Raw genomic sequence first — 121,896 nt, 5'->3', positions numbered from 1 at the left:
CCCGTGCTTTGGGATGCTCACTCGCGGGATGCTCCATGCTTGGCAGCATGGGATGCTCCACACCGGTGTTTTGGGATGCTCGCTCATGGGATGCTCCATGGTTGGCAGCCTGGGATGCTCCACACTGTTTTTTTGGGATGCTCACTCATGGGATGCTCCACACCGGTGTTTTGGGATGCTCGCTCATGGGATGCTCCATGGTTGGCAGCCCGGCACGCTCCACACCGGTGTTTTGGGATGCTCACTGATGGGATGCTCCAGGCCCGGTGTCCGGGACACCCTGCCCGGCGCCGTGGGCAGCAGGGCGTCCCCAGGGACCTCGCGGGGAAGGGTCCCCCCGGCCGAACCGCGGGGTGACAGCGTGGGAACCGCCCCCCGGGGGCCGCTGCGGGCGGCCCCGAGTCCGCCCCTTCCCCGCCCGCCCGGTGCCGGCGGAGCCCCGGGGGCGGGGGCCAGGTACGGCGGGGCGGGCCGGCCCCGGCGGGGGGAGGTCCCGGCGGCGGCGGGCAGCTAAAGGCAGGTGGCACCGAGGAGCGGTACCGGGCATCGGGGGCGGTGCGAGCCGGGCGGGGAGGCGGGGGGGGGTCCCGCGGTGCCGGGGCCATGCGGCGGGCGGCGGCGGAGCGCTGAGCGGGGCGGCGCGGCCATGGCCGGGGCGGCGGCGCTGACGACGGTGCGCACCGAGGGCGAGGGGCCGCCCGGCGGGACCCCCCCGCCCCGCCGCCGGGGGCTGCTGGCGGCACCGCGCCCCGGGGCCGCCCCCCGCCCCGCCGGGCCCCCGCGCTGCTGCCGCCGCCGCCTGCAGAACTGTCTCTACAACGTGCTGGAGCGGCCCCGCGGGTGGGCCTTCGTCTACCACGTCTTCATGTGAGTACCGGGGGGGTCCCCGGGCGGCATCCCGCCCCCGAGGGCTGGTCGGGATGGCGGGGGGGGGGGGGGGCCGGGAGCTGCCGGTGCCCGCGGGGGAGGGAGGAGGACCGAGGAGCCGCGGAGCAGCCGTCGTTCCGAGCGAGCACCGGCCCCTCCGGCTCCACCGGAGAAGTTTCCCCGGGAGTGTTTGGCGGGGGGGGTGTGTGGGACGCGCCGGCGGTGCCCGCTCCCGGGAGCAGCGCGACGGGGGAGCCCCGCCACCGGGGGTGGGGGCGAGCGGGGAGCCCGCCGGGGCGAGCGGCGGGGGCTGAGCCCAGCGGCGGCTTCTCGCCGGCGGCTCCGGTGCGAGGGGGTGAGCGCGTGCCCGGGGCTGGGACTCGCCCTCCGGGGTGGCCACCGTGCAGGGAGCCCCGTCCCGCTGCCACCCGCAGAGCCCGGGTCGCCGACCCGCTCCGCCGCTGCCCCCTCGCTGGAGGTGCCCGGGGTCCCCCGGGGTCTGCGGGCCCGTGGGGAGCCTCAAAGGCAGGAGTCCCCCGGAGGGGTGACAGGGCGGGTCCCCCTGGATCCCTGTGGCAGTGTCGGGAGGCAGCAGCGGCGCCAGCCCAGCATCCCGGGAGCCGTGCTCGGGTGGGATGGGGAAAAGCAGGGAGTGGGTGTTCTCGTCCCTGGTTGAAGGCTGCAAACCAGCAGCGGCTGCTGTACCCCGAGAGCTGTGCCCGTGCTGGGGTCGCAGCTGCGGGTGATCCCCAGCACTAAACCATCGCTCTCCGGAGAACGGAGCCCAGGATGCTCCCGGGAGCCCGTCTGCTCCCTGCCCTGGCTCAACGCGGTTTCCCGGGCTGTGCAGCGCTGCTCCTTCTTTCCTCGCTGGACCGGGGCGTCCCCTGGCTTTTTGCAAAGCAGAATCTTCTCTGAGACGGAGAAGATGTGCTACATGCGTGCTTGGCATGTGCCAGGTGTGCGCACCGTGCCCCACAGCCTGGCCCCAGGGACCCCATCTGAGAGCATGAGCCGCAAAACGGCCTCTCCGTCTGCCTTCAGGAGCAGTACCTCAGTGCAGCGTCGTTAGCGGGGTGCGCAAGCTGGAGCTCGTTAAGAGGCAGGAAAGTGGGTCTTGCCTAAGTTAGCACATTGAGGTGGCAGGATGAATTTGTCACAGGATACGAGGGCACCTGAGCTCCCAGGGGAGCTGGGAGAGGAGCCCGGGGCCCATTTGTAACGCCTGCCGACACCTCCGCAGTGTGCTTCGGAAATAATACCTACGTTGCAAATATTGCCCTCGAAAGAACTTTTCCTGCAAGGAATTAGTAACGATAGCAGCCAAAACCTCCTGCTAGGGGACGGGGATCAGAAGTCACCAAGGCTATTGAGTCTTAACTTTGGCATTTCACAGCATCAGGACTTTTTTGCATAGGAACTCGCTGGGCTCTGGAAGAGCGATGCCCTGATCATCTCACAGCTGAGGCGTGGGTGCCCCACTGTCCTCCACCAGTTCTTCCTCCCGACCTGCGCGTGGTTTGCCTCAGAAACAACCACACGGGACCAAGCGGCTCCCCTTGCAGAGCCCACCGAGCCCCGATTCCCTCCTCTGCTGCCCCAGCCATGTCCCACCACCTCTGGGACAGGGGCTTTGCCGGCGTGGGCAAGGTGCGTGGCGGGGCTGGTAGCCACAGCTCTGCCAGGGAGAGCGGGGCTTCTGCGGGCTTGATCCCTGAGGATGGACCCGATGGGGAGGAGACAGCAGGAGCAAAATATCTCGAGCATTTAGTGGGATGGGGAGGGGTTGTGTGCACTTGCTCACTTTGTTTTACAGCCGAGGTTTGCTGCAGGGCCGTTGGTCCTGCCGGGGACCCCCCCCCCCGAAGCCTGTGGGAAGATGCTGCGGTGGGTGCAAGGTGCGGATGTCTGGTTTGTGAAGCCTTTCCTGTAAATGCTGCTCCTTTCTGGCTTCTTGGATTTGGGTTTTTGTTGGGTTTGGTTTTTCTTTTTTCTTCTCTCCTGCGGCAGATGGGAGCTGCTAAGCTGTTGCCGTGCTGGATATTGAAGTTCTCCGGAATGATTTGCGTGCCTCAATAGCTGAGGGCTGGTTTTCAAAGAAGAGGAGGAAGGTGTTACCCCCGCTTTGGGGGGGACCGAGGCATGGGGGAGATGAAGCCCAAGGTCGCCCAAGGTTGGGGCAGTGCCGGTCACAGGACCTGTCCTCTGAGTCACGGCTGTGCGCCGCCTCCCCCCGGGCAGCCTGGCTCCGAGACAGGGCTGAAAACTGCTAAAATGGAAATACCCGCTGAGAAGCGAAGCGCTTCCCTCCCCTGAGCAGTTTAGAGTCTGGGAGTGTGTAGCAGGGCTGAGCTGATACCATTTATTGGACAAGTTCCGTGTCTTTCTGTCGGCAAATTGATCCCAAATAGCTTCCCATCCCCGGCACCCGCTCCGGGCTGGGCTGGTGTTGCTGCACCTTTGCAGGACGCTTTGGTGGCTGCCCTGTCTCTGCAGCCCTGGAGCAGTGCCGGGTGCTGCCTTCAGCCCCCCCCTGCCTCCCCCGATGGGCTGCGGGGGCTCGGAGCCGCCGTTGGGCTCAGCTGGGGCTTTGCAGCCCCTCGGACCCCCCCCCGGTGCTGGGTGTCCCCGCGGGCTGCCGTGCTCTGGCATCTGCAGGAAGGGGATGGTGTGGAAGCAGGTACAGGTGTAAAACCAGGGCTGAGGTGTGCGGTGTTGGCTGGCCGGCCCCGTCCCCTCTGTCCCGTGCTGGCCATGGCAGGGCCGTAGCTGGCCTGGGCTTGGCCGGGCTTGCGGAGCTCTGCCTTGCCCTCTGGAAACGAGAGTTTCTGGCCCTGGAGCTTACAGAGCAAAGCCAGGAGTGTGACCAGAGCGTTAACCTAAAGGCTTTATAAGCCAGAAGGCGAATAAAATCTTCCTTTTCCAATCCCCACCTCTTAAGCCAACGGGAAGGCTGTTCTCATACCCAACTTGTGCCTTTAGTTGTCCGTGGCTGCCCTGGGCATGGGCATCGCTGCCAGCCCAGCCGGGGGGCTGCCCCCCAGGGGTCTCCTACAGCCCCTGGGCTGCGCGGGGAGGGGGTTTCCAGCTCAAGCTCTTCTTCCCCACCTGCCAGCCCCTGGCACGTGGCCGGCGGCTCGCAGTGCCGCTGCCCTGATGGAACCCAGGGTCTGGGAGCTCGCATCAAGGGTTATGAAACCGTCGGGTGCACCAGAAGCTCAGCTCAGCACTTTTCCGCTTCCTAAAGGGACGCTTTATTAAAGAACAGCTTGACCTGGAGCAAATTAGGGAAGATTTGAGCCGGCAGCACCAGTAACAACCCGCAACCCCCTGCCTGAAACACCGTCCCCCCCCCCGTGCCGGGCCAGTGGACGCCTCCCCTGCCCGCTGCTCTCGGCAGCGTCTCACCTGGGTGCTGTTGGGGTTTGGGGTTTCATTTACCTTGCAAAAGTGTCACCCTGCGCCTGGGGCGAGGAGGAGATGGGAGCTCGGAGGGTGCCCGTCCCATGGCACCCCCACCCTTGCCACACACGTGGTGCCGTTGGGTCCCCACGTACGCTGGGGGGACAGAGCAGAGGGGTGGCAGAGCCCCGGGGCCGTGCTGGCACTGGGTGACAGATGCCAGGCGCGGGCTGTCCTCGCCTCGGCGCTGGCCGGGGGCCATGGGCGATCCCCACTGGCTCGGGGCAGCGGATGGCGGGGATGCAATGGGCAGCAGCTGGTGTGTGTCCCCCCCGTGCACCGTCCAGCCCCTGGCTGGGGACCAGGCTGCTGGCAGCCGGTCTGTCCCTCCCGGAGCGTCCCTGTGCTCCCATCCTCCATGGGAGAGGGCTGGGGTGGGCAGGATGGGTCTGCTGCCCCCGCTGCATCCCGGCCCCGCCGCGGGGTGGGCAGCTCTGCCGTGCTCCCCCCCATCTCACTGCATCCCTCCGGCACCACTTGGCCAGCGGGAAAGGGCTTTTCCTCGCCACGCTGGGGATTGCTGCTGTCTGCCTGCAGCAGCTCCAGCCCACCCGGGGCTGGTTGATGGGCTGGAGCCCTGGAGGGTTTGTAGGGAAATGGCTTTATCCCCTGCTCCGTGCTGGCTCTCGACCGCCTGCTGGGTAAAAACCTCTTGTATTAGGCTCCAGGGTTTTAACTTGCTGTCACCGCAGGGGTGATGGGGTGGTTTTCCATCCGGCTGCTGCGCTCACATGGCCAGAAGAGAAGGGTCCGACGCGGTTGTTCCCTGCCAGAGCCGTGCCCTTCGAGCAGGGGGTCTGCCTGCCCCCCGGGGCCGGCCCCGCTCACCTTGTCCAGGCTTGAAAGGGGAGCTGCGTTCGGGGGAGATGCCAGCGGGAAGAGAAGCCGGCACAGCAGTTTCCCCAGCCTGATGTGGTGTCACCAGGGCATAAAATTAAGTGACTTCGGCGCAATGTGAAACTATGCATTGATTTTTCTTCTTTTTTTTCTTTTTTTTTTTTTTTTTCCCTCTTCCCCTCTTGCTGCTCCTGTCGGACCCCCCAGCCCAGAGCGGGAGGTGCTGGTTTGGGTGCCCAGGGCTGGATGGCCCCGATGGTGAGGACGGGGTGGGCAGAGGTGATGCTCGGTCGCCCTGCAGAGGTTTTGGTTATTTGTCCCTCCAAGCGGCAATTCCTGGGGGTGAGGGTCGGAGTGGGGCTGAGCGAGTGCCCGGACCTGCCCCCTCTGCCCGTGGGTGCTTCTGCCCTCCCTGCCACGCATCGGGGGTCTCAGCCTGCCTCGACTCCTTGGGGTCTTCCATGTCCCTGTGCCCCAAAGGTCCCCATCCCTGCCGAGTCCCTGGGTGCTGGAGGGTGGGGACAGCCCCCATCCCTCTGCTGGGGTGCAGGGCCCATCGCACACGGGAGGTGCATCTGAAAACACACGGGTTTTCTTTGCCCCCCCCCTTAAGTCAGCTCCTTGCCAGATGATTCAAGAGCAAAACTATCTCGGCTGCCCTGTGTGAGCGTCTTGGCACCGTCTGCCAGAGCCTTGTGACTGTGCTCCCTGTGGGGACGGGGGGCGCGGGGGGTGCAGACACGTGCAGTGCAAGGGTGACGGGTGATGCCGTCTGCAGGCTTTGGCTCCCGCTCCCCGAAGCACAAAGGTGTTGGGGCCACCGGCTCCCGCGCGCTTGTAGGATGTCACCTGGGGCTGCTGCCGTGGGTGCCCCCGGGCTGCAGATGGGCTCCTGGTCCCAGCCCTGCCTGCAGCCTGTCTCAGGGTGCTGGAAACCCCCCCGTCCTGCCTTATTGCCTGGGGCTGGGGCCGAGGAGGACTCGGGGAGCAGCACCTTTCCTCCCCCAGCGCTGATAACTAGGTCGTGGCTGGGCTCTGGGCTTGTGCTGGGCTCTGTGGTGCCGGTGCCGCGTCCAGCTGGTCGCCTCCTGGCTCCGGTTTCCCTGGCCGTGGGGAAACGCTCGGTGCTTTTCTGCTTCTCTTCCCTGTGGCGTGGGACGGACCCTGCCATGGTTACGGGCGCAAACAGGCCCGCTACACCCTGGTTATTTATATCGCCTGGAGCAGACAGGCCGCCTGCTCCACCTCTCCTAAAGGCGAGGGAGGGGGGATTTATAAGACACGCTGTTTATACAGCTGCAGATGGTGCTCGGGGAGCTGAGCCTCGCAGCACGGAGCGCCGTCCCCATCCCTGTCCCCAGCCCCACCGCAGCTGGGCTGGGGCAGTTTTGGTCCAAATAGCCGTTTCCCGCGGTGGGGGGACAGCATGGACGGGCACCCCGCGCTGCTGCCCGGCGCTGTGGGGACCTGGGGGTGCCGTGGTGGGGCCAGGCTGTGCCGGGGAGGGGGGCCGTGCCCGTTCGCTCGCTCGTCCCCTGGCTGAGCTGTTTATCCTATGGCGCGTGGTGTTTTCCTTCCGCTGAGTTATTGCCGGGCTGTCAGCACGAGCCTCCCTGGTGCTTCCTCGTAGTGAGGGGGAGCAAAGCAGGGTCCTGGGCCAGCATCACCCCCCGCTTCCCCCCTCGCTGGGGCTGGGGGACACAGCCCGGCCGGGCTCTGAGCATCACCGTCAGCGCTGGCACTGGGGTGCCGTGGCACAGCTTTGCCCAGGCTATGCTGGGGTGCGGCCCCTTTGCCCGGGGGTGTTCAGGTGGGCACTGGGGGCTGGCTGGTGTCCCCTCGCCCGATGCTGCTCCTCGCCGGCCGGGGACGCCCTGGCCCCGCTTTCCCTGAGCTCAGCACCTTTCCCGGCTCGCCTCTTCCTCCGCCGGCACCGCACTGCCGGAGTGGGCAGGAGCATATGGCAAAGTCCGCTCTAATGAAGATTAATGTGAGGAGATTCGCCTTCTCCAACACGGGGCCCCCTGCCCGGTTTTAATTATTATTTTGGGGAGGAGTGTTCCTGCGGACAGGCTTTGCTCCTGCAGGGGTGAGAGCAGCCAGAGGAGTCCCATCCCCGTGCCCAGGCTGTCGTCAGCGTGTCCCCTGCTGTGCAGGGACATGTGCCAGCAGGGAGGTGTTTGGGAGCCCCTCGGGGAGGGGGCTGCCGGCTGGTGGGGGCCGGCGGCGGAAATTTTATTGGGGAGAGCTGATGCACCGGCTCAGCAACAACAGCATCTGCTCCCTCCATCCCCCGGGACCCTGGCGAAGGGGAGCGGGGAGGGGGGGAGCAAGGCTCCTGCCAGGTCTTGCCCTGCCATCTCTGCCCCCTCCTCGCTTTCCTTGGCAGTGCTCCCTTTTTCTGGTGGGCGGGAAGGGCAGAGAACTGGGGAGGGAGCACAGCGGCAGGGAGCCTGGCACTGCCGGCACCGCGCGGCGTTTGACGGAGAGCTCGTCTGAGCCCTCGGTGCGGGGCAAAGAGCTGCTGAGAGCAGCACTTCTGCCCCAGAGGGGGGACTGGAGGGGGGGGACAGCCAGTTCCTGGCTCGCCGAGCTGCCTTCAGGCATCTGACCCTTTCCCTAAGCCGCTTAGGCGCAGCCGGGACGGGGCGTTTGCCCAGGCTTTACAAGTTAATTCCTAGCAGGTGATGTGTTCCCAGGAAGTTTCTTTCCCAGCTGGCCCCGCGGGGCCTCGCATGCCCGTATCCCTCACCGACTCCTGCAGGATGACTGCCGGGGGGGGTGGGGGCAGGTGGGAAGCATCCCCCCCCCCCAAGGGTGCAGGTTTCCATCGCCGCTCCTGCAGCGTGGGTTTGCCCTGGTCTCTGTTGCTCGTGGGGACAGGTGACAAGCGGGGCTCTGGCTGGGTTGCAGGGTCACCGTGAGTCGCCACTGCCCGAGACAGGGCCACCCGCAGCGCGTCCCCCCGGCAGCAGCGTGTGCCCGGGCACGGGAGACCCCCCCTCCCCACTCCCCGCCCAGGGCGAGAGGCACAAATCTTTGCAGGCTGGGAGATTTCTGCCTCCTCGTCTGCTTTGTGCTCCGCTGCCCGTGTAATTGCCTGCTAAATCCTGATGGTATAATCTTTATTGCTGATGATGCACAAAGCAGAAAGGCTCTGCCCTGGGCTGCTCAGCCAGGGCTTGTCTCGCTCCTCGGACCAAGTGGCCGAGGTGCCAACAGCCTGCTCCGTGTCCCTGCCCGTGTCACCGCTGCCCTCCCTGCCGGCACGGGCAGGACGGGGGTACCGCCGTGCCGTCGGCTGGTGGGGGAATTAATGGCAGAACTGCTGTGCCGGAGGAAAAGGGCTTGATTAATAAGTCAGAGGGAAGAAGGAACCGGCTCCAGCCTTCTGCCTTGCAGACGGGGAGCGCCTGGGAGAGGAGCATCGCCCTCCGCGGCGCGGGCAGGGGGAGGTCGGGGCTGTGACAACCCCGACCCCTTTGGTGCTGGAGCGGGCATACGGTGTCACTGCAGCTCTCTGTGCTCCATGCTCTGGATCCAGCCCTTCTCCCATTCCCTGGGGTCTCTCTGCCATTGGCACCATCTCCAGTTTCCCCTCGGGATGGTTTCAGGCAAGGGCACCTGCCTGTCCCCTTCGGGCTGGGTTCTGAGCTGGGTGCTGGTGCCCCCCTGCAGCGGGGCACTCGTTAGCCCCCTCACGCCGTGCCCAGGTTTGCAGAGCCCCCCCCAGCCCCGCACGCCATAAACTGTGGGTTCCGTGGGTGCTTGTATCCCCAGGCTGGCTCCCCGCACCCCCAGCGCTTGGTCCCCTTGGCCCGGGGGGTCCTGCAGAGGGCACAGAGCATCGTCCCCTCTCCCCAGCGTTGCCCGATGTCTCCCCACCGGTGCTGGGACAGGTGTGTGGGTTGGGTCTGGTTTCACCCTTTGGCCACCCCCGGCAGCCGGTTCGGCTTTCAAGCTCCATGTCAGCAACCAGAGGAAAGGGGAAGGGGCTCCTGAGCGAGTGTCGGGCAGCATCTCCCTGAGCCGAGCCCCCCGTCCTCTCTGGAGCACCACTGATGGGTCCCATGGGCATCGCTCACCGTGGGGAGATGGTGCTGGGGGGGCGAGATGGGTGCCCACCAGCTTGGGGACAGGGTGCCAGGGCCGCCTCGCTTGCCCTGCTGGCCTCAGACGTGGCCACCCCGGTGCTGCTGGCGGTGCCGTCCTGCAGTGCCGTGGGGTGCCCAGAGCCCCCCGTGCCATTACAGAGACAGCTCGGGCGGAGCGGTGGCCCTTTGCACGCCGTCACGTGGGCTGGTGGCACAAGCCCTCCACTTTCCGTTTTTAGAATCGCTGGATCAGGGGAAAAAATGTATTTTTGGAGTTTCATTTGCTTCAGCTTCAGAGTCTATTTTTTTTTCCCCTCCTTACTTTAAATGGGCCAAAGCCCCTCGTCTCTTAGCCCAGCTCGCGGGGACAAATAGCCCCAGAGCAGCTCCCTGTTAACTCTTCCCCTGGCTCGGCTGTTCCTGGGTGGCCTCCCTGTCCCCAGCAGGTCCCCACGGTGTCAGCGATGCTGGGGACAGTCAGGAGAAGCTCTGGTCCCCCTTCTGCAGCAGCAGCCGCCCTGCTGCGGTGCAGGACCCCCCATTTTCCTCCTTGCCTTTAATTAGGGGTTGTTTTGCCCAGGGGGGGTGCCACAGGGCTGCAGGAGAGCCTTGTGCTGAGCCCCGCGGCCGCTGGAGCCTGGTCCTCCTCCTCGGTGCCTGCGGGGCTGCCCGGGGACGTGTGTGCCACCAGCCGGCGCTGGCACATGGGTGCCCTGCAGGGCTGGTCCCCATCGCAGAGAGGCACAGGGCTTGGGGGGCACCGCGCAACCCTGGGCCATGAGCCTATGCCGGCTGTGCCGGGGGGACGCTCGGGGTCGGAGGGGTCCCGCCGTGGGCTCGGGGCCCTGCCCCGGGGGGGTGCTGCTTGCACTGGGCATCCCGGTGCCACGGGCAGGCTTCGGGCACCCACGGGCAGCTGCTCCTGGGCTCCCGAATTGCTCCATGCCACCATCTAGGGGCAAACCGTGTCCCCGGTGGCTCGGACACAGCCACGGAGGTCTCTGCTGGGGGGGACAGGCTGCGAGTGGGGGCCAGCGCTGCAGACTGGGATCCCCCCAGACGGCTCTGGTGCCCACGCCGACACGCTCTCGTTCCAGATTCCTCCTCGTCTTCAGCTGCTTGGTGCTGTCGGTCTTCTCCACCATCCAGGAGCACCAGAAACTGGCCAACCAGTGCCTCTTCATCCTGGTAAGTGGGGAGCAGGGATGTGGCTCGGGTTCCCCCTCCCTGCGTTACACCCTAAGAAACTCGGATGGGATCATGGACGATATCCCTCCCACCCCTTCCCCAGCCCCGGTGTCACTATTGACCGTTGTTGTTAACCACGGCAGCCTCTCCGGCACGCTGGGGAGAAGCTGCAGGGTGGCCTTGCTGCTGCGGGTGTCCCGTCACTGCAGCTGGACCTCCATGGTGCGGAGAGGCATAAACCTCTGGAAAAGGCAGGGCAGGAGGGGCTAAAAAAGGCAACTTTCCCCCAAACTGCCACAAACGGCTGACGCTGGAGTTTCTCCGAGTGACGGAGACTAAATTGGGAAGGACCTTGTGACTTTCCCGCGAGTAAGCAGAACGGGGGCCTGTTTGTGCGGGAGGTAGGAGGACAATGCTGACGGCGGAGGAAAAGGACCCAGCTCGGGGTGAGCTTGGCAGAGGGAGGAGAGCCGGGCTGCTCAGACAGCCTCGACGACCGCGGCTCCCGTCTCGCCACCCCGATTCCCCCGGGGACGGCTCCAGACGCGGCTGTGCCAGGAAGGTGGCCTTGGCGGGGGACACCCTGCTCCCCCCTGCACCCTCCTCAGCACCAGCATTTCATTTTTTCCCCCCCAAAGCCACCCACCCAGCTGAGTTCCCCACGCCATCCTGCCTCTGTCCTCCCCCCCTCACCCTCCCGACCCTGCTCCCCCCCGGCAGGAGTTCGTCATGATCGTGGTGTTCGGCATGGAGTACATCGTCCGCGTCTGGGCGGCCGGCTGCTGCTGCCGCTACCGGGGCTGGAGGGGTCGCTTCCGCTTTGCCAGGAAACCCTTCTGCGTTATAGGTACTGGGGGGGCTTGGGGGGAGCACGGGGATTTGGGGACTTGCAGTGTCACCCACGCCCCCGACCCTCGCTGTCCCCTAGATTTCATCGTCTTCATCGCCTCGGTGGCCGTCATCGCCGCCGGCACCCAGGGCAACATCTTCGCCACCTCGGCGCTGCGCAGCATGCGCTTCCTGCAGATCCTGCGCATGGTGCGCATGGACCGTCGCGGCGGCACCTGGAAGCTGCTGGGCTCCGTCGTCTATGCCCACAGCAAGGTGAGGATGCGGGGTCCCGGCACGGCCCCCCCACACCTCCCCGACCCCCTCTCACCCCTCCCTGCCCCGGCAGGAGCTCATCACCGCCTGGTACATCGGCTTCCTGGTGCTCATCTTCTCCTCCTTCCTCGTCTACCTGGCTGAGAAAGACGCCAACGCTCAGTTTGCCACCTACGCCGACTCCCTGTGGTGGGGCACGGTAAGCCTGGCCGCCGTGGCCCCCCAGCCCCGGGAGGGGACGAGGAGGGTGGGATGGGACCACGGCGGGGGAGCTCCCTCCAGGCCTCCGCCTGCTCTGCCCCCGCGCAGGTCACCCTCACCACCATCGGCTACGGGGACAAGACGCCGCAGACGTGGCTGGGACGGATGCTGGCGGCCGGCTTTGCCCTGCTCGGCATCTCCTTCTTCGCGCTGCCCGCTGTGAGTAGGACCGGGGAGAGAGGGTCCCCACCTCCTGCCCTGCAGAAATCGGGGAGAAAGGGGAAAAATCCGCCCCTGCAGCTGGAGGGTCCCCATCTCTCCTGGTTGGCGGTGGCAGCGTGGCCGGCACCCATGGACCCCATCCCCTCCCATCCCCAGGGGATCCTGGGCTCCGGCTTCGCCCTCAAAGTGCAGGAGCAGCATCGGCAGAAGCACTTTGAGAAGAGGCGGACTCCGGCGGCGAATCTGATCCAGGTAGAGCAGTGCTGGCGTGTCCTGCCCCATCCCTTCCCGGGGATGCTCCACCGTCCCTCCCGTCTCCTCTGCCTGTCCCAAACCCCTGACCCCCCGTCCGGCAGCTGGCTCCTTTGAGCCGGTCTCTGCCTGTGGTGGCCGGGGGGGGTGGAGGGGGCTGGCACGGGGGGTTTTGCCTCCTGACCCTGCAGGGGCTGATTCCGGTGCCCGCGGGCTCTCGCTCCCGTGCAGGCTGCCTGGCGCCTGTACTCGACGGACGCCAGCCGCGCGTACCTGACGGCCACCTGGTGTTACTACGACAGCCTCCTGCCCTCCTTCAGGTAGGCAGGGTGCGGGTGAGGGCTGCGGGGCTCCTGGGGGGACCCAGGCCGAGGAGTGACCTGGGCAGTCCCTGCCATGAGGGGCCACATGGGGCCACTGAGGGCTCAGTGGGGCTGAGCGCCACGGACGCCTTGCTCAGCCCCAGGATGCCGGAGCCCCAGCACAGCATCTGCCGAAAAGCCCAACACCAGCCTCCATCCCCATCATCCTCCCAGCCCGCAGCACCTGTCCCACCCTGTCCCCTCTCGCCCCATCCATAGCCTTCCTCCAGCACCACCGCGGGGAAGAGGATGATGCCGCCGGCCACGGGGACCTTGTGGCCGGAGCGATGGAGCTGCAGCTGGCCGGGAGCTGGCTCTGAGCGTGGTGGCAGAGGGGATGGACCCGGAGGGTCTGGCAGGGAGCCCTGTGCCCCGTCCCTGCAGCGTTCTCCCCTTCCGTGTCCTCTGGGATGTTGCCCCCACGGGTGGATCGAGGACTCTCCGAAGCTTTTCCGGACGGCCTGTGTGCCGCAGCCCTGCCCTCCTGCCTCCGCCCGAGCGTCCTGCCCTGCTCCGTCCATGTGTTTCTTTGCAATGACAATTTTACTGTTCCGTTTCACTCTTTATTTTTTCAAAGACAGGGCTCTTAACAGCGGCGGCAGCGAGTCCCTCTGCTCCCTGAGGAGATCCGGCTTCCCGTGCATCGCTGCCGAGCGTGGGGCCGGGCTCCCCTGGCGTGGGCATCGCGGGGGCCTCCGCCAGCCCCTCCTGCTGTGCCGGGAGCCGTTTCTCCCCCAGCAGGGAGCTGAGATAGGGCCAGGCTCCATCCCTGCCGGCTCCGAGCCTCCCCCCTGCTCCGGCAGCACCCGGACCCCCAGACCAGATGGTGGCAGGTCCCCGTGTCCCCACCTCGCAGCAAGGGTGGTCAGCCTGCCTGAACCATCCCTCTCGGCATGAGTCCAACCCCTCTGCCGGTGGCCAGCCTCTGTGGGACCCTTCCCCAGCACCCCCCTGCCCAGCACCGTTACCCCCAGGTGCCGGCAGCGGGTGTCGAGCTGTTAAGAAACTGTCTTTGGAAAGAAAATGCTGGTTTTTGCTTCTTGTTTTGCTCTGGTTTTGCTTTGATTTGCACAGAGGGGGCTCTGCTCTGCTCACCCTTGGTTTGCTCATCTCGTTTTGCTTTGGAAAGTTTAATTTCTCCATGTTTTTATTTAACCCCAACCCCAGAGAGCTGGTCCTAATGTTTGAGCATTTACACCGAGTCCGCAACGGAGGATTTAGGAATTCAGAGGTGAAAAAATTGCCCGACGGAGCCCCACCGCCTTATCACTCCTTCACCCCTGGCCAGAAAAGCATCAGCCCTGCCGCTTGCTCGGGGGAAAGGTAGGAGGGGGCAGCCCCGCGGCCCCGCGTTCTCCCTCCTCTCTGTCCTCTCTTCTCTGCTCGTCTGTGTCCACCCGTGGTGCCACCGTGGTGTCTGTCACCGCCAGCCCGGACCCCAGGGGAGCAGCCCCCAGCCCCGCTCCCCCCAGCGCTGTGCCGGGGCACCCGTCCTGCTCTGCCGCTGGCTGTGGCACCGCTCCCGCCTCCGGAGGGGACACGTGTGGTCCCCGCAGACGGACTCTGGGCTATTGTACCATCGTGAAGCCTCTTGCAACGTTCAGCTCCACCTCGCTGACCTTTTCTGGGTGGCCACAGCACCGGGACCTTGCACGGGGGACCCAAGTGTGGCCAGAAATGATGGCAGTGCCGCTGGAGCTGTGTGGCCCTGCTGCGGACCAAGGCAAGGAGCAAAACCTGGTTCCTGCAGTCCAAGACGGGCTTCCCGTGCCCACAGCAGTGGGGAGCAGCGGTGCCGAGCTGCCCCAGTGCCGACAAGAAGAGACAAGAGGGTTTGGGGCTGCTGTGCTGCTGGAGGCTGCTCTGCATCGTGTTCCTGGTCCACGGTGGCCCAAAAGCATCCTGGGGACCCCGGAATGCCACCACGGCTGCTGGCCTGCCGCCCAGGACATCGGCACGGTGCGGGACCCTGGGCCAGCATCAGGGTTAGGTGGAGAGGGAGCGCTGCTCCTCAGTGGTATCGTGCCTCAGTTTCCCCTGTGGTACCGGAGACAGGGCTGTGGGAGGTCTGGCACGGTGCGGGGATGTGCCAAGCCGTGGGGCTGCGGCTTCCCCACTGCGGGCATAGGGCAGAGGGTCGCCTGCTCCCCCCGCCGCCCCCCAGGTGAGTATGGGCTTGGGGGGCTCCTCCCTGCGGCAGCACCGGCCGGGGCTCGGTTTCCCGGTGAAGAGCCGGGAGCTGGCAGGGGAAGGACTGTCACCCCCCAGCCGTCCCACCCGGGGGGGCCCGAGCCTCCCCCTGTCTCCTCTGCAAGCATCACCTCTCATAACATCTCATCTTCTCTCTCTCCTCCCCTCTCCTGCTCACCCTCCTCCTCTCCATCCCTCTGACCTCCCCCCAAACCTTCTCTGCCCCCCCCCCATTCACCCCCAAGCTGGAAGGAGGAGGACGTGCAGCCCCACAAGTGCTTACGCCTCAGGTAACGTTCGCCCCTGGCAGCGGCTGCAGAGCCCCAGCGGTGGTCGCAGGGTCACCAAATTGCTTTTTGGCAGCTCCGCCACTGAGAAACCGGACTTCCCTCTGCCGGGCAGGCGTCAGTGTTTATGCAGGACCTACACAAACAACTTTACTCGTGCCTCTTGCCTCCACAGCAGAGGGGGGTGCCGTGGCCGGGTCCCCGGCAGCAGGCAGGGACCCTGCGCTGGGGTGCGGGCATGCCGGGGGGGCCAGGGACGAGGTGGCCCGGGATGCTGCGTTCCCTCCCAGCCACAGGCTAACTCTTGTTTTCTCCTGTGTCTCTGCCCTGACCCTCCAGCCCCATCTTTAGTGGTAAGAGGAGGCTCTTGCGGACGTGGGGCACATGGAGACGGAGGTACTGCATCCCCGCGCAGGGCCGGGGAGCGCCGGGGTGCATGGTGCGCCATGCAGGGCTGGCTGCGTGGGTCCCGGGGGGCTGAGACAGAGCGGGTAGAGGCCAAAGAATGGTCCTTCTGCAGGCCAGGGGGGTTTGTGCATGGCCTGGGCTGAGCTGACTGTCCCCCACTGGCTCCCGCAGCTCGCCCTGCCTCAGTTTCCCCCTCTGTGCAGCATGGATGAGGCTGGTCCGTTGGCCGTGCTGGGCTTGCCCAAGTCCAACAACAGCAAACAGGCACTTGGGTGAACCCCATCCCGCATCTCCTGCAGCCTGGTCCCCCCTGGGACACAGCCCTTCCCGTCCTCCGGCACCACCCGGCACCACCGCGTGCCAGCTGCTGCAGGGGCTTGTGGCAACCCTGCCTGCCTGGGACCAGCTCGCCAGTGACCTGCATGCCGGTAGCCCAGCACCCTGCCGTACCCCCGCCTTGCCCTGGGACTCCTGGAAATCCAGGAGGCTCCGCATGTGCCATGGTTTCATAGAGTTGGTTGTGCAGCGGGCATGGGGTTTGCTCCGTGTCCTCCGTGGCTTCGGCTTCCTCCCCCTGCGGGTCTGTGCGTCCGCTTGGCCGCTGTGCCTGGCCCAGGGTGTGCTTGTGGTCCTGCATCACACAGAGGGCAGCACCAGGTGATGTTTTTGTGTAGGTCCTACATAAATGATGCCTGTTCTTCCCCCTGGAAAGCCAGCAGAGCGGCTGGTTTCAGGAGCAGAGCTCAAGTTAGAGCAGGAGGAGAGCCTGAATTGGGTGGTGCAGCCTGGAGGAGGAGGAGGAGGAGGAGGAAGAGGAGGAAGGGGCCTGGCCGGGTGCCCCAGGACTCCCCATGCCAGTGGGGGTGGGCAGGAGCAGGGCTGGTCCCTGTGGGGCCAGTGGCTCTGCCAGGGCTCTGCGGTGTGTCGTCCCCGCCACCGTCCCTGCTCTCCCTGTCCTTCTGTCTCCTTTCTCTACTCTCGGTGGGGAAAAAAGGGTGTTTAAAGGAGTAAGCCCAGAGCTGGTCCTGCATGGTACTGCCTGCTCCTGGCACCACCAGCCCCATCCTCACCCCTGGCGTGGGGGGGTGGGCACCATGTGTGCCCCCAGCAGGGCTCTCCCTGTCCCCATCCTGGTCCCCCCCGGTGCCCGCTCGCCTCTGACCCTGCCCATCCCGCTGTCCCACGCAGCAACAAGATGGGCATCAAGGACCGCATCCGGCTGAGCAGCTCACAACGGCAGGGCAGCCGGGGCAGGCAGCACCTGGGGCCCCCCCTGCACCGCTCCCCCAGCACTGAGGACGTCCCCGAGGCCTCCAGCCCCACCAAGGTGCAGAAGAGCTGGAGCTTCAACGACCGGACCCGGTTCCGTGCATCCCTCAGGCTCAAGCCACGGACCCCGGTCGAGGGTAAACCCTGGGGACTGGTGGGGTCCGGGTCCGGCTGTGGGGTTTCTGGGGGGCTGCAGGGGTTTTGGGGGGCACATGGGGACAGCCCTCGGTCTCTGCGACCCACCCGCTCTTGCACCCACAGCCGACTGCCCGCCGGAGGACAGCGGTGAGGAGAAGAGCTCCCACTGTGACCTGACCTTCGAGGACATCATGCCGGCAGTGAAGACCGTCATCCGGGCTGTCAGGTGAGACCATCCCCTCCTGTGTCCCCCAGCGTGTGTGCTCCTGTCCCCACCTCCTCCGCAGCTCTCAGCCTCTGGGGACAAACGGACTGGCCAGAGCGCCCCGGTCCAGCCCATGGTGGTGGCCGAGCCAGGCAGGGAGCAGGGATGGCTCCCGGCTCAGCCCCTGTGGGAACAGTGCTCAGAACCTCGGTGCTTTGCACGCTCCCTCCCCCTCACCCCCCCAGCCCGGAGCCCCTGGGCACCCCCAGTCCTCCCAGTGCCGTGCAGCCAGCCCGGGTGTCCCTTCAGGATCTTGAAGTTCCTGGTGGCCAAGAGGAAGTTCAAGGAGACCTTGCGTCCCTACGATGTCAAGGATGTCATCGAGCAGTACTCGGCCGGCCACCTGGACATGCTGGGCAGGATCAAGAGCCTACAGATGCGGTGAGTTGCCCCCAAGGCGGGGGGTGCTGAGGGCTCCCCTGTGTCTCCTACCACTAGCCATGCCCTCCAGGAGCGATGCTGGCCCATTGCGATGGGTGGGACGTGTCCCAGGAGCCCGTCCCCATCCCCTGTGGTCTCACATGTCCTCTGGTCCACTGGGGGTGATGGACTGTGTCCCTTCCCTCCCTGCCAGCGTGGACCAGATCATGGGCAGGGGGGCCCTCACTGCGGACAAGAAGACGCGGGAGAAGGGGGAGAAGCCGGTGCTGGAGACGGAGCTGGTGGATGAGCTCAGCATGATGGGGCGCGTGGTCAAAGTGGAGAGGCAGGTCAGGAGGGGACAGCCCCCAGGGAGCACGTCACCGTCCCTTCGGTGCCTGCGGGATGGGGAGCCGGGATCCCCAGGTCCCCTCCCCGCGGGGAGGGACCCGCTCAGCGCTGGCCGCCCTTGCAGGTGCAGTCCATAGAGCACAAGCTGGACCTGCTGCTCGGCATCTACTCCCAGTGCCTCCGCAAGGGCTCCACCAACTCCTTCAGCCTGGCCGCCGTGCAGGTGCCCCCCGGCGAGCCCGACATCACCTCCGACTACCACAGCCCCGTGGACCACGAGGACATCTCCATCTCTGCCCAGACCCTGAACATCTCCAGGTCGGCCAGCACCAACATGGACTGAGCGGGAAGGCAGCGGGATGGATCCTGCCTGCGTGCAGCCGGTGGGACGGGGCGCTGGGACGTGGGAGCAGCGTGGCATCACCCGGCCCCGTCTAGCCACTTCCCTCGCCATCTTACTTGAACCAAGTCTTCCTTTGTGGGGGGATGGCTGCAGCGGGTGCCCGCTCTGGGGATGGGGTGGAAGCCCGTGGCACTGCGGCATGGCCAGCCCATGCTCCCGGGATGCTCCTGCCCTTCCCGGGGGGTGAGACCCCCCCAGCTCCTGGGGCCTTGAGTGCTCCCCAGCCATGGTGGGGATGCTCCAGCCTGGCCCTGTCCCCTGGGGTTTGACTCGTAGCCCCAGCCCTCAGGACACATCCAGCTCCTCTGTGAGGTCCTGCTTGGTCGCCCAGAGCCGAGCCGGGGACGCCGCCAGCTATGCAAGGCTCCATCTCCCTCCGCCCCCGGTGCCGAGCAGGGGTGTTGGGGCATGACCCAACATGGTTTTACCTGCGTTGCTCCGGGTCGGGGCAGCGGTGGGGGCCCCCCCAGGTCGGGGAGCGGGGATCTGTCCCCCATCGTGCTCCTTTGCCCAGGTTATTTCCCTGCTGCCAAGGCTGCACCTCTAGAAGCACAGCAGAGCCTTCTGCCTGCCCGTGCATGCTTCCAGGGCAATATATATATAGGAGAGATATATATATATTTATGCAATAACGTCTTAATATGCAACACCCCCGGGAAGAGCAACCTGTGGGGCCATAGGCAATAAGTAACCCCCCTACCAGCACACAGGGCTGGATCCTGCTGCCTGTAGGGGCCCAGCGGGCTCAGGGCTGGGTGACAAACCTGCTGGAGGGTGGCCCTGGGGACACGGGGCTGCGCAGGGGCTGTGGAGGACAGAGGGATGCAGGCACAGGTGATGGGGACAGTGGTCCCCAAGGAGCATCTCTCCCTCTTGTGTCCCAACCCCTGCTCTTGGTTAGAGGACTCCTTCCCTGCTGGGTCCTGTGGGTCCCGCGGTGCTCGGTTTGTCCCTCCCCGTGTCCCCATCCCTTCCATGTCCTGAGGAGCACAGGCCGGGCCTGGGGGGGGTGACAGCCCAGTGGGGACAGAGAGTGGCTGTGCATGTCCCTTGTATGCCGCTTGCGGCAGAGCCACAGCAGCTCCCGCGCTGCCTTGCTCCCCTTTGCTGCCCCGACCCCAGTCCCGGGGCTGGTTTCCAGTCCCACAGCGCTGGGCTGAGCCAGGCTGGAAACGATCGTGGTAGTGCCAAAGTTTGTCGAGCTGGGGCTGGTGGGGGGCTGGGGGTCCTGGGGGGTCTCGGTGCCCTACGGAGGCTGTCAGGGACCGGCAGTCAGACCTGCTGGGATCTGGCCTGGGCTGGTGGGCACCCACCGAGCCGCGGGATTTGCACCCGTATGCCTCTGCTCCCAGCAGCAGGGACCCCCCCCCCCCCCCCCCCGCTCGTTTTTTCTTGCCTCGTTAAGTGCATGTGGCCAGCGCAGGCTGTGCCAGAGCCGCTGGCAGCCCCCGCCCCAGCTCCTGCACCACCCGGGTCCCCTCCCCTGCGATGGCGCGGGGGCTCGAGGGGGTGGCCGGGTGCCGTGGGTGGGCAGGCGGTGGGTTGGTGAGGGGGTGCCGTGGGTGCCCGGCCGCGGGGCGAGGGTGCATGCGAGAGCTTTGCCCGCAGCCGCACGCAGGAACTAACCGGTAGGAGCCTCCCCGGGGCTGGCCGGTCCCCGCAGACCGCCCCAGCCAGCGGTAGTTACCTCACTTGATTAACTTATTAACTTATTTCTTTCATTAAAGTTTGGAGTAGAGGCTGCCTGCCTGCCCCGCTGTCTCTCTCCCGGCTCTCCCGGGAGGTGGCACTCCAGCCCTGCCGCCGAGCGCTGCGGACGGAGGAACCGGGCGTCCGGCCACCTCCCTGCCCCCCCGGGCACCCCTGAGCCGCAGCCGCCCCCCACCTGGGCAGCGGGGCTCCGGCTCAGTCCCCCTCCATGGCGCCGTGAGCCTGGGGGCTGCAGGCCTGATGCCACTGCCGAGGGGCCCTTGCCCTGCGTTCGGAGCGCGGTGCCGGCGGGGAGGGTCACTGCTGCGGGAAGGGCCGTGCTCCCTCTGCCTCTTCAGAAGTGTCACGCTGTGTCCCCAAGCGGGGGTGACGCTGCAATGGTCCCGCGGCCATCCCGGGGAAGGCGGAGGGGTGGGAGCCCCCTTCCCCAGGAGACCGCAACCCCCCAAGGGACAGCAAAGCCTTCACCCCATCCCCATGTTGTGTCACCCCACAGGGACAATGTGTCCCCCAGCCTGCGAATGGCAGGGGGGCCGGGGGTGGCCCCTTTCCGTGCCCCCCCCCTGCCCTGGCACTGGCTGGGGAGGAAGCCGGGGCTCGCCGCAGGTCAGTCCCTGCCTTTCCTGGCTGCTTCTTGCCAACAACCCCATTCCTGGCTGATCCCGGAGCGCTGGGCTGTGCCGAGCACCGCGGGGGCCAGCACCTCCCTGCCCTGCTGGGAGCCAGGGGGCACTGCCCCGACCTCTGCCCGGCCCCCCCAGCCGGCGGAGTGGCTTTCCTGGGTGGATTTGGAGGGATGCATCACTGCAACAGCGGGGTCTTCACCCGGCCACGGGGTTGTGCATGGCTGGGGGGTGCTCACCCTGCACCCCGTGGGCACAGCAGCACCGCGCGTGTCCCTGCTGTGCCGGGGGGCATCCGGGAATGACCCACCCGGGTCTGAGCTCTCTGTACGACTCCATGCAGTGGGGCCTGGGTGCTGGGACCTACCTTCTCCCTCCCCCAGAGCAGCTGCAGGCGGCGAGGGCAGGGCAGGCGTGTGTGCCAGCCCGCGGCACTCGCCTCTGCTTCCCGTGGACACGTGGGCCCAAGGTGCCCTGGCTGGACTTTGCCCCGCTCCACCTTGTCTCCCCGACGTATGAGAGAGACTGACGCTCCCCGGCACGGGGACGGGCCTGGCCAGCAGGGACATGCCGGGGGGGAAATGCCAGCGAGCCGTGACCCCGCAGTGCCGGCACGCCGCGTTCCGCCAAGAGCGACGCTTGGCACCGAGCACGGCCGAGGAAGGGGGTGAGGGGGGGCTTGCAAGTGCTTGGGCTATCGCTGCTCCCGCCTCTGCACACAAGCCCATATCAGCTGGGGGGGGCAGGGGCTGCGGCAGGAACGGGAAGGGGCCATCTCTGCCGTCAGCGCCCCACGGCATCCTCAGCCGCTGCCAGGGAGCTGCCCGGCAGGAGCACAAGGACCAGGAGCAGAAGCCGGGGATGTCCTTTTCACCAGTGGCTTTGCTTTGTCCCCTGAGGGTCTTGGGGAATTTGTGACTCACTCTGGATTCCTGTCAGTCCAGTCATGGAGAAAGTACGTGCGGTTGGAGACAGTTGGACTCCGGGCCGGACCCAGTTCCTTCCTGAGGCGCTGAGCAGCCCTCCGGCTCGGCATGCTCCGTCCAAGGCCGCGCTTGCAGGAAAAGGCCCTTCCGAGAGCGCTGGCTGAGCAGCTGCGTGGGGGTCCCAGTGGATGGGGCTCTTGCAGGACCCTTGTTTGGGCACCCAGAGCATCCTGGGGTCTCGGGGGGGCCGGCAGCCCTTGCACCCGCTGGGTTGCAGTGCTCCCCGTGCATGGGCATCTGGGGTGTAAGCCCTGACTGGCCACAGCATCCTCCCTGCAGAGCCAGGAGCCCTCCAGCCCGTTAGCCTGGGCTCAGCCCCTGTCCCGGCTGCCACGGCCGCCCGCGGAACCCCGCTCCCCCCCCACCGCCGGTGGTGCCTCCCGTCCTGGCTGCCATGAGGCATCTTCGAGGAATCCTTTGGCAGCCGCCGGGAGATGCACCTCGTGGGCCGGAGGCAGGCAGGAGCGCCGGGATGGGCATCCGAAGCCCCATAGCGAGTATGGGTGCTGCGGGGGGGGACCGGAGCCTGCGGGGCGGCCGAGACCCCCCCCTTCCCCGGGTCCCGAGCACCTGTTGGACACTGGCGCTGGCAGCGGGGACATGGGGCCGACTCCAAGTGACTGTGGCTCCGCTTTCTGGGCTGTGATGGGATGTCCCTTCCTCGCATCCAGCTCCCCACACTGCAGCTGGGGGGCTGGGAGAGGGGAGTCATGCAGCTCCCCCCCCCTTCCTCTCCTCCCTTCCCCACACCCTGCCCCGGGCAGCAGCGGGAACCCCCTGGATGGAGCGGGGGGTGCTGGCAGGGCTGCCGAGCCCCCCCAGTTTGCGCGGCCACAAGGTGGGGGGGCTCGGGGAGCCGGAGGGATCCCCGGCCCCGGGGGGGAGGCGGTGCCGCCAGGGAGCCCGGGGACGGCGGGACCACGGGTCTCCCTCCCTCCCGCCCGCCCCGAGGGAGCCCCGGTGTCGACCCCCGCCCCGCTGGGCTCCGCTCCGCCCGGCCGGAGCGCGGCTGCCCCCGGCACCTCCCCGCGCCCCCCCGGCCGGGGCGCGGCTATAAGGAGCGGCGGGGGCGGAGGAGGCGCTCGGCGGCGGCGCGGAGCGGCGGGCGCGGCAGGTACGGGGCAGCGGGGACGGGAGGGGGTCGTGCCCCGGGGGTTCCCCGAACAGGCCCCCCCCCCGCCCCACTCCCGGGGTCCCCAGCGTCCTCCCCGACCCCAGGGGCTGAGAACTGAGAGCTCATCGCACCGCCCGCGCCTCCGCGGCGGCGGGGAGCGGGGCTGGGACCGGCGCCGGGGCGGGGGCCCGGGCAGCCCCCCCCGGGTGCCCTGGGGAGCCCCGTCCCGCTGGGGTTTTGCTTGTGGAGTGGGGGGGTTAAGGTGTGGGTGCCCGGGGAGTGGGCAGCCAGGGGGGAACCGGTGCTTTGGGGCGTCGTGCTGCGGTTCCCCACAGCCGGGGTCGGGGCAAGGGGAGTTAAGGAACCTGAAGACTTTGAGCGTCCCGGGGGAGGACAGGGAGGGGGCCAGGTGTCCCGGGAGGGGGCTCGGCGTGCTGGGGGCTGGCCGGGGTGGGATGGGGCTGGCGGAGGGTGAGGAGCTTGCCCTGTGCCCCTGGGACCCCCGGCTGCCCCCCGTCCGCTTACTGCCCTCCCTCCGCAGCGGCTGCAGGTCAGGGGAGATTGCCGGCAACATGCGCCTGCTGCGGGCCCTGCTCGGCCTCTGGCTGCTGGCCCAGGCGGCCCGGGCTTCTCGGGTACGCACCCGCCGGGAGCTGGCCCCCGGCTTGTACGAGCACGGGGTCTACGATGCCGGCGGGTCCTACTGCCAGCGAGGGGACGTCTGCTGCCACGGCCGCGACGACGGCTGCACCGTGCCCTACCACGACACCCTCTGCTACTGCGACCTCTTCTGCAACCGCACCGTCTCCGACTGCTGCCCCGACTTCTGGGAGTACTGCCTGGGCATCCCGGCCCCCTTCCCCAAAGCCCCAGGTGAGGCAGCCCCCCGCCCAGCCAGGCAGGGGTCCGGGGGTGCCCAATGTGCTGTGGGTGCCACTGGTGCCCCTCCGGGTAATGGATGCAGCCGGACACGGCACCCGACAGCCCTGCCCTCGCTACAGAGCCGCTCTGGACCCCTCGGGGCTGTGGAAACTCGGGCAAAAGGTCTGGGTGGGGGCCAGGCTCCTTGAAACGGGGCTGGGAGCCGCCTGTGGCCCCGCAGCCCGTCCCCTGCGCCTCCCCACGGCAGAGGGGCAGCTCCAGCGGCGCGTACCTGTGGGGCAGAGCTGGGGTGGATGGTGCTCCATCCCGGCTTCTCCGGTCATGTCTGGGGCAGGCAGATGCTGGCCCTGAGTTAACCCCCCCGGCAGCTGGGGCGGATGGGGGCGAGCAGGGGGCACGGGCAGCCCCCACCACGCAGCACAAGGCTCTCTAAGAAGTCCCTGGAGAGCAGAGCCAGCTCCCGGGTACAACTGGCCCCTTTATCCCCGTCCCGCCAGGCCATGCGTGCGAGGCCCGCTCTGCTCGGCAGCCCCACGTTTAACCCTCCCAGCACTGAGCCACCCCGCGCCGTGGGGCACGAGCTGCTCCCCATCGCAGGGCTGGAGGTGCCGAGGTGCAGCTGGGCAACCGCCTGGCTTTAAGGATTTATTTATTTGCCCCTGGTATTCCCCTCTCTGGAGCCATGGGGGTGCGGGTGGGACCCCCAATGCACCCAGGCACTCACCAAGGCTCTCCCCTTTCCCATCCAGGCTGTGCCCGCGCCGGCCGCAACTTCCCCACCGGAGCCACGTACCGGGAGAACTGCAACCTGTGGTGAGTGCCTCCATGCTTTTGCTGCCATGCGGACACCGCCGGCTTGGCGCCGGCATGCGAGGGCGTTGGGAAGCCTGTGGGCACCGGGGGCTGCCCGGCAGCCAGAGCAGGGGGCCCGAGCTGGGTGGCGGGGGGAGGGGGGGGGGGGCGCTGCCAAATGCCTTTGCTCTGGCATATTCGGAGCCCGGGGCCTTGAGCCGCTCCCAAGTTTCGACGCATGCCTTTGTGGGAGCCGCTCGCTCCGCCGGGCTGGCTGCGGGCTGCCGGCGCGGGCCTGCTGCTGCCGGGGTTTTTTTGGCCACGCCAGTCCAAGCCCAGCTTGCCCGAGCCTGACGGGACGTGTCTGCCGCTGGCAGCCGCCACGGCTCCGTGCCAGGCGGCCGGAGCCCGTCCGCGCAGACGGCTGGGGTGCGCGCAGCCCGTCTGCGGTGCGCGCCAGGAGCTCGCTGTGTGCGTTAGCGAGCAGCGCGGGGCTTATCTGCAAACGGCTGCAGTGGTATTAATGGCATCCTGGAGGTGGGGGGGACTGGGGAACCTGCGGGCACAGATCTGCCCGTAGACAAGGAATAAACACAGCAGGGCTGGCTGGCAGATAAGAGAAATCAAAGGCTCCGTCTGGGGCGTGTGCGAGGGCATGAGCACGTGTGTGTGCATGTGTGTGCAGGCGTGTGTGCTGGAGCTGGAGGTGAAAAGCCAGCCCGACCCCCCCACCCCCAAAGCCTCGATGGTGCCTGGCATTTCTCTAGGACTGCAGCGCGGAGCCATGTGGCTGTCCCCAAGCCCCGGGGGGACATTGATGTCCCCCAGCCGTGCACTCAGATGACTGGTCCCTGTTACTGGGAAAGCATCCCTTCCCAACAGTGCTGGCCCTCGGGGGCCAAGGCTCTTCTGCCAAAACCCTCCTCCCCCGCACTTGGCGCCCGGAGACCCGTGATTCCGGCAGCCCTTCACCCTGAACCTCATCCCTGCCCGGCTCCCATGGAGTCTGGGGGGCAAATGGGTGCAGCGGCGGGAGCTGCTGTGGGCACCCAGCTGGCTGCACCCGCGGGACCCCCCGAGCAGTTAACAGCCAGATGCGGGGTCGGCAGCGCGCGGGGATGGGGACGGGGCGAGTGCCGGGGGTGCAGGTGCCATGGGCGGGATGGGGGCCGCGCTGGCGGGACACGGCTCTGGCCTCGCAGGGTTCCTTAAAAGGGAAGAGCGTGGCGGGAGCTGGGCGGGCGGCGGGAGGGAACATGCCAAGCATTGCTCGCCGTGCGGGGGGAGCACAGCCCAGGGCTCCCCAGGGAGACCCGGACCCGGCACATCCCCCCCAGCCACCCCCTGCTCCGGGTCTCCCATGGGTGCCACAGGGCTCCTGGCTAACGTGGCCGGAGCGGCTCACCCCGGGGGGGGGACAGCCAGCCCCGAATCCCCTCCCCGGGCTGGCGTCCAAGTCCTGCTCTGATGTCTGCAGGCCTGGCTGCTTTTCAGCTGATTTTCTGTCCCATGCTCTGTCTGCCCTCCGGGCTCCTGCAGGGACCGGGGCGGGGGGGGACAGCCCCCAGGGCCACGCAGAGGGCTGCCCGCCGGCTCCTGGCCTGGCTTCACCCCGTCCCGAGGAGCTGAGCCGCAGCCTGTCCCCCAGACCACGGTGCAGAAGCAGCCCCGGCCCCTCACTGGCTGCCCACAAGGGCAGCGGGTCCCTGGCTGTGGGGGGACAGGGGACACTGTCCCTCCCTGGCTGACTGTCCCCTCTGGTGCCGTTCCCCCCCCGCAGCACCTGCGGCCCCGGCGGGCAGTGGCAGTGCGAGGACCATGCCTGCCTGATGGACGGGGAGCTGATCGACGCTGTCAACAGGGGCAATTACGGGTAAGGAGCGGGCACCGGGAGGATGGGGGAGGGATACTTCACCCCTCGGTGCTTTTCGGGGCACCCCTGACCCGTGCCCCCTCCTCCCGTGCAGCTGGAGAGCCGCCAACTACAGCCAGTTTTGGGGCATGACGCTGGAGGACGGGATCCGGCACCGCCTGGGCACCTTCCGACCCTCTCCCACCGTCATGAACATGAACGAGATGCACGTGAGTCACCGCGGATGCAAGGGGGAAACTGAGGCACGCCAAGGGTTGAGCCTCCCCGTCCCATGGCTTGACCCAATGATTCGCCATCCCCTTTGGCTAGTGATGGCCCCGCAGTGTCCCCGTCCCTGGGAAGGGGCTCTGCACCCCCGGGGAGGCAGGGAAGGGTGGGTGCTGCGGGCAGCCCTTGTGTTTGGAGACAGCAGCTCAGCAAATTCCCCCTGACAATCCCCGGGCTTCCAGTGTTGTTTTAGACCCCGCTCCTCCGTGGCGGTTTCCCATCGGAAAGCCGGCCCCGCAGCTGCTGAGTCGGCAGAGCCGCCAGCGCGTTGCCAGCGGGGTGCCTGCACCCTAACCCCTCCTCCCCATTCGGGGTGGGGGTGGCGGCCGGGGATCCCATGGGTGCTGGCGGGCAGCGAGCGTCGCGTGCGGTGCACGCCCAGCGCCGTGGCCTTGACTCCTGGCGAGGTTTAATTTTAGTGGCGCTTCCTGCGCTGGGATAAGGCGGGTGCCGCAGCCGCGTCCTCCCCAGGAAGGCTGAGCTGTGCGCGGCCGGGGCACCGTGTCCCCCCCGGAGCGGAAAGGCTGGGCGTGAGTCAGTGGCTGGGCGAGAGCCGGCCAGAGGCCACAATGAGGGACGCAAGGCACCCGGCAGTGCCCTGGGGTCCGAGACCACGCACTTGGTGCCGTCTGTGCAGGAATGCCAGAGCTGAGGATCCCAAATTTCGGGAGTGTTGAGGGATCTCACTCCTCTGTGACAAGGGGACGCCCAAATCCTGGTCACGCGCAGCCAGGGCTACGGGTGTCCCCATCCTGGGGGTCCTGCACTGGGGCTGGGGGATGCTAACGCTGCCTGGGGACCGAGGATGCCCCGGGAGCTGCTGGGGATGGGCTGCTGCGGGCGGGGGGAAGGAGCCCGGGGGGATCCCCGTGTACTGAGCACCCCTCATGCCTCGGCTCTGCCGCCGCAGATGAACATGGACTCCAACGAGGTGCTGCCCCGCCACTTTGACGCAGCCGCCAAGTGGCCCGGGATGATCCACGAGCCCCTGGACCAGGGCAACTGCGCTGGTTCCTGGGCCTTCTCCACGGCAGGTGAGACGGGACGGGACGGGGTGGCCGGTGGGGACAGGGACTAAACCTGCCGCCATGGGGCTGGGGAAGGGGGCAGGACCCGGGGGAGCAGCCCCCGCTCCCTGACCCCCTGCTCGCTCCCAGCCGTCGCCTCGGACCGCATCTCCATCCACTCCATGGGACACATGACACCTGCCCTGTCACCCCAAAACCTCCTCTCCTGTGACACCCGCAACCAGCGGGGCTGCAGCGGGGGCCGGCTGGACGGTGCCTGGTGGTACCTCCGCAGGCGAGGGTGAGTGGGGACGAGATGGCGGGGGGCAAAGGCTGGGGTGGGGTAAGGGCTCTGGTTACCTGGGGACAGCCCGGGATCGTCACCTCGGTGCCCTGTGTGCATCCCGTCCCCAGGGATGTGGGGACCAAGTGGGGCTGGAGAGCGGGGTTTGGGGATGGGGATGGGAGCGGGGCTGGCGCCAGGTGGTCCTTCCCCTCCTCATGTCCTTGTCCCTCTGCCCAGGGTGGTGACGGACGAGTGCTACCCCTTCACCAGCCAGGAGAGCCAGCCGGCGGCACAGCCCTGCATGATGCACAGCCGCTCCGCGGGCAGGGGCAAGCGGCAAGCCACGGCGCGTTGCCCCAACCCCCAGACCCACGCCAACGAGATCTACCAGTCCACCCCCGCCTACCGCCTCTCCTCCAGCGTGAGTGCCCGTGGGACGGGGCCGGGCCGGGCAGAGCCGCCGGCGTGGGCGACGCAGGAGCCGTTTGGTGTGGGGAGCGGGAAGGGGCTCGGCTCGGGGTGGTTTTGCCTGGGAAAGCCAAGTTTGGAAATGAAGCTGGGGGAAAAAAAAACAAAACCACAACCTGCCGCCGAACCCCCAGGGGAGCTGCTCCTCCACCTGGCATCTCCACAGCACCCACCCCTGGGTGCCGAAACCCCTTCGTCCTGGGGGGGTGGGGAGGGCGGTGCCGGGGGTCCCGGCCCCGGTCCCAGCCGGCTCTGTGCTTGCAGGAGAAGGAGATCATGAAGGAGCTGCTGGAGAACGGCCCCGTGCAAGGTAGGGAGTGGCCTGGGCACCCCCGAAGCTGGCTGCTGCAACGGCTCGGGGGGACGGGGTGGGAGCAGGACCCCCCCCTCGGCTGCTCTCCCCGATTAATGTTTATCCGCTGCCCAGGCAGCGTCGTGCTCCCCCGGGCCCCAGGGTGCCCGTCACGCTGCCCACCCCCCCTGGGCACTTGTTGCTCATTAACTCCGGAGATTTAATCCCCGTCTCGGCAGTTGGTTTTGGTTTACTTCAATTTTTTTTTAATCCTCCTCCGAGTTCTTGTCACATCGCCTGGGGGAGGATCCGGCTGCCGCCTTCCCTCCGCCCGGGCGATGCCCTGTGTCCCCGGTGCCCGTATCCTCCACCCTGGGGGGACCCGTGAGCTCGGTCCCCCGCAGCGTCCCCAGCCCCTCTCCCCCTGCCTGCAGCCATCCTGGAGGTGCACGAGGATTTCTTCATGTACAAGAGCGGGATCTATCGGCACACGCCCGTGGCCGAAGGGAAGGGGCCGAAGCACCGGAGACACGGGACCCACTCGGTCAAAATCACCGGGTAGGTGGGGGGTGGCGTTGGGGGCGTGGGGGTACGGAGAGCCCCGCTCTGGGCAGGAGAAATGTTTTATTCGAGGGAGGAAAGGCGTCCCCTTCCTCTGGGCAGGGAGAGGAAGCCGGGGAGGGGGGGGGGGACAGAGGGTGCAGGACGCCAAGCGGGGGAGCCCTGCCGGGGCAGAAAATGTTTGCGTGGGGGCTGTGGCCACAAGTGACACGAGCGTGCAGTGCTCAGCCCCCCCCCGGCGAGGGGCAGGTTGGAGGTGCAGAGCCCGAGGAGGGGAGCAGGGCCGGCTGCGCCGTGCCGGTGGCTTCCTTCCTCCTCCCCGTGGCTAAATATACCTGCCTGTATTTCGGGAGCGGACGTAAATTCCTCGGCCTGGCCAGGAAACGCGCGGGGGTCAACGCAGCACCCCCCTACCGCCATGCACGCTGGGGTGATGCCCGCAGAACGGGGTGCAGCCTGAGGGGGTGCCCTGGGACCCCCCCACTCACTGCCCTGCCCTTCCACCGCAGGTGGGGAGAAGAGCAGCTGCCTGACGGCCAGACCCAAAAGTACTGGGTGAGTGTCGGCGGGTGTCACGAGTTTGTTGGGGCTCAAGTCATTGAGGGGGGGTGGGGGGGTGGAAGCGCTGCTTTCCTGTGCCCAGGGTGGGATCCAGCTCAGGGATGGGGTGGTGGTGGGGGGCGGTTTTCAGCTGGGTCACCCGGTGCTGAGCCATGTCCCCTGTCCCCTCCGCAGACCGCGGCCAACTCCTGGGGCACGGCGTGGGGCGAGGGCGGCCATTTCCGCATCGCCCGCGGCGTCAACGAGTGCGAGGTGGAGACCTTCGTGGTGGGCGTCTGGGGCCGCGTCAGCATGGAGGACATGCCCCACAAGTGAGCGCCTCGCTGCCACAGCCCCCCCCCCCGCCACGCCGGGGCTCCCCAGCCCCGCAGATGTCCTTGTCCCCCACGATGGCCCTGCCCAGCACCGCAGCCCCTCCGTCCCCTCCTGGGGGCACCCGGGCAGGGGGATGGGACTGTCGCCTGGGTCCCCCTCCCCGGGGGCCGTGTGTCCCCGCTGTGCTGACGCGGCGGCTGGGTGCAGTGGCGCGTGTGGACGGGGGTGCCCCGGGGGGGCCCGTCCCTCATCCCGTGGGATTTGCCCACTAATCCCCCCGCCCCAGGCTCGGCTGGGCTGCGGTGGCAGCCAGGGGCTCTTTAAAGGCAGCTGCCCCCCGCCATGGCAGCTTCACCCCCCCTCCTCCCAGCGCCGGCGGCCATGGGGCTGGGGGAGCAGCCCAGCGGGACCCTCGTGGCTCCTGCACCCCATATCTGCTCCCCTCGCCCCGCGCAGCCCCCCAGCCCTGGGGGGGTGAAACAAGCCAGCAGTGCCCGGGGGGGGAGGTTCGTCTGTTGCCCCGAGGCTGGGTGTTGCCAACTGGGGATGGGGTCCCTACCGTCCCCCCTTGCCTGTCCCTATGGTGCTACGGCCCCTGCCACCCCCCCCCGTGGGGACGGTGGGGACGGGGAGGGCTCAGCCCCACGTTGTCCCTGTCCCCGTGGGGCCACAATTGGGGACCACACAGCAGCACAGCCCGGCTCCCCCTGCCCCTTTTCCCTGCCAGGGCTGTATTTTTAAGACTTTTTGTATTTATTTTGCTTTTTATTATTTGTAAATAAACTGACTGAAGTTTATTGAAGGGTCTCTTGCTTCACCAGCTCTGCGTGGCGTTGAGGGGGGTGACACGTGTGGCCCTGCTGGCCCCCCTCCTGCCCCGTCCTGAGCGGGGGGGACACGCAGCCGTGGCCGCGGGAAGGGCTGTGGGGCGAGATAAGGCCCCGCTCATTGTGCGCCTTCCGGCCCTGCTGGCCCGCGGCCAGCTCCGGCGGCCAGCGCGGGACCCGCCACGGACACGCACAGCCACATCGGCCACGCTGGCCACGAGTGTCACCAAAGCCAGGAATGCCACTGCAGCCACCCACAGCCTGGAGTGCTGCCGCAGCCAGGCACGCCATGACAGCCACCCACAGCCCATAGTGCCACCACAGCCACCCCACAGCCCCGAGTGCCACCCCACAGCCAGGAGTGCCACCACAGCCACCCCGCAGCCCCTAGTGCCACCCTCCAGCCCCTAGTGCCACTGCATCCCAGGTGTGCCACCGCAGCCACCCACCAGCCAGATGTGCCGCTGCATCCCAGGTGTGTCACCACGGCCCCCCCACACCCAGGAGTGCCACCCCACAGCCCCCAGTGCCACCCCACAGCCCGTAGTGCCACGGCAGCCAGCCGTGCCAGCGCAGCGGGGTCGCGGGAGGGGGGGCAGAGCTGAGCGGGCCCGTTGGGGGGAGATTATTGCTTTTTAAAGTTTTATTTATTTATTGCCTCGCCTCTCCTTTTTCCGCCCCCCCCCCCCCTCGCCGGGTCGGGGCGCCCCCCCGGGGTCCCGTCCCCCCCATCCCGGGCGGGCGCACGCGCGGTGTGGAGTGGGGCGCCACCTGGTGGTGACAGTCCGCACCTGCACACACAAATATACACGTACTGCTGGTTACTCGCACACACACATATATACACACACACATATACACACATACACTGCTGGTTACTCACGCACATATATATACACACATACACACATGTATACACATACACTGCTGGTTACTCACAAACACACGTATATACACACACACATATATATACACATACACTGCTGGTTACTCACACACACATATATACACACACATATATATACATACACTGCTGGTTACTCCGTCACACACTCACACATATATATACATATATATATATATACACATATACACTGCTGTTTACTCTGTCACACACAGACATATATACATACACTGCTGGTTACTCTCTCACACATACACCCCCCCGCCACTGTTTACTCTGTCACCCCCCCACTGTGGTTTCATACACACATTCACCGACAGAGGCTGTTCACACACACACACACACACACACCCACACACACCCACCCCCAACAAACACAGTGGGGGGGGGCGGTGTGTGAGAGTAAACAGCAGTGTATGTATGTTAGAGAGTGTGTGTACATACGTACCTACATAGGCGTAGAGACAACCGTGTCTGTTGGGGGGGTGTGTGTTTGTATATATACACACTATTTGATTTTTTTTATATGTATGTATATATATATAAAATATATATGTACGTACACGCACACAGAGACCACTGTGTGTGTATATACATACACATATATACAGCCGTGTCTGTTGGGGGGGGTGTGTGTGTATATATATACACACACACACACACACACACTATTTTTATATACATATACTATTTTTTTATATACACACACAGAGAGAATAGTGCCCTTTAGTGTGTATATATTATAAACAGCAGTGTCTGTTGGGGGGGGGCATATACATACTGTTTTTCTGTACACAGGCGCTCTCACTGTGAGTAGTGCCCTTTGCTCTGGATCTGTGCTGACCAGCGCGCGCTCACACACGCGCTCTCGCTCTGGGTAGTGCCCTTTAGAGCGAGAGGGTGTGTTATGAACAGCCGTGTCTGCTGGGGGGCTATATATATATACACACACACACACACACACACACACACACACACACACCCTGCAGCATCTGGGGGGGGGAATCTATAGATACTATTTTTATATATATATATATATACACACACACACACACTAGATTTTTTTTATATATATGTATACTTTATATACACACACACACACTCTCTCTCTCTCTGAGTAGTGCCCTTTTGTGTGTGTGTGTGTATATATATATAAAAATAACAGCGGGGGGGAGTATGGATACTTTAATACACGCACACACAGAGTAGCATCCTTTAGAGCGTATATATTCTAACCAGCAGTGTCTGTTTGTGTCTGTGGCTATAAATGAGCAGCAGCCCCTGTGCGCGCGCACGTGTGTGTGTGTGTGTGCACAAGCAGTGGGGTGTGACAATGTCTGTGTGTACAAGCAGCAGTGGCATCTGTCGCCGTGTATATTAAAAAAAAAAAAGCAACCAAGAGCAGCAACTGTGAGAGTGTGTATGTGTGGGAGCACGCGCGCACACACACACACACACGCGCACACACACACACACACACACACACACACACCCCCCAGAGGTATCTCAGCAGCAGCGAGCGTGTGTGTGCACAGCAGGGTGTGTGCCTGCAGAGCAGTGTCTGTGGGTACACACGGAGCAGGGTGTCCGTATGTAGCTACAGGCACAACCGGGGGGGTGTTTGGGTGTGCACACAGAGGGTGTGCAGCTGTACGTGCATGGGGGGGGGTGTTGGTGCCCGTCTGTGAACGCACCTGTATACGCAATGCTGGCTGTTGGGGGGGGTATGTGTACATAAACTCTGTGTGTGTGTATACACACAAGGGTGTGTATCAGAGTGTGTGCATAGACACACACACAAAACTATCTTTTAGTGTGTGTGTGTCTGTCGCTACACGGGGTGTCTGTTGGTGTGTGTCCGTGTGCATGTACACGGGGGGTGACTGTTACGCTGTGTGTGTCGGGGGGGCGTGTGTTTACATAAGCATCAGTGTCTGTGAGAGAGTGTGTGTGTATATACACACCTGGTAGTGTGTCTGTGCTATGGGTATATACACACTGTGTCTGGCATATACACACACATATATACACCTATATATACACACACACACATATATATACATATATGTGTATATACACACACATATATACGCACACATATACATATATACACATATATATGTGTGTATACATATATACACACACATATATACACACACATCTATATGTAAATATATATTCGTATATACACACATACACATGTATATATACCCCTGTGTGTATATACATATATGTACATATATGTGTGTATATATATACATGTATGTATGTATGTGTATATACATACATACACACACATCTACACCCCCCCATGTGTCAGTGCGTGTACCTGCATGTGTGTATACACACACACACACACACACACACACACAGAAGGGTGTCAGCGCGTGTACCTGCAGCATGGGGTGTGTGTACACAGGGTTGTGTGTCTTACTGTGTGTGTGTGTATACACACACACGGGTGTCTACATACACACAGTCGACATTTTACGTATTTTTTTTTGTGTATTTTTATACATATATATATATATATACTGACAGCCCGTGGGGGGGTGACAGCCCGCGGGGGGGCACCTCCACCACCTCTGCTTCAAAGCCCTGCGAGGGGCCGGGCAGCTCTGACCCCGCAGAGGACGGGGAGACGAGGAGAAGCATTGCTGGAACGACTGGGGCTGCTCCAGAACAAAAAGTCCTGCCTTTGGCTGAGGAAAACACCGACATCTGGTTATTGCTCCTAAAAGCACCAGATAAGCCACTCCGGCTTTTAACTATTTTCTTTCATGAAAATTCCTTCAAATATACAGTAGCAACACGTCTCAAAAAGCATCTCCCAGATTTCTCATCAAGGCAAACTGAAGGACAATCACCGGGAGATCGTTTTAGAACGAGAGGAAAGAAAACCTTTGTGTTGGTCAAATCTTTACATTCCTGCTTGTACCCCGCTAGGAGACCCCAGCACCTTATTTTCTGTCAGTTGACACAAAATGCGTAAGACCCAGCTCGGGGAAGGTGTTCGGAGCCCTGGGAGCAGCGCCCAGAGCAGGGGTACAGGCAGAGGAGGAGGAGGTGTCCCCTCCCCGCACCCGGAGCTGCTGCTGGCCCCGCGGGGGTGACATGGGGCAGGGCAGTGTCCCTGTGAGCCACTCCGCAAACACAAACCACCCAGCCACCAGTGCACAGCGCCTTTTATTCAAAAGCTGTAAAAATAAGCTCTAAACCATTTCTGAGTTTGGCTGGGGCAGAGAGAGACGGCTTCAAAACAGACATTGGCAACACCAGAGGCCGATGATCCAGCAACGCGGCTCGTTCCAGCAGCCCGGAGAGAAACGGGCTCGGTCCCCCAGGAAAGCCGGAGCCCTTCCAGCCCAGCCGAGGGGCTGGATGCGCTCCCGGCGAGGGAGGGCTGTCTGGGAGACAAGGAAGGATGAGCTCTGCTATCACTGCGGCTTTTCAAATGAAGGCTCAGCTCTTGGTCACCGGAGAGTCCCCAAAAGCGTGCCGGGACAGGGGTGTTCCACTGCAGACATCCTGCCGAGCAGAGGGACGGCGCAGGTGGGGTTTGAGTATGATTTTGCGTGTGGCAAGGGAAGATCTAGGCGCTCCCTGGGAGGCATGGCACAGGCTCGCTACTGGTTTGGCTGTCCCACCCCATGGCACGGCCCCAGAGCCGGGCTCCAGTTTGGCGTGGAGGCACCCACTGCCATCGAGTGGGGACATGGAACTGGAAGGGCCCCGGCGGGACTCAGGGCTCCTCGGGCAGAGCAGGCTGGAAAGCCGGCTCGGGGAGAACAACTCACTCTTCAGGAGGCTCGGCCACATCCCCACGTGGGGCCAGGACGGCTGCTGCTCCCCAGGAGCCCCGCAGAGCTCCCGGCCGGCTCGCAGCCCTCGGCCCAGGGCGTCACATCATGCGAGTCACGACCATCGTGAGGAAGTCCTCGTAGCTCAGCCGCACGTTGCCCACCAGCCCCGTGTCCTTCTCGCGGAAGGCGTCGGTGGTGCTCTGGAGCTGCATGCAGATCTGAATGAAGCGGTCGAGCTGGATGCTGGGGTTGGAGGATCGCTGGGCGTAGCGGGCCAGCAGCAGCTGGCTAAACTGGGGGCTCAGGTTATAGCCCATCTGGGAGAAAGCTGGGAGCAAGAAACACTCAGATTAAACCCTCCCAACGGGAGGGAGAACGACTGTGCCCTCCCTCCCGCGCTCTGGCACACCCCCCATCTCCCACCACTTCCGACGCGGGTGTGTGCGGGCAGGGCTTTCCAGAGGGAGGAACCAAACCAAGGCACGAATTCCAGACATTTTTCCTCTCCATCAGACACACACGCCCAAGAGTTCCTCCCAGAAAACAGGCTTTAGCCACATGCCATTTGGGGAGGGGGAATTTTGGGTTTCCTTAAGGAAGGAAGCTCATGCCACAGCCCTGCTGCGGCTCCTCGTCTCCTGCCCCATGAGAAGGATCAGCGTCAGCTCTGCCGCGGCCGGTTTAGCCAGCCCAGCGTGCCCCAGCTGCGTGGGAGACACCCAGCCCTGCTGCAGCGATGACGCCAGGAGGAGTCGCTGGGCTGGAAACAAACACCTAGCAGAGCCAGACAGTGCTTCCCGGAGAGCTCGGTACGGGCCAGGTTTGTGTCTCTGCCCCTTGCTCACCTTGCTGGAGCTCATTGAAGCTGATGGAGCCCGATTGGTCCCTGTCGTACTGCTGGAAGAGATTCTTCCACTGCTGGATGAAGCGCATCAAGGCTGAGAAGCCGTACACATCTATACGTCCCGACCTGGTCTTATCGAACATGTCTGGGGAGGAAACAATTAAAAAGCAGGAGCAGGGCAGTGAGGAGCGGAGCAAGGACATGCTGCAGAAACTCCCAGAGAGCTCATGACCTGCGCCATGGCTCCCCGGCACCTGGCTCCAGACCTGAAAGCCCTCCCTCACCAGGACTATGATCAACTGGGATCACTGAATCCTTAAAAGCCTCACAGAAAACGGCACCAAAACCTGATACCGGGGCAAGAGGGGGAACAGGGTGACTCTGGCTCGCTACTGGAGCTCTCCCTCCTTTTGCTCCCCAGCCCTCTGGGAGCAGGGACTTGCTCAGCCTCACGTAGAGCTGGGTTTCCTCTCCCAAACAGCATTTTGCGCCCCTGACTCATGTACTCCACCAAAAGGGCGCTTGGAGCTGCTCAGTTTGCCCTGCTCTCACTCCAGAGAGCCCTTAGCGGCCAGCTGCTCAGGTAAGGGAGCTCAGGTAAGAAGGGAACGCAGGCTGGGCTGGGCTTCACCCCAACAGAGGCTCAGATCAAAGAGATCAGAATAAAAAACAGGGAGAGGGCAGGGGGAAGGCAGGGGGAGCCCAGACTCACTTATCATCAGCAGACAGGTCTCATCATTGAACGTCGACCAGTTGGAGTTGACCAGCGCCTGCTTCAGCTCCTTCACGGAGATGTACCCGCTGTGATCCGCATCGACCGACTGGAACCAGGAGAAGGCCTCAGGGTCCACGCCCGGGGGGGCATTACCTGCGTGGGGAGAGGCCATCAGCGGCTCTCACCTTCCCTCAGAGGGGCTGCTGGCTGGGCCGTCCCCTGGGATGGCGCATGGAGACGCAGCCAACGCCCAGGCGTTGGTCAGCACTTCTGCTCTAAGCAGCTTTCCACAGCCACGGGATCCTGGGAAAACAGGTTAGCGAGGGCCAGGGCTTGGCACGTCCCACCTGGTGTCAGAGAAGGGAAAGTAAATCAGAGCCTGGGCGTAACTCGGGACGGGAGAGCAACCCACGGGGCTGCCGCCCCATAAACCGGGCAGCGCCGGGAGACAGACACGCAGCTGTGCAGGTTTATTGCTGGTGCTCAGGGCTGCGGCCTCTTCAGCACTGTGCTGCTGCTCCTCCTCCTCCTTCGCCGCCGGATTTTAAAAGAATAAACTGGGACTTTGCGATTTCCTTTATACAGCGAATTCAGCCAAGCTGGGCGAGGAGCCCCGAGCCGACCCCTCCCGGCACAGAGCAAGGCCGGGACCGGGCTGGGGAACACCCCCCCCCCGCCGCGGGTGGGACCCCCCGGCCCCACTCACCTCCGGGAGCCGCCCCTCCGTAGGGCCCGGGCTGCGGCCCGCCGTAAGGGCCAGGCTGGCCGTAAGGGCCAGGCTGGCCGTAGGGTCCTCCGGGCGCCGCGCCGCCTCCGTAGGGAGCCCCGGGCGGGGGCTGTCCGTAGGGAGCCCCGGGGTAGGGCCCTGCCGGGGGCGCGCCGGGGGCCTGTCCTGCACCGGGGAAGCCCTGGGGAAGGGGCAGAGCCCGGTGTGAGACCGGCGCCGGGCACCGCGCTCCCCCTCGTCCTTCGCCCCGGCCCCCACTCCGCGCCCCCCGGCCCGCCCCGGCCCCGGCCCCGGCCCGGCCCCACCTGCCCCGGGTACGCCGCCATGACACCGCTACCGCCCCCCAGCCCCGGGCCCCCCCACGCCCGCGATGACGTCATATGAGGCGCGCGCGCCCATTGGCTGCTGCGGCGCGGTCGCGCGAAAGCTCCGCCTTCCTCCCGGTCAGCTGAGCGGAAGCGGGGCGGTGACGCGGGGAAGGGCGCGCCCGGAGGGGCCTTAAGGCGTCAACGACACCCGAGGGACTGGGGCCCACCGAGATCTGGTCCGGGGTCAGCACAGGAGGGGAGGTGGCGTCCCCCAACACCAGGGCTGGATCCCCCGGGAGCAGGACCGGGATCTCCCAGGAATCTGGTCCGGGATCCCCCCAGAGGCGGGGCCATGATCAGCCCAGGAGCGGGGCCGGGAGCTGGGCTAGGATTCCCCAAGATCAGAGCTGGGATCTCCCCAGGAGCGGGTCTGGGATCCTCTCGACCCAGGGCAGGGATCCCCCAGAATCAGGGCTGGGATCTCGCCAGGAACTGGCCTGGAAACCCCCCAGAGGCAGGGCTGGGATACCCGCAGATCATGTCTGGGATCAGGGCTGGGATTTCCTGGGATCAGGGCAGGGATCGCCCCAGGAGCTGGGCTGGGATCCTCTGGAATCAGAGCAGGGATCCCCCAGAATCGGGGCTGGGATCTCCCCAGGAGCTGGCTGGGGAACCCCCCAGAGGCAGGGCTGGGATTCTCCCAGGACTGGTTTGGGATGCCCCCAGATCATGGCTGGGATCCCCTGGAATCAGGGTTGGGATCTCCCTGGGACCCGCTCTGGGATTCTCCCTGAGACAGGGTGGGGTTCCCCCTAGGATCAGGACTGGGATCTCCCCCCAGGATCCTCCCATCGTGCCCGGGGCTGGGGTGGCTTCAGCCCTCGGGGACAGGGATGGGGACAAGGCGGACGTCTGTCCCGCAGCCCAGCGAGGAGGCGGGAGGCGCGGGGGGCACCAGCACGGGTGTATTTGGCCGGGCAGGATCCACCTGCCCCCACTATCGCGACAGAGTTGTACAACACCCGCACCCCCCCGCGACAGGCACAGCCCCCGGCACAGCGGGGAAACAATATTAACAGCAAAGGCGGGGGGGGGGGGGCATGGGGACCCCCTCAGCCGAAGGGACCCTTGACGTTTTTGGGCTGGAAGAGGGGCTGCTCCAGGGGCATGGCGCCCATGCACTCCGCCGGGCTGCAGTGCCCCGTCTTGCCCGGCTGCCCCGTGGCTCCGGGGGGACCAGGGATGCCGGGAATGCCCTGCTGTCCCACGGGGCCCGGGGGGCCCATCTTGCCGTAGCCTGGTGGCCCTTGGGGACCTGGAAAAAAGAGAGAGTGAGAGGAAGGTGGCAGGGTGGGGGGCTGGCAGCGAGCCCCAGCATGGGGCTGGTGGCCATGCAGAGGGAGGGGGCTCACCTGGAGGTCCCGGGGGGCCGCTGTCCCCCATCAGCCCCACGCCTTTCTCGCCTTTCTCTCCTTTGGCGCCCGGCTCACCTAGAGGAGAGGTGGGTGGAGAGGGGTGAGACCGTGGCACAACTGGGAATGCCCTGGGGACACCGGGAATGCCTCGAGGAGCAGCACCTACCCCGCATGCCCGGCACCCCCTGCCGCCCCTCTCTGCCGATCTGCCCTGGCATCCCCGGGGAACCAGGGGGTCCCGGCCGGCCGGGCAGCCCGTCCTTCCCTGGGGGACCGGGTCTCCCCGGGGACGCCACCATCTCCACCGGGAAGTGCAGCCGGGAGGTGTAGTACGCCATGCGCTCTGCGGGGAGAGGTGGCCGTGCTCAGTGGGGACGAGGCGATGCCGGGGTGCCACCGGCCCTCACCCCTGCCGCCCCGTTACCGTCAAACATCTTGCTCAGCTCCTGCCGGATGAACCTCTTGATCTCGTCGTAATTCACCACATCCCCCTGGGGACACACGGGAGGGGACATCGCCACCAGGCCCTGTGGGGGGACCCCATGCTCCGGCCCCCTCTCCTTACCATCATCCCCGGGGGTCCCGGCAGCCCGGGGCTGCCCGCGGGTCCCGGCGAGCCAGGGGGGCCCCTCTCTCCCGCGGGCCCCCGCGGCCCCACAAGCCCCATGGAGCCGCTCTTCCCTGGCCCCCCGGGCATGCCGGCTCTGCCCTTCTCCCCGGGGTAGCCCCTCTCGCCGGGGGATCCAGCTTCACCCTGCAGAGACATGGGGAGGCTCAGCCCTGTCCTCCCGGCCCCAAGCAGGACGGGGGGGAGCTGGGATGGCCATGGCGGCACGGCCGGGCTCTCCCCTCACCTTCTGGCCGGCCGGTCCTGCGGTCCCTGGTTTTCCTGGGGGGCCCTAGGGAGACAGAGAGGAGGCGGGTGGCAGGGATGTCTCCTTCCTGGGCACCCTGGGGACACCGTGGCCACACCAGGAGGATGCCAGGTCCAGCCCTGGATCCCGCCAGGCTGGTGAGCCGCAGAGCCCCCGCTCCTACCTCTTTACCGACGGGTCCGTCTGGTCCCTGCTCCCCCTGCGAAATCAAAGTGGGGCAGTGTGAGATGGCAACCGGCGCGGTGCCGCCCTCGAGATCCCCATCGCACCAGGGTGCAGGGGTCTGTGCCACCCCCCCCTGCCCCACTGCACTCACCGGCGGTCCTGGGTGGCCCGGGGGTCCTGGCTGTCCCGGCATCCCTGGCAGACCTCGCTCCCCCGCGGAGCCCCGCTCGCCCTTCAGCCCCTGTGGGGAGGCAGGAGGGAGCACCGGAGTCAGCGCAGGATGGGGACAGTGACCCCCACCCACGCACCCGGCCCCCACGTCTCACAGCTGGGGCTGTGATGGCACCAGTACTCACCACTCCGGCGAGGCCAGCGGGACCCGGCTGTCCCGGGCTCCCGGGGGGACCCTGGGGGGCAGAGAGAAGGGTGTCAGCTAGGGGGGGCCATGGCGATGCCCCCCGTGCTGGAGGGAGGCCCCGCCGCGCTCCCTGCCATGGGCACCGTCCCGGTGTGCGGTGCGGGGCAGGTCCAACTCACGATGAGCCCTGGGGGTCCCTGCCGGCCTTGGGGTCCCATGGGTCCGGGGTCACCCTGGGAAAGGCAGCGTGATGAGGGGTGGTGCGGGGCCCCTCCAGCTCAGGGCTCCCGTGCCCACCCACCCCCTCACTCACCTCTGCTCCCGGCCGGCCCGTGCTCCCCGGGGGGCCGGGTTTGCCGCAGTCACCCTAAAAGGAGGAAGGGACACCGTGGGCAGCACAGCGTGTGGAGACCCTGACTGGGGCTGACAGCCCCGGGGCTCTCACCGCTGAGCGTCCCCCAGTGCCACCGTGTCTCACCTTCGGTCCCGGGAGACCCGGGTGCCCCGTCTTCCCCTTGAAGCCCTGGGGGGAGAGAAGAGCTGGGTGGGGGTCTCTGCTCCCATGAGCAGACCGAGGTGGGGGACCCCAACCCCGGTCTCCGCTGGGGACCCCATCCTGCAGCGCCGGGCCAGAGCGGGGGATGCCCACCCACCGCCCTCCTTGGGCTCAGCATCCCTGGGAGCAGGCGGTGGGACAGTCCTGGCTCAGGGGACACCCGGTCCTGGCTGCAGGGACGTGCCCGGCACCGAGCACCAGGGAAGGGTGACAAGGAAGGCTGTCACTCACCGGAGGACCCATCATCCCTGGTGGCCCAGGGGGGCCGGGGTCACCCTGGAGAGAAAGAGACATGGGTTGGGGGCATCCTGGGGGGCTTATGGGGTGGGTGCCCCCCCGTCAGCACCCAGGAATGCCCCAGAGTCTCACCCGCAGCCCTGGCTTGCCATCCTTGCCGTCCAGTCCTTCCAAGCCAGCCGGGCCCTGCGAGGACAAGGAGGGGGTGTCAGAGGGTGGTTTGCACCGAGGGGCTCTGGGGGTCCCTAAGGGACATGCTCTGGCCACCCCAGGTCCCTGGGGAATGGGTCCAGCCAGCAGCACGCCCAGGAGCACCCCGATAGCAGTCGTCCTGCTCCCTCTGCCCCCAAGGGTAGCATGGGTAGGGTCTTACCTGGATGCCTGGGGGTCCAGGGGGCCCAGGGGGCCCTGGCATCCCTGTGGGGCCACGCATGCCCTCGCTGCCCTGCAAGAGCCACAGGAGGTCACGGGAGCAGCCGGAGCTGCGCACTCCATGGCCGCACCATAAAGCAGGGGCCAAACCTGGCCACCAGCCCGAGGGATGAGCGGCGCCACCACAAAGCCCGTCCCGGTGGCACTCACCTTCTCGGCCGCGGGCCCCGGTGGCCCGGCTGGCCCGACCTTCCCTGGGAAGCCGGGGGGCCCCTAAAGAGAAGAGGGGTGTTGAATGAGGGGGAGCATCATGGTGGGAGAGCCCAGCCCTGCACATCCTGCCATCTCCAAACTCATTTTAACGGGTTTGCTCTGGAGCTGCTCTCTCCGTACGCTGTCCCGCAGGACATGCCTGTGTCCCCCTGGGAGAAATCCCCATCCCCGGTCGGCTCCCTAGCCCCGTGGGGACATGGGGACATGGGGACACACAGCTGGGGCTGAGCATCATCTCTGGGGACACCCTGCTCTGCCACAGCATGGCTCCCCGCAGCCCTGGCAGGACATACTCACCGGTGGCCCCGGGAAGCCTGGCTGGCCCTGGAAACCCTGCGGAGAGACGAGAGCTGAGCCGGACCCCGACGGCCGCATCCTGCCCGACGGGGGTCCTGGGGATGCCTGTCCCCGCGGGGATGCTCACCTGGTCCCCCTTCTCGCCGGCGCTGCCCGGGAGCCCGCGCTCACCCCTTGGTCCCTGCGGAGAGAGGGGGTGAGGTGGGTGGGGAGCACCTCGCTGCACCCGCGGCCACCCCTCTCCCTCCCCACAGCCCCCCGGGAGGATCAGGGTGGGCACCTACCGCTGGCCCCGTGGGACCGGGGAGGCCGTCCAAGCCGGGGGGTCCCTGGGAAGGGGAGGAACAGGGTCACATGGATGGGGCTGGAAGGACCTCAGGCCCCGGTGCTCACGGTGAGGGGGGCACCTGGGAGAGCCCCCAGCCCCTCGAGCACGGCCCCACAGGACTCACCAGTTCCCCCTTCTCCCCAGGGGGGCCCAGGTAGCCTCGCTCACCTTTGATGCCCTGGGGAAGGAAGGAGATGAAGGCACAGGACAGGGGACGAGCTGGGACATGGGGCACAGATGGGACATGGGGGGACAGATGGGGGACGGATGGGGTACAGGGATGGACAGAGAAAGTTGGGGCACAGATGGATGGAGTGAACAGTCGGGCAAGGGATAGGGCAGCAGGAATGTGTGGGATGGGATGGACGGGACAGGGATGAGCCCTGCAGGGACGTGGTGCTCAGTGCCCGCTGGGGTCCCCGACTGTCTGCCCTGGCAGCATGGGGGTCCCAGCAAGCACCAGGGAGGGACATGGGGACACACAACATGTCTGGGGGCTGGCACGTGCTGCCTGGCTCCCCTCAGTACTCACGGGAAGGCCGGGGGGACCCGTCGCGCCGGGGTAGCCAGGCTGCCCTGGAGGTCCCTGTGCAGGAGGACGATGCTGAGCCACCCGCAGTGCCCCAGCCAGGTGCCCAAAGCCCATGGGGCACCAGTGTCCCCTCTGTCCCCTCCTCCCACACCGCTCACCGGCTCCCCTTTGGCTCCAGCAAGCCCGGCAGGGCCACGTTCCCCCTGGAGACCCTTTGGAGGGAGAAGAGAGGAGCTGCAGCGAGTCCCCCGCGGCCCCTGCCCGGGGCTGTGCCTGCCCGGCAGCACGGCCAGGCAGGGCGCGGGGACCAAGGACCCCATGGGGTCTGTCATCTCCACCAGCCCGTGCCGGCCCCAGCCTGCCCGGCACCTCCGGGCACCAGGGAGGACCCGCTTGGCACCCGGCTGGGCTCCCTCCAGCCATGGCGCCAGCCACGTGCACCGGGCTCAACGCCCAAGGGTGGCTGGGTACCCTCTCACCGACACAGGTCACAGCTGTGGCCCGTGGGCAGGACCCACAGGCAGCCCCAGAGCCACGGGGCCGTGGAAAGCTCAGCCCTGGGGGGGCTGCGGGAGTGCGCAGCTCCCGGCACTGCCCAGGACACGCTTCACACCACAGCTCCAGCCTGGTGCCACCCGCTGCCTCCCCGTCCCCCCAGGGCACACCCGGGCACGGGTGACACAGGTGACAGCCGGGAGCCCCCGGGTTCCGTGTCACAAGACTACTGGGGCAGGTTAGTGAGGTGACACGGTGCCGAGGCAGTGGAGGCTGGACAGGACACGCTGGCACACCGCAGAGCGACGACCCACACAGACCCACAGAGACCCAGACCCACACAGACCACGGTGTTACAGTGACATTAGTGGACGAAGGGACAGGAGCAGGACACGGCCGGCACGGTGAGGGAGGGCAGGATCCTCCGAGAACCGCCGGTGCAGCCCCACCACCGCCTCGTGCTGGGAGGGAGCACGGGTGGAAGCAGGAGGATGAAGATGAAGATGAGGATGAAGATGAGGATGGTGATGAAGATCGAGATGGAGATGGTGGTGGAGGCTGGCTGACCCCAGAGAGCTGGGGACCAGGGGAAGAGGAGGATGAGCCCAGGCAGCACTGGTGCATGGGGAGACCCTCCCGGCCCCCACGAGGGGAGTCTCCCGGGGGCAGCCGGGGAAGGGGCAGCAGCCGGGTGCCATTTGGAGCACCCAGTGCACCCCACGGGAGCTGTGACAAGCCGTGGGCACCAACCCGGGGTAGCAGCTCCCCAGAACATCGAGAGCGGCTGAGCCGAGCCAGCCCGGGGGCTGCAGCCATCCCCGGCATACCCGGGTCCCATGGTGGTGAGGGGACCCAGCACGGGGCAGCGGGGCCGGGCAGTGGCAGCGCCAGGACCCCGAGCTCAGGAAGAGCATTCCCGAGCCTGCAGACCCCAGGTCTGCCGAGACACCCTGCACGGGGATGGAGGAGGTGGAAATGGGAGGATGGAGATGAGGTGGAAGGGGAGGGGGGCTGCGGCTGCTCCCAAGGGGGACAGGGACGGGGGACACAGCCAAACCAAGCGGCAGCGACAGAGGGCACAGAGCAGAGCCGTGCTGGGTCCTTACGGGCAGTCCGGGTGCGCCAGGCGTTCCAGGAAAGCCTGGGGGGCCCTGAGGGGAGAAACAGGGAGGTCACAGCCTGGAAACGGCCCCCGGGAGCCTGGGCTGAGCCCGCGGGGTGCCGCAGAGCGGCCGGGCACGGGCTGGCTCGGTCTCAGCCTCCCACCAAGCCGGGCTCCTGCTCCGTCTCCGGGCTGGCAGCGCCTTCGCCTCCGTCTCCAGACTCGCTGGGGAACAGCCATGCACCTCCACCTCGCCATGGCCCTGGCCCTCTGCCCATCACCGTGGCCTCGGGGCAGGGCGCCGGAAGCCCTTGGCAACTTGCAGTGGGGGGCTCCAAGCCCCCCAGGACCACAACATGATGCCCGCGCAGCCTGGCAAACCCCCGCCCCGGGCAGGGGTACTTACGATGGGCCCGGGTGGCCCTGGGGGTCCCCGCAGTCCCGGTGAGCCCTGGGGAGAGACGGCGGGGTTAGATGTGATCATGGCCCAAGGGGCACCGACCAGCCACGGCCTCCACGGCCACCGGGAAGGGCTGGGATGGCGGGGGGTGGCCAGAGGAGCGGGGCAGCGCCAGGGACGGGAGCGTACCCACCTGCTCGCCTCTCTCACCAGGGATGCCTGGGGCGCCTGGCAGCCCGGGATCACCCACGCAGTCCGGGTCAGGGCTGTCACCCTGTGGGGAGTGGGGACACGTCAGGAGCTGGGGACGGCTCTGCCCACGGGCGAGCCCTGCCAAGCCTCGCCAAGCCCCGCCAAATGCCCCCAGAAGCGACCTCCGCTCCCCAAAGCCCTGGATGCTCGCGCAAAAAGGGGACGGTGCCGGGTCCTGCCCCAGCGGGGACCATCCCTGCAGCACCCTGGGGACCGGGGAGCAAGACCGGGGTGGCAGCTCAGCCCCAGGGGACAGGGAGAGGGTGCCGGGCGGCACAGTTCACTCACCCGAGCCTCCTCCGCTCTTGGGAACTGGGCAAAGCACTGGAAGAAAACCCAGGAGTCACCTGGGGATCCCCCGCAGGATGCACCGGGGGAGCCGAGGGGCACCGAGCCCCGCAACCTGCACCCCTCGGGTGCTCAGCACCCCCTGCTCCACCCCGCGCCAGCCCCTGCACAGGACAAGCCCGTCGCCCTCCCCGGGGACCCCATCCCGGCAGGTGGGAGCTGTGCATGGCAGCCTGCCCGCACGCCCGGCAGCACCAGCATGCCCGGAGCGTGCCCGGAGCGTGCCCAGAGCGTGCCCGGAGCGTGCCCAGCCCTGCAAGCGCCTGCTGCTCTGCGCAACCCGATGCCCAGGGGCTTGGGAGCATCTCTGCCCTTCATCCCAAGACCCACCAGGATCAGGGTTTTCCGGGCACCGGGATTCCCACCCGGAGGTGGGCAATACTCACATGGGCGCAGCTCTCGCTGCCGGGGGCACCCGGCATGCCCCCGTCCCCCTTCTCTCCCTTGACGCCGCTGGGTGCTTCAAAGGCTGCCTGCAGCTGGGCGCAGTCCCCGCAGAGGGTCTGGGAGAAGGTGGGGAGTCAGGGGCACCCCGAGGGGCTGGGGGTCCCCCCGGGCATGACCCACAGCGGGAAGGCGCCCTGTCCCCAGGCTCTCACCTTCAGCACCTCGATGTTCCTCTCGGCCATGACGGCCAGCGGCCCCTGGAAGAGATGCAGGAGGGAAGGGGACGGTCCCCACGCCGGCGGGAGCAGGATGGGTGGCCACTGGGGGGGCTGCTGCGGGCACAGTGGCTACCTACCAGGTCTCCGGCTGGTCCGGGCAGTCCTGGCAAACCGTTGTGTCCTGGCATCCCCTAAAGCCGAGAAAAGAGCTTGAATATTTAAACCCCGCGCTAAAAGCTGGGCAGGATCTGTCCCTGCCCGACCGCTGCTGCTCACATCTCCCATCGCTCACCTGGCGGCCCGGGGCACCGGGGGGACCAGGGGGGCCGGGGGCTCCAGGGGGACCCTGCAACACCCCAAAACACAAACAGAGAGAGGCGGAGGGTGAGGGGGTGGCAGGTGGGGAGATGGTGGGCACATTGCAGAGGGGCCAGCACCCACCTGCGGACCCGGCTGCGGCTGCCAGGACATCCCGGTCCACAGTCCTGGAGCTCCCTGGGGCCGAGAGAAGGGGAAGAGGGTTCAGCGGGGGCGAAGTGGAGCCGGGGGGGTGCCCATGGGTGCCCATGGTGCTTACCGGCATCCCGGCGTAGCTGGGGTCCTGGCGGGGTGCCGGTGGGCAGGCGCACTCCCCGGGGTCTCCCTGCAGAGAGAGGAGGGGAGGGAGGGCAGGGAGGGCGGCGGGGTGGCAGGGAGGGTGGCGGGGTGGCAGGGGGTATGGCTTGTCTCCGACCCCGACTCACCTTCTCTCCCCGGGCGCCCTTCTCCCCCTGCGAGGAGGACAGACGGAGACGTGCGTTAGCAGGCAGGCCCTGGCCCGCCCCACCGTGCCCGACAGCCCCCCCGTCACCCCCCATACGTACCGGCTGCCCGCTGGACCCAGGCACCCCAGGGAGCCCCTGCTGCCCTTCGGGGCCCTGTGAGGAAGAGGAGGGGGAGGAAGCTCAGCTCCGGGCTCGGACCACGGTACGGCAGGTTTTAGCCAGCATCGAGGTGCCAGGGGAGGACGGCGATGCCCATCCTGGAGGGCAGGACTTACCGGTGGCCCTGTGACACTGGTCCCTGGTGGCCCAGGGGGTCCCACGGCACCTTTGAGCCCCGGAGATCCCTGCAGAGGAAGGACAGCAGGAGTGGGGGGGGCAGGGGAGGGCAGGGAGGGCTGGGGGACGCTCCCTTACCTTGGCACCTTTCTCTGCTGCCAACCCCGGGGGTCCCTGCGGTCCGGGGGGGCCCTGGGGGCAGGAGAAGGCGTTAGCTCCCCCCTGTACCTCCAGCCACCCCCCCTGCCCACCCAGCGAGCCGTGGTGACAGCACTGTCCCCAGGGACCCTGGCCAGGGTCCCCGCCGACATTGCCGGCACCGGGGGGGGGCTGGTGCTGCAGGGCTGCGATGCCCCCCGCTTGCAGGAACAGGGGGGCTGGCAGCTGCCCCATCTCCCAGGGCTGGAGAAACACTACTTACGGGTGTCCCGGGTGGTCCCGCGCTCCCGGGCTCTCCCTGGGAGAAACAGAGTGTGTGAGAGCTGGCAGAGCCACCTGGCACGGCATGGCACGGCACGGCACGGCACGGCACGGCACGGCACGGCACGGCAGGGCATGGCATCCCGCACACCCACCTGCGGCCCCGGCTGGCCGATCCCCGGCGGTCCCGGCTCACCCTGGGGAGACAGAGGGACAGTGAGCGGCCCCCGGGTCCCCCCGCGTCCAGCCCCTCGCAGCCCCGCTCACCTGCAGCCCCTTCGGTCCGGCGGGGCCCTGGACCCCGGGCAGTCCCGGCTTCCCCTAAAACACACCAGGGTCACGAGGGCGCGATGCCAGGGAGCACCCGTGGCACAGCGGGGAGGGGACACTCACGGGTCTGCCCGGCTGGCCGATGCCTGGGGGGCCCTGGTCCCCTTTGGCCCCGGGTTTTCCCGGGATGCCGACCGCTTCCAAGAAGTCCCCATGCGGAGCGGGACTGGGCTCGCAGGCGTCTCCCTGCAGAGGAGGGAGCACGGGAGGGGAGGTCGGTTTGGGAGAGGGAAGGGGGGGGGTGGGTGACACCACGGTGACAGGATACAAGTGCCGGGGGGTCTCACCTTCTCGCCTTTGGGGCCGGCCGGACCCCTGATGCCGGGCTCACCCGACAGCCCTGGGACACCAGCCATGCCCGGGGTGCCCGGGTCCCCGGGGCTGCCTGCGTCCCCCTGGCACAGAGAGGGGACAAGGCTGGCACAGGGCAGGGGGGCACACAGCACTCCCCCAGCCCAGGGGGGTCACAGCCCCCTCCACCACCCCCAGCCCCGCCGGAGCCCCCTCCCCAGCCCCTCTCACCTTCTGTCCCTTCTGGCCATTGTCACCGGGTCTGCCCTGGGAAAACGGAGGAACGGGTCAGGCCAGAGCATCCCCCAAAATGGGCACCGGCGCGTGCGGGGGGGCACTCACCGCTCTGCCCGGGGGGCCATGCTGGCCCCTCTCCCCCGGCGGTCCAGGCACGGCCAGCACCGTCGCTGCCCCTTCGAGGGCCTGTGGCACAGGAGGGCACTGCCCGCACGGCTCGCCCTGTGGAGGGGACATCCCGGTCGGAGCGTGGCTTCAGGACCGCAGCACTGCAACCCCCGCCGCTCTCCCCACCTCAGGGCTGTCCCGTGCAATGAGTTGCACGGGTCTCAGCTGGGGCGGTTCCAGGGACAGGGCAGGAGCAGGGTCCCAGGAGGTCCCCACCGCAGGGCTCACCTTCTCTCCTTTGAGCCCCCGCACGCCTGGATCACCCTTGTCTCCTGGGAGCCCCTGCACCGAGAAACCACGGCAGGGATAAGAGTACGGCCCCCAGCGCCCATCTCTTGCTCCCCTGGGCTCCCAGCACCCACCCTGAGCCCCCGCACCCCCACTCACCGGTCTGCCCATGGGTCCCTCCTGGCCACCATCCCCCTGCAAGACACCAGGGTCAGTCCCCGTAGACACTGCGGCTGCCCCGACCCTGTGGGGTGATGCAGCCGTTCCTGCTCCCTCGGGGGGTGCAGAAAGTAGGGTGGGCGTTGGGGTCGCTCACCTTCTCGCCCTTGATGCCAGCCAGCCTGGGGAGCCCTGCTTCGCCCTGCCAACACCCCACGCAGTCACACACCCAGCACCCACACAGCTCTGGGGTGGCCAGGGTGCCCCTCCAGCGCAGGAGAGGGGGGGCTCAGCCCCACGTACTCACCAGGAGAGTGGGGGGCTCAGGCCCACGTACTCACCGGCAGCCCCGGCTGCAGCGGTGCTGGTGCCAGTTCGCCCTCGAGCCCCTCGGCGGGACCCCGCAGCAGCGCAGCGAGGACACGGGCGTCACAGGAGAGGCAGGAGTCCCCCTGCGAGGGCAGGGAGAGGGCACGGCTCAGGGGGGCCGCGGGGGCTGCCTGCCGAGCGGGCGGGTGGGACGCAGGGACGGACACTCACCTTCTCCCCTTTCATCCCGTGGATGCCGGGGTCTCCCTGGGGAGGAAAGAGAGGAGCTGGGCCGGGTGCTGCCAGCACGGGATGGATGGTGCTCAGTGTCCCCCGGCTCCGGCTGGGCACGAGCCAGCCCGCCCCTCGGCCCCACATCACCTACCCTGTCCCCTTTGGGTCCTGCGGGGCCGGGTCTGTCCTGGGGAGGGGGAAACAAAGAGGGAGCGTTAGGGATGCTGCGACAAGACCTTGCTCTGCCCTCCACCCTGCGCGCAAGCCCCCGAGCTCAGACTCACCGAGACCCCATCCCTGCCGGGCGCTCCGGGTGCTCCCCTGGGTCCCGGCTTGCCGGGCAGCCCGGTGGCACCGAGCATCCCCTCGGAGACGGTGGGACACACCTCGCACGGCTCACCCTGCCCAGGGGGACAATGACATGCAGTCCCGGGCTGGGGGGTCCTCGGGGTGGCCCCCGAGATGCCCCAAGCAGCCCCGAGCCAAGGGGGTGGGCACCGCAGTGCAGCCGTGCTGGCAGGGGCTGCCGTGCCCGTGGCCATGGCACAGAAAGACGTGACACAGCCCTCACCGCGTCACCCTGCTGCTGCACCCACCTTCTCTCCTTTCGGCCCCAGGACACCGGGGGGTCCCTGCGGGAGGAAGGCAGGGGACAGGGTGCTTCAGTGAGCCCCGAGACCAAGGATTGCCCTGGCAATGCCACCCGGCACCCCCCAATCCCTGCCACAAGCCGTAGCACGGGATGGTCCCAGCCTCAAAGGAGGCCGCCGGCTCTCCCAAACCCCCTCTCAGTGCCTGGGCTCGGATCCCACCGCTCCGGCCAAGCAGCCCCGACCTCGAGCCAAGAAACCCATCCCTGACCCCGGGCTTTGGCTCCAGGCACACGGTACTCACGGGCGTCCCAGGCGATCCTCCGGGTCCAGGAGCTCCCGAGCTGCCCTGGAGCCAGAGACGGGAGAGCCTGAGCCCGGCAAAGGGGAAAGCCACGGCCCTCGGCACCCCCAGCACCCTCCTCCCCACAGGGGGGGGTTTCCTGCCCCCCTCAAGCCGAGCCCTGGGCCACCCAGCAGGGGATTGCGCGGCCAGCGGCACTGCGAGCCAGCGCTGACTCAGTCGCGGTGGATGTGGCTCCAGCTGGGGATCCCCGGCACAACCCACTGCCTGCCGCCGAGCTGCCCTCGGGCAGGGCGGGGGCGGCCGGGACCCCTTTCCCCCCCACTCACCTTTTCTCCCTTAGGACCTGGGGGGCCACCAGGGTCTCCCTGAAAGGAAGAGAGGATGGCGCTAGCCCTGCCCGGCTGCCTCAGCCAGCCAAACCCACCACGGAGCTCTGGGGGGACACCTCGCCCCCTCCTGCGGTGATGCCCACCCGTGGCCATCGCATGCCGAGACGGGGACACTGCCTGGGCACAGCCCCGTGGCACAGGGGTCCTTACCGGCTTGCCTGGAAAGCCGATCCCTGGAGAGCCTGGCTTCCCCGGTGGCCCTGGCTCGCCGGCCAGCCCCTCGGGCCCCACGAGGCCAGGGTCACCCTGGAAGGCGGGGAGGGGATGTCAGTGCCAGCGCTGCCACCGGGTGCCCCAGCTCCCACCCACTCGCCCCCGAGCCCCCACTTACCTTCTGCCCCTTGGGACCCACCACACAAATCTCTCCGGGACGGCCCTGCCGGGGGGGGAGCGGGGTGTGAAGACTCGGCACGTGCAGCACCGTGCACGCCATGGCGTGGGCTGGTCCAGCGGCCATAGCCCAGTGCCCGGGGGGTGCCCCGGCACCGACCAGCACTACTCACATCACGCCCCGGGCGTCCCGGCTTGCCCTGCAGTCCCCCGTCGCCCTTCTCCCCCTTCTGGCCCTGCAGGACAGATGGATGTCACCCGTGCCATCAACTCCTGCTGCCCGGGTGGACACCGGCAGGTCCTGGCACCTCTGCCGCCATCCCGGGACCCACGGGGCAGCTGTCCCCACTGCAATGCCAGGACCCGCCATGGGTCTGGACTTACCTTCTGCCCATCAGCGCCGGCCGCCCCCGGGAGCCCCTGCATGGGAACAGCAGGGCAAAGTGGGTGCCCACGGGTGGGCTCATGGACAGCTTCCCTCCTGCTCACCCCACCGCTCCTTTCACCCCACCACCACCCCCTGAGCTGTCCCCTCGGGGCTGGACCCCCACGTCCCAGCCCGGAACACACACGAGATGTGGGGCGGGGGTGTCACCGTGGGTCCCCATGCCGCGACCCCATCCACCGCCATCACTTACCACCTCGCCGCGCTGCCCCTTCTCGCCCTGCGGCCCCTCGGCGCACTGGGAGGAGGAGGAGGAGAGAGTGGGGTGAGGGGGGGGTAGCAGAGCCGGGGGGGTGGTACATGGACGTGGTGGGGGGGGTCTCACCTGCACGGGGCCACCGGGGTGGGTGCGCACACAGTCAGCGCCCTGTGGGAAGGGGGAGGCGGCTCAGGGGCTCTGCCTGCACCGGCCATGGCAGAGCATGGGGGGCCACGGGGGGAGCAGGACCCCCGGGAATCAGGGACCCCCGCAGGGAACATCCCCAGGGCAGGGGGTCCCTGTCTGGGACACGTGTGGGGACACTCACGCGGTCGCCTTTCTCCCCTTTGCCACCGGCGGTGCCAGGCAGGCCACGCTCGCCCTTCCCACCCTGCAAGAGAGCGGGGGTGCGGGTGACAAGATGGGGCACGGGTATCCTCTCGTCCATGTATGCCCACAGCAGGGCCCGTGGCTCCCAGGCAGGGATGCTCCAGGCACAGCCGAGTGTCTGTGTGGCCACATCCCTGCTGGAAGTGGGCTCCATGTGTCCTGGGGGGTGACAAACCTACCTTTGGACCGGGGGGACCGAGCGTGACCTAGGGAGAGAGAGGAAGGTGTCCCACAGCGCCCGGAGCCCCGCAAGGACACGCTGCCTCCAAACAGCAGCAGGAGACAGCCCTGTCTCCACCATCATCCCCATCCTCCCAACACCCTGTCCCCAAGTGCCACCCTGGGAGCCCCATGGGGCACGTGGGGTCACGAACACCCACCATCCCCACTGCCACCAGCCCCCCGCCTCCAGCCAGAGGTTGCCATAGGAATGGGGCCACATCTGGAAGGGATCTGAGACCTTCCCCGCAGCTAGATGTTGCCCGGCCCCGGGCCAGGAGGAGTCACGAATCACAGGGGGCTTGTGGCGATGGTAGAGCCACAGGTGACACCCCCGGGCCACCACCCCGGTGGCTTCTGCCAGCCCCAGCTCCCCAACCCCAGCAAGACGGGTCGGGGTCCCCATCTCCTCCCGCCAGCACAGCCCGGTGCTGCCCGGCAGCACACTCACGTTTGCCGAGGCCGTCTGCGGCGAGCAGGGCGGGCACTGGAAGAGACGGGGATGGCGCCTTGCACCAGCTCCATGCACCGCCCGCAGCACCCACTGCCCCGCTGCCCTGGGCACCCCAGGGGGCTCCCCCAGCAGCACCCTCCCCACCAGCCCCAGGATGCCCGCGGGCACAGGGGGATGCCCGGGGTGGGGAAGGGAAGCCAGGAGAGCGTGTTCCCCCCCTGCCACGTGCCCAGGGAGGCGAGCAGAGCGGCTGGCCTGGCACCCCGCTCTCCCTGCGGCTTTGTGGCTTGACCGCAGCTCCACGGAGCCAAACCAGCCGCTCCAGCCTGCTCCCACGGGACTGGGACCGGGCAGGATGGGGTTGCCCACACCCCGCTCAGCGCAGCCCCCCTGGGCCTCCCGTCCCCCAGCCGGGGCCAGCCCCACACCTCACCCCCTCGCTGGGTGTCCCCGGGGGGACCCCTGTCACCCCGTGGGGAAGTGACGCAGAGCAGAGAGTGAGAAGAAAAGCCATGCAGGCTCGTAGCCCCTGTAGCCCCACAGCCCCTGTGCCGCGGCACCCAGTCTGCACCCCTGGGATGCCCAGCAGGACCCCACAGCGGGGGCACAGCAGCCCCGGGGGGACGGGGACATGTGGGGACGGGGCAGAGGGTGTGCTGGAGACGCCTCCCAGCTCCGGCAGAGCTCTGAACATGCTCAGAGGGAACAAAGAGGCCCTTGGCCACGGCTGGGATCGCTCCAGCAGCGGCAGCGAATTTAGAGGGGCCTCAATTCCTGCTTGGGGGAGCAGAGCAGACGCTGCTGCAGGCATCCCAGCAGCTCTGCCGGCAGCAGAAAGTTCCCGAATGCCGCGGGGACAGAGCTCCCGGCACAGCCCCGGCACTGGTGGGAGGAAGGGGAGCGGAGCCAAGTGTCCCGGGATGGGGGCAGCCGGGCTGGGACACCCTTTCCCACCTCCCCGCACCTTCTCCCCGCGATCTCCCTTCAGGCTGGTCCTCCCCGAGGTCCTCGCTGGCTCCTGTGGAGAGAGAAGGGCACCCATGGGTGCCATCTCCCCATGCACCCCTGGGTTATCCTGCCAGGATCACCCCTGGGCAATCCTGGGTGATCCCCTGGGGCACCCATGGGTGCAACCCGCCTCCAGCTGAGCCCTGAGCCGGCAGCTCAGTCGGTGCAGACCCTCGTTGGGGCTGCAGGAGCGCCCCCCCCCTCACTCCCCGGCGTCTGGCCGCTGCCATTGCCCTCCCTCCCCTTGCATCGAGCCTGGCATGCTGGAAAATGTGAGGCAGGGCTTTTCCAGGGGCTGGAGCAACGTGGCTGCCGGCTCGGCAGCAGCAGACGCCGGGCGCAGCAGCCGAGCGCTGCCCACCCCGCGGGGCCGGGAGCATCCGCGCCGGGATGGGGAGCTCTGCCAGGCTCCTGGGGGGAACCGGGATGGGTGCCCGTGCCAGGCGGGCAGGGGACGCGGGAGCTCACCGCGCCCAGCGGCTCCTCCAGGCAGAAGCAGCGGGTGTACACCCGGCCCTCGGGCTGCGGGGAGATCTCGATGAGGTTGCTGCTCTGCATCAGCTCAGCTTGCCGACGGGTCTTGGGCGCTTCCGTGAGGCACTGCCGGGAGAGAGGGGGTTCATGGGGGGCTGCTGGAGTGAGAGCCGGGACCCCCAGTCCTGCCTGAGCACCTGATGTGATTCAGGGCAGGGATGAATCCTGCACTGTGCCCTGCACCGGCCACGGGGACAGGCACTGAGTGATGTCCCAGGGCTGGTGGAGAGCTGCCCTGTGTCCCCGGCCACCGCAAGCACGAGGTGACCCACAGGGGAGCTCTGGCTAAGAGACCTGCCCTCGCCGTGCCTCAGTTTCCCCTCTGGGGAAAACCCTGATGGTGCAGGGCAATGCCAGGGCCCGGCTGGGACCGGGGTGGGGGCTCGGGGGGGACTCACCCCGCTGGCCGAGATCTCGCAGCACCCCTCCTGCCTGGCCAGCTCGGCGTCGCAGTAGATCTGAGCTTGCTGGATGTCGAACTGCAGTGGGAAGGGGGCGGCAGGTGAGGGGCAGGCAGGGATGGACCCTGCGCCCCCGGCAGAGCCTACCCGCGCCCCCGCGGGGACTCACCCGGACCGGGGTGCCGCGCACGGCGTCCAGCCCCAGGAAGGCATTGCCCTCTGGGGCCAGCGCCCGCCGGGCTGCCAGCGGCTTGGAGGAGATTGAGGCGCAGTCGAGGTGGACGGAGACGGCGCGGCTCTGCACGGCCACCGCCACCTTGTGCCACCGCCCGTCGAAGAGGGACGCCACGGCCTTCCCCGCGAAGACGGCGCTGACGAACGTGGCCCCCGGCGCCCTGGCCTGAAACTCCAGGCTCTTCTCGGGGCCGTGCACGGCCAGGGAGAGCTGGGCAGAGAGGGGACCACACCACGCTCGGGGACGGGTCCCAGCTGTCCCCTTGCCACCGGCGCATCCCGCCACCCCGGGGCCATACCTGGGGGTAGCCCTGCCGGTCGGTGACCTGGAAGAGGTACCAGTGCTCCCCGGTGCTGTTCTTCTTCAGCAGCAAGGTAAGGACGAGGGTGAAGGCGGGGGGCAGCCCGCGGGGGAAACACCTGCCTGCGGGGACAGGCGTCAGGGGCGGCCGGACCCTGCACCGAGCTCCGACGCCGGTGTTCGCACCGAGGCCGGCGGCAGCACCGGCCCCGACACCCCCACCCACATGGCACCCACTGGCAGCATCACCCCAACGGCCCCCCTGGGTCCCGTGGGGTCTGTCCCCATCGGTGGCACTGCGGATGTCACTGGGGTGGATCCAGCCCCAGCTCCAAGTGGCAGCGCCTGGACCCGAAGCTGTTTGTGCCTCGGACGCCCGGGCGGGCTGGCGCTGCCGGAGACGCCGGCATTTACACCACAGGAGCCGAACGTGAGGCAGACGGCAGAGACGCCTCCTCCTGTCCTGGCCCGCCATGGGGAGCTCAGACCGTGCCCCCAGAGCTCAGCCCCGCACCCCTCGCACCCGCCGGACGCGCACGGCAGAGGAGACCGAGCATCCCTGCGCAGACGGGCAGCCCAGCCTGCCCCCGCACCCTCAGCCACTGTCCCCATCCCCTGCCCCACGGCACAGCCACCATCTCCACCGCGCATCCCCAAAGACAGTCCTCCCAGGGCGGCTACAGCATGGGGCCACGCACTTATAACCACAATATTGGATTTTGTCCACAGGCAGCCGAGAAACACGTCCCTGCCCCCACAGGACAGACGCTCCCACGCAGGCGGCGGGCAGGGGACGGGCAGGGGACACTGCTGATGGCAGCCTGCTCCCGCCTGGCACGGCAGGGAGCATGGCAGCCGTTCCCTGGTGGGACCGTGCCCAGCTCGCCCGCAGCCCGGTAAACCACTGGAAATACTTGCTTCGGGCTCTGCTGTGCTCCCGGCCTCAGCTCCACCACACCAGCAATTTTCCAAGCCACCGCTCTGGAGCTGGACCAAGGCACGAGGAGTGAGGCAGAGCCGCTGGTCCCCTCTGCGCTCTGCAGGGCACGGGGCTGCCCTCATGGGACACCGGGGAGCGGGGCCGGGGTGGAGGTGCACCCATGGGTGCCCACATGGAGCTTGCGACCCAGCTGCTGGGGCCACCCCTGGGCTGAGCGTTCCCCAGGGCTGGCTCTGGGCTGCCACAGGCACCCGGCCAAGAGCAACACCAGCCTGGAGCATCCGCCATCTCGAAGCCATCTAAGGACTTGGCTACCCAGGTCGGGAGCCAAGGCTGGGTCTCCTTCGCCCTCGGCAGAGCCCCGTGCCCGGCGTAGCCGTCTGCCAGCCCCGGGGCGATGTGGGGACAGGCAGTGTGGAGGTGGGCAGGCGTGCAAACCGCAGCCGCTTCCTCCAGGAACATCTCCCAAGGACGTGGACCTGCTCCCACCTTGCCACGCTGCAGCATCCCTGCCAGCACCTCGGGCACGGCCGGGCAGGACGTGCCGGAGACAGTGGAGCCGACGACCGGTCTCCGAGTGCCTCCCCCAGCAGACCCTCGCGGCCCCGGCGAACCCAGCAGAGCCTGCGCGGAGCTGTGCAGCGCTTCAAGCCTGTCTAGACCCCGGCGAGCGCCTGCCAAGCCAAGGAGAGCAGACACAGAGCAGCCCCAGAGCCCCGGTTGCGTAAGGGCTGGCCACGACCCAGCTGAGCCGCCGCAGCCCGTGATTTACTTTCTAGGAGGAAGGTGGCTTGGGCAGCCCTGGGGCCGCATCACCATCACCTCTGCGTCCCCCCCGGGTGCCGCGGAGCTGCCTGGCCTCTGCAGCGTGAGTTAAGGGCAAAGCCTAACGAGTTTTGCCAAGGCTCCATCCTTAAAACACATGGGGACGGTGCGCGGTGGTGCTTTGGCCACCGAGGGCCACCCCGCGAGCCACCCGTACTCACTGCGTGGGCTGGACCAGCGGCACGGCGCCCAGCCGCAGCACCACCGGCCCCCGCGGGTTGCGGACTTTCTTGATGGAGGAGATCTTCAGCAGGTCGAACCTTTTAATCAGGTTAAAGCCTGCAGGACAGAGCGGAGGAGGGGAGACCTGGGAGGGCTGACGCTCTCCAGGCAGGGTGCAGAGCCCATCCCCGGGGAGTCAGGGCTGCACAAGGACCCCATCCTCAGGGCGAGGGGGGCTTTCCTTACCCGTTATGTTCTCATACTTGTCCCCAACCAGATCCTCATCCCAGAGCTGCGGGCATGGCTCCCCTGTGAGGCAAATCAGCATGTCACTGCAGTGTCCCCAGGGGCACAGGGAGGCTGTACCAGCAGGGTCGGACCACGCAGAGCTCCCTGAGACCAAGCAGGTCTCGGGGTGCTGCCAGGAGCTCGCCCCGGCCCCCCCGACCTCCCGAGGCTGCTGGCAGCCATGGGACAGCACGGATCCAGCAAACGCGGCTCCCACGGCAGCGCCGGCTCCTTGCAAACAGCCCGGCAGGAGCCAAGCAACAGGTTTGGAAGGGATGGAAGGGATGGAAGGGATGGAAGGGACGGGCGGTGAGTTCAGAGCTGGACCCCGGCCACCTCCCACAGCAAGTTCACCAGGTGAAATGCTTTTCCCAGTTGCTGCGTGTTTTGCCTCAAAACAGCCCCGCGGCTGGAATCGGCATCAGGAGACTTGGATGGGCGCCGTGGACACCCAAGGCGAGGAGGTGGCACCCAGCGCTGCCCACTGGCCTTCCTGTCCCTTCCTGGTGGCATCCTCAGACCTGGTGGCCCCAGGGGACAGGGGCGACGGCCTGGCCAGAGGACGGCGAGAGGCTGAGCCGCAGGAAATGCCGTGTCAGTCGCGATCACGGGGATGCTGGTGCTGTCTGCAACTGCGCTGATATATGACTGCTTTAGCAGCATCAATCCACCTCCGCTGGATGCTGCCAGATGTTGAGAGGTGCGAGATAGAGGAGGAAACATGGGGGTATCGAAAGAGGAATTTGTTTTGTCTCCGTGCACACCAGCCCTGGAGCAGGGACGGCCCTTGACGATTCACCTGCCTTTTCCCCAGCCCTCGGTCATTCCTGGGGGGTGTCTCTGGCCCCCGCAGCCCCAATCCCCACCTCTGCCTCTGCCCAAGAGCCTGGGACCACCACAGCGGTTCTCCCCCAGGCTGACCACTCGCTCGCACACGGCCAGCGGCAGCGCAGGGAGCTGCCCCTCGCCCCCGGGACCCCCCAGCACGGCGGCAGTGGTGGGGGCTGCCACACCGGAGCCGGCCCCGGAGGCACGCGTCGCGGCCGGGGGCAGAGCTCCCTCCCGTCGGCAGTGAGATCATCCGTGGCGGGGCAGGGGGCGGAAAGCAAAGCATAAATCACCCCGGCTGCGAGCTGCTTTGAAGCCTCTCCCGGCCCCAGCGCTGCCCCAAAGAGAAAATCTCATCTCCCCAACCCTCGTTTCCCTAACGAAGGGCTGGGAGCCAGGAGGCCATGTCACATGGGACAATGGGTGCCGGTGCTGGCCGCGGGGTCCCTCATGAAGCCAGGCAGCCCCCGGGCCCTGCCGGAATGAGCCACTGCTCCACCCCCACAAAGACTGATGCAACCACGGCTCCGCTGCCAGCGGCTCCTCCCCGCCATCCGCCTCCAGCTCGCCCCGCGCCACGGCCAGCCCCACGCCGGGACCCCCACACAGCGGCCCTGCAGCCAGGGACACCTTGGCTGGGACCCCCATGGGCTCAGTCATCATCCCCCTGTCATGGTGACAGCCCTGCGCCCTCCACCGTTGGCATGCTCCATGGCCAAACCTCTTCCCACCTCGCAGCCAGAGGCCAAAACGCCCTCAGGAGCTCTGTGCATCCTCACCACCGCCCCGAGCGCTCCTGGCTCACCTACAGAGCAGCCCCCGCGCGCTCCCGCCCGGACCCGGCTCCCGCACACGCTGCCGGAGCGGACGGCTCTGCCTTTGCCGCCAGCTGGCAGCGAGCGCCCTGCGGCTGGAGCGTGGCCAAGCCCGCTCCCTCTACGAGCGTGGTCTGGGCCACGGGGCGTTCCCAGTGCTCGGCCACTGCGGGGGTGATGGCGGGGTGTCCCCGGGCTGGCTCCCCGCAGCAGGGCTCGCTCAGCTCTCGCTGGCCCCCTGCCCGCACGGGATGCTGAGCAAAGCCCCAAAGCCCGGGCAGCCGGTGCTCAGCAGGGAGCCGAGGTCCGCAGCCGCCGCTCCGGCCACCAGTATGCTCCTGCATGTGGTCCTGGCACGTGGGGACCTGGCACGGCTCACGGTGTCCCCCGGCCACCTCTGCCCCACGATCCCTGGGTCTGACCAAGCCCTCCCCTCCCCAGGGACAGGCAAGGAGGGGGTCGCTCCCAAGCAGACCCCAAGCCCTCGCTCCCGGTGTCCCTTACCTTCCGCTGGTGTCAGCTCCTTCCCTTCGCAGGCACTGACGAGCCCCGCGAGCGCAAGGGCCCAGAGACCCCTCATGGTGCCCGCGGCAGCAGCTCGGGGCCAAGACGGCTGCCTGCAGGGGAGAGAGATCAGGCAGCAGCGGGACAGGCATGTGGTGGGCACCGGCCCGTGTCCCCCAACCTCACCCACGCTGGGACACTGCCAGCAAAGCCACCAGCACGGAGCTGATGCTCAGCCATGGCTCCAGCAGGTTTTGGGTGGTCACTGTGGCCCCCACCCACTGCAGGATCCCCCGTCTGCTCCGAACCCAGCCCAAGCACACAGAGCGAGCCCCAGCATCCCAGCATTCACCGGTCAGTCCAACCCCAGCACCCAGATTTACTCCAAACACCCGGAAACGCGGAGGATGTGGTGCCCCAGAGCAGAACCGGGTGCCTCCTGCACAGACAGGCCCCCCCCCGGGAAGGTCTTGCTCCCTCCTGTTTGATCTCCCGGTCCCGTTTGGACCCGGGGTGGCCCAAGGCCCTGCAGGTCACCCCAACCTGGCCTCCCTCCTGCCTGCTTCCTGCCACGAAGCAAGGCAGGGCTGCAGGCAGCCGGGGACGGGCGCCGTGACAGACGGGACACGCTCGGCTCTGCTGGCGGCTTCACGAGTGGGACACGCATCCCTGCGCCATCGTCCCCACGGGCAGCCATCGGGGACCCCTGGGACCGGCAGCCCTGCCTCTGCCCTGCCTGCACCCAGCTCTCCGGCACCCCCCAGCTCTGCCCTGCCTGCACCCCAGCCCCCCCGCCCCCAACCTCCTGCACAACCCCTGCGCCTACCCGGCTCCCCAGACCCGGCATCGCCTGCACCCACCCCCTGCACCCCGCCATGCATCCACGCTGTTCCCCCCCGCACTCGCCCCTGCTGCCCCAGCACCCACCCTGCTCCCCCCGTGCACGCCCTGCACCCACCCACGCCTCCACCCCTGCTCCCCCTGCCCCCACCCTGCTCCTCTTGCCCCCACCCTGCTCCCCCTGCCCCCACCCACGCCCCCACCCCTGCACCCCACACACCCCCGGCGGCTCCTCGCCTTTCCTACCCCCGCACCCTCCGCACCGGCGGGTCCCCGCGGCTCCGGGACGCCGTCCCCAACCCGCCCGCCCCGGGGCGGTGATGAATTATGATTAATTACGGGGAAACCCCCCGTTCCGCGCCCCCACGACGTGCCGTCGGGCTCTGCCCCGCTCCCCGTGCCCGGCGGGGGCTGGGGGCGGGCCCGGGGCTCACCTGCGCGGGGCTCGGCGGGGCCGGGGGGGGCGCGGGGCTGGCGGGGAGGGAGCGGGCGGCGCCGCGGGTCCGGCGGGTCCGGGAGGGTGGGAGCGCGGCGGGACACCGGGAGCTCCGGGACACCGGGAGCTCCGCCGCGCCGCCCCCGCCGCCTTCCCCGCCTCCCTCCGGGGGGGCCCCAGCCGCCCCCCGGCGGCCGCCCGCCCTCCGCCTCCCCAACCCGGGGGCGCCCGAGCCGTCGCCCGTCCCATCCCCGCCTTCCTCCTCCTCCTCCTCCACCCCTCTGGGCGCCTCCTCCGGCAGCGCCCTCCCCAGACCGCCTTTCCCCTCCCGCCGGGGCTGGACCCCTCCCGCCCCCCCCGAGGAGGGGACCCTCTGCGCCCCGATCCCCGGGATGGGGGTGAGCGCCGTCCCCCGGCTGCCGTCCATCCTGAGGAGCAGCGGGGGACCTGCTCCTCCTCCCCCCAGGGAGCAGAGGGGACCCAGGTGCTGGCACCGGCGATCGCATCGCTGGCCGGGATGGTTGCCACTGTGGGAAGGGGCGCTGCGGTGTCCCTCCAGGGATGCTCCTCCACCGGCCGAGCAGACCCCGCGGCACCGGGGCAGCCAGACCCCGCCGTGCCACGGAGCTGATGTACCCAGTGCCTGGGGGCTTGGGGACAGTCCGTGCCTGGGGTCAGAGCCCCGGATTGGGGTCTCCGCCGCCATCCCTCCCGCTGGCACCGCTGCCGGTGGCAGGAACGCTGCCTGCGCCTGGCGGAGGTTCCCCCATGTCCCCAGCAGCAAAGATGACGATGTTCCAGAGCTGAACCAGCCCCTCCAGCGGCACCGGGACCCTGCCAGCGCCACCGAGTCCCGGAGGCATCCGGCACCCGTCCCGGCTCACACCGCCTCTGTACAGTGTCCGGCCCCGCTGCCCCTGGGGCCTGGTTGCCCAGCTCCGTGCCAGTGTCCCCTGCCCACCCGAGCCGGGCCACCCCGAGCCCCTGCAGGCAGGGAGCTGGCCCACCCAGGGCAGAACCTGACCTGCGCAAGTTTGGGTCTGGGGGATGTAAAGCAGCCACAGTGTCCCCATGTCCCCATCCCTCTGTCCACCCTCCGAGGGATGCCCAGCACCGCCGGGTCCCTGCTCAGCCGCTTTCCTCCCAAATTGTGATGAATCTATTTACACTGAGGCTGTACAAACGTGTGTTAGGGACGCATGCATCTCAGTAAACGCGCTCTAATTAACAACTGATGTTTATTCAGCCCATGGTAAATAAGCTGTCATGGGGAAACGAAGCGACGCTGCTTTTGAGGAGCGGCTCGACTCTGCCATTTATCCAGCCGACAGCCCCCGAGATGCGGTGACAGAGCACTCGATTCTCCTGCGAGTTGTCTGCTGTAGTAATTAAGGGTAATTAAAGCAAGTGGGTACGAAATACAGCGAAACTTTTATAATTCCTGTTTATTGGACAATTAGTCACCCCGAGCTGTTCTTCCTTTGCGGCCACCCAGCAGCAATGATCCCCGTGCGTGAGCACGAGTGGGGTTTGTGCCTCTCAGGGGTGGGGTGAGCTGGGGCGGGTTCCCCCAGCACCAGGCCTGGCCCCACAACCCGGCCCCACAGCCCAGCCTGGGGGCAGCCTCGTCCCTTGCCCTCAAGCTGGACCCCTCGCTAACAGCCAGCAGCTCCCAGGGCCCCCAAATTCAGCTGTGAATCGCTTTGGGCGGGTTGCACCTCTCCCTCCCGCTGCTCTTCCCCTGCCTCAGTTTCCCTCATGTGCCAGGGCGCTCCCTGGACAGGTTGTCCCCAACCCAGTGGCATGAAGGGACCCCACAGCCCTGGGAGCACAGGAACAGCCGCGGTGTGGAAACCTCAGCTCCTGCTTCCCCGTGCTCTGCCGGTGCCCGGATCCGTGTCTTGGGGGGAGGGAAGGGGCCGGATCCTGCTCCCCCAGCACCGTGCAAAGGGGGGGAGCAGTTTGTCCCCCATCCCCTGGAGTGATGCCAAGTGGGGGGGGAGCGGGGCGGGATGGAAAACTGGCTCCCGCGGCCCCTGCCCACCGACCCAGCACGGAAAAAGCGGAGGCAAGCTGCGCTTCCAAGAAACAGCCGCGCCGGCTGCCAAGAAACACGAGCCGGAGCAGAGCCCGGCAATTTTCGGGCTGGAGACAAACTGCCTCCGACCCCGAGCGTCATGTGGTGGTTGGGATAAAGTGGGGGCCCCCCACAGACCCACCACTGCCGGGGGGGTGAGGGCTGGGGTGACGCCGGCCGGGCTCTGCCAGTGCGCAGGCAGCTGCCGACAGCGCTGGCAGCGGGCAGCGGGAGGGAGGGAATTCCTGTGGCGAGGATTTCGGCGGTTCAGCATTTATTTCTGCACCAATTTAGGCACAAAATCCTCTCCCCCCCCCCTTCCAGCCTTCGCCGGGAAGGAAAGCGCCCGCGGGGATTCTTTCCAGCTTGACGGGGCCCGTTTGTTTCCGCGGTGTTAAAACAGCAGTTTTGCCTCTTTTGGAGGAAATCCTATGCCGAAGCGGCGCAGCTCGCCGTCCCCCCGCGCAGCCTCAGAGCGCTTTCTCCATCATTTCCGCCCCCCAAACTGAACATTTTTGGCACGGGGAGGCAGGGGGGCGCAGCTTGGCTCAGATGGAAACCGCAGATGGAAAATGGCTCGAGAGCTTTCGGACCTCCTCGGACCCATCCCGTACCCCCCAGTCGCATCCCGGACCCGCAGGATTGGGGGCTGGCCCCCCGTCCCCGTCCCCCCCCCGTGTTGGAGCACGCCGCAAGCCTGCGCCTCTGGCCCAGGCTCCGTTCCCTCACCGCATATGGCGTCTCCATGAGTAATAAAAGCTGCTAATTGCCAACAGATGCCCCAGGAAGCCCTGACGCTGCCTCTTTTGGCTGCGTTTGGCTGGGGGGGGAGAGGAGGGAGCTGGCCCCGGCTCCCCCGGAGCGCGGGGCAGGGGGATCCCAGTGCGTGGAGGCTCCCAGCAACTGGAGCGAGAGGACACGGCTGCTATTATTAGCAAAATTAGCAGCCCGGCCAAGGCGGGGGGCGAGCATCCCCGGGGAGGGGACAGTACCCCCGACCCACAGCATCGCTCCTGGAGCACTCCCCCGCACCCTCGCAGCCCGAGCCCCACGGCAGCCCCACGCCGTGCCGGGCCCTGCCACCCACCCGCCGCCTCTCCTGCAGCCCTGTCCCCCCCCAGCGTGGGCAGCCGAAGCCCCCACGCTCGGGTCGACCCCCCTGTACCGTGGCTCCAGCATCTGCTGCACAACTGGGGCTGGCACCAGCCCAGTGCTGGCAAACCTGGGGGCAGGAGGGGGCTGTGCCGGGCCAGGACCCCCCCCTCTCCCCTTTCTGCCTTGTTTGAGACGACTCTAATGGTGTGGGGGGGGAAGAATTTGGCCCTTCCCTCGCCTCCTCCAAGAGTGGTCGCCCTCTCCCCACTCCCATCACTGTGCTGCAGCCCCCAGCCCACTTCTTCCCGCCCCCCAGACCTGAACTGGACGGTGCTGGGATGAACTGGGTTGTGCAGTTAGCACTTCAGCCTGGGGGGCCGGGGAGAGACCCCCCACTCCAGGGGCTGCATCCTGCCCCGGTGCCCCATCACGGCTGCGCTGGGGCTGGGAGCAGCATCTCGTGTCCCCTCCCCGCGGCGCTGCTCCGCCGTGGGCGCCACGCCGGTGGGAACCAGTGAGCTTCTGGCGAGACACTGGGAGGCTGAGGGAGCCGGTGGGAAACCGCGGGGGTGGCGGTGCCGGCAGCGGGCAGAACGCCGGGAGCAGGGAGGGAACGGCCACGCAGCAGCGGTGGCACGACCGGGCTGAGCTGGGGCACTTCATCCCAGCCTCGCCACCCCTCTGCCCCCCCACCAGACACAGCACCCCCAAATGCATGATCCTCTCCTGCAGCACCCTGGCCCCGCACCCCTATTTGTCTCCCCTGGGGGTCCCCTCTCCCCCGGGCACAGGCACGGCTCATCCCCGGCGAGGGCCCCCCCAGCGAGGATGCTCAGTCCCCCCCCAGCGCTGGTTGAGCCGTTGCGGGCGCTGGCAGCCCCACGCTCCCCGGGCGGGTTGGGTTAATGACGCTCCCCTTTACGCTGCCTAATTTCATGCCTCGTCTCGCAATCCCGTCTGCGTGGCCCCGGGCCTGCGCTGATGAGGACTAATTGATGCTGCAGCAGAGGAAAGCGCAGCTGCCCGGGGCGGCGGGGGCTGGCTGTGCCCCTGACCCCCACCACCCAGGGGGCTCGGGGTGCCCGGGGCTTGCAGGGTGCTGAGCAGAGGAGGAACAAACCAGCACCTTGGAGGCCACTGGTCCAAACTGGGCAACATCCTTTGCCCGGAGGTCTCGGCAGTGCTGGAATCCCCCAGGAGCTGGGGGTCGCTGCCGGCCCCACGGCTCCCACCAGCTTCATCCCCGTGGGAAAGTCGCCTGCCCGAAACGTGAGTGCCGGAGGGTGCTGCCTGCTCGCCCGCAGCCTGTCCTCACCAAAAGGAGCCCGCGGCGAAGCTCTGGTGGCTTCTCCCAGAGAGAACCAATAGCCGGCACCCAGGGCACGCTTCCCACCACTGCAGTGGCCACACGGCCCTCCCCGGCACGTCACGGCACGGCATGGCGAGAGGCTTTCGGTGCCACGGTGAGCCGAGCGCCTGATGCACGCCGTGGATTCCCACAGCACACACCTCCTTAGTCCCTGGGGTGCGGAGAGCCACGATGCAGAGATGTGTTTCCTCCAGCTCTGCCCTGCCCCTGCTCGAGTCCTGCCCCCGCTCTGCCTGGTGCGGCACGAGCCCGGCATCCACGGCCGTGGCTCCTGGCCCCACTGCTGCGCTTGCCGGCCTCCCCTGCCCCAGCGCCCCATTCCCAGAGGCACCCGCATTGCAACGCCCAGCTCCGGCTGTGCCAGGGATGCTCCAGCAGCGCGAGGCACCCCACGTTACATGCCTCTGCAGATTGCGCAGTAATTGCCTCCGAAGTTACTAATTTGCTCATAGATTAATTACCATGTAATTTACTGCTCTTGGCTCCCGTGATAAGACGCTCATTTGCAAGGCAGCGTGTGGGCGCAGGCTCAGCCCCGGCCAGCAGGATCCCGCGGGGACACAGACTGGGGAGGGAGGGGGCCAGGCGGGAGCAGACGGGCTGGGGGTCCCCACTGGGTGGCAGCCACCCCCCTCCCCGGCCGGACCCCCGACACGAAGCACGAGGCGGTGGCCGCGGCCCCACGGCACCAACAGAGAGTGAACTTTTATTTCCAACAACGACAGCACCTGCCCCGTGGGGTGGGGGGGGTGGGGAGGGCTGGGAAGGGGCGGCCATGGCACCCGGGGTTGGGGGGGGGGGCGAGGGCAGCCCGGCCCCGGGTGGGCGGCCGCTCGCGTGCACACGGTGCACGGCGTGAAGAAACATCCCGGTAGAAAAAGAACGAAGATCTGCCGGCCCCGACGGCCGGTCCTGCCCCGGGGGGTGCAGGCGTGATCGGTGGGTGAGCGTGGGGGAGGGGGGTGGGTGCGTGTGTCCCCTCCACACCCGCATCCGGAGGGTGGCAGGGAGGAGAAACCGCGCGAGGACGGGCGAGAGGCGGCAGGAGCACGGTCCCTTCCGCGGGGACCCCCCACCCCGGCCAGGTGGGGACCCCCCCACGCCGGCCGCCGAGGAGGAGGGAGCAAACCCAGCGTCTTGGCTGGTCCCATGCCGGGGCGATGGCGGCGGTGGGCGCAGGGCTCACACCTCCGTCTGGAAGTCGCCGTCGGCCGCATCCAGCCCGGCGCAGGGGCTCTCCCAGTCGGCGCGTCGCAGCTCCAGCCGGTCCCGCTGGGCGCTGGGCAGGGACCCCAGCGTCATCGCCTTGAATGTGCTCCACGGCTTCGGCGGCGCCGCCGGCGCCTGCGGCTGCTGCTGCTGCTCCTCGGGGCCGGCCGCGTCCTGCGGGGCGAGGGGCAGCTGCAGCAAGCGGCCGGGGTGCGTGGCCGTGCACGGCTCCATGCGCCAGGCACTGCCACCCCCCCTCCACCCAGCTCCAGAGGGGGCTGGAGCAATCCGGTCCCATGCAGGAGGGGACGGGGCAGTCCCCAGGGATGCTCAGGCACTTACATTGGCCGCGCTCTTCTCCCCGCCGCCCGACGAGACGCTCCACCGCTTTTCTCGCTGCGGAAAGAACCACAGCGCTCAGCCCCAGCACCCTCCCGGGATGCCCCGGTCCACGCAGCGGGAGGTGGAGGGATGCGGGGGAGCAGACTGGGGTGCCCTGGTTTCAGCTGGGATGAGTTAATTTCCTCTCTAGTAACTATCGTGTTTTGGATTTAGTATGAGAACAATGTTGATAACACACACTGATTTGGTTGTTGCTAAGTAGCGTTTGCGTTAGTCCAGAACTTTTTCAGCTTCCCACAGAAGCCGAGGGGGAGCGTGGACAGGCCAAGCCGCCGGCCAAGGGAACGTTCCGTACCACAGACCACGCTCATGCTCAGTGTACACATGGGGGTTGGCCGGGGGGCAGGAATCTGCAATTGCTGCTTGGGATGGGATGGGCAACCGATCATCGGGTGGCGAGAGCAATTGGTGTTCCATCACTTTATTTTGTATACTCCGTTACTATTGTTATTATAATTATCATTATTATTCTCTTCCATTTCTGTTCTGTTAAACTGTCCTTAACCCACAAGTTTTTTTCCCCTCCTTTTCTCCCCTCTTCTCCCTGCCCTACCGGGGCCGGGGGGGGATAAGCGAGCGGCTGCGTGGTCCCGGTTGCTGGCTGGGGTTAAACCGCGGCGCCGGGGCAGGATGGGGCCTCCAGGAGCTCACCTTGGAGGAGCCGGCAGCCGGGGCCCGGTACCGGTCCAGCGTGTGAAACTTCTGGTTGAGCTCGTGGTAGAGCTCGGAGTGACGCTTCCGCGTGTGCATCACCTTCTGCGGGGCGAGAGCAGGGACCGTCAGCATGCGGGACAGCCCCGTGCCCCTCGACAGCCCCCTCCGTCCCTGTCCCCTCCGTCCCCCCGCCATCCCGTGGCAGACGAGCGCAGGGCCCGCTGCAACACTCCCCTTGGCACCGGTGTTTTAATCAAGAGCCAACGCTCGTTATTGCTTGGTATAAAACTCCCCCGAGCTCTGCTGCTGCACTGCTGACAGCGAGCCAGAGGCAGCCGGGGACAAGGTGGTTCAGTCCCCGGATGGCACCCGACGGTGACACCCACTGCCGTGGCGGGGCTTACCTCAAAGTCCAAATCGGAGTATCGCAACCTCTTCCTCTGGCAGGGGACAGGCGGGGACAGGAGCAGGGGAGGAGAGGGAGAAGAAGAGGGAAAGGTCTTTGCAGGTCCGGGAGGTGGGGGGAGCAGGGCAGGGGGGGTGCTCATGCCAGCCCTAAGCCATGCCACTTGGAGGGGACGGAGCCCGGCTGGAGACACGGGGCTCCCGGCCGAGCCGGGGGGACGTGCAGCTTCTCCATCCCACCACCAAGCGAAGGGTGGGATGCCGAGCAGCGAGCCACGGGGGCGACTCATGCAACCCTGACCATGCACGCACGCCGCTGCACGCTCGCCCAACCCCTTCCCACACACCTCCCTCCCCCCGCACGCGTCCACGGGCACGCTCGCACCCCAGCCCCCCGCTCACCTCCAGGGACCCCACTTTCATGGCGGAGCCGGGGACGGTGCGGGGCATGGTGCGGCTGCGCTCCGACAGCTCCGAGGCCAGGATCTGCCGGACGGTGGGATGCTGCTTGAACTGGAGGCTGTAGGGAGCCTTCACCGTCCCGTAGGGCTGGTTCAAGTTCACGTTGACGTGGTCCATCGTGACGAAGCCAGGGTAGGCATCCCCCTCTGCTGCCGGGCACCCCGTCCCACCGGGGCCCCCCTCCTCGGTGCCGGGACTGAAGGTGCCCTCGTCCCGCGGGAAGGGCTTGAGGCTGGTGGTCCGGCGGGGCAGCACCATGTAGTCGCTCTCGCGCGGGGGCTCGGGGGCCCGTAGCCAGCCGTACTCCAGGGGCCGCAGGCTGCTCTCCGTGCACAGGTAGACGGGACCCGGCGCCTCCAGGCTGAGCTGCGGCGCCGGCGGGTCGCCCAATTCACTCAAGCCAGCCACCACGTTGGGCGTCATCTTGGGGACCTGGACCAGGATGCTGGCGGGAGGGATGTTCCCCGGCAGGCTGGAGAAGCCCAGGCCGCCTTCCGAGGTGGTGTTGAGCTTGGGGTCTTCGTCCCCGTCCAGGGAGATGCGGGACAAGGTGCCCGTGATGGTGGCGGGGTTGCAGGTGTTCACCTCCTTGAACAGCACTGTGGGCCGGGAGCGGGGTCAGAGCCGGCCCCGGGGGGTCCCGCGGGAGGGCAGGGAGGCTGGACCGACCCCCTGCACGGTGGCATCGCGCCCACCCCGGCACACGCCACCTGTCCCTCCCCAGCGTGGCACAGTGACACCCCCGTCCCCAGCGCAGGGGGGACCTCACCTGTCTGACACGCCAGGTCAACGTCCTTTTCAAAATCTGTCTATAAAAATACAGAGAGAGGGGAAAGAGAGAGAGAGAGAGGAGAGAAAGAGAGAGGGAGAGACGGGGAAATGAATGCATCTTGGCCGGGCCGGGGAGCAGGGGCTTGGCGAGGGGGACCCTGCCCGGCCCCGCCGGTGCCCGCTGCAGCCCGTGCCGGGGCCGCCGCACTCACCAGGATCTGCACCTGCCCGTTCTTGCAGGAGTCGGGCGAGTTTTCATTCTCCTCGCTCCTGCACCCCCCCATCTGACACTTCACCACGTCCTGGACCTGCGGGGACAGAGCCGGTCACGGCTCCGCAGCCAGGGGTCCCCCCCCCCCCTCCCCAGCACCCCTCCGGGGCCACCCCACCTCTCGGCGCAGGAACCCGTGTACGGTGATGATGACGAAGCCCTGGACGGAGTTGAAGACGGCGAAGAGGACCTGGAAGAGGATGGAGCGCCGGTCGGTCATGGCGAGCACGGCCGACATCCAGGTCAGCGCCAGCAGAGGCAGGACCACGCAGGAGCTCCACAGCGATGCCCTGGGGCAGGGAGAGAGGGGCCGGGGTGAGCCCGCTGTGCCAGGGCTGCCCCGCAACAGCCCCCCGAGCATCGCCCACAGCCCCCCGAGCGTGGCCGGGGCTGACCGTGCATGTGCGGCACGGAGACCCGAGCACCCTGCAGACGCCGTGTGCCCCGCCAGGCCCCCACCGCTGTCCCCTCTTCCTCGGTGTCCCCAGGGTGGGCGCTTGGGGCACTGCCTGCCTTAGGGCACGGTGGCCCATGGGCTCCTTCTCCCCCCCGCAGCCCCGGCGCAACCCCAGGCTGAGCCATCGGTGCCACCGAGCTGGCCCAGGCACGCCTGTCCCCGACCCCGCACAGGCAGTGAGGGTGCTGGGGTGACACAGGGTCACCGTCACCCTCCCAGAGCCGCAAGAAAAGTGGAAAAGGGGATTTATTTTTTTTTTTTTAGCAGTGCATTTGGGGCTGCTTCTGCTGCAACTAAAGCCCTGGGAGCAGGGACCTTGGCTGGGCAGGGTGGCAGTGGTGACAGCCCAGCCCTCTGCCAGCACCCGTGGGGGGTTCGCATGCCGGGAAGAGGGTCCCGGGGATGCCCCCCGGGGCCAGGACTGGCCCGTGGCCCCTGGTGCGGTGCCCCTCATGCCCTCCCCGCTCCCAAGCCGCCCCGGGGAAGAGGAGCTGAGCCCCCCGCGCCCCGACCCCGGAGATGACGTGACCTGCGGGAAGCCATGCCATGCAGACGTGATGGCCGCGGTGGGACACGCACACCCCGCGGCCGCCCCGAGCACACAGCCTTCGCCCTGCCCACGGGACCCCCAGCTCAGAGGCCGTCCCCCCACCCTGGGGCGATACCCAGAACCCAACTCCCCCGCTCCGTGGGGTCCACGGCTGTGCTCGGGGCGGGGGGCGAAGCGGGCGCGTGGCGGGCACTAACATGGCGCTGCTGGCGGTGGCGGAGGTCATGGCCGCGCTGGACACCACGCCGCACTTGGTGCATTTCAGCAGCAGGCTGCCGCAGGGGGGGGGCTTGGAGCTACGCGGGCCCCCCCACCCCCCCGGCGCCCCGCGGCCAGGACCGGGCCACGCGGGGATGCGGGCGGAGGGAGCAAAGGTGGTGGGACAGCAGGATGGCAGGGAATGCGGGGGGGATAGGTCAGACAGATGGACGGGCAGACGGATGGATGGATGGATGGATGGACGGACACAGGCAAAAAAGCAAATGGGAGAAGGAAAAGAGAAAGAGAGAGAGAGAGCCGGGTTAGTCGAGGGCGGCAGCAGTTGTTAATGACGAGCGGGGGTGGCCAAGTGGCAGCGGGACGGGGCGGGCAGGGCTCAGCCCCCTCCGCTGGCGGCAGGGAGGGGGGGTCCGCAGCGCGCGGCTCCCCCTTCCCTGGGGAAAGGTGTGGGGGTGACCACCCCCCAGCTACTGCCTCTCCAGCAGCCCCCAACAAGAGGCTACCGTTGCCCCGGGCTTGGCCCCTGCTGCCCACTGGTGTGGTGAAGTCTGCCCCGTCCTCAGCCCGCTCCCGGGGGAGACCCCACGCCATGCCCTGCGGCAGGACAGGGTGCTCCGTGCCAGCCCCAGGGACAGTCCCGCGGGGCGCAGGGCACTTACCCAGCTCGCTGCTTTTTGGACTTATCTGAAATGCCATCGCGGGACATGAGCTTGTTGAACACGATGATGCCAACCAGCATGTTCACCTTGGGCGAGAGCGGCGCCGGGGTTAGGGCCGGGCACGGAGCCCTCGCCAGCCGGGGCTGGCAGGAGCTGCCACGCACCGAGGTGGCTTTTTGGGGGTCCCATGCTTGGGGTCAGCTCACCAGCACGATGACAGCAGCGGGTCCCACGAAGGCGTAGAGCAAACCGCCCTCCAGTGAGAGCCAGCAGCTGCAGGGGACCGCGGCGTGTCAGGGGCTGACGGAAAGGGGACATCCCCTGTCCCCATCCCCTGCTCCCAGCACTGCTGCCAGCCCGGAGCGGTCCCCGTGTCCCCCCGTCCCCACGTACTAGCTCGCCGTCCCGTAGCCTTTGGTCCGCGTGAAGCCGACGGAGACTGCGACCACGAGGGCTGGCAACCCTGGAGAGGGGAGATGAGGCTGGAGCTGCAGGGGGGTGGCATCACTGTCCCCCCCAGCATCACCCCTGTGCCAGCCCCCATGGATGGGAACAGGGATGGGGTCCTTCTGGCAGCTCCCCATGGTCTGGCTGGTCAGAAGGTGCCACGTCAAAGGGACCAAGACACCGGGGTCTGCTTTCCTCCATCGTGCCTCAGTTTCCCCTTCTGATAACCCCGGGGGGGTGCCGGGGTAGGGGGGGTGCGTGGTTCCTCCCCTCCACCCCGTGCTGGGACCAGCTCTGCTGGGCTCTTACCCCATCCCAAGCAGAGGAAGCGCTTCCTGACCAGGCGTGTCCGGATCCGGCCGATCACCGCCAGGTAGGACTGCCAGGCCTCCGTCAGCACCCAGCAGAAGGACGAGAGGAAGAAGAAATGGAGGAAGGCGGCCGTCATGGTGCACACGCCCTGCGGGGACGCGGGCACGTCACGGGGAGGCACGGTGGCACCACTGCGGCCACGCGGCGGTTAAACTCCCACGTCCCGGCAAGGTCTGTGTCAAAACCGCTGGCGCAAAGGATTTAATCCCGAGATCGAGTTAATCCAAATCCAATCTGCTGCTGGGAGCCAGCAGGGACGAGGCGACCGGCTGGGAAAAGAAGGCTCGGACCCTGCCACAGCCCCCTCGCCCACCCGGGGACCCCGTGAGGGGGGCACGGTGGTGGCACCCACCTTGCTGAGCATCTGGGACTGCCCCACCAGGATGAGGACGTTGGAGGCCAGGATGGAGACGCAGAAGTTGAGCAGGATGATGGAGCGCTCCGACTTGATGAACCTGCGGGCAGGAGCAGCGTGGGGCCGGGATGCCAGCCTGTCCCACGTCCCTGTCCCGTGTCCCCTGCCCGGTGCTGGCGGGTGGGTGCTGTCCTGGGCCAGGGACAGTGCCAGGCAGCCCAGGCACCTCTCCCACCCGGCAGCCACCAGGGTCACTCTCTTCCCGCCACGTTGCATTTAATCACATCGATGCTGAGCCTTTGCTCCCACCTTGCCCCCCACCTTGCCACCCCCTCCCCACATGGTCTCGTGCCCCAGGTGCCCCCCGGGTCCCCAGCTGTCCCCGGGTCACCTCCAGAAGGCAGCGTAGATCACCAGCAAGGTCAGCAGGGCCATGCAGGAGACGGCGCAGCCGATCATCAGCGGCACCGAGGGGGTGCCCGAGGGGTCCATGGCCTGGTGGGGAACAGGGTGGGAGCGGCTGAGCCCGGCCCCCCCCCATGGCTGCTCCCTGCCAGTCCCCTGCCCCACGCTGGGCCCCTCCACCCCCCCGGTTGGGGACCCCCAGGTGCCCGGGGGGGGTCGGTGGCCGCGGTGACGCAGCCAAGGCGCCTTCCTGGGGACCCATGCCCATCTCCATACCGACGGGGGACGCGGGCGGAATAGCAATGCGGTGGGGGGATGCCCGGGGCTGCCCCCCCCCCTCCTTGCACACAGCGATGCCCCATATCGAGCCCTCTTGACCACGGCAGCCCCCTGCCCGTCCACGCCCACCCTCGGGGTGCCAGGGGGCGCAGGAGCCCTTCTTTTGGGTGGTGGGAGGCACCCCCCTCACCCCCCCAGTGCCCATCCCACCCCGTCGAGGTGCAGCCCCTGCCCATCCCCATCCTCCCCCGGGACCCCCACCTCGGCCAGGCCCCACAGCCCGGGGATCACCCCCCATCCATGGCCCGTGTCCCCAGCGTGTCCCTGTCCCCGTCCTGTCCCCTACCAGGTCTCTGGGCAGCTGGGCGAGGACGGCGAAGGTGGCGAGCTGGCGGCACTGGCATTTGGTGTGCGCTGGGAGGGTCTCCAGGGTTTGGCAGCTCTCCGTGTCCCAGTTTCCCAAGCCAGCATCCCTGATTAATGGGACGAGAGCGAGGGAGAGCAATTTGAAATGATCAAACGCACACGCAGCCCCCCGCGCCTCTCCCGACTTAACCCTTTGCTGGCCCCTGCCTGGGGGGAGGCAGAGGGAGGGGGCGCTGCCAGGGGACAGGTCAATCCCCCCAGCCCATGGCGGGGGGGTGAAGCCATCCCTGCCCCGGCGCTGATCCCCCTGGGGAGCGGAGCAACACGAAGGCTTGATTTTTAATCATCCCACCCAGGTGGAGGGTGGGGCGGGGGCAAAGTGCAGAAGGAGGGGGCCAGGTGTGGGAGAGGCAGTGGGGATGGAGGGGGGACAGGGCAGTGCCAGGGCCCCCCCCCCCCGGCACCCATGTCCCCCCCAGCACGAGCCGTGGCTCACGCAGCAGAGACATGCTGCCCCCAAAGCCCGACCTGCCCGGGAGTGGGTGATGCTCCCCACCTGCCATGGAGACCCCCCCTGCCACAGGGACCCGCCCTGCCACGGGGACTCCCCAGAGGGAGCCGGACCGGGGTGCCCCGCAGGGACGCTGGCCACGCACGGGGAGAGCAACCACCGCTCCCAGCAAGGCGGGGAAACTGGGAACTGGGTCTGTGGGACAGCTGGGGACGCAGCTCCCCCGGGGCCAGGCTGAGACCTGCCGCACTCGTCACAACCACACGCCTCCCCATCGGCACGGGAGCCCTACTGGAAGCAGCGACCCCGAGGTGCAGGGCCCCCACGGGCACCTGGGGTGGGGGGGGCCCGGCACTGCCACCCCCTCGCCCCGCAGTGCCCCCCGCTCCCCCCGCCGTGTCCTACTTTCCCTCGCTCCTGCCAGAGCGCCGGGCTCCGCGCTAACAAATTGCATCTGGCAGGCTGGCGGCATCCGTCCCCGGCGTCACGCGGAGGCACATCGATCCCGTGGCAGCACAATTCACCCGCAGCCAGAGGGGCTCAGCCACGGGCAGCGACTGGCCCTGCTCCCCGTCCCTCCCGCCACCCCCCCGGGGACCGACAGGGCACTGGGACAGCCCGGCCCCTGCGCCCAGCATCGCCCGCCAGCAAGGGCATGGCCGGGGTGTCCCTGTCCCCCCCTTCCCCCCCGTCCCACTCACGTCCTCGAGTAGTCCCAGGTGACGCACTGCGGGTGGGACGTGCCCTGCGGACAGAGGGACAGTTAGTGCTTTGCCCCCTGCCCTGCTCCCAGCCCCAAGAAGGTGATCGGCCCGTGGGGACCTCCCTGGGGACCCGGCGGCTCCCCCGGCGCTGGCACGTCCCCACCGCAGGCAAGGAGCCAAGTGCGTGTGGCCACCGGCTGGGAGCTGCTAGCCCCTATGTGGCTCTCAGCACCCGGGGGTGAAGGGGCTGGTGGGACCCACATGGGACCGAGAGGTGACATGCGAAGGGACAGGAGGGGGACACTCACGTTGATGATGTGGGAGAGCTCCACCAGGACGAGGGGCTCCGCGGGCTTGGTCGGCGGGCGCACCGTCACCATCAGCACCTTGGAGGTGACGGCCAGGGGGGGCCTGCGGGGAGGGGCACCGGCTGTCACAGGGACGGGGACACGGCGTGGGGGGACAGCGGGCAGCCCCACTCACCTGGGGGGGGGCAGGATCAGCCCCAGCGTGCGGTACAGCACGGCCCCGATGACGAAGTGGGACGACTCATCCGTTTCTGCAGATAGAGGAGAAGGGAGAGGGGCGCCGTGATCCAGTGCCTGGCACACGCGTGGGCTCAGCGAGCACACACGGACACGTGAGCCCACACGTGTGTCCCCAACACACGCAAGGGAACACGCACCCCCTCCCCAACACAGGCACGGCACACACGGACACACGCAGGAGACCGCCTGCGTACTCGCACACGTGCGCGCTCACACGCGTGTGCTCCCAGATGTGCACTCTCAAGCCTGTACTCCCAGATGTGCACTCACACACATGCACAGCCCCAGACATGCAAGCTCACACGCGTTCCCATGCGCACGCGTGCACACTCCCAGCTATGCACGCGCAGACATGTGTGTGAATGTGCGCTGCGCCACACACGCACGCTCCATGTGCCCAGCCCCAGACGTGCACTCACACGTGCACTCACACATGTACACACACGCGCATGCTCCCAGATGTGCACACTCACACATTAGCCCAGCCCCAGATGTGCGCTCACACGTGCACTCACACATGTACACACACGCATGCTCCCAGATGTGCACACTCACACGTGTGCCCAGCCCCAGATGTGCGCTCACACGTGCACTCACACATGTACACACATGCGCATGCTCCCAGATGTGCACACTCACACATTAGCCCAGCCCCAGATGTGCACTCACACATGCACACTCACATGTGTACACACACGCATGCTCCCAGATGTGCACGCTCACACGTGTGCCCAGCCCCAGATGTGCGCTCACACACGTGCACGCCCCTGCAGCACCCCAGGCGCACGCGCGCGCGCGCGCACACACGCGTGCACAGGCGTGCAGAGCGTGCTGGCCCCCGCGGCCCCAGCGCTGCCTCACCGGCGGAGGCGAGGCTGAGCACCTCCCTGGGGATGAAGAGCTTGTCCTCGGAGCTGCGGGCCCAATCCTTCATGCCCCGGCGCCCCTTCATGGGGAAGTTGATGTCGCTGGAGACGGCGGAGACGGGCTCCCTCTGGATGCTGATCACTGGCAGGGCAGAGCGGGTGTCACCACCCGGCTCCCTGCGCCCGCTGAGGCCCCGCGCCCGTCCCACCGCTCACCCAGGTTGTCGGTGACGATGAGGGAGCTCTGGAAAGCCTTCAGCGCGTCCCCCACCAGGTGGATGAAGTCCTCCACCACCTTCATCAGGTGCACGGAGCCGGGCGAAACCTGCGGGCGAGGGACCAGCTCTGCAGCCGCTGGGAGGCGTCCCCACGGTGGGGACAAGCCGTTTGGTTTGCCCCGGCCACCCATCCGTGCCATGTGCCACTCACCTGCTGGGCGTCCTCCCACTTGTCCCGGTTCTCCGCGTCCACCATGTAGCTCACCACCTGGAAGAAGCGCTGCGGGGACGGGGCTCAGCGGGGCTGGGGACGGGGGGACCGACCGCCGCCACCTCCCCGGGGGCGTCCCTCGCCGTCCCCCGCCCGCTACCTGCACGTCCTCGGAGGAGGGGGTGTAGGTGGCCCTCTTGAAGGTGTCGGTGACGTTGCGCAGGATCTCGACGGAGAAGAGCAGGTCCCCGCTGTAGTAGGTCTTGCGGGCCATGAGCTCCAGCAGGCTCCGCACCACCTGCGACATGCCCTCGCCCGCCAGCACCCGCTGCCCCTTGGCCAGGTGCTCCCGCAGCTTGCACAGGGGGGGACACTGGTGTCAGCTGGCCGCCAGCACCCCCCAGCAGTGCTGTGTGTCCCCGGGTCCCTCGCCATGCCGGGAGCGCGGGCAGCGCGGACACCGCAGAGCTAATAGCGCTAATTAGGGCAGCAGCAGGACATGGGGGTCTGGGGGTTCCCTCCCACCCCAAGAGCCATTTCGCGAGGCCACGGGAGCGCAGCTCGGACTGGGTCCAGCTCCAGGACGGGGTCCCCTTTCCCAGCCCTACCCGGGGAGCCCTGCCTCAGTTTCCCCACATGGGCTGCCGATGAAACAAGGCAGCTGCTGGGTTTCCCTGCCCTGGAGGGGACGGCAGGGGCTGGGGACAGAGCAGACCCCTGGTGATGGGGAGGGGAGGGCCGCGCCAGAGCGGGCACCTACTGAGAGATGCAAGTATCGGTACTCGTGGGAGACGCAGCGGGCGAAGCTGGGCACCCCCCAGTAGGCGACGCCATGGGGGCTCAGCAGGCACCGGCGGCTGGCGGACCCTGCGCGGGAGAATGGGGTTTGGTGCTGGCGTGGGAACTGCCCCCACGCGCGCCGGGGACAGGCAGCACTGCCCAGCACCCCGATGCCACCCGCCACCCCCTGCCCTGCTCCGGGGCGTGGGGGGGTTGGGGGTGCTCGCCCCGCGCCCCTCACCTGTGGCATTGGGGGGACATTTGTTGTAGATGATCTCCCCGGCGGCCGTTTTCTTCCAGGTCATCAGCATGACGTACTCGTCCTTGCACATCTCATGGTAGGCTGGGGGGGCAGAGGGGGGGGTCAGGCGCCGCCCGGACGCAGGGCGATGGGCACCGGGGTAGCGCTGGGGTGCTCCGTACCTGGGCACTTCTTCTCGTTGCAGGTCTTCACCTCCTCGCCGGTGCCCTCGCAAGGGTAGCCCTGCACGCCCGTGCCCTCGCACATGCGGAAGCGCCGCTGCCAGCCGGTGTCGCAGGTCTTGGAGCAGAGGCTCCAGTGGTTCCAGGGGCCCCACTTGCTGTCGGCTGCGGGGACGGGGGGACACCGTGGGATGCCCATCTTGGCATGGCGAGCGGCACCCGTCACGCCCCAGCGGGGTGATCCCCCCCACGCCGCGAATCGAGAGCCCCGCAGGGTATGAAATCCACGGATCGATGATTTAAATCTCTTTCCGATGAGACCAGCGCCGCCGCACAGCCGCCGGCCGCTCCCCCGCCGGCAGCCCAAGGGCACCCTCGGCGCGTGGCAGAGCTGAGCCCTCCCTGCGGTGGCCGCGGCGGCCGCGGCGCAGCACCCGCCTCCCTCTGCGCCCGCCACCGACGCCGGGGGTCGAAGGACAAGACAAGGATGGGGCGGAAGGACAGGGTGAGGACGGGGTCCATCCTTTGGCCTGACTACAGCACCCCTGCCCGCTGTCCCCCCATCCCCAGTGCTGGCCCCAGCCCCAGGAGCTGCCCCACGTGCACGCAGGAGAGCTGGCATGGCCAAAGCACGCCGGCACCCACAGCCACCGGGCACAGACGGGTCCCCCCAGCGTGACAGAGGGGTGAGGGCATGGGACGAATCCCCCGCTCCTCCAGCTGGGATGTGGCTGCACAAGGGGGGCGACTGCTGATCCCCGGCATCACTCTTTGCCTCCTGCTCCCCCCGTACCCGCATCCGCAGCGGAGGGGGCTGCCGGCCCCCTCGTGTCACCGGCGGTGACACCGCAGCGGCTTTGTGGCAGATGCATGGCTGGGCCGTGCCCCGACGCGCGGTGCCAGCGGCACGCGTGGGTGTCCCCCCCGCTCCCCCCCAGCGCGCGGGGCCTTACTGGGACAGGAGGGGTTGGAGCACTCCCGGGCGTCGGCGTGGGCCCCCCGGCACTCGGCCCAGCCGTGGGCCGAGACGCTGCACTTGCGCGTCCGCTGCTGCGTGCCGTTGGCGCAGGTGACGGAGCAGCGGCTCCAGGCGCCCCACTCCAGCCACTGCCCTTCCACTGCGGGGACAAGCGAGAGCGGCGTCAGCCCCCACCGGCCGGCGGCCCCTCGGGCGCCCGGCCCCAGCTCCCCGCGACCCACGACGGGCTCTCCGTGCAACGGGTCCAGCCTACGGACGTGCCAACTCTTCCCATGCCGACCTCAACAGCCAGCGCCGAACCCTGTCCCAGCCGGGGGGACTGTCACCAGGACTGGCCCCCGCACCCTGAGTGATTTCTCCTACTTTCCTGCCGCACCGCAACGCCCAGCCTGCCGTGCGGCCACGCTCGTGGGACCCGACGTGAGCCCCCAGCGTTGCTCCACACCAAACCCAGCAGTCCTGGCATCGCTCCCTGCCAAACCCGGGAGCCCTGGCATTGCTCCCTGCCAAACCCGGAAGCCTCTGCTGTATGGAGCAGGGCAGGGGGGGAAGGAGCTGCCATCACCGTTCATTGCTCCAGCAGCACCTCTTGGAGCGGCCACGGGAAAATCCACGTGCCGTGGATGGCACATCCCTGCCGGAGCTGCTGCAGAGGGGGTGCACAGAGTGCTCTCTCCTGCTCCCAGCCCGCCACTGGTCTCCCCGCGCCGCATGTGGGGTCCCCACGGGGATGCTAGCCCCAACTTGACATCCCTGGCCACCACTGCAGAAACCCCATAGCCACCACCACAGCCACCCCAGGCACACAGGAGGAAGGGAAGGAGACGGCACTGCCACCCGCGCACAGACAGACCCCACAGCCATCCCCCTTTGCCGCCTCCAGCCACCTCCCCGGTGCCCCATGACATCCCTGTGCCACCCCAGTGCCAGTGCTGTGCCTGCCACGGGGACACCAGACACAGAAAATGGGGAGGGAAGGAGCCAGCTCCTCCGTGGACCCCAGGCTTGTTCCCCTGCCCGTGGCAGGAGCTCGAGCCCCCCGCATGGCCGATGGAGCTGGCTCTCCACCTGCGTGTCCAGCGGGGACAGGAGGATGCACCCCATGTCACAGCACCCATGTGCCCACGGGCTGTCCCGGGTCCCCACGGCGGTGCCACCCATCCCTCGCAGCGCTGCAGCCCCGCGCCGGGAGCTCGGCCCTGGCTCTCGGCCGGTGCCGTCTCCTGGCATTGCCGGGGGGAAGGAGGAGCAGGGGGAGAGGAAGGTACTGACCCAGGCAGCTCGCGATATTGCAGGGCTTGGCCTGCAGCTCGGGGCCCTCGCAGGCTTTCCCTCCGCGCCGCGGGGCCACGCACCGCCGCGTCCTGGTCCTGGCCCCTCGCCCACAGGTCACCGAGCACAGGCTCCAGGGGGACCACTCCTCCCACGCGCCGTGAACTGCAACACAGCACAGCGCCGTCGCCGCACGCCCCCGGCCCCGCAGGGCTCCAGCATCCTCCTCCTCCTGCTGGCACCGAGGGGTCCTGGCCATTGCAGACCCCTCGTGCCCCGCGCCAGGGCTCCGCAGCAGAGCCAGGCACGGTGCCCGGCTCCTCTCTGTGTCCCGCCGGCATCGCCTGCCCCACCATCACGCCCGAGCCCAAACCACAAGGGCCCTGAGCGGGCAGCCGTGCCGCTCCCTGCCCGGCTCCAGCCTCCCCTTTGGGGTCTCAGCGCTGGCGGCACATGTCCCCCCGCCCCCACGCACAGCCCAGCTCGCCCCAGCGCTGGCCGCGGCCACCCCTCGGACACGTCGCACCCACGGGAGCTCAGCTCACCCGGGCAGGGAGCACGACCCGCACAGCACACAGGCTTTAGGATATCCTTTAGGATAAAGGATGCTCCTCCATGAGATGCGACATCTCTGGAGTGCCGGGACAGGGCTGCGCTCCCCAGTATGGAGGGGAGCAGGCACACGTGTGTTTTGGGGGTGCAAAGCCCCCAAAGCCTCCCAGGCTCGGACAGGGCAGCCTGGCCACTGCGGCAGCACCCCAAAGCCCTGCCAATTCCTGCGTCCCACGCAAGATACACGGATGCCACCACGGATAAACGGGCCAGTGTAGAGCCCAGTGAGACCCCCAGTGTCCTGCCTGCCCGCTCCTGCCCACGACCTGCCGTGAAGAACCAGGCAGCACAGGCCCCTCCTGCCCCGCACGAGTGGGGACACCCCCACCACGCCGGCCCAGGCAGCTGCACGGCCCCGGGACCCCCGGTGCAAGCTCCAGCCCCCACTTCTCCCCCAGCATGAAGCCTCGGAGCACCCTGGGCAAGCCCGGAGTTTGCTGGGAGGGAGGATGGAGAGGGCCGCCAGCTGAGCTGCTCCCAGGGCAAAACCCCCGGCAGCAGGAGTGGCGAGGTGGGGTGGGGTGGGATGGGATGGGATGGGGCACCGGGCACCCATTGCAGACGCCTCCCCCGGCTCGGTTTCCCACGAGCTGGCAGAGTTGGGGAGATGAGACGACGGGGCAACGCCAGCAGGAGCTCCAGGGATGCCCGGACACAGCGGGATGGGCAACGCCTGCTTCCACGAGAGCATCGCCGCAGAGCCACCCCCCCTCCTCATACACCCCCAGCACCCCCCCGCCTGCGAGACACCCCACACCCCCAGAGACCCCCCAGCAACACACCTCCCCACTCTCCCCAGCCGCCCGCCCGCTTCGGGCACCGACCAGAGCCCAGCCAGCGGTGGGCACCCCCCAGCCGGCAGCGAAGCCCCCCTCCCTGGTGTCCCCGTGTCCCCCCCGTACCTGGGCAGGTGGCCGTGTTATTGCAGGTCCGCGTCTCCCGGAGCAGCCCGCTGCACAGCGTCCCGTAGGGCGAGGAGACGCAGGAGCGCGTCCGCACCTGGGAGCCCTGTCCGCATGTCAGGGAGCAGACGCTCCACTGGGACCACTCCTCCGCCGCCGGGTCCCCTGCGGGAGACACCCAGCCTGAGAGACGGCCGCTGCCCCGGGGAGGCCGGGGGAGCTCCCGTGAGTGGAGCACCCACGGGGGACGGGAAAGCGGCCAGGTAGCGCCCGCGAGCGCAGGGATGAGGACAAGGTGACACGGGTGACAGCGATGTCCCTGCCCAGGGCAGGGGGTTGGATTAACGTCCCTTCCAACCCAAACCATTCCATCATTCTGTGACACTGAGGATGTAAGTGGGGCGCAGAAGAAGGGGTCAGGGCATGGGATCGCACCCGGCGCGGGGGACAGCATCCAGCCGGGGCAGCGTGGGCAGCCCGGCACAGCTCCTTCTCCCCGCCCAGGCGCAGCACTGACATTTACAACAACCCAGCTCTTATTAAGCTTGATGATGTCTCTGAAGCTATTGGACAGGCCAGGAAGAAAAGGCCATCAGTTTAAATTAAAAAGGAATATACGGAGGAGGGCTCCGAAGGGGACAATTTGTCCTGGAGACAGGCAGGGTGAAGGCTCCGGAGCAGGGTGGCTGCTCCGCGTCACACGGGGACGCCGGGGCCAGCCCGTGTCACCCCCCAGGGTCACCCCACACCCTGCCCAGCAGCCCCCCGTGGTGCAGGGTCCGGACACGGTGCAGGATCCCCGTGAGCACCCGAGCGTGGCCAGGAGCAGATCTGCATGCCAGGCACACGGAGCGCAGCTCCTCTCCCAGCCCCGGGGCTCATCCATCTCCCGCTCGCCTCCGAGCCCTCTGACCATAAATCAGGGGGGCTGGGGAGGGGGGAGCAGCGCGCTCAAATTACCCAGATGGATTTGCCAAATAAATACATTTGAACGAAACAATTAATGGTTTTTTTTTTTTTCTTTTGCTTTACAACCCTCGGAGGAAGGTGTAAAGGAAAAATATATAAATGGAGCAAATTAAGTCCGTCCGTGGGCAGGAAGCAAGGGGAGTCGCTCCTTCTCCATCACCCCTGCCCATGGCCAGGCCCCCGAGCCCAGTGCCACCAGCACCCTGTGCCTGTCCCCACGCCGGTACCTGTCTGGGCCATGTAGACGCCTGGCTCGTCCGCCGACCGCGGCCACTGGGTTTTCACCTTCTGGTTCTCCTCGACCGCATTGCCTGGAAGAGAGAAGCGTGCCAGTGAGAGTGGGCAGGGGACAGGGATGGGGACGGGCCACCATGGGTCAAGGAGCACTGCAGGGGGGATACAGGGATGCCTGGCCCCACGCTGAGCACTGCGTGGCATCCCCGAGGGCAAGAGATGGTTGAGCGTGGCTGAGCACGCTCGCAGACCCCCAAAAATGTGTCACGGCTCCCCCAAACACGTCACTCCCCCCATCACAGGGGCTGCGGCTGGAGCACGACCCAGGGAGCCATGTCCCCAGAGCGGGCAGGGTGCCCGCGCCCCCGCCGCGCTGGACAGAGGTGCTCTCCCAGCCTGTCCCCACTTAACAGCTTGCTGCAGTGAGGTGGCACAAATTTATGGCTCGGCTCACCAAAAATAACAAGAGATCCATCAAGAGCACTTGGCGTGAAATTAACTGGCATGTGGAGGGCTCGGCGGGAGGTGCGGCTGCGGGCGCAGGGGGGACGCCTTCCCCAGCCTCCCCCACACCCCCCGGGCCACCTCCCTGCCCTGCAGCAGGGTCCCTTGTCCCCATACCTGGGGGCAGGACGCGGGGGAGTTCCCGGTGCTCGCCCTGGGCACGGCACAGTGGATGCCGTGTGCCAGCGGGAAACAGTGAGGGGTCACCCTGGCACCATCGATGCCACCCTGGGCACGTGGCACCCCAAAACACCATGGGCACCCCACTGCTGTGCCAGCCAGGAGAGCAGCCAGTGATGCCACAACCGCCTCATCGAGCTGCCCCGGCACTGCCGGCTGAGCACGGCCATGTCCCCAGGGGGCTGCAGGGAGGTGACAGGGGACACCTGGCATTGGCGGGGGAGCCCCCAGCCACGCTTTGGGCACGCTGCGGCTCCCATTGCAACACGCCGAGATGATATAGGAGCCCCAGGCAGGGAGCGCTGCCTGCACTGACACTTACTAGTGCTGTAAACCAGACCCAAATTTACTGACTTTTGCCTTCAACCTGCCGTAACCCCTGCCGGGGCCCGTCCCTCGCCGTCACCGTCGGTGCAGCCAGGTACCCTCAGCTCCTGTCCCCGTGCATCCTCTCCGTGGCACAGGGCGACCCAGGGAGGCTGAGGGGTTACCCTGGGGGGGTCTGTCCATCTGTGGGGCCAAGCTCCCATGGGGCCGCCCGCTCCCCTGAGCATCATGGCAGAATTACGCGCGTCACGGCGAGCGCCCGGGGATAACCATAAATCCTGAGGATATACGAGGGCGCTCTCCCCGGCTGTGTTCGACAGAGACACCAAATTCAATTTCCTTCTGAGAGCACTAAATCCCTGGCCGTCACCGCAGGGCGGCTGCGGCCATGCCCGGCACCCTCCGCCCCAGCACCCGCACCCCGTCCTGCCCCAGGGGTCCCCCAGCGCCCCGCACCATGGCACGGCTGCTGGGCTGCGAGGGCAGGGGGGGTTCTTCTGGGGACCCCAGGATGTCCCCCGAGGCCAGCCATGTCCCTGCTAGCTGACAGCAGTGACCCCGTCCTGGCATCACCTCCGCGGCGGCTGGTTTCTGAAGGGTGACGGGTTTGGGGAAACGCAGCCCCAGAGCTGGAACCGCTCGGCCCCAGAGCTACAATCTCTGTGGGGCTGTACCCCCTTCAAAGACACCCCCCTTGCATGCCTGCAATGTGCCCAATGTCACCCCGCAAGGTTTCAACCCCACGCCCATCCGTGCTTTACACCCACGTGGACCCGCATTGCACGGGGGATGCACATCCCCGGCCCCAGCCACGTGCCCCTGCCCCATGGGAGAGCCGCGCCACGGAGGGGACGGCATGGGGGGGGGCCGGGGACCCTGGTGCCACCGCCGTGGCTGGGAGCGGGGAGGCCCCGGGAGCGGCTGGGCGGGTGCCAACCCCCGCGTCGCCGGGCTGCTGCGGCGCTCGGCGGAGGAGAGCCGGTGAGATCAGCGCTGGGCGCCCGCCAAGGCTGGGCTCACAGGCGCCATTCAGCCCTGCCTGCCACCGCCACCCTGAAAGGCGGCCATTCTCCACCCCGGGGAGGGGGGAAAGCCAGGTGGGAGCCCGGGACCCCCCCCTCGCTGCCATGAAGGGCGCTCTGTGCTCCTCCGGCCGCGGTGATGCAAGCGAAGGGCCGGGGGGGACGGCGGTGCGGGGGCTGCGCCGGCTGGCAGCGGTGCGGCACGCGGGGCGGCCGAGGCAGCGCATTACCCTTGCGGCTCCAGTGCCGCAATAACATTGTACCTCCGGGCGCCTCCAGGTTTTAATTGAATGTCAAATGTAATTTGGGGAAGGAGCAGGAGTTCGCGCTCTCGCCTTTGCAGCCGGTCGGCACGCCGGTCTGCGGGGAGGCGGCAGGCAGCTCGGTGCCCGCCTGTGCCAGGCCCGTGGGGACCCCCGTCTCCAGCACTTGGCCCAGCATCCTCCCTCTGAGCCATCCTCGGCATCGCTGGCCCCCACCAAACCAGCCACGAGGCGGTGCAGGACGCCCTCGGAAGCGATGGAATGGGGCATCCTCCAGCCCCGCTCCACGCCAGCAGCCCCAGGACACGGCGGGTGTCAGCCCCGGCAGCATCCCTGGGCACCCTGGGCAGAGAACCAGCCAGGCTGAGCTCAGGGATGGCACCTGAACCCGGCACCAAGCTCTTAATCGTCCATGCAGAGTTGCATTGAAAGGTGAAAAAAAGGAAGAAAAAACCAAATAAAATCAGCTCAAGCAGCTCCCTTTGGGATGAGGCGATTTATAACCCTGCAGCTGTAACGGACCAGGGATTTAGTCGGGGGATCTGCCCGTAATGACATTTAGTCCTGGAATAAATGCTAAAGCCCAATGAAATTATATATATATACACCCACAGCCCATCACCACCACCTAATCTGCTGGATAAAGACCCTGCACAACTAAATTGGGGATTGCTCCTCCCCGTGCATCACCCGGGGCTGGCGCAGGAGGAACAGCTGGCCAGATGTGTCCCCCAACCCCTGCATCGCCTCGCTGGGCTCGGCAGAGACGCCCCGCAGGCGACGGGAGCGCTTGGACGAGGCGACTCCCCGCCACGGGCAGCCCGACCCCGGTGCCCAGGGTGCAGGCGAGCACGGCTGCTTTATCTTCACTCGAGGTTTCTGCAATTCCGTAACGAGCAAATGGCTTCATTCCGCCTGGTTAATAGCCCGGCCGTGCCGTGCCGCCGTGCCGTGACATCCTGCCTGGAATAACAAGCGCCCGGGCTGCAGCAGTCAAGGGTAATTTGCCACGGGAAAGGGTCATTTTACCTGCAAATTGTTTTCCACGTCTCCACCAATGCAGAGTGACAGGGCTCCTGCTCCGGGCTCGCGGTCAGGCGCGCAGCAGCCCCAGTGCCGGGGAGGCGGCGAGCGAGGCCCCGGGGCGGCGCGGGCTGTGCCGGAGCAGCCGTGGCAAACAGCCGGGGCCAGCGTAGTGGGGAGCAGGGCTAACAGGGCCGGCCGGCCCGCGGCCAGCGCAGAGCGAGCTGCAGCTCTGCTGAGCCTGGCCATCGTGTGGGCGAGGGGCACCTGGAGCCCGGAGCGTGCACCGGGCACGATTCGCACCCTCCTGCCCCGGGGAGCGTGAACGGCCACAATCTGCCCTTTGCATGGCTCCTCTGCTCCGTGCACCCGATTTGCACCCTCCTGCCCCAGGGAGCGTGCACGCGTAGGATTTATCCTTTGCACGGCTTCCCTGCTCCATGCACGGCGCCTGATTTGCACCCTCCTGCCCCAGGGAGCGTGCGCAGGCAGGATTCATCCATGGCACAGCCTCCCTGCTCCATGCACGGCACCTGATTTGCACCCTCCTGCCCCAGGGAGCGTGGACAGGCAGGATTCATCCATGGCACAGCCTCCCTGCTCCATGCACGGCGCCTGATTTGCACCCTCCTGCCCCAGGGAGCGTGGACAGGCAGGATTCATCCATGGCACAGCCTCCCTGCTCCATGCACGGCGCCTGATTTGCACCCTCCTGCCCCAGGGAGAGTGGACAGGCAGGATTCATCCTTCCCATGGCTTCCCTGCTCCATGCACGGCACCTGATTTATACCCTCCTGCCCCAGGGAGCGTGCACGGGCGGGATTCATCCACGGCACAGCCTCCCTGCTCCATGCACAGCGCCCGATGTGCACCCTCCTGCCCTGGCGAGCGCGGACGGGCAGGATTCACCCACAGCACAGCCCCCCTGCCCCGTGCAGTGCCTGATTTGCGCCCTCGTGCCCCGGGGAGCACAGACGGGCAGGATTCACCCACGGCGCAGCCCCCCTGCCCCGCGCACAGCCCCCCGGGAAGCACGCACAGGGCAGGGTCCCCTCCCTGGGGCTCCCCCCTCCTGGCACCCCACTCACCGTGCGGGATGTCGGGCAGGTGGAAGTCATCGGCATTCGCAGAATGCAGGTCGGTGGGGCAGCAGCCGGCAGCGGGCGGCGTGGCGGGCGTGCGGGCGGCGTGCCGCGTGGCGTTGCGGCGGGGTGCCGGCGGGCTCTCCGCCTGGCAGCTGCAGCCGGCGTGGGTGAAACCGCAGCGGCGGGCACCGGGCGCCTGCAGACACTCCTCCAGCCAGCGGCAGAGCACGCTGCAGGTGAACTGGCTGGAGTTGTTGTTGTTGATGAGCAGCACCTCCACGAAACGGAACTCCAGGGCTTGGGGGGCCAGGAGGCGGGGGGCCGCCTCGGGCTCGGCCGCCAGGCACAGCTGCACAAAGTTCTTGTCGAAATGGAGGAAGGTGAAGGGCCCAGCGCCTTCGCACAGCTCCAGCTCGGCTTCCTCCTCCTCCTCCTCCTCCTCCTCTTCCTCCTCCTGGCGGGCGGGCAGGGGGCTGGTGGCCTCGCCACGGGGGTCGCAGGTGTAGTTGGCCAGGTAGTGGTCGAGCGGCAGCACCATGGGCGAGAAGTGGGTGCAGACCTGCTCCTCCCGGTTGAAGCGGAGGTAGAGCGAGTACTTGGTGGGGTCGGGGTTCTCCAGGGTCCAGGAGCAGCCGGAGGAGATGGTGGGGAAGAGGTCCTTGAGGGAGAAGGAGCCGTAGAGGACGCCGGAGGCCAGAGCGGAGCAGGCGCTGGGAGCCGGGTCGAAGCCCCACGTGAGCCACAGGAGAGACGATATCACAGCCAGTAAGAGGGGACCAGCAGCGGTCATCCTATGGCATTTGCCCTGGGGAGAGACAGACGGACAGACAGATGCTTACCGGGAGGCACGCTGCTGCGGCTCTGTGCTGTGCCGTGGGGGCCAGTGACCTGCTCCCAGCCCCAGCCGGCATGGGAGCAGCGTCCCAGCTGGTCGATGTCCCCAGCTGCCACCTTGCAGGCGGGGACAGCCATCGGAGACCCAGGCTGTGCCAAGGCAGCCCCCAGGCCAGGGACCGTGCAGCACGGACTGGGGACTTTACCCCAAAACCACCAGAGGGCGGACCCGGCTCCCACCCCGCAGCAGCGGACCCCCACTGCTGCATCCCCCTCTGCCCTCGGCTCACCCGCCGGAGCCGGCCAAGCACAACCTGGGCAAGGAGCCACCAAACAGCTTCTGCCCAGACGGGGCTATAAAAAGCCTCGTACCTATTGTTGGTGGCCCCGAGCGCCACGGGGACAGGTCAGCTGCTCAGCGGAGGAGCCCAGGGTGATGTGCTGGGGGTATACGGGCACCCCGACAGCATGGTGTGTCCCCCACCTGCCACGAGACCCTGGCACGGGGCGAGCAATCGTTGAAGTACATATTTCTTGGACACCATGCCTGATACGCAGCAGCATTGCCGTGGATAGCTTTTTAATAACTCATTAATAAAATAATGCACGCAGTGGCCTTATTAAGTGGGACCGGAGTGCGGCTCCATAGAGGCCGAGGCCACCGCGCGCGTGTCGGCACCGCTCTGCCGGGCAGCGTCAGCGAGGGGGCAGCCCCGGGGACAGCGGGGGACACTCAAGAGGTTGCCGCAGGGAAGGATGCCATCCCAGAAATTGATTTCTAAAATCACAGAGGTCCCCGCTCCCAGCCATGCGTGGGGGATGCTGAGGGCTCGGCACGATGCAGGGATGCCCTTCTCCACCCCAAAACAACCTCTCCTGCTCCCAAATCAGCCCTGGCCGAGGCCCCGGTGCCAGGGCATCCCCCTGCTCACGAGGGAGGGAGCCTGAGCCTCGGCCGAGCCTGCGCCGGAGCCACGACGGGCACATTACAGAGCTAAAAATAACCCGGCTGTCATGCAACAGGCTGGCGCTGGCTCCCGCCGCCCCGGCAGCGCGGGGGCTCGGTGTCGGCAGCCGGCTCCCACCGGCAGCACGCAGGCATGGGGAGAAAGGGGCTGGGATGGAGCCAGCCGGAGCAGCCAAGCCTGGGGCCGGGTCCAGGCAGGACCCCCCGATGTAAGCAGGGGGTTCTGGGGTAAAAGAAAACCCACTTTCCTGCAGCCACTTCCACCCCCGGGAGACCCCGGGGAATTCAACAGGAGACCCCCCCCGGCCTGCGGCAGCAGGGGGACGAAACGGGCTGGAGCCACAAGCCCCACGGACACCCCCCACTGCTGCTCCTCAAGCACCCGGCAAAGACCTGGGGTCTCCCGGAGAGTCCCAGCCCTCCACTGCTCCGGGAGAGCCGGGGCCGGGAGGAGGAGGAGGAGGAAAAGGATGATGAGGAGGAGGAGGAGGAAGAGGAGGTCAGGCAGGGACACGCTGCCGCTCTGCAGCGAGCTCCCGGGGCTCCTGCAGCCTGGCAGGGACACAAGATGGTGCTTGCTTCCCTCGCCCGGGAGCAGCGAGGAGGGATGCTCCGGCACCGCCAACCGCTCGTCCCTCCCGCCCAGCTCCTGTCGGTGCCCAGCTTGCCAGCGTGGCTACTGCTGGGGCAAACTGGCTGCTGGAAAGCCTGGCGGGGACAGGGACGAGTGGGCAGCCCGTTGCCACGCTTCCCCGGGCTCCCCGCCTTTGAAACACGGTGCTGTGCCAGACCCAGGTGCTCCGGACCACGGGGAGCCTCCCCCCGACCCCGAAAAGCCGCCGAGGGCTGTGGCTGCCCCAGAGCCCGGCACCGCGCCGCGGCTGCTGCCAAAGGCCAGGGCTCGTCGAGAGCAGATCGAATCCGATACAGCTCGTTCAGCACCGGCCCCGCTCCCTGCAGCGCTTCTGCTGCCGCTGCTGCAGTGAGAATATTTCACCGAGCTGCGAGCTGGGCCCCGAGAAGATATTTAACATCTGGGGCACCGAGTCACCCGGCGGGAGCTGCTGAGCGGCTCGAGGAGGGGCCACCGTCACCCCCTACCTGGCACCGGGGCGAGGACCTCGTCCCCTGCAGCGTCGCCGTCCGCGGGCTCCGGCAAGAGCGAGCCCAGCCTTGGCGGGGTGCCAGGGCACGGCCCCGCCGCCCATCGCCCCTCCGAAACGGCCTGGCTCCACGTGGAAGAAACCGCCTGGCACCAGCGCCCGCATCCCGGCACCGCCGGCAAAGCCCGCTGGTGGGGGGGACACTGGCCGCCCCCGGGGACCTGCTGCACCCAACCGCTTTGCTGGGCTGCTGCCGAAGCGGCCGCCGCTCAACGGGGACGGCGCCCGGAGCGGGGCTGGCACAGGCTGGCACGCTCGCCCGCCAGAGCCACCCGCTCCAGCCCCTTCCATTTGCCTTTGTTCCCCCGCCCGGGCGCAGGGAAGGGGGTGGGTTTTTAGTTAAAGCTTTTAAAGAGCCATCACAGAACTGGGAAGCGACTGTGCAGAAGTGACATCCCAGGCTCCCCACCCTCAGCAGTCGGCGCTGGTCCCTCTCCATCACCGCCATCGCATCCCTCCTGGCTCCAGTAACCAGCAGGATCCGACCGGGGCTCACTTCTCCCTCACCGGCAGCCGCGGCACGGCAGGAGGAGGCACCGCTCCACACCAGCCCTGCTCGCGCCCCACAAACAGATTGTTTCCCTGAAGATGCTCCATGTGAACTGGGATTTCGGCAGGGATTTTGGCGGGGACCTGGTCCAGCTCCATCCTCCTGGCACGGCAGGGGCCAGCTCCTGCCCATCACACTCCGGCTCAGCCACAGCCACCCCTCTCCGGCCAGGAAAAGCACGAAACAACCAACCAGCCCCAAAAGTGATAAACGGGCAGCACTAAACCCCGCTGGCATTAGTAATCTGAGAAACGATTAATAGCAAAGTAAAGGAGATTTGGGTTTTAAGAGACACGGTTTTTAACCCGGCAGTGTTGTTTTAATAGGCTGTAGAAAATCTACTATCCATGAGAATTCCTAAGGCGAGGATAGCTCGGGACAAGGGCACAAGGGTAAGGAAGGGCTGGGCAGTCCTGGCTGTTGAACGACAGCGGGAGCAGCCCCGCTCCCTGCTGAAAGGCCACGGCACCTGGGGGGGAACAGCCGGCCAGTGGCATGGCACGGCACAGCACGGCACAGCCACGAGGCCACGGAACGGGCTCCATCCCGTGGGAACGCATCCCTGCCTGCCCAGAGGTGATGCCGACGAACAAAGCGCCGTAACGAGCTCTTCCCGCCGGCTGAGTCTGCAACCCTCCAATTTCCAGGATCTTCACTAGCGGTTCAAAGGCATCCGGAAACTTCAAAGCCGCCTCCGCCACCTCCGCGCTCAGCCCCGGCTGCCCTGCGAGGGACCTGCAGCACCCAGCCCTGCCGGCCCTCGCCAGCACCGACCCGGCCTCTCTGCCGACTAATTAACGCTGCGAGCAGCACCGGGCGAAATTGCCCGAGTAACTCCGCTGAGACCACAGCCTTCAGCCCTCACCCCCCGCAAGACACGGCTTCCTGCAAGGCGTGTGTGCGCACACGCGTGGGTTCCCGTGCAGGCACAGGCGCTCGGCGGGGAGAGGGGGTTCGGTGCCGCTTCCACCCGCCGCGGCACATCCTCCCCGGCACCCGGGACCACGTTTCCCCGCCTCCCCTCTCCCACATCTCCCCCTTCCCCGCGCACTCCCCCTCTCCCTCTGCCTTCCCCGGCGTGCTGCCACCACCTTTCCTGAAGCAGGCAGGCTGGCAGCAGCGCCGAGCTGTAATTAATGGTGCCGCTTTGCCAATCACTGGCTCAGCCTCGCTAGCACTGGCAAGCACAGGCCTTTTTATTTATTTTGCTTAACTGCTGTTGGTAAAACTCCACTCCGAAAGAAAGGCCGAGAGACAGCACAGTGAAATCTCCTCCGGGATTAGGGATTACACTCTGCCAGGGAACAGCGTGTGCTGCCTCCCCCTCCATGGCTGTGGGGGTCCCTGGAGACGAGCCCCCCCCACCCCGCAGCAGGGCACCCGCAGGGGCTGCAGCAGCTGCGGCTGCTCCCGCTACTCTCCCACGGCCTCTCCCGAGTAGTTTCCATGTAGCTGGGATGTGGCTCCCTCTTCTCCATCAGCTCCATCCTGCCCTGGCACCGTTGGGCAAAGGGACAGGGGGCTGAGTGCCCCAGGAGGCATCCAAAGGGGGGTCCGCGTCCCAGGGGTGGCAGCCGGGGGGGCAGCCTGGGTGTGTGCTTGTGCTGGAGGGGGATTTTTTTTTTGTAACCCACCATCTCAGCCAGACCCAGATCCGCTGGGAGCCCCCAAGGTGCCCCGAGGAGGAGAAGGGGCCTGGCTCCATCCCGCTCTTGGAGGACATCAAGAACGAACAGACGGGACGAGAGCGGGGGGGACGTGATGGCCCTTGCGAGCACTGAGGAGCTACGGAGCCTCTGACGTTTGGCAACCAAGCCGGGTGGCCCAGAGCCAGCCCCGTCCCCATTAGAGGATGGCTCCATGGTAGGAAATGAGTTTGCAGGGCCCCGGTCCAAATTCCCGTGGAGCAGCATCGAGGCATCGCAGTAGCCCAGCCCCGAGGGCTGTGCCGGGGACCAGGCTAGCGGCTCAGCCCATGGTCTGTGTGTCCGTCCATCCGAGCATCGGCTTCCTCTGCGCAGGGGGGCACGGGGAGCCTGTCCTGCAGCCCCCGCCCAGCCTGGAGAGCACGCAGCCCTGGGCACGGGGGCTCGGCAGCGATGGGAACAGCCCAGGTGAAGGAAAACCCATCTACTCCTGCTCCTGTGCGGGGGAGGTTGGTGCCAGGGCAGGGCTCTCCGCAGCCCACCAGCCCGCCAGGGAAGGCAGAGCCCACCGCAGCTCTCTGGGAAGAGTCTGGCACCCTTGGCCCAACGCCTGTCACTGGCACGGCGGAGGTGTCACGGCCGGCAGAAGAGCAGAGGTTCCTTAGCAGCGTCGAGAAGAGCAGGCAGCATCTTCCCAGCCGGTACTGGAGCACCTCTGCCACGCAGCTGCCGGTCGCGGAGAAGCCGCCTACGGTGCCAGCTCCGTATTCATTTCCCTTCAGCTCAGACCAAATTCGTAGGATCCTGGCTTCTCGCAGGCTCCTTGGATCAAAGCAGGGTCTGGTGACAAGGCTTGATGAGCAGCCAGGCAGGCCTCAAAAAGAAGCCACTGCCAGGCTCCGGGCTCCGGCACAGAGGGACCGGCACTGCCCCATGGTCATCTCCAGCATCCGCCGTCGTCCGTGCCACTGGTAACGAACCCCGCTGGGAAACGGGGCACCGAGCCTCCCTGAGGAGGGCGGCCAGAGGGCAGCCAGGCGATGGTGACAACAGCCACGCCACCCCGCTCCTCCCCACAGGCGCCCAGTGGGAGCCCCACGAGCCGATCCCTCCCCACGAGCCCTCCTGGACTCAGCCGCCCCCGCCGCCTTCGAGGGGGGACAGGCCAGTCCCAAACAACCGCCGCGCCGCCCACCGGGAGCTCTCCCGGTGGCATGGCTCAGCGCCAGCCCAGTGCCACCGTCTCCACACACACCCCAGCCATCGGCAGTGCCCGGCCAGAAACCCCGACCGGACGCTCTGCCACGACCCAGCCCGGCCACCCCGGGGCCACCTCCCCAACGTCACCGTCGGCCCCGGCTGCCAGGCGCCATCCAGCCCAGGCAGCAGTGACATGACCTAGAAAAGCACAGGGTTGTTCACACACGCTGTGCTGCCGTGAGCCCCCGGCACCGACCATGCAGGCGCGGCGCACACGCGCCCTCCGCGCCGGCCGGGGCTGCGGAAAATCTCCCCGTGCTTCAACAAGTGACCTGCGTGGGCACACGCGCAGGCACACGTGGCACCGCTCCTGCCATGAACCCCAAGGCTCGTGGGTCCCCTGGGAAGGGACACAGCCCCCCCCCCGGATCTGGCTGCCACTTGCATGCTGCACGTGCCCGCGCCGGCACATGCTGGGTGCCCACGTGTGCCCCCACCGCACGCCCACGGTCCCCCGATGCCGTTTGCCCCAGTGGCACGGGGGCTCCCCACTGGCTCCGAACAAAGCCCCCACGCAGGGGAGAGCAGCAAAACCGCCGCCTGCTGCCGGGGTTCTGCCAACACGCCTGCCCACGCGCCCCGCTGCGTGCCGATTCCCCGGGGTCCTGGCCAGGGGTGACCAACCCACCGAGCACCCACGCGTGCCGCGCTGGCAGCACACGTGTGCCCGCAGCGGGGCTGGCAGGGATGCCAGCAGGCAGCCTGGCACCCCTGGCCTCGCTGTATGACACATCGCGGTGCCACACGTGTGCCCAGCGACATGCATGTGCCCACCGACACGCGTGCAGCCCTTCCAACAGGGGCTGCCGGAGCCCTGTCACTGCTGTTGGGGAGGGGGACAGGCACCCCATGGCGGGGGGGGGCGGCAGCCCCTGTCATGCCACCGCTCGGAGCCAGCCCCGGTTCCGAGCCCGCCCGCCCCCCGCCGCAACCCCGCGCAACTTCCAGGCAGGGCCGGGGCCGGCCCCGGGATGCCGCTGCCCGCACCGGGCACCGAGCACCGGCCACCCTCGGTACCGCGGCGCGGCTGCAACTCCCCGGCCCCGCAGCCCCGCCGCCGGAGCAGGAAAGTTGGCCGGGGGTGGGGGAAGGGGGGGGCGAGGGGGGAAACAGGGAACACGGCGGAACCGGGGCTCTGCCAACCGGCAGCACCGGCCGCCGCATCCCGCAACCCCGGCGAGCTGCCGCCCCCGCTGCGCCGCGGAAGAAAGCGGGGGGGGGGGGGGGGGGGGGGGGAGCGGAACGCACCGCACCTCGGGGCTCGGTGTACCGGGAAGGAGGAGGGGGCCACACCGAAGGTGGGGGGGTGTCGGTGTACCGGAGGTGGGGGGGGGGGGGGGTTCCCCCCGCCGCCGCCCTTACCTGCGCTCCGTCAGCAGCGCGTGTAGCCCCGGCGCGGCGCGGCGTGCAGCGGGCTGGCCATCCCCGAGCGGCGGCGGCGGCAGCCGGTGCCCGGGCGCGCCCGGGGGAGCGCGGCGGCGGCGGCGGCGGCGGTGGCGCGCGGGGCCGGCGGCGGGCGCGCGGCGCGCCGGGCCCCGGTGGCGGCGGAGGGGGGGGGCGGCGGCGGCGGCGCGCGCGGCTCGGGCACTTGCTGCATGCGCCGGGCGCGGGGCGGTGTGACAGCAGCGGGCATGGCGGGGAGCCTGCGCGGCGCGGGGCCGGGGGCGGGCGGCCGGGGGCGGGAGGGAGGGAGGAGGGGAACGGGGGGTGGGTGCCCCCCCCCCGCCGCCGCCGCCGCCCCCGGAGCCCGGGGGTGGGGGGGGAAGGTGACCCCCGGGATGCTGCAGCGGTGGGGGGGGTTGTGGGTGCACACGGCGGGGGGGGGGGGGGACGTGCATGCACGGGGGGGTGAGGGCTGCACGCGTGCGGATGGGGCGTGCACACGCGTGTTGTGGTCCCGGGGGTGTGGGGGGGTGCAGGTGTGTGGCTGGCGTGTGCCCGCACCCGCGGGCATCGGTTCGCGCGTGCAGGGGCGCGGGCCGTGTGTGCGTGCGCGCAGGGCTGGCGCGTTCACGCGTGCACACAAGGGCTGCGTGCAGGTGCGTGGGCAGCGCACGCGTGCACAGCGGTGGGCGCCGGGGAGCGCGCACACGCGTGCGTGGCACACCCCTGTGCGGGCTGCGTGTGCTGCCTGCCAGCCGCCGTGTTGCACACACGTGCAAGGCCTTGGCGTGGCATGTTCTGCAGGGGCGCGGGGCGGGGGGGTGGGACGCAGGGAGACCTGGATCATCGGCGCTGGGTGAGAAATGGGTCTGGCGCATCCTGTGGTTGCACAAACGTGGCACAAGTGTGTGTGACACGGAGGATGTCACACTCCCAGAGCCATGGTGGTGTTTGGGCGGGGGGCTGCCGACCTGCAGGCCGTGCACAGACGGGATAAACCTGACCATCTTGGTGGTCCATGGGCAACTGAGAGCAGCCGGTACAGAGGCCCCTCTGCAGCCCGGATCCTGCCCAGGGCAGAGGCCGCCAGGAGCATGGGAGCTCTGGCGTGGAGGGGACAGAGTGTCATTGTCACCGAGCCCGAGGCCCGCAGCAAGGTGCCCAGCAGGATGCCACACTGCCACGCTGCGGGAGCGACGCAGCTGGGAATGCAGCGTGTTCCATGGCCACCCTGCCCACCTCCGCTGGCCGCATCCTGCTGTGTGCCCCGAGTGCGCTGTGCTCGTCCCTGGGGGGACACGGGTCTCCAGGGAGCCCCTCCGCAGCCTCTGTCCGGGGCCAGGCATGGCAGAGGCAGAAACCTCTTAGCAGGGGGACCAGGACCAGTGCTCAGCACCCCGGGGATCTGCAGCTCAGCACCAGCCCCCATCCAGCCCTGCACTGCTGGAAGAGCAGGGTCGGATCCACCAGAGGCCTTTGTGCAATCCAGCTCCCTCCCTCCCTGGTGTTCCCTTTTCCCAGTTCTCCCCTGCAGCCCGCCAGTGCCTGACCCGGCGTCCCCAGACAGACACTCATCCCCTCTGGGTCAAGGCTAAGAGAAAGCACACCAGCTTCTCCAGCTGTTCGTTATCCCAGGGAGAAAAGCATCATTAGCTCAGACGTAACTGGAGGATATTCCAGAGCCCGTCTCTGTAAATACAGATCATCGCAGCGGCTGCAGCGCAGCAGAAGGGCAATCCCAAACCCACGGCTCTCTGGGTCGCGCTCCCTGCTTCCCGCGAGGTATTTGCTCACGCAGTTGAATAGGTCTGCGCACTTGATATACTTCTAAATTTCCGAACGCTTCGCTTTTCACCAGCTACCGCTGCCCTGCAAGCGATGCGGGATGCGATGCGGGATGGGATGCAATGCGGGATGGGATGCCTCTGTGGTGCCTGTGGGCTCTGCCCTGGCCCCAGTGCCGGCTGCGGCGCAGCCTGGCTTGCATCCCTCTGTCGTGCAAGAGCCCCATGCCACCAGGCCTGGCCACGGGCCGTGGTCCTGCACGTAGCGTCACCCTCTGCCTGCTGCTGCACTTCCAGAGATGGAATCGTTGCCATCCTCCGCGTCACCCCCTGCCCCAGGTTCCCCGGTGCTGCACACAGCATCGCCAAAAGCCTCCTCTGCCCCCGCTGGGACCCTGCCCGCGGCAAGGAGGGGCTGGAGGGCTCTGGCGCTGGGGCGGGGGGGGCGCTGAGCTGTGGGAGCCGGAGGCACCCACTGTTACCAGGACAACTGGGTGCTCTCTGGAGCTGCTTGTTGCTGCTACGTCCCTGCAAACCTCCCCCCAGCCGCAGCCTGAGCTCCGCCGCCGGCCGTGCCCCCAGCCCAAAGCAAGGCAAGAGGGGTGCTCAGCCCCCCGCCAGCCCGCTGGGCCAGGCAGAGCTGGGGAAGGCGCTGGAGACACCCCCCCCCAAGCCAAAAGAAAGCACCTCCCCGGTGATCCATACGAGCGCCTGGAGCACCCCCCAGCATCCTCTGCACCCCCAGGAACTGCTGGGACATGGGGAAAACACGGATCAGGGCACTCGGCCTCATCGGTGCCCACGGGTGCGGGGGGGCCGGGTGTCGTCGCAGGCAGAGCAGCTCGCAGGGCGCAATTAGAGCAGCGCCCGCACGCGCGGAGGTTGTAACACCCGGGCTTTGCCTGCTGGATGGGAATTAGACCTGCCCATTAAGGCAATAATAACCTGCCAGGTTGACACAAGGTCCCTGGTGCCGCCACGATCATTATGCCGGCGCTGCCGCCGTGGCTAAGAGCAGCCGCAGACACCGCAGGGGCACCCAGCACCGGGCAGGAAACGGCCGAGCCCCCATCACTGGCCGGGGGGGTCCCCATGCACCCCGCACCGTTGCTTTTCCAACACGGGGCTCTTGTTTCCCCTTCGTTTGGCACAGAAATCAGGGACAGGGGGAGTCACTGCGGTGGCAGCTACTCCGTGCCCAGCCCTGGGTGATGATCCAGGGAAACGAGTGAGCCTGGCTCCCGGCCAGGGGGATGTGGGGATGCTGCAACCAGCCCCCAAGCTCCCGTGGCCCCCGACGGGCCCGATCCCCAGGGCTCGTCTCCCCCGAGCAGGGCACGGAGCAGCAGCTTTTCAGAAAGGCTTAGCAGGAGCGTCTCGGCTGGAACCGCGGGGCGAGGCGGGAGCAGGAGGCAGCCCCCGAGAAGCTGGTAACCGCAGCCGCCTGTCTGAACCGCTTCCCATAAACTTCGCTACGAATTGCTCCGGTGGAAAAACAAAAGCAGCGGTAAACAGGGAAGTTTGGTTTGCAAGATAATCCGCTGTAATAGGAAGAGGCAGTAAGTGCTGGCGGAGGAGCCTTCGGTGCCTGTGGCCGGGACGGAGCGACCGGCCCCACGCCAGCTGCCCGCGGCCGCCGCTCACCTCCCAGGAACCTTCACGGGAAGTTTTCTGCTCGCAGTGGCAGGGAGAAAAGCAAAGGAAATGGAGTGAGGAAGCCCGTGCGATGAGGAGAAGAGGAAGGATAGGAATAATCTCTGAAACAAATTTCACTTTGAGCTTTGTTACGGAGGGCAGAGCGCTGCCGCAGCCAGCAGCCCATCCCCAGCGGCTCCCAGACCTACGGACGCGGCCGCCGTGTCCTGGAAGATCGGTTTCAGCTCAGCATCTTCATTTTGATTTTTCCAGGCGCTTTGTGCGCTGAAGGATGGGCCGGGGCTGATCCCGTGTCCGTCTGCGCCGAGGCGGAGATGATGCCCTCGGCACAAGGCAGGGCAGCGCGAAGGGCTCAAGGCGCTGGGCCAGGCCTGCGGGGGAGAGTCGGGAAGACATTGGGAGAAATTGGGAGAGTTTCTGCCGTGCAGAGGCTGCCTCCTCATCAAGGGATGAGCACCGGTGGGGAGCCAGGGTGTGGGACACCGGCGGGATTTTCACCTCCGGGTCTCCACGCACCAGAAAGCAGCTCTGCTCCATCCCGGGATTCAGGCAGGATAAATGCCTGTGGATCCCATCGTGCTGGGAGATCCTCCTGGAGCCGGAGCAGCCTGGCAAGGAGCAAGCTCCAAACCAGCCCTGCCTGCTCCCTGCCTACCCCAGCCCTGCCCACTCCCCCTGCAGGGCTGCCCGCTGCCTCCGGCCACCGGAGCCATTTCACCGCCCCGAGCGGCAGCAGTAGCCGGAGCGCGCCTGCACACGAGCCACCGCTCAACAGCAAGAAACTTTGCATAAATATTCATCTCGATTAATATACATGAGGCTGCAGAGAGCCCGGCTGAAGCCGGCAGTGGGGATGTTATCTTGGCTGCTCAGCCTCGCGGTGTTCAACGCCGGCACCTGACGGGTTCTCGCAGCGGGAAAACCCAGAGGCTGGGTGTTGGGAAGCCACCCAGCCACATCCCCTGTCCCCTTCTCAGCAAGGGGGTGGCATCTGCGGGGGGCTCTCCCCCAGGGGGATGGAGCCCCACTGCCTCCCAGTAAGCCGTGAACTGGCATCGCGGGGTGCAGGAGGCTGCAGGAGACGGGGGCAAATGCTGCCCTGGTCCCCTTTGCCTCGGGCGCTCTGTGCTTTGCACCCCCTCAGTGACAGTCCCGTGGAGGCACGGGGACCGCAGCCACGGGCAGCCGGTCCCTGCCATGGCGTGGTGGCACTGAGACCACCGTGCCAGCGCTCCCCACCCCTGGAGCCTGCAGGGAGGTGGCTCTGGCTATTTTCAGTCCCCACCATGGGGAAATTGAGGCACAGGCAAAAGGACGGGCCCGGGGCTGGCGGTGGCGGCAGTGGCAGAGGTAGCAGCTCGGTCCCGGCCCCGTGGCAGCCGTGGCACGGTGATGCCGGAGCCAGGTTACGTGTGGCTCCTCCGGGGACTCTGCCTCTGTCACTCTGCCAGCAACCCGGGGCATAAACAAGTGCCTGACATTTCCGCACCGCCGCCAGGCCCCTTGGATAAAAGCAGAACATAATTAGCAAATTAATCAGGAGTCAATAGCTGGGGATCTAGCGCTGCCGAGCTGTCATTAGCTCCGTGCGGAGCTGACCCAGGGCATGTTCCGGGCCAGGCGAAGCGGGGATGGCCGCGCTCGGCGGAGGAGCAATCGCTGTCCCCGTGTCCCCACCAGGCTGGTGGCCCCTGCCACGTCCCCCCCCACCGTGGCAGCCGTGGCGGGGGGGACGGCTGGCATTTCGTGCCCTGGCAGGAGCCTGGGAATGAAACCTTCAAAGGGCAGCACCTCGCCTCGCTCATCAGAGCATTTAAAAAGCGTGAATCGCAGAGAATTTGCATTCGGCTTATTAGATGCCCTGCAAATACGGCGAACCTCGTTCAAACACATTTCAGTGATAAAATGATATTGACTCTGAGTAATTAAAAATCATTTCCATATTCAAATACGGCTGATTGAGGAGAAATGGCTTCCTTTTAATTGCCTGGAGGGGAATTATCAACTTTTGGAGCGCGCAGCCCGGCAAATGCATCTTCACTTGGCAGCCTGCGAAAGGCCCGTGGAGGAGGGGGAGGAGGAGGAGGAGGAGGAGAGGAGGAGGAAGAGGAGGTGTAGGAAGAGGAGGAGGAGGAGGAGAAGGAGGCGTAGGAAGGCTGGCAGGCAGGCAGCGCTCAGGGCGAAGGTGCGATCGGTGAGGCGAGGAGCCGGGCAGACCCTGCCGCCCGCGAGAGGCGCTTCCCTCACACGCCTGCACGGTCCTCAACCCCGAAACGACGCCGTCCTTCCTCTCCCCACCTCCACGGGGCCTTCCCGGGGAAAACGCGGCCTCCCAGGCCCTGTGGCAGCAGGGTTACGAGGCTGCGCCGTGCTGGGGGCTCTGGATAGCCCCAAATTCCCCGAAGCTCAGGGTGGGATGCTCTGGGTGAGCTTTGAGCAGCTCCGGTCCTGCACAAGCCCACGGCAGCGAGAAGGTCAGGGACATGCCCCAGCACCGGTAACAGCCCCGCAGCGCTGGTGACAGCCCCACAGCGCTGGTGACAGCCCCTTGCCACCACATCTTGCTTATTTGTGAGTTTCAGGGGAGCTCCTGGAGGCTGTGTTTCATCCCCAAAATCCCCCCTCCAAACCCCCCCACCACAGCCAAGCTGCCACCGGTGCAGCCCCACTTGTACCCCCAGCCACCCAGGTGCCACCACGCTGTCACCACCGTCCGGAGTCCCCAGAGCACCAGCTGGGACAGCGAGGCTCCCTGGGCGCGGAGCTCTTCGGGCCACGTTTCAGAGCCCCCCCAGCACCTCCCAGCAGGATTTTGGCCTCCGCTTGGTTTCCTATGGAAACCAGGCTGCAGCTCGGCTCAGCCTCCGCACACGTGGGTGTGCACGGGGGGACGTGGGCGTGCGCGGGGACATGGGTGCCCCACACCCTCCATCTCCAATCCCGGCTCTCGCTGGCGTGGCAACACTCGGTGCAGAGCACGGAGCCTCCCAAACGCCCGAGGTTTGGGAGGGGCAGAGCACCTGCTCCAGGGTGCCCCCTTGGCGGGGGTCCCTGGGGAGCGAAGCTGCTGGGGGCGATGCAGGTCCCGCACCATGAGGATGCTCCATGCCACCTCCCCAGCCCCCAGGACCCGGCCAGGGCTGCTCAGCACCCGGCAGAGTGGGGTCTGGCCTCCCCCAGGGGTCTGTGTGTGGCAGGAGGAGGGCTCAGCCCCTGCTGTCCCCGTGCCCCGGTGATACGCTCCCCGCTCCCCGGTGGCATGGCCGTTTCCACGCTCCATTGGCCTTCGAGCGGATTCGAAATTGCACTCGCTTTGCTCTCATCGATCCCCTCTCGCCCGGAGCTGTCGCTCGCTCCGTGGGGACGGACCATACCGGTGCAAAGCCCCGTGCCCCGTGTCCTCAGCTACAGGCGACACGCAAGAGTCCCCTTTGTGCACCAACCCCACGCCAGGCAGGGACACGCAGCACCACGGGGTGCATCCAGAGCCCGGCACTGGGCCAGGGAGACGGGGACGATGGGAGGGGGGTCAGCCCTTCGACCCCCCCAGACAGCCCTGCTCCCACAGAGCTGCTCTGCCTCAGCCCCACATGCCACCTTCTCCTCCGGGTGAATTTTTAGCCCTGGATTTGGGAAAGGCAGAGGGGCCACCATCATTAGCATCAAACAGAGCCATCGCATCTGGTTCCTCCAGCAGCCTCTGCAAAAAATGCCCCTAAATGGACCATTATCCGTAGACGATGAGTCAACCAGCAGGAGAGACGCCGTGCGATCAGAGGGTGAAGGAAGAGGCAGAAGTCTCCTCGGAGAGCGGAGGTGCAGGCAGGGGGTCGCGCATCCTCTGCCTGTGCTGGGCTGGCCAGGGAGCAGGGGGAACAGGAGGAGCAGGAGCAGGAGGAACAGGGGGAGCAGGAGGAGCAGGAACAGGAGGAGCAGGAGGAAGAGGGGGAGCAGGAACAGGGGGAGCAGGAGGAACAGGAGGAGCAGGAGGAGCGGGCAGCGAGTCGGGCAGCGCTGCCCCTGCACAGGCTTTGCCCCAGGACGGGCGCGGGGCCGCCGGAGGCGCGTGGGTGGCGGATCAAAGACGACGTATGTGCCAGCTCCAGCTTCCAGGCCAGCCTGTGGTCACTCACTAAGCTCGTGCTGATGAATTTTCCAGCCAGCGTTGCCCTGATGAACCCCAGGAAGGTCCTTCCCTCCCCAGCAGCGCTCCCGCTGCGCAGCCGGGCAGAGCACCGACCCCAGCTCGCAGACGCGCGGGGCGAAGGCGGCCCTGGAAAGTTTATGGATGTGTTGGGGTTTTTTTGATAACCCAGAGCCAAAGGCACTAAATGTGCTTGAAAAGCGACAGGGAGAGCCCGGTGTGGTCCCGCGGCTCCGGGAGCTGCGGTTTACAGGAGCACCGGTCCTGAGAATGGGGACAAAGCCAGGCTCATGGGTACCACGTGTCGCTCGCGGGAGTTGCCGATTCCTCCCAACCCCCTTCATCCCGCAGGGTTACAGTCCCGGATCCCACATCCGGGATCCCCGTAGCCTTGATCCACGGAATCACCGCCGTGGGAGCGGGGTCATGCACCGGGGCCGTCTGTGCCCGTGGGACACTCGCCCTGCCACCCACTGCTTGCAGGGGAAAAAATTTTGAAGATAAAGCCGGAGTCAGAGGAATTAAAGAACCATAATTAAAGAAAATTTTGCAGCGCATTGAAGAGAGAATAGGATCATTGTGTTTGCCTCCCACATCCCAGATGGATGCACGAGGGCTGCAGACAACGTCGGAGCGTGTGGAGAAGAGGAGAGGAAGGGAGTGAGCTAGACCGGGACGTGTGTGAGCAGAAATTGAATTTTTATCAGTTTCTATGTAGATTGTGTTTATTCATCTGTCTCCTATCCATCTCCCCCTGCATCTCCCTATTTCTTTTACAAAATTACTTTCCTCCTTTGGCCTAATTTTGTTTGTACAGATAGCAGCTGCTTTCTTCCATTTCAGCATAAAAAATATCATTGTAAATGAGGTGCTATATATCCCCGGCAGAAGTTTTAGCAGCCACCCAGAGCACATTAGCCTTTTGCTCCTGCAGGGCCGCATTTCCATCACAAAAAGCTAAGGCTCGCTGCCGGCCCTTGCAGAAAAGGTTCCTGCCACCTCTGCCACCGTGTGTGGCTGCGGGACGCTGGGAGTCACAGAAGATGGGCGAATTGCCCCAAAACTGGCCCAGGGCCCCCAGGTGACACCCTCCTGCCGTGGGAGCAGCACCCTGCGCCGGCTCGCTCTGCCTGATAGTCACGAGGCGTTCTGCCACCAGAGGTGAACGGAGCCAGGACCATCCAGAAAACCATTAAGGGGGTTTCTTGGTGGTACCTGTCACCCGGCCTCTCTCTTCGTGCCGCCGGCAGAGCCTGATTCTCTGGGAAGGTCAAGGAGAGATGCCCAGCAGCAGCCCCGGGTCGCAGGCGAGCCCGGAGCAAAGCCTCGGGGTGCTCCCGAAAGCCAGGAGCCCTGGAGAGAGACCAGCAGCCAGGTGGGATGCAGCATCCCACGGCAGGACCTGACCCCCGTGTCCCTGGGTACCACGGGGACAGCATCTCGCTGCGGTAGCCAGCGCCTCCAGACCCAGCTCCAGACCCAGGGCCAAGCTGAGCGCGTTTCTCCCACGCACAGACCCCCAACAGCCGCCGCTCGAGTCCCACAAAGCCAGAGAAAAATTCCCAGCCAGCCCGCGGCTCCGGCGGTAACTCCTGGGGAGACGCAGCCGGCGCTGGCAAAGGGATGTGGTCCCCGGGAGGACTTTGCCGTCGGAGGGGGAGAGCGGCTGCCCCCCCTGCGCGGGGAACCGGCCGCTCTCAGCGCCGCCTCAGCAAACAAAATTGCTTTGTGTTGTGCCTTGCATTAGGGAAACTCAACTGCGCAGCGTGATTGATTCCCCCCCAGGGTCCACCATTAAAAATGTATGGAATTACTCATGCAAAGTCCCACTTACACATGGGTCTTTTGTGAGGACATTAAAATACCAGCGTTTGTCAGTCACTTACCCACTGTTTGCGATTTGCTCCCATTTATTATCATGAACAAACCGGCATTGATTCTATTTTCGACTCCTTACACGTCACGCTGAGCTCCCAGGCTCCCTGGCGGGGCGGCGCGTGCTCGGCACAGCGCGGCTCCAGCCCCCCCATACCCACTGTAGGCACGGCCCCCCGTACCCCACTCTGCCATGGACACAGCCCACCCGGGGGGAGGCTGGGAGAGCATCAGGATGCCCAGGATCAGGCCCCCCATCCTCTCCCAGCTCCTTTCCCACCTCTGCCGGAGACAAAGCGCACCCGGGGGGAGGCTGGGAGAGCACCAGGATGCTCAGCATCTGCTTCCCCATCGTCTCCCAGCTCCTTTCCCATCTCTGATGGGAGCAAAGCCCACCCGGGGGGAGTCTAGGAGAGCACCAGGATGCTCAGGATGCTCAGCATCAACCCCTCCATCCTCTCCCAGCTCCTTTTCCATTTCTGCCAGGGGCAAAGCCGACCTGGGGGGAGGCTGGGGGAGTATTGGGATGCTCGGGATGGGAAGGAGCTTTGTCCCTGACCAGGATCCAGGCTCTCCCCCAGCCCCTGCCCAGCGTTCCCTGCATCCCCCCGGCCCAGGCTGAATGCGGTGGGTGCTCAGCCCGCCGGGAAGAGGGTGCCACAGCAGCCAGCTCCTGGTGGCAGCCCAGGCCCCTGGAGCTGGGGGGAAACCAGCACATTTACACACACGGCACAGGGAGGCGAAGGAATGTGAAGAATACAATATATTGTGTTCACTGGGTTCCTCTCGCTGGGAGGAACGGGGCTTGAATCACATAACGTTTCCCCTCTGCTCTCAAAGCATTTCAACTTGTAATGCATTTCCCTCCCCGCCTGAGCACCTTGCAGAGTCAAAAAGACAAATTTCCCAAGGCTTCAAAAGCTGCTGAGAGCCACAGCTCCGCGCTTCAAAGCCATCACTCATTTACCCAAACAGCCTCGGCTCTCAGCAGTCCCTCGCCGTCCCCTCCTCTCCCATCCCAAATCACAAATCCGCATTTTCCTGGGCTCGGGCTGAGGGTGCCAAGCTCAGACGCAGCCCCCAAACCACGGGGGGACACGGCACGGTGCCCCCCTGCCTGTACACCAGAGAAGGGAGCCCCAGAGCCCGGAAAGCAGAGGAGGATTTAAGTCAAGGTGGGTTTGGGGGCTCTGGCTGCAGGGAGAGGGGGAGGACATGGGAAGGATGGATCCATCCCCTGCCCCTGGGGACGACAGTGTGTGGTGGGGGGGGCCCTGGCGCAGGCAAGGAGGGTGCCGTGGTCACCGCGAGCAGCACCTGAAGCAGCAGCGATGCCCTTCGCACCCACTGGGATGGCACCACCTGCCACCGGCACCCGGCCCTCGTCCGGATCCTGGCAGGAGAGTGTGCCAGGACACGTTCTGCCACAGCACCCGGCAATTGCACCTCCCAAAAAGCAATTAGCACACAACCGACCCCGCGGCTTCGGAGGCGAGAGGTTATTTATTTACCCAGCAAGGAGGTGGCAGCCCTGGAAGCTCCCCTGGCACCGGGGCAGGGCACTTAACCCCCCGTCATGTGGCCATGCTGTGCCATTCTGGTGACACTTGCCGGGCTGGGCAGTCCCATGCAGAGCCCTGCACCCAGCTCCCCTCCACGCCACCGGCCCGTGCCTCAGTTTCCCTTCCCTCTTTGTGCCTTACATGCGCTCAGAGCAGAGCCCTGCGAGGTGCTCAGCCAAGCGCCAGCACCCCTCCTGCCTCCGAATTTGCCGGAGCTGGTCCCCCCGAGCTGCCCCATCCCCGCTTCTGTGCCAGCAGCGGGTGACAACGTGCCAACGCAGCTGCGCCCGAGTGGGTAGAGGCGGTGGGAACAAATCAATCAATACCAAGTCTCAGGTGACATCTCCTAAAAACAGGCTGACGAGGATCCCAGCGCGTGTCACCTCCTCAGCTGCAAAGCCCAAGGAGACGCACGCAGGGTCCGTCTGTCCCCGACGCCAACCTGTGTCACAATGCCACGGTGGCACCGTGCCACAGCAGAAGCTCCATGGGTCAGGGAGCACGGTGGGGTCTCTCCTCCCCACACAACCCCAAACAGGGGGGTTTAACCCCAAAAGTTACTCCCCAGGCAGGGGCCTGGCCCAGGTCCTGCCCCATCTCTCCCACTGGAGACCTGGAGAAGTTTTCCTGCAGATGAAAATGCCTTGCCAGGGGCTTGAGACGTCAAAGGGAAAATAAAAAAGCCAACAAAAAAAAAAAAATCAACTAAATGAAGCAAAACCCGATGCTTCCCTCCAGGAATGAAACCAGCGGCGATGTCGAGGTGAGAGATGCGCTTTGTTACGGTGGCTCCGGCAGACCTTGTTCTTTTTGACTCTTGCAATCAGGAAAAATCAAAACCTTTCACAGCCACCAAAATGCCCGTGCAGGAAACGTCAGCTCTCACCGAGCCCCAGCTCCCCGGCACGGAGCCGGCGGGAGGCACAGGCGGCCTCTGAGTTGGTTTAAAAAGGAACCGGCAGGAGGAGAGACCTCCCCGCTCCCCGCCATCGCGCCTTCCCACCGTACATGAGACACGGGACAGTCTTTAGAAAGGGGGAAGGAACCAGGTGGCTGCGGTGTGCTGGCAGTGACACTTGAGGCGGTTTTGGGGACACCTCCTGCCCCTCGCACGGTGCGAAGGCAGCGGCAAGTCCCATCCGACGCCTGGAGCTGGGGCAAAGCACGTCCCCGTATTTACAGGCCAGGACACAGGTGGGGAAGGGCTTTTTTCCTCTAAATGATGGACCTGTTTTGCAACCTTCTCTCTGGTGGGACAGAGGATGGAGATGACACCTTTGCTCATTCAAGCATGGCCAGCGGTGATGGCAACTCGCAGATGATGGCAACTGGCAGACAACCAGGGGACAACGGGACATGTCAACCACCCCAACGAGCCCCCTCCAACCCAACCCAACCCAACCCAGTCCCTTCCCCTTCCCTCCGTCCCAGTTTCCCCCCTTTCCCCAGGAAAACCACAGCTATGCACCAACATCCCAGAGGGAGCAACCTGGGAGGCATCCCATGGCAAAGCCCCCATGGACCAGCATGGCCCCATCCCCACAGAGGTCCCCCCCGCAGTCCCCAGCACAGGGAAGGGATCACCCCATCGCTCCCCCTGGCATCCCCCTGTCCGGTGGGCACTGAGGTCAGGATGGCACCGCTGGCCCCGGAGCTGGCTCCGAGCCACGTGGCGAAGCAGCGCACGCAATTAGTAAATTAATTATCGAGCGGTAACGGAGATTTCATAGCTCGGAGCTGTCACATCAACAGTGTTTTGTCAACCGAGATGACGACTGGTAGAATTATTACTGCGGTGCTGGGGCTGAAAAAAGAGGAGAGAGAGACTTGCAGGGAGAGGGACGGATAAAAATATAAAGGGAAGAGATAGGAAAGAACAAGATAAGTGGGTTTTGTTGCTAATGGAAGCTGGCACAGGGACAGAATCGCAACTATTATAAGACAACACACTACACTACTAGTGGCTCTGAATGACCCCTTAATTAACAACCAGCACAAAAGGAGCCCCTGCCCACCCCCAAACCCCAGCGAGGAGTGTGCAGGTCTCCATGGGAGGCACCGCGCGCATCCCGGCCGGGGCCAGCGATGTCCCGAAACGCTCGGCCATGAGCTAGTGGGGATGCTCGGAGCCGTGGGGATGCTCGGAGCCCTTTGGATCCTTGTGCGGAGCAGCCCCGGGCACTGACGACACCTCGTTGGCTTTTGCCTTCCCGTGCTTTGGCCATTTGCCTTTTGCACCCTGGCAATTGCCAGCACCCACCCCAGCAAGCCGAGCTGCAGGGACGTTCATGATGGGGACATGAGCAAGGCTGTGCCCAGGTCCCTGTCCCCTCCTGCCACCCCAGCAGGGGCCAGGGAAGGAGAGGGACATGGCATGGCACAGCCTGGGGCTGGCAGCAACAGACAATTCTCCTGGAGCATCCGGAGCCGGTGGCTGCAGAGCAGCAACGCCGGGACACGATTTCCCTCCCGCACCCCGCCCTGTTTCCTCTTCATTTTCCAGGGCCAGATTTAAGCTGCGTATCCAATAATATATAAAAATAACACCCCACCCTCCCACTTGGGAAATTGATTCCTTCGCTTCCCACCCGGCTCGGGCTTTAAATATCCCCATTTAAATGCAGATTGTGCTGCCTCCCTGCCACCGCCGGGTGCGGAGCCGGAGCTGGAGGGTGCGCGGCCTGCTGGGACCTCCACCCGCTGCTCCGCTGGAGCCGAGGGAGAGGGGAACGGGAGCAGACGCCTCCATGAGGTCCCTGTGATGCCCTGATGCTCCTTCCTGAAGCGGGCACCGGCTGCCCTGGCGCACCCAGGATGGCACCGCCATCGACGGCCACCCTGCCCACGTTTTGCCGCAGGAAAACGGAGGCAGAGGCGGAACGGAGCAGCAGGTCTCACCCTGGATCCGACCCCCCTAAATCCATCTCTGGTGCTGCACCCCGGCAGGGACGCGTCCGCTCCCCCGTCCCCGAGCAGCGGGAGCAGCAGACGCCGGGGAGGGATTAGGAGACGTGGGCAGCATGGCTGCGCCCTAGTTTTTCAGGGCAAAATCTGGAGGGGGAAGCAGAGCTGTTGTGTGAGCAAATACAGCATCTGTGCCGACTGGCAGAGCTCACACCCACGGCCCCGAGCCTCCCCCCGTCTCGGAGCGAGCCTTACCCAGCCCTCCCCGCACGCCGGCACATGCCTCAGCGGAGAGAAACCAGACGGGGGAAGAGGGAGAGCACGGGGGAGATGGCGTGGAACGGGAGCCCGCAGCTGTGGGCAGGGGTGTAAGGGTCCCCCCGGGGCTCTCGGCCACCTCAAGGGAGACGGGCGCAGGGATGGGGCGATGCGGACCCGGGTGTCACACAGAGCCGGGGGCTGCGGTGCCGGAGGGGAGCAGGGATGGGAGGTCTTGGCACCGGCAGCGACTGTGCACCGTAACTCCTGATGGGAGGGACAAACCACGGTGGGTTTGGAGAAGTCACCACAAGGCTCCCAGAGGGACCTTTGCCAGTTTCTCAGAGCACCTAATTCCTTCCCCTCGGCGGCCGCGGGAGCAGCCGCGATTCGTGGCAGCGCTCCCGAAACATCCCCCGTCGTCCCACGGAGAGGAGTTGACTCCGGGCTGTGAAGCTTTTCCTCTAGGAGAGGTCCGACCCCGCGCCGCAGGGCTGAGCCCGGTCCCCCCCAGCCTCCTCCCGGCAAGATGCTGGCTGCGAAGCATCCCTGGGTGGGATGGGGACCCGCCACAGCGATGCCGTGTCCCCCCCGGGGGCGGCCAAAGGCAGCTCACATGCTGCCGGCCTGGTGCTAGCAATGGCACTCGCCGATTTCAGGTGGAAAACCAGTATTTATAGGACCTTTTGGGAAGACGGTCGTCAATGCCGAGAGGAGCTCGCAAATCTCTGTGTCCTGGTGCTCCCTGGTCCAAAATCGCCTCCTTGGGCTGAGACTGGAAGAAAAGCATCGTTCTTGCTGAAATTTAGGAGGCAACAGGGCGAGCACAAATAGCATTTACATATTCAAGCGCCTTAATTCTATTTTAGCACCTCTTTGGCTATTTTTGTCACAGCAGAAACACAACAGGAGGACAAGGCCAGAGAAAGGGCAAGGAAAGAGCTCAAAATGTGGGGCAGAGGCAGAAAAAATAAATCCCAACCCGGGCAGAGGAGTGGCTGAGACCTCTCCCACTCATCACACCCGGTGTTCCCAGCCTCTGGCCGTGCCCATGTCCCCCCGCCATGTCCGGGAGCCGCCGCTGCTGCTTAATGAGATTAAACTGGGTGTGAAAGGCATGTTTCCTCCATACACAGTGGATTTATCCAAGAGGGTTTTAAACGGGGGAAATTCACCCAAATGGGTGTAATTTGAACATCTGCTTCTCCCCCCCGGGTCTAAACTGGCATTTTCCGTGCCAGGGTTCAAGTCTTGCGTGTGCGGGGGCGGCTGGGAGGGGAAGACGGGGGGTTTTGGTGTGAGTGGGTGTTCTCTGGCGACGCCGCGGCAGCGGGGGCTGCCCCGAGACCCCATCCCTGGAGCCCCCCGGGGCCCTGCCCACCCCAGCGCTGTCACCCGCGTGGGGCAGGGGGCTCTCAACTCCCAGAAGAGCCCTACGACAAACGGCTTAATGCTGGCAGCCAGGCAGGTGGCCTGCCGATAATTAACTAATTGATCCTCCGCTGTGCCGCAGGCCTGCTCTGCTCCGCGCCCCGTAAATAATCACAACCTGCCGAGGAACCGGCGGGGGCAAAGGGACACGGATGCCACCAGCCACCCCTGCCAATGTGCAGCCGGGGGGAGCGGAGCGAGCTGGGGCCGTGAGGACGGGACAGTCCCCGCTGTCCCCGGGGGACAGTGCTCTCCCTCGCTGGCTGGGAAATGCAGCAGGACCCTCGGATCCAGGCACGGGGGGGATATTTCAGGGTGAGGGCAGCCCCCCGCAGCCGCAGGGGACCGGCCGGGGCTGGCTCAGCAGCATCTTTGCCTGTTGCCAGGACAACGGGATGTGATGGAGCCATCTCCATCAGGGCGATCGCAGGTGCAGGGAGACGCTGGGGTGGGGGGGATGCGATCAGCCAGCAGGTTTGGGGTGCTGGGGAAGCCCCCCCGTGCTGAGGTATCTATGAACCCCTCAGAGAGCAACCAAAGAGCCGCCTGCACCATGCCAAGTGCAGCCCGGCGGTCCCCACGTGGCCATGGACATGGCCCCATGGCACAGGGCACTGCGGGGACGTGGGGAAAGAGGGATGGAGCAGGGAGCCCATGGGGACCAACCCCCGATCCCCGGGGAAGAGACAAGGCACAACCCTGGCTCCGGGGCCCAGCTGCCCCATCCCGACGCCTCTGTCCCTCCACAGACACGGGGCAGAGGCTGGGGGCAGGCGAGGGGACGGCAGGGTCCCCTGTGCCCCCCACATCCCACCACCCCAGGGCAGAGGGGCTGGGAATGCCCCGCGGCTCCCGAGCAGCAATAAAGGTGCAGCTTCGTTTCTTTGCTTTTGGTACCATGGCAACCTTTCCCTCTTGGCTTAATTACGGAGCAGGTTGCTGCCTCCGGGGCGGGGGGCAGGGGGGGTCTGTTTGTTTGCTGCTCCTCAGAGCCAGGGCTGCGGGACAGGAGCCGAGGGGAACCCATGGGCTCCCACAGGAGCCACAGCGTCCTTGCCTGACCCCAAAGGAGCATCCTCACGGAGCAACCCCGCTACGTGGCTGAGCTGACACCCCACTGGCATCCCACCCACGGCTGGCCATACTGGGGGGAACTGGGTCCACCTAGATGCCAGGGCAAAGCCAGCAGAGCCTGTTCCCGTGCAGGGAAAAGAGTTTTTCTCCTTCTCCACCGGTCCTTGGCCCAGCTCTCTCGCACCCTTGCTGCTCCTCAAACGCCCCGACACATGCTGGGGTGACCCAGCACAACCATCCATCCCAGCCGGGGTGGCTAACGAAGACCAGATGAGCCCGATGCGCACACGCAGATGTGCCGATGCGGGCACACATGGACGCAGCAGGACGGCACACGCCTTCCCGCGCTCCTCCCCGAAACACCCCAGGCTGCAGCTCGGGACCATCAAGTAACGCCAGTGAAAAAGCCCAGCTCTGGGCTGGTTTCTCCATGGGTGGAGGCAGGAAGGGGCCACGGCGCCAGGCAGACGCTCGGCAAGAGGAATGACGGCGGAGAAAAGCCTTGCGACCCCCCCAGCATTTGCAATCAGCCGGCACCGAGGCAAGAGAATCCAGAGCACTTGAATATCAAGCTAAAACGAGCAGCCAGGAGACGTCTCCAGCCCCGTGGGGACCAAGCGGGGAAGTCCCCTCACCGGGGGCAGGCGAGCGGCCGCGGGGCTCCAGCGGCGAAGTTGTTGCCCAAGGCTCTTCGTTACCAATTACAAACAATTATCCTCCCGTGGCGGCTGACCCTGGCCCCGCGTCCGGGTGCCAGCTGGCCAGATGGAGCCTGGCCACCGCCGGCTGGTGGGGATTTAATAACCTTATTGATCTGCCAGACAGCCCGACACGCTGCGCCCGCCGAGCCGGAGCCCGCGGGGACATTTGGGAGCCCAAGGTGACAGCCAGGACCGGGGAGGAGGCGGCGGCGGGAGGCAGAGCATCTCTGGAGGATTGCAATGCAATGCAATTAAAAAGAGAGAGAAAAAGAGGTGTAACGGAGCCCTTCCGAAGCAGGGGATAGCCTGAGAAAAAAAAAAGAAAAAAAAAAAATTAAAAAAAAAAAAAGCCCAACCCAACCCAGCAGCAGCGAGTGCCGGGCTTCAAAGGTCACCTCCGGGCATGAATTTTAATTTCACACAGGAGTTTTGTTCATTTGTTAATTATTTTCAGATGAAAAGGGAGATATTCCTGCAGCGGGTGAGGAAAGGGCCACAGCAACATTTGAATTTCAAAGGCAAGCTGTTTGCAAGGAAAACAGAAGGGGAGAGGGGAGGAAGGACTTCAGGAGGAGCGAGGGGCTGGCGGGGGTCCCCCGCTGCCCCGGCCTCGCCAGGGAACGTGCCGAGGGCGGGGGGGGCTGCAAGAAACCCCGGCTTCCACCGGCAGCCCCGGCGATGCGTGCACCGGTGCCTCTCTCCTGCCCCCCCCATACCCTTGCCATGCCCCCACTCCGCTCCCCAGGAACGGGGACACCAGGGACAAGTCCTGACCCCAGGATGTGGCACAGGATGGCGGGGGGGACGGGGCTCAGGGATGCTCCCAAAACCAGCTCCGAAGGGGGAATTGCCTCTGCCCCTCTGCTGGGTGTGCGAAGGGTCTAATCCAGGGGGAGAAGAGCAAAAATTATTGGAAAGCTGGAGCCAGACAGGAGAGGATACGGAAGGGGGAGGAAGCCGGAGAGCCTTCTGCTCCTCCTTTTAGTTTTTAAGGCCGCCGTTTGCTTTTTATGGGCTCTGAGGCCTGGGGAGGATCCGAGTGCGTTGCCCATAAAGCACAACCAGGCGCGTCCAGCCCCCGCGGGCCGGGTAACGCAGCCGCGCAGTGCGCCAGGCCGGCATGGCACCCCCCGCGCCCCCCGCTCCCAGCCCGAAATGCGGCTGCTGGGATGGAGCACAGCACAGAGCACCCCTGGGAACCCGCCTGGGCGGGAGGGGAAGGGGCCCGCAGAGCCCCGGGATCCTCACACCGCCCGGAAAAACCCGTCCTGGATTGTCTGCAATTTCTTTTTCTGGGAAGCTGTTTTTTTTCTTTTACAACGAAGCCATAAACCCCCAGAAAACAAGCCCCCAGAAATGCCCCCCAGCTCCACAGGGCATAAATATTGACGGCACCGGAGTTACTCTTTGCGGGAAAGAAACAGTTATTTTTCTGCTGACGAAAGGAAACGTTTCTCCTCTCCAGATAAATGCATTTGTCCTAAAATAAGGGGTGGGACTGAGGCATCCCAGGGGACAGAGAGGCCCTGCACTGCTGGCTCTGGGGAAATCCTCCATTGAAGCCCCCCAAACGCAGCCCAGGTTGGGCTGGTGCCCTGCTGCCCCGTGCCTCAGTTTCCCCACCCATCAGGGCCCGGCGCTCGTGCAGGCAGCCGGTGCAGGAGGGGCTGGGAACGATCGTTATTCAGGAAGAGGAAGATTAGCCCAAGGTTTCATCATGATTTCTCGACTACTCTTGATCTCCCGCTGAAGCTGCTGGGGGGATTTTGCTCTCAGCTCCTCCGCAGCGGCTCTGCCCTGCCAAAGCCGGGGAAAAGTCCAATTTCAGCAGCTCTGAGCCCGTTCTGATCTCCTAAACCCGAATGCACTTATGCCTAATGCAGAATTAAACTGCGGCAGGCGGGGTGAGGGGGAGCCTGGGTGCGCGGCAAAGGGGCTGGGGGCACGGGCTGCCCACACAGCCCCCCACGCTCGCCTCTCCTGGCACCATCTGTCCCGTCACCAGCGGGGCACAAAGGCAGCCGACGACCCGAACCGTCTGCTCCCCCACGGCCCCAGCCCTTGTGGGCGCCAAGAGCCGAAGCAGCAGCGCAGGAGGCTGCCCTGGGCCAGGAGCACCCCCTGTGTCACCCTCACCCCGGGTTATCCCTGCAGGACGGGGACATCCAGCCTCTCCTGGCGTTCCCAGCCTGCCCATCCCGGGGCAGTCCTGCCCCGCCGTGTACGGCACTTGTGTTACTGGTGCCCCTTGGGCTCTCGCTGATGAGGCAGCAATAAAAAAAAACTCAAGGGCCAGGTTATTCCTAAGGCAGCTCGGCGAGGCTGCGGTCCCCTCCCAGCCACGGGGACCAGCAAACCCGGCACGGTGTGAACATCGCGGCCTGTGCCGGGGCTGTGCCACGCGGCAGCTCCGAGACAGAGCCGCCGCAGCCGTCCCCTGCCACCGTCCCCTGCCACCGTCCCCGGCTGCGAGGCACCTGCTTCTGCCGCCATTCATCAGCGCTCCTCCGGAGCCGCAGCGCTCTCACGATGTGCTGAAGCGCTCAGTATTTTATGTGTCTACAAGAAAATACCAAGTGGAGTTTGCAAAGATTAGGCACATTTAAATGCAAATTGTGTTATTTCTGTCTTGAAAAGTGTCATTAATACATTTTCTGCAATTTGGAGAAATCAGTGGCAATTATTTTTTTCGAAACGAACCATTAGCCAACTTTCATTTGAAGGGGGAAAAATATCAAGAAAATCATTATATGACTGACACATTTCCTCTCAGGTCTTAGAGCTGCCGAGCTGCTTTCTCATACCAAGAATAATTACTAGAGAAAGGAGTTACAAAGTACTTCCAGGAGATGATGTGTACAAAGCCAAGTGTCTTTCCTTTCACCGTTTACCAAAGGGTTGAACCAACACGCGTGCATTAACACCGACCCCAGCCCTCGTGCCCGCCGGTCCCTCCCTGGGCACCGCCGCACCACAGAGCCCATCGGCAGTGGCGTCAGGGCTGCTTCTAACACCGCGGCTCCAAAAAACACCTTGCAGACCTTCACCGGCGCTTCCTGATGCTCGTGCCCCCATGCTGACCACGGCAGAGGTTTCCCGCTTTACAAAGGGATGTAAAAGGTTTTCTGGAGGGATGTAAGACACCGAAAGCGAGGAGGCTGCTGGGCGGGGGGGTCTCGGCATGGCCAAGGCGCCGGCTCTGCCGCGGTGCCCGTACCCGGGTGATGCCTGTCTATGAAATCTGCACACACTGGCTTGAATTCGGCCATTGGGCGGGATCTCTCGGCCGCTCCGCTGCTAAATGAAAGGAAAAGGCAGAAAAAGAAGAGACAATCTGTGGCAAGATTAAAAGGGAAAAAAAAAAAAAAAAAAGGCACCTGCTCTTATTCGATTCCTCGGGGTGAGAGTGAAGAGCGAATTTACATAATGCTGTAAGTGCTCATTAACTGGGGTTAAATGACAGGCACCCGCCCATGGGGTAGGGCAGGGATACCCGCGGCCTCTCCTCTCCCCGCCCGCCCCGCCACTGAGACACCTCCAGAGCAGCCCCCGCTCCCGGGGGGGGAATTTGGGACAAGCGGGAGGGGCCGGGCTGTGGGTCTGACGCGGGGCCAGGCTCCCCCAGCGCCGGGACCAGGCTGCGTCCGATTTTCCCCAACCTCCATCACCTCGTCGTAACGCAGGGTCTGACAGCCAGCAACGCCGCATGGACAAACAGCACCATGTCCCCTTCCAAAAGTGACAAGGACAGAGCCACCGGGCTTTGCTGGAATGCCACCGTCCCTAGGACATCCCTACCAGCATCACCCGAGGTCTTGCAATGCCTCGTGCCTGCTGGATAATTAACTAAAATGCTCACTCCTCCCCAGGCGCCGACCCAGCAGCCCCCCGCCAGCAGCATGGAGGACACGGGGGTCTCGGGGCTGGCTGGGTCCCGGGACTGACCCCGGAATGCAGAGCACCAGCCTCCATCCATCGTCAGCCACAAAGCACCCGCACGCTCCAGCACAGCCCCGCAGGCTCCGCACGGCTCCGGGGCAGCAACAGGAGGGGCACCGCAGCGGGGTGCAGCCCGCTTTGTGCCATGGGAGCCCCCACCGCGCTGCCACATCCATTCCCAGCCGCCCCCAGATCCTCTGCTCCCGCAGCTCGCCCGCCTCCCAGCCCTGCCCGTGTGTCCCGTCCCCACAGCCAGAGCCCTGCTGCCACCCCCCACTGGGTGACGGATGGCCGAGGGAGCGGGGTGAGGGAAGGCGGGACACAAAAAACCCCGGCGGTGCTGGCACGACCTGTTGAGGGGACGAGGGATGGAGCCACCATCCGGCTCCATGGTCCCCTCGCTGGGATACGCCTCGGCCACGCCGCAGCTCCTCGCCCGTGATGGATGGGCCCTGTCATCCCTCCTGGCCCTTTCCTATCGACTTCTTTTCTTTAATATACATCATAAACCCCCAGCGCAGCCGCCTGCACATCACCCGCGGGCAGCGGCAGGACGGGGGATCGCGAACCCCCGGGTCAGAGCAGGCGATGGACGCGGACTATGGAGCATCCCCAGGACTAATGCCCTCTTGGCGCAGTGGGCTCAGAGCCGTGCAGGTCCCAGCTGAAGGGGCAGCGGGGCAAGGCAGGGGTTGAACATCAGCCTCAGTCCCCAAAAACCACCCGCAGCCCCCCAGAACGCAGGGCTCTGCGGCCAGGCTCGCTCAGGGGGTGGAGAGGGTTTCCCCCGGCCGAAGGATGCAGGTCCTGCCCTCTGCAGGGCTTCGTTTGCTCCAGCAATTAAATCCCCGCTCCTGGAAAGCATCTTCTTTCCTGCCTCTCTCTTGCTCTTCGGCAGCCAGCGGCTGCGCTGGTAAACCACCTTCTCCCATCCCAGCACATCCAAATTGCTTCCCATCCATCTCAGCCTCCCAGAATGCCAGCCCCGGGGTGCGATGCCCCACGGGCTCATGCTGCGAGGGTCCCGGGGGGGTCCCCAGGGCCGTCCCCACTCTCCATCGGTCGCAGCGAGCTGCAGGCAACGCCGAAACGATGCTCTTCGAAGGAGCCGGCTCTCGGCGCTGAGCGAAACCCGGCGTGCAGCTGTTTAAGCCCCATAAATTATGTTTGGGTTACCTGCGGAATGCTTAATCAAAATAGCGTCTTTCACCCGACGGTTTGACTGATCTCCTCTCTGCTTTTAGTAGCTTTTTTCATGTCCTCTTTCGCTCCGATATGGATCCAATATCTCCCGCAGCATCCAAGGCCATAAAGATAAAAAATGGGGTAATTGTGGTAGAAGTTTATTGGTGGGAAAATACACGCGCACACAAACCAGCCCTGACAACTATTTTTCGGGCAGACGTGCGGCAGGGATAGACCCTCCGGCAGGAATCGATTCATCCCCCGGCTGCACCCGCTGCGGCTGCGATCTCTGATGCACGCACTGAGTTTTATGAGGTCTCGGATGGGTGATCTATGGCCGGGGGGGTCGGGGCAGGCAGCTGCACCCTGCGAGCAGCCCAGCACCCACCGAAACACTGCCCTGAAGCGGGTGGGCTGGAAAAAAATTCAAATAAAGCAGATTGGCCTGTCCAGCCCAAGCTCTGGCTACCCAGGGTGACACCTGGAGAGGAAAGAGGATGAAAGCATGGCTTTGAGGTCAGAAGAGGTTTGGGCTGCTCTCTCCAACGCCACTGGACGTCCCCGGTCCTGTCCCACGCAGGAGCAAGGTGGGGTTTGGAGCATCCCATGGGAAGCACTGCGATTGCACCCAGCCGCCAGATCGCTCCCCTCCGCCTTCGGAGGACAGAATCATACAATCACAGAATGGTTCGGGTGGGAAGGGAGCTTAAAGCCCACCCAGTGCCACCCCCTGCCCTGGGCAGGGACACCTCCCACCAGCCCAGGTTGCTCCAAGCCCCGTCCAACCTGGCCTTGAACCCCTCCAGGGATGGGGCAACCACAGCTTCTCTGGGCACCCTGGGCCAGGGGCTCACCGCCCTCAGCGTGAAACGTTTCTTCCTGACATCTCATCTCAATCCCCTCTTCCAGTTTAAAACCTCCCCCCACCATGGTCAACATCAACCCTACGGCTCGGGCCCCAACAGGCAGCTGTGCCAGGAAGAATCGTCCCGCCGCCCGACGTGACAGCACCTCCCGTCCCTCTCATCGCTCCCAACCTCCCTCCATTTACTCCACTGATAAGAAAAGCCCGTCCTCAGCAGCCAGCAGCACCCGTGGCCGCTGGCGAGCGAGACGTGCTCGCTCCGCTTCCTGCATCATCGAGTAAGTTGCCGGCGAAGCCCCGGTGCCCGACTCGTTATTGCCACGCTGATGCCCGAGTCAGAAATAGCCCGGCGCAGTGGCGGAGGGGAACCACGGGAGGGATGGGAGGCTGATTTGTAAAGACGGCAGATTTTTTATGTCCGACTCGGTGATGGGAAATGGAGAGAAAGCCCCGAGATGGGCTCTTCAGAGAGCCGCTTCCCAACTAGCGTCGCCCTTTAAAGTATATTTAAAATAACAACCCAATAAATAAAGAGCCGCGAGGAAGCCCGGGGAGCCAACCAGCGCAGCAAATGGATCTGCTCAGGCTCCTTCCCTGCTCCCATCGCCGATTGGGGGATAGTGTCGACGTGCCGCAGCACGCCCCGGCACGCTTGCACCGATTTCCCCTAGGTGTGATTTGGCCCGGGACCAAACCCCTTCGGCAGAGCCGGGGTCACTCCAGGGTTGCGGGAGGGCACCTTCTCCTCCCCCTGCCCCCCCAGCACCATCCCCATGCTTTTATCCCCCCAGGTACTTCTCGCACTTTCCTGCAGCACCGCATCCATCCCGGAGGAACGCGGCTTCATTCCCATGCGAGCATTAAACCTGATGACACTCCCACCATCGCAGGGTGCCCCGCGAGCCCCCCCCCCGGCACCGAGCTCCCGCGAGCAGCTCCAGGGAAAAGGTACGCTGCTAATTAAACCACAGCTGACTACAGCTACATTACAATTAAAAGACAATTAGCTGCGCAAGCTAGTACGGGAGTGATGAGCACGCTTTGGCAGGGAGACAAACGCCCCGTCCCTCCCAGCCAGAGCCGCAGCGGTGGCCCGTGGCTTTGAAGACCAGCAGCTCCTGGCCACCAGCACCCTCGCCAGCTGGGAAACCCCGGCTGCACCCCGGCACCGGCGTCGCTCCCCCACCCAGCACACCTTCCCTTCCCTGGGAGCAGGGGGGGGTGGTTTGCCCCAGCTAAAATTTAAGTGAATCCCACCTGGCACCTCCCCGCCACCCAGCGTGTTAAGCACAGCGCTGGCTTATTGTTCCCCTTTTAATTTCTAAACTCCTAATGCCTGTGTTATTAAGCCTGTAATAGCCGGTTAAATTGTGCGTGTCCTGCTGCTGCTCCCATCCTGCTAAGGGGGTAAAGCTCTGGGTGGGAGAGCCGGGGCCGGCCGGGCACCGCGGCATCGTACCGGGATGGCAGCACCAGCAGGCACCGGGACCACAGGGGTGAGAGGGAGCGATGCGTTCCTCCAGCCCCCGCCTGGGAATCCCCTTTTGCCTCCTACAAGGATGGATTTGAGTCCTGGGGACGGGCGGGAGCACGAGCCAGCATCCAGGACAGCCCTGGGCACGGCTCCGGCCGGGGGGACAGGAGGGGACCCACCATGTGCTGACGCCCAGGGCAGGATGGAGGGACCCAACGGAGGCAAAGCCACGCTTCACCCCGATGCCGGCACCTCCGTCCCGTGCCGCCGGCTGCCAGGAGCGCCATGCTGCCACTCGTGTTACGAGCCCGGCAAAACCCTGCCCAGGTTTCCCACCGAGACAACTGGGGCTGCTTAAGCTCACAGATTTGGGTTTCCTTCTTTTTCTGAGCAAAGAAGAGATCCCGCGAGCTCCTCCAGCAGCGGAGATTATCAACAATTTATCAAAAACCACAATGCGCGGGCCCTTTTTCCCCCGCACTCAGCCCCGCCGCGCTCTTCCCTCCACTGCCCCCGGCTCTCCGGCAGCGTGGGTTACGGCGGCGCAATCGGATCAGCCGGGAATCGCTTTGCTTTGCTGGATCTTTATGCAAGAGCTGCACGCTAATTCGGTTTGATCCTCGCTCGCCGGGGTCCCGGCGGAGCAGCGGCGAGAGGATGAGTGCGGGAGACAGGCTGGGATGGGGCCGCGGGTGCCGGGTGAGGAGCGGGGACGCGCCGGGAGAGCGACAAGAAGTGACAGCCGGCTCCCGCGGGATGCGGGGACCCGCATCGGGAGATGCTCAAGCAGGGAGGAGAAAACTGGGCTTAAAGGCTGATAATTAAAGCCCTCCTGTCAGGGTATTAATACCTAAATGCAACCAGTGAATGCATTAGCAGGGATCCCACTGGGGCTGTTGTGCTGTTTTATTTGATGGGTTTAATTAATTTATTTCTCTGCACACAACTGCTTCCCAACTGGTGGTGAACACGCTCGGCCACGTCTTTCTCCAGGGTGGCTCTGGGGACACCCCAAGGCAGCACGGCCGGGCTCAGCGACCCCTGCGGGGGCCGGGGGCCGCCCCTGAGCCGTCCCCCACTGCGCGGGGGCTGCAGCCCGGCTCCCACCACTCACCCACCTCGGCTCCCCCGGCTTGGCCAGCCTCCATCCATGCCCCATCAGTCGTGGTCTCCAGATCTTGGTGGCCCATCCTG

The 121,896-nt window shown here is 66.3% G+C and overlaps 6 protein-coding genes across 7 annotated transcripts; 2 read left to right on the top strand and 4 right to left on the bottom strand.

The window, feature by feature from the left end:
• Positions 1–796: 796 nt before the first annotated feature.
• Positions 797–18,603, top strand: KCNQ4 (potassium voltage-gated channel subfamily Q member 4; the record flags this gene model as incomplete). Its single annotated transcript, XM_054223954.1, has 14 exons — positions 797–867; positions 10,358–10,448; positions 11,169–11,295; positions 11,377–11,552; positions 11,626–11,751; positions 11,862–11,972; positions 12,132–12,227; positions 12,459–12,547; positions 13,664–13,912; positions 16,663–16,880; positions 17,005–17,107; positions 17,396–17,527; positions 17,721–17,856; positions 17,982–18,603. Coding segments are annotated over 14 exons (1,944 nt in total), but the record flags the coding sequence as incomplete, so codon positions are not given.
• LOC128918961 (collagen alpha-1(III) chain-like) lies at positions 15,088–17,176 on the bottom strand. Its single transcript, XM_054223859.1, has 2 exons — positions 17,060–17,176; positions 15,088–16,178 (listed from the first exon to the last, which is right to left on the bottom strand). The coding sequence occupies exon 2, from the start codon at positions 16,109–16,111 to the stop codon at positions 15,203–15,205; it is 909 nt and encodes a 302-aa protein (XP_054079834.1). The 5' UTR covers positions 16,112–16,178; positions 17,060–17,176; the 3' UTR covers positions 15,088–15,202.
• A 3,997-nt stretch (positions 18,604–22,600) lies between the features above and the next one.
• On the top strand, positions 22,601–30,212 carry TINAGL1 (tubulointerstitial nephritis antigen like 1). The gene is made up of 12 exons (XM_054223858.1): positions 22,601–22,693; positions 23,235–23,566; positions 24,325–24,388; positions 26,148–26,240; positions 26,335–26,449; positions 27,418–27,541; positions 27,665–27,815; positions 28,038–28,221; positions 28,533–28,578; positions 28,995–29,118; positions 29,631–29,676; positions 29,857–30,212. The coding sequence occupies exons 2-12, from the start codon at positions 23,266–23,268 to the stop codon at positions 29,995–29,997; spliced, it is 1,389 nt and encodes a 462-aa protein (XP_054079833.1). The 5' UTR covers positions 22,601–22,693; positions 23,235–23,265; the 3' UTR covers positions 29,998–30,212.
• A 4,684-nt stretch (positions 30,213–34,896) lies between these two features.
• PEF1 (penta-EF-hand domain containing 1) lies at positions 34,897–38,206 on the bottom strand. Of its 2 annotated transcripts, none has more exons than XM_054223931.1 (5): positions 38,123–38,206; positions 37,797–37,998; positions 37,088–37,437; positions 36,377–36,520; positions 34,897–35,859 (listed from the first exon to the last, which is right to left on the bottom strand). In XM_054223931.1, the coding sequence occupies exons 3-5, from the start codon at positions 37,260–37,262 to the stop codon at positions 35,630–35,632; spliced, it is 549 nt and encodes a 182-aa protein (XP_054079906.1). In that variant the 5' UTR covers positions 37,263–37,437; positions 37,797–37,998; positions 38,123–38,206; the 3' UTR covers positions 34,897–35,629. The 2 variants fall into 2 exon arrangements, with proteins under 2 accessions (XP_054079906.1, XP_054079905.1); XM_054223930.1 differs by having other exon boundaries at positions 37,088–37,243; positions 38,123–38,200.
• Positions 38,207–39,081: 875 nt separating this feature from the next.
• On the bottom strand, positions 39,082–61,722 carry COL16A1 (collagen type XVI alpha 1 chain). Its single transcript, XM_054223990.1, has 71 exons — positions 61,589–61,722; positions 60,315–60,427; positions 58,126–58,188; positions 57,879–57,996; positions 55,951–56,071; positions 55,587–55,862; positions 55,415–55,495; positions 54,951–55,082; positions 54,439–54,492; positions 53,472–53,507; positions 52,981–53,007; positions 52,740–52,802; positions 52,538–52,579; positions 52,406–52,450; positions 52,152–52,187; positions 51,941–52,003; positions 51,769–51,813; positions 51,588–51,683; positions 51,375–51,413; positions 51,046–51,090; positions 50,748–50,783; positions 50,436–50,552; positions 50,303–50,338; positions 50,149–50,184; positions 49,950–50,060; positions 49,766–49,810; positions 49,609–49,644; positions 49,450–49,503; positions 49,159–49,275; positions 49,048–49,083; positions 48,813–48,920; positions 48,589–48,711; positions 48,463–48,516; positions 48,351–48,392; positions 48,197–48,232; positions 47,914–47,967; positions 47,775–47,843; positions 47,599–47,652; positions 47,479–47,505; positions 47,313–47,378; positions 47,177–47,230; positions 47,028–47,081; positions 46,873–46,926; positions 46,730–46,774; positions 46,517–46,633; positions 46,071–46,106; positions 45,724–45,804; positions 45,537–45,581; positions 45,135–45,179; positions 43,692–43,745; positions 43,534–43,587; positions 43,126–43,179; positions 42,958–43,002; positions 42,801–42,854; positions 42,674–42,709; positions 42,314–42,376; positions 42,105–42,176; positions 41,864–41,917; positions 41,726–41,770; positions 41,417–41,461; positions 41,252–41,305; positions 41,118–41,171; positions 40,937–40,987; positions 40,732–40,821; positions 40,579–40,614; positions 40,395–40,439; positions 40,106–40,294; positions 39,965–40,031; positions 39,707–39,883; positions 39,538–39,615; positions 39,082–39,440 (listed from the first exon to the last, which is right to left on the bottom strand). The coding sequence occupies exons 2-71, from the start codon at positions 60,388–60,390 to the stop codon at positions 39,238–39,240; spliced, it is 4,866 nt and encodes a 1,621-aa protein (XP_054079965.1). The 5' UTR covers positions 60,391–60,427; positions 61,589–61,722; the 3' UTR covers positions 39,082–39,237.
• Positions 61,723–67,313: 5,591 nt separating this feature from the next.
• ADGRB2 (adhesion G protein-coupled receptor B2) lies at positions 67,314–88,837 on the bottom strand. The gene is made up of 30 exons (XM_054223938.1): positions 88,051–88,837; positions 83,637–83,720; positions 82,441–82,605; positions 79,629–79,793; positions 78,676–78,840; positions 78,494–78,595; positions 78,233–78,339; positions 77,633–77,827; positions 77,473–77,541; positions 77,260–77,368; positions 77,039–77,185; positions 76,113–76,188; positions 75,938–76,040; positions 75,627–75,670; positions 74,395–74,521; positions 73,756–73,859; positions 73,362–73,464; positions 72,947–73,097; positions 72,584–72,653; positions 72,397–72,463; positions 72,191–72,276; positions 71,510–71,608; positions 70,424–70,595; positions 70,247–70,342; positions 70,033–70,072; positions 69,204–69,862; positions 68,801–68,836; positions 68,394–68,498; positions 67,683–67,736; positions 67,314–67,514 (listed from the first exon to the last, which is right to left on the bottom strand). Exons 1-30 carry the CDS (start codon positions 88,835–88,837, stop codon positions 67,314–67,316), a joined length of 4,488 nt encoding a protein of 1,495 aa, XP_054079913.1.
• Positions 88,838–121,896: the final 33,059 nt, after the last annotated feature.

This window comes from Rissa tridactyla, chromosome 18 (assembly GCF_028500815.1).
Source record: "Rissa tridactyla isolate bRisTri1 chromosome 18, bRisTri1.patW.cur.20221130, whole genome shotgun sequence".
Classification (NCBI taxonomy): domain Eukaryota; kingdom Metazoa; phylum Chordata; class Aves; order Charadriiformes; family Laridae; genus Rissa; species Rissa tridactyla.
Note: the sequence above shows the minus strand (reverse complement) of the source record. Positions and strands in the feature narration are given on the sequence as shown.

Bases quoted from the DNA above. Each gene is read 5' to 3' on its own strand.
- LOC128918961 (XM_054223859.1), bottom strand. From the start codon at position 16,111: ATGCAGGACCACAAGCACACCCTGGGCCAGGCACAGCGGCCAAGCGGA.
- TINAGL1 (XM_054223858.1), top strand. From the start codon at position 23,266: ATGCGCCTGCTGCGGGCCCTGCTCGGCCTCTGGCTGCTGGCCCAGGCG. The intron at 26,450-27,417 runs GTGAGTCACCGC...CTGCCGCCGCAG, and splicing joins TGAACATGAACGAGATGCAC to ATGAACATGGACTCCAACGA. The intron at 27,542-27,664 runs GTGAGACGGGAC...GCTCGCTCCCAG, and splicing joins CTGGGCCTTCTCCACGGCAG to CCGTCGCCTCGGACCGCATC.
- PEF1 (XM_054223930.1), bottom strand. From the start codon at position 38,197: ATGACGTCATCGCGGGCGTGGGGGGGCCCGGGGCTGGGGGGCGGTAGC. The intron at 37,244-37,796 runs GTGAGTGGGGCC...CTCCCCACGCAG, and splicing joins CGGAGGGGCGGCTCCCGGAG to GTAATGCCCCCCCGGGCGTG. The intron at 35,860-36,376 runs GTGAGCAAGGGG...TCTTGCTCCCAG, and splicing joins CTTCAATGAGCTCCAGCAAG to CTTTCTCCCAGATGGGCTAT.
- COL16A1 (XM_054223990.1), bottom strand. From the start codon at position 60,390: ATGAGGGGTCTCTGGGCCCTTGCGCTCGCGGGGCTCGTCAGTGCCTGC. The intron at 46,107-46,516 runs GTGAGTATTGCC...GTTTTCTTCCAG, and splicing joins GCAGCGAGAGCTGCGCCCAT to TGCTTTGCCCAGTTCCCAAG. The intron at 45,582-45,723 runs GTGGGTACGCTC...GTCTCTCCCCAG, and splicing joins CTGGTGAGAGAGGCGAGCAG to GGCTCACCGGGACTGCGGGG.
- ADGRB2 (XM_054223938.1), bottom strand. From the start codon at position 88,837: ATGACCGCTGCTGGTCCCCTCTTACTGGCTGTGATATCGTCTCTCCTG. The intron at 77,828-78,232 runs GTAGGTGCCCGC...CCCCTGTGCAAG, and splicing joins ACCGATACTTGCATCTCTCA to CTGCGGGAGCACCTGGCCAA. The intron at 75,671-75,937 runs GTGAGTGTCCCC...CTCTGTCCGCAG, and splicing joins AGCTCTCCCACATCATCAAC to GGCACGTCCCACCCGCAGTG.